Below are 105,369 nucleotides of genomic sequence, written 5' to 3'. Positions count from 1 at the left end.
GGGCCCCGCTGCGGGCCTCTCCTTCAGCCCAGCCTCCTGTGCAGCCAGACAGCCTTCCTCAGGCCCGGCTTCCACCCGCCTGGCTAGAGCTGTGGGGCTGTGGCCTCGCTTCCTGCTGCGGGGAGGGGGGGCTCTGGGCAGATGGTCCCCAAGGACCCTTCCAGCTCTAACAGGCAACAGTTGTGTGCCTTCTAGCCTGGCAACTGCCTCAGAATCAAAGTCAGGCATTCGAGGACCCCCACAGGGTGAGCGGTAATGAGGCCCTTTATTTGCAAAGGGCTTCGTGATCTTCTGAGACGCCACCCCACATGTCCGCCCCGAGCTGCCTGCCCAGCCCCAGCGCTCTGGGCACGGCTGCCTGGATAACCCACTCCCGGTGACGTCAGCCCCGCGCCTGCCCCTGCCTCTGAGCTGCTGTCCTTTGGAGTTTATCACACTTTGACGTGAATCGATGAACAGGCTTCTTCTCCTAGAGTAACTATTTGTCTCGGATTCTAATACTGGAACAAGCTGGTGAGACGCCTATGTTAGAATTTCTTTTAAACTTTTAATTTCAAAGTAAATATAGATTCACAGGAAGTTGCAAAAGTAACACAGAGAGACATTTCTGCTTCTGGAGCAGATGTACTTTTCCCTATTCCTCCCACTAAGTACAAGTAAAAACTCTGAATGTTTTATATAAAACAAATAGAAGAAGATTCTGAAAGGTGGAGAGAAACAGGTGGGCTGACTAGGGACCTCAGGACCCAAGGAATTCCACAGTGGCAAGTTCCCTGGGTTTTCTTTTGCCTCGTACATCCTAGACTTGGAGGAGGAGAAGCTGGCATTTAAAAATGTCAGCAGGCACAGACAAACAAAAGCCTTCTCTCTCTGGCCAAAAGACCAGGAAAGGGAAGCCCAGCAAGTCAGAAAACTTGTAGACAATAACTGCCCTACTTTAGCTAAACACACAGAAGCAAACACGGCCCCGCCCACACCCACACCGCACTGTAATGAGGTGTCCCAACATCCCCACTGGTGTCAGAGGAGGCTGAGTGGGAAGCCAGGACTTTCATCCCTGCCAGCTGGAAACGAGACCCCTCTCCCGTGGTGCCTGTAGAGACATGTGGGGAGTCCAGACCTCTACCCCAGCCTGGCGGTAACAAGGCATCTCTCCTACTCCCCACAGGGTTCTGTCAGAGGAGGACCGGTAGAGAGTCAGGTCTTTCACCTTGGCCCGATAACAAGGTCACCCCTCCCCCAACCCCATGTTCTACAGGTGAGGAGAAGAAACAGCCCTTCTGTCCCTCCCAGCCAGGGAGTTTTCAGGGCAGGCTTAGCGGGGAGCCAGAACTCCCACTTCCATGCAGCGGTGATAGGAGCACCTCCACCATGGGTGCCACTGAAGGCCAACTGGGAAACCAGGACTTCTATCTCCACCTGGCAAGAATGAGGCTCAGCCCACGCCACCCCTTCCAGAGCAGAGTGAGAGGAAACCAGCTGAAACAGAAGGTTTAAATAAGATCCAGAATCTCATGTGCAATATGAGAATGTCCAGGTTTCAAATGAAAATCACTCAGCATACCAAGAACCAGAGAGATCTGAAACTGAATGAAAAGAGATAATAAATAGAGACCAACCCTGAGATGACAGAGATGTTAGACTACCCGACAAAGATTTCAAAGCACCCATGATAAAAATGCTTCAACAAGCCATTATGAATATGCTGAAAACAAATGAAAAAATAGAAAGTCTCAGCAAAGAAATAGAAGATAAAAGGAAAGCGTCTGTGAGCTGGAAGACGACAATCAAAAGTACTCAGTATGAACAACTGAGAGACAACAGACGGGAAAAAATTGAACAGAGCCTTGGGGGCCTGTGGGACTATAACAAAAGATCTAATATTCGTTACATCAAGTCCTGGGAAGAGAAGAGAGAGAGGTTGGAGCTGAAATAATAACTGAAATCTTCCTTCATTTGGCAAGAGGTGGAAACTTATACATTCAGGAAGCTGAGCAAATTCCAAATATGATAAACCCAAAGAAATCCACACCAAGATGCATCATAGTCAAAACTCCGAAAACTAAAGACAAAGAAAAAAATCTTGAAAGCAACAAGAGAGAAATGACACTTTACCAATAGGAGAAACAACTCAAATTATAGCAGATTTCTCATCAGAAATCATGGAGGTCATTAGGAAGTAGCATGACTTTAACAAGGGCTGGAAGAAAAAATTTCAGAATTCTATACTCAGAGAAAATAGTCTTTAGAAATTAAAGGAAAACCAAGACATTGTCAGTTGAAGGAAAACTAAGAGAACTTTTTGTCAGTAGACCTATCTTAAAAGAATTGCTGAAGAAATTTTTGTAAACAGAAAGGAAACAATAAGGTGAGGAACCTTGGAACATCAGGAAAGCGAGCAAAAGTATAGGAAAATGGGCTTCCCTGGTGGAGCAGTGGTTGAGAGTCCGCCTGCCGATGCAGGGGACACGGGTTCGTGCCCCGGTCCGGGAAGATCCCACATGCCGTGGAGCGGCTGGGCCCGTGAGCCATGGCCGTTGAGCCTGCGCATCCAGAGCCTGTGCTCCACAAAAGGGAGAGGCCACAACAGTGAGAGGCCCACATACCGCAAAAAAAAAAAAAAAGTATAGGAAAATACAATAGGTTTTCATTCTCCTCTCGAGTTTTCTAAATTATGTTTGACACTGAAGAAAAATTATAACACTGTCTGATGTGGTTCTAAATATATGAAGCGGAAATATTTAAGACAACCGTAAACAGAAAGAGTAAAGGAACCTAAAGGGAGATGAGATTTCTATACTTCACTCTAACTGGTAAAATAACGCCAATAGACAGATAAGTTATGTATACATAATGCAATACCTAGAACAACTACTAAAATAGTTATATAAAGAAACACTGTACATAAGTAAAAATGGAATTCTGAACAAGTTCAGTGAACCCACAAAATGACAGGAAAAAGAAAACAAACAAAAAATAGAACAAACATAAAACAAAAAACAAATTGGCAGACTTAAGTCCTAACGTATCGATAATTACATTAAATGTAAATGGTCATTTACCATTTAAGGACAATTGAAAGACAGAAATTGGCAATTACAAAAGGGAAATAGAGTGAATTTTAAAGATGACCCAACTATGTACCATCTACAAGAAACCCGTGTGCAATAGTTCAGGCAGCTTAAAAGCAAAAGGGCAGGAAAGATAATATCGTGCAAATATCAATTTAAAAAATCACATGGGGGCTTCCCTGGTGGCACAGTGGTTGAGAGTCCGCCTGCCGATGCAGGGGACATGGGTTTGTGCTCCGGTTCGGGAAGATCCCGTGAGCCCGTGAGCCGTGGCCGCTGAGCCTGCGCGTCCGGAGCCTGTGCTCCGCAACGGGAGAGGCCACAGCAGTGAGAGGTCCGGGTACCGCAAAAAAAAAAAAAAAAAAAAAAAAAAATCACATGGTTATATGAATATCAGATGAAGTAGACTTCAGAGCAAAGCAAATTGCTGTAGATAGAGATTATGTAACGATAAAACGGCGAATCTACTAACAAGACAGACACACCAATCCTAAAGGTGTACGCATCGAAGAACAGAGTTGCAAAATACGTGAGACAAAAGCTGATGGAATTGAGAGGAAAAGTAGATAACTCTACAGTTACGTCTGGAGACTTCAATGTTCCTCTCTCAACAATTGATAGGACAACTAGACAGAATGTCAACAAAGATATAGAAGAACTCAACTACACCATCCACTAAAACGATCTAAACAACATTTAGAGAACACCCCAGCCAGCAATAGCATAACACACATTGTTTTAACTGTCAGAGAACATATACCAAGATAGACCATATCCTGGGCCATAACACAAACCTCAAAAAAAATTAAAAGAACTGAAATTATACAGTGTGTTCTCTAATCACAAGGGAAGCCAACCAGAAATTCATAACAAAAAGATAACAGGAAAATCTCCAAACACTTGAAGACTAAACAACACACTTCTAGATAACCCATGGGTCAAGAGGAAGTCTCAAGGGAAGTTAAAAGATTATATTGAGCTGAATTAAAATGAAAATACAATGTATCAAAATTTGTGAGAACAGCTAAAGCAGTGCTGAGAGGAAAGTTTATAGCACTAAATTCGTACATTAGAAATGAGGGGGGACTTCCTTGGTGGCGCAGTGGTTAAGAATCTGCCTGCCAGTGCAGGGGACATGGGTTCGTGCCCCGGTCCGGGAAGATCCCACATGCCGCGGAGTGGCTGGGCCCGTGAGCCATGGCCGCTGAGCCTGCGCGTCCGGAGCCTGTGCTCCGCGACGGGAGAGGCCACAACAGTGAGAGGACCGCGTACCGCAAAAAAAGAAAAAAAACTTATCTGTGTATCTTGCCTGTAGACCTTTGGTTTGCAACCCCCATACACACTTCTAATTCCATATTTTCTTAAGACATGGAGGCGACGGTAGAGGACAGAGTATGAGCCGAATCATACTGAGAAATTTAAGACGTATAGATGTGGCTCTGTTTGGCGCTCTCCTCACATTGATCCACCCTCCTACCTTGCCTCATTTCTCTTCTCTCTCACTCTTACTTCCCTGGGGTTGCAGGCTTCCGATAAAGCATGAGCATGTTTAGAAAGAAAGTGGAGGAGGGGAGAGTTATGACACCATGCAGCCGTTGCCCAGCAAAGTGTTAGGGACGTATCTAAGGGATAGAGAGATATAAAATGCCTGGTGATGTCCTTATCAATCCAGGCCCAGCTAGGATTCTTGCTGGCGGTGTGAAGTGTTGGGGCAGCGTTTCCTGGCTAGCCAGCCACAGCTGCGCATGAGCTGGAATTCTCTCTCTTGGTGCCTTTGCTCACACCCCCCAAGGTTTGGGGGGCAGATTCATTGAGAAGAGGTCGCAGTACTTGTAGTCATTCATTCCTAGGCTGCTGGAGCCACTCTCCCCTGTCTCTTCATCTTCTGAGTCTCACTCATAGAAAGGGTCAATCCACAAACTTTGGCTGCATGTCTGTCCCAGGCGGGGCAGTATGCTGGGTGCTCAGAACGGAGCCAGACACAGCCCTGCCCAGGACGACTCAGGACTAGGCATCATCAGCATAGAGATTAGAAACCATCAAAGAAAAACATGATGAAATAAACTCATGCCCTGTTTCTAAAGGCAAGGACATGTGTTCTGCATTTTGGAAATCTTTCCGTTCAACACCGTCAAAATAAAGAAGCAAAGGGTTGTTGCTGGAAGGGATAAGCTTCAAAACTGGGGAAAAATAGCTCATGTGGGACTGTCTTTGTTCCAAACACACTTGATCAATGAGTGGTTACTGCGTGGTGTTTTTAAAGGGAGTTAAAATGTTGTCCTACTAGAGCACAGAGGGTCATAGGGCACCACGGCCTCTAGTTTTAAGTCTTGGTGATGACTTCAGTGTTCCAAATAAAAATTTTTTTTTGGTGGGGCAGATCAGATCTAAAGTCTTACTAATTCTGTATAACTCTGAACAAATCCTTACCTGTCTCTGTAAAGTACATCTCTTATCTTTATGGGTTGTTTCATTTCTCCATTGCAGTTTAAAAAATATATTTTGAATTTTCCCTGGCTTCAGAATGAAGTCATAAGACCTCAGAATTGCCAACAGATGCTCTTTTTCTAGAACGTGAATGTGCGGAGGAGTTTTATTAAAGTGATTTTTGTGTGCAGAAAAAGATTAGACATGTATAAAACCTGCCGTAAAAAGTACACACATACTCTGGGGGATGTCTCAGATTTGATTTCAGGGTTCACTCTTGCATAGATAATGATAGCCTTTAATTTATACACTTTTTTTTTGCGGGGGGGGGGCTTCTTTTTTTGTGTGTTTGGCCTATGTCCCCACTGTGATTCTAAATTGCCAAAACTTAAACATGGAAAACTGGTATTTGAGATTAGGCATAAATTATGAGATCATATACCTCCAAAATTTTTCATGCATTTTGGATATTCTCAGTTCCAGTGTTCTTTTTTTTTTTTGGTACGCGGGCCTCTCACCGCTGTGGCCTCTCCCGTCACGGAGCACAGGTTCCAGACGCACAGGCCCAGTGGCCATGGCTCATGGGCCCAGCCGCTCCGTGGCACGCGGGATCCTCCTGGACCAGGGCACGAACCCGCATCCCCTACATCAGCAGGCGGACTCTCAACCACTGCGCCACCAGGCAAGCCCAGTTCCAGTGTCCTCTAACACCAGTAATGAACATGGGCTGGGAGCAGTGTAGGTTGTTAAAAGTACTTGCCAAACATACTTCTAAAGCTTAACCCCATTAAGGGAAAAAGAAAAAAAAAAAAAGAAATAGCATTACTGTACATTGGCTTGAAAGCAATCTGCCCAATGACTGGCCTCCAAATGTTTCTCATTAAATACCTTCCCCAAGGGCAGGACTATAGGACTCATTCATTTCTTAATTTACAGCCCCTATAGCTCAGGGTCAGACAACCTTAGATGCTCAGTAGATATCAGCTGAATGGATTCTTTGAAAGCATGTGACAGTAAGAGGCGTGTTAAAAGGATGGGTCCCCAAGAGTAGGATCCATGCCCCAGGGCAAAGGATGCTGCGCTTTCACTTCCAAGGTGGACTTCTGGAACTCTGAGCAGAGGTAGTGCCTTGAAATCCAAGAAGCTGCCTTGCCTGGAGGAAGGCACTCCGCAAGAGCCAGAAGGCAGTCTGATGCTGCTGAGTTCCTGGGTGTGGCCTGGGCGCTACTCCCTGTTCCTCCCTCAGAACGCGCTGGGGGCAGTGGAATCCCAAGAGAAGTTCTGGGGAATCCTGAGGTGGGGGGACCTTACCCTCTTGGAGGCCCTTCGCGGTGGGGTGGAGGTTACTGCCTGGAGGTTGGTGCAGAGAGGACTTACTGGTGGCTTCCGTCTAGAACAGTCTGCTCTCTTCCCCAGGTGGTTCTCACCTGTTCTTCAGGACTCCAGTCAGATGTTCCCTCTCTGGGAAGACTACCCTGCCCCCCAGTCTGGGTTACCTGTCTCCTCTCCTCTGGGTCTCCTGGTTCCCCATGTGACCATCTACCACAAACAAATCACATGATATTGCAATCCTGTTGCATTCATAGCCTGTGAGCTCCTTTGGGAGGGACCATGTCTCCAGGCATCACTGTGTCTCTGTGATCAGAACAGGGTGTTCCTGGGTCCCCACTACCCCTCCCTCTGCCCACCCCAGTTTATCAAGGTTCTATTGAAGATAATGTATTTTCCCCATCCCCACTCATACCCCCAGCTGCTTTAAATATTTTTCTTTGTGTTTGTTTTTCAACAGTTTGACTATTCGGTATTTAGAATGTGGTTTTCTTTGTGTTTACCCTGTTTTGGATAAATTGAGCTTCCTGAATCTGTGGGTTGGCATCTTTCATTGCTTTGGGGAAATTCTTGACCATAATCTGAGTATTGCTTTTGCTGCCCACACCCACCCCTGTTTTTCTGGGGCTATAATTACATGTATGTTGGGCCTTTTGACTATGTCCCATAGGTCTTCTATCCTCTTTTAAAATCCATTCTTCTGGGCTTCCCTGGTGGCGCAGTGGTTGAGTCCGCCTGCCAATGCAGGGGACGCAGGTTTGTACCCCAGTCCGGGAAGATCCCACATGCCGCGGAGCGGCTGGGCCCGTGAGCCATGGCCACTGAGCCTGCGCATCTGGAGCCTGTGCTCCGCAACGGGAGAGGCCACAACAGTGAGAGGGCCACGTACCACCAAAAAAAAAAAAAAAAAAAAAAAAAAATCCATTCTTCTATTTTTTTCTATGTTTCAATTTACATATTTTTATTGATTTATCTTTGATTTCATTTTTCTTGTGTTCTACTATGTCTAATCTGTTGTTGAACCTTTTCCTTGAGTTCTTTTTTTTTTTTTTCTTTTTTCTTTGGCTGTGTTGGGTCTTCGTTGTGCGCACAGGCTTTTCTCTAGTTGCAGCGAGCGGGGCCTACTCTTTGTTGAGGTGCACTGGCTTCTCATTGCGGTGGCTTCTCTTGTAGCGGAGCACGGGCTCTAGGCACGCAGGCTTCAGCAGTTGTGGTGCATGGACTTAGTTGCTCCTTGGCATGTGGGATTGCCCCGGACCAGGGATTGAACCCGTGTGCCCTGCATTGACAGGCAGATTCTTAACCACTGTGCCACCAGGGAAGTCTCTCCCTTGAGTTCTTAATTTTCCAGTTCTAGAATGTCAGTTTGGTTATTTGGTTCTTTTTTCTCTAAAGTGTCCAATTTCCTATTGAAAATCTACCTTTCATTATTTTGCCTATGTTTTCCTTTAGTTTCCTTGACATATGCATAATTATTATTTTAAAGTTCTTGTCAGCTAACTTCCATACCTGGATCAACAGTGGTTATGTACCCTTTGCTTGTCTTTTCTGTTCATTCCTTGTCATATTTTCTTCACTCTTTTCAGGTATAGTAATTTTAATTGAAAGCTGAACATTGTGTAGGGAAAGCAAGGAGGCTCCAGGTGACTTTATTCTCCTCTAGGGATGGTTTCTCCTCACCTCTTAAAAATATTCCTGCTTATGTGAAAAAAAGCTAAATACAAAACTGTCCCTGGGCTTCCATGGTGGCGCAGTGCTTAAGAATCTGCCTGCCAATGCAGGGGACACGGGTTCGAGCCCTGGTCCGGGAAGATCCCACATGCCAAGGAGCAACTAAGTCCATGCACCACAACTGCTGAGCCCGCGTGCCTAGAGCCTGTGTTCTGCAACAAGAGAAGCCACCACAATGAGAAGCCCACGCACCGCAATGAAGAGTAGCCCCCGCTCGACACAACTAAAAGAAAGCCCGCGCGCAGCAATGAAGACCCAACGCAGCCATAAATAAATAAATTTATTAAGAAAAGAAAAAACCAAAAAACTCTCCCTATTGGATAAATGGTTTGAGAGCCTTTTCACCTCAGTCCAACCAGAAACTGAGCAGGGAAGGGGCTGAGTTGCAGTTTGAGTCATACTCAGTTTGTCTCTGGGGCGTCCCTGTTCCCAGATCACGCCCTCCCGAACTTTCGACTGGACGCCTGCCGGGCTTTGTCTCCCGGCCCCGAGAGACTACAGGACAGTCAGCTCTCCTACATCCTGCCCAAGTAGCTTCAACATCCACTACTACATGGTACATGGAGGCTGGCTGCATTGTGGACGTAGGTCTCCTCCCAGGCTGGGCTTGTGTGTCCTGAGCCTCACTCTGCCTTTCCAATTTCCTTCTGTTTCCCTGGACTCCTGCACAGCTCCAGAACTCAGCAAATGCGCCCCCCAGGACAAATGGGCTGTGCCTGCAAACCCCCTCAAGTTTTCTTGCCCCGCCTTCCCGTGTGACCACCGGATACTAACGGGATTCCCCTTCCTCTGGCCAAGCCTCCCAGCCAACAGCAGCCCCCTCCTCAGTGCTCAGAAAGAACAATGGTTAGAGATTGTCAGCCTCTCTCAGGGTCTCCCGGCGCTAGAATTTAATCTAATCTAAGCCTCATTACTCCCATGACTCTTTGGTGCCTTTAAAAATATGATTTTTGCAATTTACCCAGCTTTTCGAATTGAGGTGATGGGAACATTGGCCTGTTACTCCAGTTTAAAAAGTAGAAAAAGAATGTCTCCTACATAGTTTATCCACATACTTGCTTTTTTTAAAAATACAAGTCATGGGCTTCCCTGGTGGCGCAGTGGTTGAGAGTCCGCCTGCCGATGCAAGGGACACGGGTTCATGTCCCGGTCTGGGAAGATCCCACATGCCGCGGAGTGGCTGGGCCCGTGAGCCATGGCCGCTGAGCCTGCGTGTCCGGAGCCTGTGCTCCGCAACGGGAGAGGCCATAACAGTGAGAGGCCCGCATACCACACACACACACACACACGAATATATATATATATACAAGTCATGCTTAAGTGAAAAAACTAAAGACGCAATTGTATCGACACTGTGATTACAGCTGTAAAAGTCCTTTGTGCAAGTGAACAAGAACTAGAGAGGAACGTGGAAAAATGAGTCTAATGGGATGGGGCAGTGGGGTTATCCGTTTTTCTTGGCCTTCTGATTTCTGTTAATATGATTAAAACGTGGTTTATAGAATTTTCAAAACTATTATTTTGGAAATCGACGCTTGGCTGTGTAGCTCCGCCTGAGGACTGATTCCAAGATGGTGTCCCAGGGTTTTGGAAATGGGCCCCTTCCCTCACTTCCCATCCGTTCCCTGCTCTTCCGGACACCTGTCTGGCCCCTTCTTCCTCCTCACTGAGACTCTTAAAGAAGGTGGGGAGAAGTCACCTCGTTGACCCAGTGGGTTCCCTGCCCATTCCCTGATGCTTTAGTAGACGGAGCTCTAGGCTTGGAGCCAGGAGAGCTGGGGAGAGGGGAGCACGAGGCCCGGCTCTCAGGGCCTGCACAACGCCTGGCGAGCCCCTGGCCTTCCTGAGCCCCAGTTTCTCCATCTGTAAAGTGGGCACGGTATCCCTATCTCACAGTGTCAGCGAGGACTCAGGGCCACGCTGTGTGCAGCTGGCCACAGGTTGGCTGAGTCTGCATTCGAGCCCTGGGATCCACAGATGTGAGCAGATGGCAGCTGAGGAGGCTCAGGCCGCTGGTGGAGGGACGCATAGGTGGTCCGGGCCGTGCTGGGCTGATCTGATCAGATACATTCACAAGTCAGGCCCGTCTGCATGCCTCACGCTTGCACGGGACACTATATATGGGTGATCGCAGGACAAACGTGCACTGTCTCCTGAGCTGGGGTCCCTGGGAGGAGCAGAGGGGACCCCTGCCCAGTGGTGAGAGAGATGGGCAAAGGGTCGGTGCCAGGACAGGCTGGCCAGTGAGAGAGCCAGGGCAGAGGATCCGGGGACATCCCGAGGAGGGCCGGGGGGGAGGAGGCCTGCATCCCACCAGGCCCACAGACCACCCAACCTCGACCAATGTCAAACCCCCAAATCCCAGAGGGAGTGAAAGGTGTTTGGTGGTCTGAAACACGAGAGCATGTAAAGTGTGTTCATACATGAAGTCAGCCTCGTAACTTGTGAAATCCAAGACACAGGCTGACTTTTTCCCATGTTGGGGTAAACACTGCACTTTTCGTGTTAAGATGGAAACTAAAACCGAAGATAAAGTCGGAGCCCCCTGCAGCGGTCACTGGGTGCCTTGTCAGATGTGTCTCTCAGCTCCTGAAGCTTCTGTCTGTGGCCAGGGCCGGGGTGGGGTGGGGGCGCCCAGGAGCGGCGGTGCAGAGGTGGCCCACCCCCTCATTACACCGTTCCTGAGACAGTCGGGACACCTGGGGTAGCTTTTGAAGCGTGAGAATGGGCTTGCCAGGAGGAGGACAGCCTTCAGGGGAGGGAATGGCAGCTCAGGCAAAGGAGGGATGTTTCATGTCTGAATGGAAACTCCCTCCCCCATAGCAGCCGCTCCACGAAGGCAGGATTTTGCCTGTTTGGTTCATGTCTGCATCTAGGACAGTGCCTGGCACATAGTAGGTGCTCAATAAAATACTTGGCGAGTGAATGGATGAGTGAGCTGGGTGTGCAGAGAGAAGAGGCTGGAGAGGAAGCTGAAGGAAACAGGGCAGTTTGTCCAGGGGCCTCATGTGGCAGAGCCTGAGGTCCTGCACGCGGTCCTGCAGACAGAGAGGAGGTAGCAGAGTTGCAGCAAGATCTCTTCGCTATCGCCCACTGTCCCAACACTGTGGGAGGGAGCAGCGGGCGTGGGGCTGACTGGACCCTGGGCAGTGTCATGGCCACAGCTGCAAACATCGCAGCCCTCCAGGACAGCCCAGGGGCCTGGCCTGGTTTCTTGCTGTAAAGCCTGTGGTACGTGCAAGGCTTCTCCTGGCCACCCCTACCACATGGCCAGACGGCAAGAGGAAGCGGGAAGCCATCCTGAGCAAAGCCAGGCTGCCCGAAGGAAGGTGAGGGGCCAGGCCCAGCAGCCGAGGTAGAGACATCGGAGGAGGCCACCTTGTGCCCTGAGCACCGTGTGCACCTGGATGCCGGCGGTCATCCAACCCACAGGGCCTCCCTCTGTAAAGCGGCAGCTCCCCAGCGCACCAGCTTCTTGGAGGACCTCAGCTGATGATGTGCCGACACGTGGCACAGGACCTGGCCCTTCGTCAGGGCTCCATAAAGACATACCAGGATGTAGACATACAGAGACGCCAGGCCCACCTGCAGAGGCCAAGGCCTCTCTCCAAACCTTTGTCGTTCTTTCTGCCTTGGGTGTCTCTCCCCTCCCACCTCTGTCCATGGAATTCTTCATCCTCTTCCCAGCTCAAGTTTCCATGAAGTCTTCCAAGACCAGCTCTCCCTGCTACATCTTCCTCCCCCGCCCCCTTCGTCTCCTCCTGCATCAGAGCTAACGCTTATCAGATGGTTCCGTGTGCAAAGCACAGGTCTAGAAGCTTCACAATGGTATCCAGGTTAATCCTCCCAGCGCCAGTCTAGAAGCTTCACAAGGTATCCAGGTTAATCCTCCCAGCGCCAGTCTAGAAGCTTCACAAGGTATCCAAGTTAATCCTCCCAGCACCGGTATGAGGGTGATGTCAATATCCTTTTTTTTTTTGCGGTACGTGGACCTCTCACTGCTGTGGCCTCTCCCGCTGCGGAGCCCAGGCTCCGGACGCGCAGGCTCCGGACGCGCAGGCTCAGCGGCCATGGCTCACAGGCCCAGCCGCTCCGCGGCACGTGGGATCTTCCCGGACCGGGGCACGAACCCGTGTCCCCTGCATCGGCAGGCGGACTCTCAACCACTGCGCCACCAGGGAAGCCCCCAATATCCTTTTTTTATAAAGAAGCCTCTGCAGCTCAGGGCAGGTAAGTGACTTGCCTAAGGGCATGCAGCCAGTGAGGGGTGGAGGCAGTGTTTTAACAGAGGTCTGTGAGGTCAAAGCTTGCTCTCAGCTATCAGGAGACGCTGCCAGGAGCGAGACGGGGCTAGACGGGGCTGCGGTGTCCTCTAACCTCGTCCCTTGGCGCTCTGTGTGTACAGGGGAATCCTGACGACCTACTTCAGGGCTTGCTTCACACACTGTCTCCATCCGGGAGACCTGGAGCTGAGTATCTTGAAAGCCAGGCCCAGGGCCCACTTGCCCAAATGCACCACCCACTCTCCTCCTTCTTTACTTGCCCACCTGGCAAACTTTTGCTGCGCATGCCTGAGAGCCCCCCTGCTCCCTGAATCCTGCGTCTTCTCAGGGCACCTGTGGCCTCCCCCAGACCGTGAGCTCCCGGGAGCCGGGCCGGACACCTCCAGGCCTGGCACAGATCTGTGCTCAGCCTTTGTGAATGAACAAATCCAGTCCCACATGGATTGATTCTGAAGTGGCCCTGGAGCTGGAGGGACGAGATTGAGCTTTGGTTTTGCTACTTAATTGCTGTGTGCTTCCAGCAAGTCCCTTTACCTATTTCAGCCTCAGTTTTCTCATCCATAGAATGGGGGCAATTTGTGGCAAAGAGAGATGGAAGCGCTTCATAAACTTTGAGTTGTAAGGAGGGATGACGGTGGCCTCAGGGAAGGCCTGGTGGATCTGCTCCTTGTTAAGCAAAGCAGACACTTGGTAAGGCTCACAGCTATACAGATTGTCCTAAAATACGAATCCATGCGATCAAAAGATTGTTGTGTTCCTTTAGAAAAACACTACCTACGGAGACACCCTGCCCCCACCATTTAGTTTAACAAGTTTGCTCTGGTCACAAAAACCCCAGCGACTCCCCGGTACACACAGCTGGAACCTATGAAGAAAGTTCAGGCCTTTATTTAATTAGAACCATTTGTCCTTCCAGCAAACGGCAGGTGTCTGGGCCAACTTAGAAAGAGATGCTCATTAGAGCAGCATGTGCCCTTTGACCTGTTCATCTGACTTCTGGGAATCTGTCCTAAAGAAATAATCCCAAATATGGAAAGGCTCACGAACAAATAAACAGTCCTTGCAGTATTTCTTATAACAGCAAAGAAACTGGAATCAACCTGACCCTCCAAAAAGGGATGAGCTGATGATGTTTCCCCAACCTGATGGCATTCTATCCCCCACTGGCGAGGATGGCCGTGGAGGCTCTGCAGCAACGCGGAGCGCGGTTATGAGAAGAGGTTAATTAAGGAAATCAGGTTGCAAACTGTGTGCCCCGAGACGAGCTGCGTAAACTACGCGTATAAAACACTGGAACTAAATGTACCACCATTGTACCTGTGTCAAGAGAATGAGATTATGGGTAAATTTTTTTCTCCGTCTTCCCAATCTTCTGCAATGTGGTTACAGTTAAAAGTATATTATAAACCTAAAAAACTCAAAACAAAGAGACAATGCCTGGTTTTCTTAGGGTAGAGGTAGAACTTCCAACTTTGTAAACACAAATTCTACAGAACCACTCCTGTGGCCTGTCTTAGATGTTTTTCTTTAATGTAAAAGTAATACATGTACAGAGGAACAAGTACGCAGGGCAGAAAGACCAGCAAACGCCACTGTCCTAATGACACTGCCTTTTTCTTCCAGTAGTCTTCACCTTTGTATACAATTTAACAAAGCCTGGGGCTTCCCTGGTGGCGCAGTGGTTAAGAATTCACCTGCCAATGCAGGGGACACGGGTTCGAGCCCTGACCAGGAAGATCCCACACGCCACGGAGCAACTAAGCCCGTGCACCACAACTACTGAGCCTGCGCTCTAGAGCCTGCGAGCCACAACTACTGAGCCCACGTGCCACAGCTACTAAAGCCTGCACACCTAGAGCCAGTGCTCCGCAACAAGAGAAGCCACTGCAATGAGAAGCCCGTGCACCGCAACGAAGAGTAGCCCCTGCTCGCCACAACTAGAGAAAGCCCGCGGGCAGCAGCGAAGACCCAATGCAGCCAAAAATAAATAAATAAAATTAATTAATTAATTAAAAAAAACAGAAAAACAAAGCTTGGTGTATATCCAATTTTAAGTTCTGCTTTTTTGTTTTATTTAAAAAACAAGCACCTCTGTTGCAACAGTCTTCATAGGTTAAATTTAATAGTTCCCTGATAAATCAACTACACTCCAATAAAAATTAAAAAAAAAAAATTACATGATCTTCCATAGTGGGGATCTGTCATGTACTTACTTAACTATTCCTCTATATTACATACTAGTTATTATGTTTCCATTTGTGTTTATGTTTCTATTATAAATCTCATGGCAATAAATATAATTGTACGTAATGTACACATGGTTGTCCATAATGAATATGTAAAAACTTATAGCTTTCCTTTCCATCAGCAGTAACAAATTAGAAAACGTGATGGGAAAAATATTCCATTCAGAATGACAATAAAAAATATAAAGTGCTCAGAACTAAAGAATTAAGATGTAAGATCTGCACTTTAAAAAAAAAAAACTGCAAAATTTTAATAAAAGCTGCAGCTCTCAGGGAGTTCCTTGGTGGTCTAGTGGTTAGGATTCAGTGCTTTCACTGCTGTGGCCTGGGTTCAATCTGAGATACCACAAGTTGTGCAGCGTGGCCAAAAAAAAGTAAAAAAAAAAAAGGTTAAAATAGTAAAGTCTATATTAAAAAAAAAGTTGCAGCTCTCAAAGAAGAGGGAGTCATGGGCTGGGCTTCAGTTCTCAAAGGTGCCTACCACGTTCCACCCCTTGGCTACTCAATACACCCATACCCCCTTGCTCTCTACATACAAACTTGTTTTTGCTTAACTCAACCCAACTGTCTCGCATTCCACTACAAAGTTATTAACTTTCCCCCACCCAGAGGCAACCAACATCATGTCCAGATGTTACATCCAGATGCAATCAAATTAAGGCCCCTGTTCAGCATCCACCATCCTCAGGGGACGGTCCTCCACTAATTCTGTAACAATCCCTGTAGCAATCAGGACTGTTCGTCGCAAGCTGTGGAAACCAACTCTGGTTGAAGTCAATAGAAAGAAATTTATGGAAATGGTATTGGGTAGCTTGTAGAATTATCAGAAACACTGCAGACCAAGCCTAAACCTGGGCTAGACCGGGGACACTTGGAGTAAAGCCAGGGCTACAGCCAAATTCAGGGCACAAAACCGGTCAGGTGATGTCACTGCCAGCTACCACCGTGCCACTCAGCGCCGGCCACCACGGCTTGCTCTGCCTCCAGCACTGACCCCAGAAACTCCATGTTCTCGCTGCTGCTGCTTTTAACTGCTAACACAATGGATTCGCCACCAACCTTGCTTCCTGCCATCACCAGCTGCCTGTACAAAATCTGGGGCAGTTCCATGAGATTGGCTCGCCTTGGTCACAGGCCAGCACCCTAGCTTTAAGGGAGGCTGGTGTGGGGACGTGAGGGTTTAGTTTCTGCAGTGGGAAGGAAGCAGTGACTCCCCGTGAGGCTCTAAAGTGGGGAATTTCTCAAACAAAGGTGGAAAATGGATAGATGCCTATTATAATCCCATTCACTTTTCTGGACTAGCAGGAAATTTCAAGATCGTCATTCTTTTGTCTGCGGCCAACAACAAAAGAAATGCAAATCTGCCCTGAAACAAGCAAAAACCCAAGCTCAAGTCTTCCCAGCCTCCACTGCTGCCCCCAGGGCATCCGGAGAGCATTTTTCCAGAACCTCAGCAGTTAGAGTTGCATTTTGTCAAAACAAAATTACATGTGCTTCAGCCTTGGAATGGCTTCTCCTCCTCCCTTCTTTTCTTCTTTGACCACAGGAGCTCCAATGGTTTTAATCTTTATAACTATCACCTTTCCCATTTCCACTTCCCTGCTCTTAGGACAGCCGCGTACCATGCCCCTACCCCCAACGTCAGGCTCGCATCGTGGGCTTTTCTGTTTTCTGGGCTTTCGTTTGTGTGAGGCAACAGTTTTATATAGTCTCCAAAGCAGAGTACAGCTCCTCGAGAACTATCTTTTCACAGAAAATTCAACGATGGCGGTTTTTATTTGAATTTGCCCTGATAATCCTTCTTCTGATCCGCGGAGAGTTCCAGGACAGCTGATGTCATAAGAGTCCCTCGGACCTTGTTGCTCTCCGACCTGCTTCCTTCCCTGGTCCCAACGCCTATTTACAGAGTCCCTGACCACAGACACGGAATACCTCTTCCGAACCCCTCTCTAACTGTATCAGTCTGCAAGGCTGCATAACAAAGTACCACAGACCGGGGGATGTAAACGATAGAAAGGTATTTCCTCACAGTTCTGGAAGCCAGAAGTTCGAGATCCAGGTGTTGGTAGAGCTGGTCCCTTCTGAGGTTTCTCTCTTTGGCGTGTAGACGGCTCTCCTCGCCCCGTGTCCTCACATGGTCTTTCCTCCGTGTGTGTCTGTGTCCTCACCTCCTTTTCTTCTAAGGACCCCAGTCCTACTGGATGGGGGACCACTCTAATGACCCCATTTAATGTGATCCCCTCTTCAATGGCCCGGTCTCCAAATACAGTCACATTCTGAAGAACTGGGGGTTAGGACTTGTGACTTTTGCGGGGGACTCAATTCAGCCCAGGACACTCACTCACCAACCACCTGTCACCGGCTGGGTGGGCACTGCGGGCTGGTGACGAATGCGTGGGCTCAGGACCCAGACATGCTGGGGTGCACCCCGGCCCCGCTGCTGGTGCACGTGAGGCTGGCAGTCTCCGCTATGGTCCTGCCCCCCCTGCTGTGAAAGAGGGTTCGTGCAGAGTGAAATGGGATCAAAGGCGGAGACGTGCAAAGGTGCGGGACGGATGGGAACAACATCGTTTGCCGTCAGCGGGGAGGTGGACGAATGAGACGGGCCCAGGCAGGGACTTCTGGTCACTTCCCGGTCACCGGCGGTCCTGACGATGGGGGCTGCCGTGCCGCGTGGGGGGCACAGGTTCAAGGCGTAAGAGTCAGGAGAGAGAGGCGTCTGTGGGAGGCCCGGGAGAGCCCAGGGCTTCTCCACAGCTTGTGTACTTGGCACAATTTGGAAGCTCTCATTTTGGGAGCCCACTTGAAGGGTTGGGACTTTTTGCACTCGTCCCCCTAGTCACACGGTTGCGCCTCTGAGGAACACCTTCCGCATGAGGAAAGACGCCAGTGGAGTGGAGCAGGGACCCAGAGGGGGCGGTGAATGGGCTCAGGAGCAGAGGTGCTTGGATGGCAGCCCTGAGCCAGTTCCCAGGCTGGCAGAGGGCGGCGTCTGGGGCCACACTGGGCGCCAGCTCTGCCACGCCCCTGAGCCACAGGCTCCCCCGCCGTCACGTGGGGGGGAGGATGCCCATCTCAGCGGAGGTTTGGATGCTGGGCGTGGCCCTGACTCAAAGCCACGCTTGCTCTCCATGCTGCACTGCCAGCTGCTGGAAAGGCCGCTTCTGCATTCACACACTAGACAGGATTTGGTTTTTGGCTGTGCCCTGCGGCATGCAGGATCTTAGTTTCCCCGCCAGGGATCGAACCCTCCCTCGCCCCCTGCAGTGGAAGCGCGGGGTCTTAACCACCAGACCGCCAGGGAAGTCCCTTGACAGGATTTATTGAGCACCCAAGGTGTGCAGACACAGTCCTTGCCCTCAGGGAGCTAGTGGGTTAGTGGGTGGAGAGAAAACCAACACTTTAACAAAGAAAGAAAGGAGTATGAAAGGGAGCAGTGTCACGAAGGGGATGGCATCTCGCCTGAGACCTGAAGGACCGAACGGGGCGGCTGGCTGAGTGGAGAGGCAGGAAGGGAGGGGAGGAGCTTGGGTGTTCTAGGAGCCGTGCAAAGGCCAGGGGGCTGCCGCCAGGGCGTGAAGGGTGCAGGGCCAAGATGAGCCTGGAGCGGTGGGCAGGGGCCAGGGCAGCCACTGCCCTGAGAAAACCGCCCGGGTGGGTAGCAGCACCTCATGCGAGAAAACATAGCGGTCCTGTCCTCCAGAGCCTGGGCAGCGTCAAACACATTTGCTTTCTGACTTGGGGAAAAACAGTCCACGTGTGCCAACAGTGATCTTTCAAACAAACTGGAGAATTATTTGTTATGTGGAGGAGGGCAAGCATTTGTTCTGCTCCTCAGAGATGGGAGAAAGCTGGACTGTCACAACGGGACATAACAAATGACTTCCTGCTTGGAGCAGAATCCGAGGGGTGTGTGTCATCTTGTCCTGGACTGGGGGCCAGGTGGCGGGGGGCTCCTTTTGTCCCTAATTCCCCCTGTGGAACCTCTCTGAAGACCATTCCATCTTCCACAAACTACAAGCAAATGTGCAGCTTATCAAGTTTCCTGACTCTTACCTCAAGACCCAGAAAGAAAATGATTAGAATTTAGTGCCAGAAAGAAACTTGTCTCTCCAGATAAAATGATACATTTCCTTTGGTCAGAAAACAGGGACTGCATAAGTGATCATAATTTGATTTTTGCTTTGGTTGCCAAGAAACTCAGAGTCAAGTTTATGTGCAGGAGTTATATCACTCCAGGTTTCCTCCCTGTCTCAATTGTATCCTAAAAAATAAAAATTAAAAATAACAACCTTATCACTAGTCAAACACAACATCCACTTTCATTTAGCTCCCTTTTGATCTTTAGCTGCATGACTATAGCTTTTACAGAGTCATAACTGCAGTGTGAATCTAAACTCACACTCAATCTTGTTTTCCTTTTTCTTTTTACATAATATTAGTTCGCAAAGATCCTATTTCTACTCAAGCATTGTATTTAGCCCTTTCGACTACGGCACAATATTCTGCTGAATCACTGACTACTGACATTGGTGAATTCAATTGTACATACCGTAAATAAGCTATTGTCGGACATTGCATTTTTCTAGCTTTTCACTGGAATAAACAATTCTGCTACTATAAAAATAAATGAATAAAAGTTATGAAAGAGAAATACAGATATGAAAAATGTTCAACCTCTGTGATGATTAAAGACATATATTGAAACATCGAGACACCCGTCCTTTTGACTGTGGAAATAGCCCAGATTAAACAAAGATACTCGTGCTGGAGAGGAGATGGAGACACGCACGGCTCAGCTCCTGTCTCTCTCTGGGCGTGTGAATTAGTCCATTCCTGGGTGTAGCATCTGCTCTTCTAGTGTATCCATGCGGGGAGCTGAGCCCAGAGCACACAGGTTTCACTGCAGCATGAGTTATAACCCCCAACGTTGAAATGATCTAAATGTCCAATAATAGGAGAGTGGTTAATTCAACGTGTGTACAACTTTTATACTATTCACTCACTGGATGTATAATGTAGATTTCTAATAAGAGGGGGAATGTTTATGCTATAGTGTTCGGTGAAGAACAGAACCCTGGATACAGATGAGCCCGGGATTGGGAGTCAGATGGCCTGGATTCAGATCCCAGAGCTGCCAACCACTGGTCGTGAGAATTTGACCAATGACCTCACCTTTCTGAGCCTTGGTTTCCTCATCTGCAGAATAGGGGTACTAAAGCCTCCCGGGGCTGTTGTATTAATGAAAGAACATAAGAGCATATAATCTACTACACACACTACACTTTCCCTGGTTCTCTAACCTCCTTCCACGGCACCCTGGTTCTCCCATGGCTTAAGAACATCAAATTAATATTAAAGTACTAGTGAGTCTCCAATCTGCCTCCAGCTCAGAGCTCCCCACTCACCCTTTATCCAACTGCCTTCAGGACTTTACCATAGCACATCTGTGGGCTTCAGGGACCCACATCGTCCAGTCAAAATGGACCAGATAATCTTCCTGAGCTGCTCAGGGTCTCTGATGCCTCCACACTTTGCAGATGCTACTCCCTCTGCCCAGGAAACCCTTCTCCCTCTACTGCTCGTCTTTCAAGGGCCGGTCCCATGTCCCGTTTCTGGGAAGCCTCCTTAACCCGGGAGGCCATTAGCAAGTGAGCCCCTTTCATGAGCTTTTCTGGGCTCTTTGCAAACCTCAAACTTAGGAGGTAACCTGTGGGGAGATGAGTGTTGTGTCCTTCTGTTGTTGTTGGGGTTTTTTTTGGTTGTGTTGGGTCTTGGCCACAGCGCGCAGGCTTTCTCTGGTTGTGGAGCAGGGGCTGCTCTTTGCTGCGGTGCGCAGGCTTCTCATCGCGGTGGCTTCTCTTGTTGCGGAGCACAGGCTCCAGGCACGCAGGCTCGAGTAGTGGTGGCTCACAGGCTCAGTAGTTGTGGCTCACAGGCTCTAGGCACACGGGCTCAGTAGTTGTGGCTCGCGGGCTCTAGAGCGCAGTCTCAGTAGTTGTGGCTCGCGGGCTCAGTAGCTCGCGGGCTTAGTTGCTCCGCGGCATGTGGGATCTTCCCGGACCAGGGCTCGAACCCGTGTCCCCTGCACTGGCAGGTGGATTCTTAACCACTGCACTACCAGGGAAGCCCTGTCTTTCTGTTTTTGATTTTTTTTTTGTTAGAAAATTTCTTTATTATTACTCATTAAGCACCAGCTTAATACTGCAGAAATTTCAAATCACCCATCAACAACTCATTCTTCCCCACCCCACAGCCCCAAATTCTTGATAAAGAGCTCTTCAAATAAAGACACACTCTCTTCTCTCCTCTGTATAAAACTTGACAAAATAAAGGCAAAGAACTGTGTACATCTTGCTGTAAATGCTGCCCACAGCTGTGGAGACAGTCTGCCCAAGGCTCCCTTTACTGTCCAGGTCCTGAAAGACTCTTGTTCATGAATTGTCTCTTCACAAAGCGAGTCCACCACTTGCTGGGTTTATCATTCTGAGGGTTAAAAACTTTCTCCCAAAGTCTCAGTCCAGTCTCTTGCCTCAGCTGTTGTAAGCAGGTCCTCATCACTTCATCTTCCTGTTTGTTCGCAGGTTTGGCGTCAATTGCATTAAGTGGAAAACCAGGCTCTCCGGGAATGGGAAAATTAGTGATTCCCAGTGTATACATTTCTTTCTCACCTTGGCTTTTAGAATTGCAATTTTGGAGTTTCTTTAGACACTCAGAAATGTAGAGAGTTATATATATCAAGGTCCTATCAGCTTCATTCTTAATTTCATAGTTTTTGAAGAAGACATTGGCCTTGAAGTAACAGATAGCTTCAGTCACAATATCTGTATCTTTTGTCTCTCTAGGGGCGGGTCCTTTGAACTGACTTCTGATAGGCAACAGTGCCATGTTTCCAATGAGTTTCGTGTCAGGGTCCATGAGGGGAGAGTGGTAAGCCAGCATCTTGGAGGCGCCCAGGTTTCAACCCTGGTGAGGAGGGTCGGGTTAGAGCGCGGCGCTTCCGCTCTGGCAGCCCGGGTGGGGTTGTTTTTGATTTTTAAATCTATCATTCATTCAGAAAAGGGCTCATGTAAGTGAGCAGCTTCATAAAAATTCACACACTGAACCCAACCTTGAAACCAATACACAGATTTTAAAAAACATCCTAACTGGCCCCAGAGAAAGCTGCCTCATGCCCCCTCCAGTCCCTAACCCATCACCAGGGTCATCACCCTCCTGACGTGTCTGAGAGCCTCCCTGTAGCTGCCTGGGTTGTAGAGCTCTCACTTTTCAGGGCTGTGTAGTGCTCCAGCCTGACTGCCCAGGGCTTTCCTTTCGCTGCTGGTGAGGTTGGGGCCTTCCTTGTTGGAAGCCGTTATGAACTACGCTGCAGTGAACACTCTGGTACAGGACTTTCTGTCTCTCGGTGCACACTGCACAACACGTATATGCCTTTCTGCTGGGTGTAAACCCAGAGTGGGACTGCTGGGTCAGGGGACCCCTACACTTGGCTAATGGTGTTCCTGTGGGTCTCATCCCGTTGCCCCTCATCTTCACCCGTACACGTTTTGTTTTTGTTCTTCTTTTAAATAAATCTATTTATGGTCCCAACGGACTAATTCATCCTCAGTAACCACCGACTGGTTGCAGCCATGAACTCCTACACAGGCCCAGCGCAAAGGCTGCTTCCTCTCCGGCAAAAAGAATCTCTTTCTCCCCGCGGTTGGGTGTCCCGGGTTCATCACCCTCCACGGATGCTGGGATGTTGGTTGAGTCTGTCCGCTGCCCGCCCCACTGGCGGTCCCCTGAGGGCAGAACCAGGTCTCAGCCCGGGACACACCTGGAGTTAGCCACCGACCTGTAGAGCCCCAGGCGACCCGCGCGCAGGGATGGCGAAGGCGCGAAACCCGCAGACCGCGGGTTCGGGGCATTATTTGGGGGCCGGGTCCCACAGGGAGCCCCCCGAATGGTCACCACCCTCAGAAGGCGCCTCCGACCCTGGGGACCCCTTGCCGCCTGACTTCCTTTTTGGCGGAGTCGGGCGGAGCTAACCTTTGCTACCCAGCCCGCCCCTCCGGCCGATGGGTGGGGAGGGGATCGGGTTTCACTGGCGCAGGGGGGGGGTGAGGCGTGAGTCCCTCCCGCCCGACTGCGCCCCCCTTCCCCGGCCCCCACCAGGGAGAAGTCTGGGGTCCCTACTCCCAGCCCGGCAGTGGGCCTGCGCGCCCCTCGGGCCTGGGGTGCCAGGAGGGAGGGCCCAGGAGGTCCCGGGCGGGGAGCGGTCGAGGGGGGAGGGGAGCGGGCGCCCCGCGGCCCCGCCTCCGCCGCGCCCTCCTCCGGGGCGGGATAATTGAACCGCGCGGCCGGGGCCCTGCGTTGGCTGTGGAGGCTCTGCTGGAGCTTGGAGCCCGCGCTGCCCGCGTGCCGCGCCCCGCGCCTTTGTCCGCCCGCCGCCCGCCGCCCATGGAGCGCGCCGTCCCGTCGCGCCGGGTCCCGCTGCCGCTGCTGCTGCTCGGCGGCCTCTCGCTGCTGGCGGCCCAAGGTAGGGGCGCGGGGGCGCGCCGGGGGGGTAGGGAGCGCCCAGAGCCCACGGCCCCCACGTTCGTGACTCCCCGACACCGCGACCGCCCGGACCCGCGCCCCGTGCGACTTTTGGAGCTGCCGGCGCCCGGGAGCGTCGACCGGCGCTGCGCCCCTCCGCGGTCGTCAGGGTGTGTGTGCTGCGCTGCCGCTAGGCCCCGGCGACGCTTCCCGCCCCCACCCCGACCCGTCTCCTGGCTTCGGTCCTGATCACCTCGCTGACGTGGGGATTTGTTTTAAAGACGGATCCCTGCAGACACATCCTCCTGCCGGCCTTCTCGCATCCACCCTGCCCACCCTAGCGCCCACCCACCCCCTGGGGCCAGGGTGCGGGCTGGGGGAGAGGAAGGCTGGCTGGTGGTTGCCAAGGACCCCCCCTACCTTGCACCACCCAGTGCCTGCTCCTTGCACCTGGAGCGCCCCTGGCGTACCTGTTCCCACTGCCCCCACCTCCACCCCTGCGCAGGCGCTGTGGTACCCAGCTTGCTGGGCAGTGGGGACAGTAATTTGCCCAAGAGGCAAAAGCAGTCATGGGGTAGGAGGTGGACGTGAAGAAAGCAGAGAGGAAGGGAGTGGGCTGAAGGTGTTCAGGGCCATGGCTGTGTGTGCAGAGACCCCTGCCTGCCCACCTGAGACACTGAGGACCCCAAGACACGGGGTTCTGCCAGGCTCCAGACTCAGCTGTGGCTGGGGACAGGCCACCTCCAAACCCAGCCACCTGGTGGCAGAGGGCTGCCAGGGGGTCTCCACCAGCAGACCCGTGGCCCAGAGCTCCCAGCCATGACCTCTGACCTCTCTGCTGACCCGTGGCTCATCAGTCATTAGCCAGGCCAGCCTTCCTGGGGCCAGGCCCAGATAAGAGCCCTGACCACCCTTGGCATCCCACATTCTTTATCTCTGGCTCAGTTGAGTTTCTTTTAAACTCTCTGGGGACCACCCTCCTCCTCCGTCAAAGGTCACTGGTCAAAGGTCACTGGTCTCAGCTAATACTTTGCCAGGATTCACGGATTCCTGGAGAGGCTGCCGGGGGGCGGGGGGAAGAGCTGTGCAGAGGTTTCTTGGCTCAGTGGCTCCCTGCAGCAGACCTTCACGGAGCTCTGGCTGTTCCAGGCATCGGCTCCATCCTGGGCATGTCTGGGGGGGGACATCTCATGGGGTAGGGGGAGGTGCAGGGCTCAGCATTGGCAGCAAGAGCCATCCCAGGCCCTGGGGCTTGCGGGAGGCTTCCTGGAGGAGATGGCGTTTGGGCAGGAGCTGGTCAGGCAGGCAGGGAAAGAAGGGAATTCTGGTGACCCCTGGCTGGAGTGAAAGCCCAGAGGGGCCTTAGACTGGGGGCCACACAAGACTCCTGTTGGAAATGGAAGGGGCCCCAGAACCTCCTGTATTTTACACCCAAGGAAACTGAGGCGCAGAGAGAAAGCTTAGTTGAACTTTTCTGAGCCCGAGTCCCCAGATACTCCATCGCTCTTCTTTTCTGCCAGCTGTTTGAGAAGGGTCCCCTGCAGCCTGGCAGTGTCCAGCTTTGAAGGAGCACCGAGACTTGCTAGGCTGAAGCCTGACTGACGGTTTACAACCATCTTCTTCACAGAGAAGGTCCTAACTTGAAGTGTATAAAGGAAATCTGAATTGCACACTGATGAGAACGCTGTGGTCCTTTGTCTCTTTTGGGAGGTCCCCCTCTGGAGTTTCAACAAGTTTAGTGTGGTTTGGGGAGAGAGAGTTAGAAAATTGCCTGGTTCCTTTCTGTGCCTGCAAACTCAGAAGCTGTAAGGTTCCCTGAAGCCTTGTAAGGCCGAGGGTGACACTGTCCCCACCCTCCGTGGAGCTGCGGGGTCCAAGAGGAAACATGCAGTTTAAGTGATCGTGGAAAAGGCCTCGATGGTGAGCCCTTTAGCTAATCTGCTGAAACCCATTTGGTGACCTGGCCACGGAAACGCAGAAGGGGGCTGGACTTCCGTGCCAGGGGGCAGAGTTGGAACCACCGGTCTGTCCTGTATCCATCTGTCCAGTTGGGTTTTCCTGAGAGCCAGGGTGGGCGGGAGTAGAGAGAAGGACGGTGTTGGGAAAGACGGTTGTGTTTTCTCCAAGACTTCTTGGCCTCTGGCTCCAGCCGGGCAGCCTTCCTGACTGATTACAGAGAACATCGCTGGGAGGAGAACAAAGGGGAGAGAGGACTTGGCTTGGAAACACGTGGCGGCACCGCTGCCGCTCCTAGAAGTTTCCCAGTTGGGTGGCAGTGGCGGGACATGCTGATGGGGCTGCTGGAGCGTGAGACAGTGTGCGCTGAGGGTGCAGTGCCAGGGCCTCTCCCGCGGAGCCACAGCTCTGGGTCACGACCCCTCCTGGCACTGCCCAAGGCCACTCCCAACTTGGGCTCATGTGCTGCCTCTGATGGTGGCGGGGGAGCGTGACTCACCGTTGGGACCCAGCAGGCTGCCAGGAGCGTTTGTGGGACTGCAAACATCTTTGCCTGTCATCCCTCAGAAAAGAACCACGGGCTTATCTGGTGGTTTTCTCATTTGTAAAATGGGGATAACAGAGACCAACTTTTTAGTTTGGCTGGAGGATTGAGGGAGAGAACAAAGGACGACGCCTGTCATGGTAGCTGTATTATTATTATCTGTTATTTGTGATGTCCCCTTCCTAGAGTAGGATAGGACAGTATCCTTTTCCCCAAGATTGCACTACTAAAACTGCATTTCCCCAGCCAGGAGCTGGGAAGGAGGCCCAACAGGGCCGCAGAACCTGCGGCAGCTGTCGAATGCAAAAGCCGTGTTGGTAGAGGTCATGCAAAGTGGCCTCAGCTGGCCTCCTTAGGCGTTCAGTCATCTGTACGCGAAATATCTGCTGAGGGCCAGCTCCGTGCCAGACGCTGTTCTAGGTCTTGGGGATATGGCAAGGAGGAAGAGAGACCTGGCCCTTCTGCCCATGGGGCACATCTCCCGGGAGATCCAGAAAAGCGAACAATTACAAACCAACTCCAACTGGGAGTGAGTCAGGGGAGACTTCCCGGAGGAAGCAGCATGCAAACTGGGATGTAAAGGAACAGAAGGAGGGCTGGGAGGAGGGTAGGGAGGGTGTCCCAGGCAGAGAGAACAGCATGGACAAAGGTCCGGAAGGTGAGAGAGAACGTGGGACTTCTAGGAGTTCTGCCTTCTCCTCGTGCTTGGGGAAGACCGCTGTGCCTCGCACCTTTTCCAGCAGCCCCTTCCCCAGCAGCCCCTTCCCCAGCGGCCTGCACACACCTCCCCCCGCCCTTTCCTCTGAAGGTGGAGCTCTGAGCAGTGGGCACAGTGGGTGGAGCAGGTTTGCAGGAAAACTGTTCTAATAGGGAGTATTTTGCCGGTATGTTTTACATAATAAGAGGTTTTTCTTTTGCAAAACATCAAATTATAACAATTTCATTAATAATGCTTTTGCAGGCTTCATGTGGTTCCAGTTTCCCTGTAATGGTCTCAAATGTGGCCAGATAACGAAACGGGCGGCGCACCCATATGTCCACTTTTCTGGGGTCAGAGACCCTTCAGCCTGGAGGGGAGCTCAGTGTTGAGAGGGTGTGGTGCTGAGGCCAAGTCATCTGTCCCAAGTCATCCAGCTCATAGCAGGCATGGCTGGACCAGAGGCTGTGCTTTGCGGCCAGCACTCTTTCCACTGGTCACTGCTTTTAAGCCCCAGGCTGGTTATAACGAGAGGCTGGGACAGGAGGGTCCTACACCGACCCACCCATTGCTGGGGGTCAGCACTTGACCAGGGTTAGGAGACTGGTCCCAGCCCTGAAAGTGATTGGAGAGAGCTTGACGGACTCCCACATGCTCTCTGCTCTGTTTCCTTAAAAACAGAATGAAAACTCTCTGCCCTAGGAAATTATGATAGTTGGAAGTCTTTTACACTTAGTCACTAACTTAGTCCTTCTCCACAGCCCCATGAAGTAGGTACTACTGTTATTTCCACTTTACAGGCATGTAAACTAAGACCCAGAGCGTATACTCTAGCGGACGACAGGCTCCAATAGGAAGAATAGGTTCAAGAAAAATACTGGCTCAGCCCATTAGCGTAAAAACACTGTGATCTTGGGCGTTTAAAATTCAGTCCTGGGGTTTCCCTGGTGGCGCAGTGGTTGAGAGTCCGCCTGCCGATGCAGGGGACACGGGTTCGTGCCCCGGTCCGGAAGGATCCCACATGCCGCGGAGCGGCTGGGCCCGTGAGCCATGGCCGCTGAGCCTGTGCGTCTGGAGCCTGTGCTCCGCAACGGGAGAGGCCACAACAGTGAGAGGCCCGTGTACCGCAAAAAAAAAAAAAAAAAAAATCCAGTCCTGGCAACCAGCCCTTGCTCAGGACGATGTGGTAGTAAATAGAGGACTCGGGACCCCGTGCTCCTAACCGCTCGGCTGGACGGGCACTTCAGTGCCAGAAACGAGCTGTGTGTACAAGGGGCTCCTTTGAAAGAACAGGCATTTTCCATGGGGGGTAATGGACGGGCGGTGGGGGAGACCACAGAAGTGGGAGCCACAGTCTGGGCCCTTGAGGGGCTCGCAGCTGGCTTGACAGGAGATGGCCCCCCAGACGACAGCACCCGTCTTGGTTCAGATCTGTGGATGGGCCTGTCCTGTGCTGGCTGGGCCATCCAGCCCAGGGTCTGGCTTGGTCGCACCTCTCCCTCAGGTGTGGCCTGAGTCAGGGCCTCCTCCCTGCCATCTGGGGTGGCGCCTAGGAGTCCCCCAAAGAACCAGAGCCTGTAGTGCTCGCCCCGCTGCAGGGCTTGGCTGGCTGTGGCCTCGGGATGCTGGGAGCGGTCCAGAACCGTCCTCAGGATAGGGAGTCGCCCCTTTGCTGACACTCTGTAAAGGAGAGTACTCTTGGCTGGTCTTGGGTCCTGGACACAGCAGGGCAGGCCTGGCCTCTGAAGAGAGCAGCCCTGGAAGTTGTTTAAGTCCCGTTTCTGCTTAAGCCATGGGGACACCGCCGCCGGCCTTGCCAAGGAAACTTGTCAGAGCGCTGGGCCGACACGGCCAGGGCCAGGAGTCTGGAAACCAGGTTCCCGCCCAGCTCTGTCCCCGGCTTCCTGGGGGATCCAATGGGCAAGGGTGCCCGGTTATTCCTTCCCGAGGCCAGAGGCCCAGAGCCTCTTTTCCCCCAGTGAAGGGTTCGAGGTGTCTGAGGGTTTCCCTTCCTCCACGGCTCTGGGGCGCCCAGAACTCCGTGGCTTGAGGCTGCCTCCCTCCAGTCTCTGCCTCCATCTTCACGTGGCTTCCTCCTGCATCTGCTCTGTGAATCTGTAAGGACACTTTCGTGGGACTCCGGGCTCACCTGGATAATCCAGGATGATCTCATCTTGAGAGACTTCATTCCATCTACAAAGATTCTTATTCCAAATAAGGCCACATGCACAGGTTCCAGGGGTCAGGACATGGACATATCTTTCTGGGGGCCCCCGTTGAACCCACTACACACACTAAGAGTAAACACAGAAACAGATACACTAACAAAAAGTATCGGGGGCACCCGTGCCATAGTGACTGTAACACACTGTGACAGTGGGACACGGGTGGCTCTCGAGTGGGTGTCGGGGGAGGGAGGGAGCGAGTGAGAGCAAGTGATACCTGAGCTCAGATGTGAGTGGCGAGAAGCCGACTCTGAAAAGACCTGGGGAAGAGCGTCTGGGCGAAAGGGACAGCCAGCACGAAGGCCCCCAGGTGGGACCAGGTGTACCAGAGGGACCGGAGAGCTGGTGTGAAGGGAGGGGAAGGGGGGGTGCCCGAGAGGGTGGCCAAGGCGGGAGGGGCAAGGCAGTCTTGCAGGGCCTTAGAAATCAGGGTGTAGACTGGATTTTATCCTAGATGCTTGGGGAAGGCGCTGGAGGATCCTCCCCAGGGGGTGACATTCCTTGACTCCCACTTCTAGAAGTCCCTCTGTGCTGCCTGGTGAATGCATTATAGGGAGACCAGAATGAAGGTGGAATAAGCTGGGGGGAGGCTCCTGCAGGATCCAGGGCCAAAGATGCCCTGGGAGGGGGGGCGGGGGGGGGCGGGATCTGCGGGCCAGAGGGAAGTGGACAGATCTAGGGCGTTTGGGAGGTAGAGTGGACAGGACTCGCTGAGGGCTTGGATGTGGAGGGGGAGGGAGATGGAATAATTCAAGCTGGCCCAGTTATTTTGACTCCAGCCTCTGGATGCATGGTGACTGCTAATGGCTGAGGCGGAGAAGCTGGACAGGGGAGGGGATCAGAGTCCTGTGTGGAAAACTTAAGTTTCCTATTAGACGTCCGGGTGGAGCCTGGGCTCATGGGCGAGACCAGGCTGCAGACAGAAGTGTGGGAGTCTCGGCCGATAGGGGAGGCTGGATGAGGCCACCCAGGGAGGTGGGGGCAGTGGAGGGAGAGAACAAGGGGCCACGGCACTGAGCCCTCCCAGGCAGTTTGAGGAAGAAGAGTGGCTAAGTGGCATCCCCTCAGGGGGGTCCCCAGAGCCGTGGGTGGTAGCTGGGACGCGGCCAGGACGGGTTTTTAGATGCTAGCTATCAGTGTTTTTATGCTAATGGACTGAGCTAGTATTTTTCTTTCTTTCTTTTTTTTTTTTGAGCCAGTATTTTTCTTGAACCTATTTTTCCTTTTGGATTGTGTTGCCTGCTGGAGTGAAATGTACTGGAAGTTTTGTTACCTACGTGCGCCACTCGTTTTGACGTAAGACGGCTCCCTGAAACCCATCGCGCCAGGCGTGTCGTTATCCCCATTTTCCATTGTTGGTGTGAGACCCACCCCACCCAGGCACAGAGAGGCCAGGCAGCGCGCCTGTGGACACACAGCTGCTAAGTGGCAGCCCCAGGATTCGAACACAGGCAGCTTGGCTCTCACATCGTATTCTTAAGCAGGACACTGAACTAACCGCCTCACTTTTCTAACTGAAAAGTCTCCAGTTTTTTAAGTCCAGCTTCAGGGGGAAGCCACTGTCTCCTTCGGGCCGCCTTTGTGTTTGTCCCATGGCCTCGGGCAAACTGCTTCATCTCTTCCTGTCCCCTGTGTCATAGAGTTGCTAGGATCACATGAGATCATTCGTCCATTCATTCCTTCACGGACATTTACTGTGTGCTGGCTCTGGACCGGCTGTGGGGCAGGGTGCAGAATGAGACTCCTGTCCAGCCCTCGTGGCACAAGTACACCCTCGGTTAATTACTTGTGCTAATTGCTGGGAAGTTCAGGGAGCAAAGAAACCAAGAAAGAAAGGAAATATGTCTGCCCCATGTTCACGTGTGTGCACGTGTGTGTGTTGGAGGGTGCAGTTAGGGAGGACTTCCCGGAGGAAAGGACCTTTGTACTGCTGTGGGTGTGAACGAGCTAGCTGGAGGAGAGGAGGGACCCGGCACCACCCAGCCTGGCAGAGCTTCAGTTTCCAAAAGCCGGGTGCAGAGGACACTTGACAGGTATGCATACATGGTCTAAGATGTGAGAGGAGAACCAGGGGAGTTGGGTCCTGCAGTGGGGGATGCTGTAGAGATGCGGGCAGGGGGAGGACGGCCCACACGTCCACTGGGCTTGATCCAGGAGGTCACTGTGAGCCGCCTGGAGGGAGCAGTGTAGAAGCTGCTTCTTCTCGCCTTCCCAGAGATGTGCCTTCTGGTCCTTGTCTCCTGCTGCCTCCTTTTAGCTGGTGCTCTATCCGAGACCCCGTCTCTCTGTGCCGGGTGCTGGTGTCGGGGGGTGTGAGGGCACCAGCCGTTCTTGTGCTGAGGACAGGGCCTGGAGCCATAAGAGCAGACTCAGCACGCCCTGCTTCGTCCTGGGGAGGTCTCGGGGCCTTGAGGAGGGGAGATGGGTCTGTCCTCATCCCAGTCGTACAGAATGGTGCAAAAGCACTGGGACACACCAGGTGACAGTTGCTTGTCGTCTCCCTGAGAACGGGGTCGTGACTCTGGATCCCTCGCCCCAAGCTCAGAGCCTGGCACGTGGAAGGGTCCTAAGAGGGGCATCTGCTGGCTCCCCAGGCTCGTGAGGTGGGGGGCCCCGCAGGGGCTGGGAGTCTTGCGTGGTTCTGTTGGGTTGGAATTTCCTGTTGGCGTCTCCTTGCATCTCAGGCTTCCCAGCCATGCGGGTCCTGGACCCCACGGGGACCCCCCAACTTTTTGCTGCAGCTTTAGGCAGTGCCGTGGAGCGGATGGGGCGTGAGCCTTGCGTCAACTCTTTATTTTTACAAATGAGGGTATTAAAATAAAACCAAACAGAGAGGTAACCAACCACCATCTCATATCTCAGCAGGTCATGTACATGGAGGGCATTTTAATGCCCCAGGTTTTGGAAGGACAAGGAATTTTGTCTCTGTGGATCGCATCTAGTCAGATTAACAGGGACCATAGATGAAAACTGTGCCCTGCTGAAGTTTCTTCTCAGAGAGGGAAAGGATCTGAGGGAGAAGATTCCAGACTCGCCCGAAGCCCCACTTCTCTCTTAAGAGCAACTGCGGACTCTTAAGGACGGGCGTTGAGTGAACAGTAAGCGCGTGGTGGGTGTGGGTAGGTGACAGCGCTCCCCGGGGTTGGGGACAGAAGAAACAGTGATGGCCTTGTCGCTCCAGGTTGCTTTCGTGACATGATTTAGGGGGGCCGCTCAGACATGGCGGGGTCTGTGCCTGAGGTTTCCTCAATTTTACGCCCTTTGGGAGGTGCTGCCAGGGGATCTGCTGGTGAGCCTGGTTGGTCTGATGCTGTCAGCTGCTGTGAAACCCTTGGTACCAGTGAGGTGTGGCATCAGGTGGGGTGGCACCTTGGTCATCTTCTTGCCCCCCGTGCCCAGCCCAGCCATGTGCCCTGTGTCAGAGATTGGGGCCACAGCCTGGAACCCCCATCCCTCTTTCCCCTTCCACTGATGTCACAGAGTTCCTGCTGTGAGTGGTTGGGGGAAGTGATGCTGGAAGAGGGGCCTCCCCATCACCTCCAGAAAGCCTGCCCTCCCATCTCCCCTGGGCTCAGGCAGTGAGCGGCCTCCTCTGCTCCGTGGCCCCATCTGCCAAAGGACTTGTCACACTCCAGGTGACAATCACTTGACCCAGCCGCTCCCCCCACTAGTCTGGGAGTGGCGGACCGGCACTGAGAAGGTGCTGCATTGGGGTGTGACAGGATGCACAGGCTGAGGGTGGGCGTCGACGGACATGTCCACAAGTGGGGACAGGAGAGAGGCGCCTCTTTGGGCTTCAGGTCACCCCCGGTTTGGTGATGGGGCAGAACTGAGAGGCAACCTGACCCCCCAGGTACAATGAACAAGCCACGGTGTCCGCAGTGATGCAGGAGGTCAAAGCCAGGGCAAGTCTGAACTTTAGGTCTTTCTGCCTCTCCTCCACCTGTCCCACCCTCTGCTGGCCACTGCCCCAGATGCATGGGGGAGAGACGATCCCTGGGGATTTTTATTTTGTTTTTAAACTTTTAAATCATCTTTATTTTGGTTGCAAAGTTACAATTTACTTTTTAAAAAAATATATTTATTTATTTATTGGCTGCGTTGGGTCTTCGTTGCTGTGCGCGGGCTTTCTCTAGTTGCGGTGAGCGGGGGCTACTCTTCGTTGCGTCGCGCGGGCTTCTCATTGTCGTGGCTCCTCTTGTGTGGAGAACGGGCTGTAGGCGCGCAAGCTTCAGTAATTGTGGCACGCAGCCTCAGTAGTTGTGGCTTGTGGGTTCTAGAGCTCAGGCTCAGTAGTTGTGGTGCATGGGCTTAGTTGTTCCGCGGCACGTGGGATCTTCCTGGGCCAGGGCTTGAACCCGTGTCCCCTGCACTGGCAGGCGGCTTCTTAACCACTGCGCCACCAGGAAAGTCCCACAATTTACTTTTTAATTAATATTTTCACCCTTTCCGTTTGAGGTCTCATAGCTTGCCTTGGAAAACATTGCATTCTCTACCAAACTGCTATACAAAGATGTTGTAAAATACAGTTTCCCAAATTAATCCTCTTTGCCGGTATTCAGATTAATGCATAAAGACAACATCGATTGAAAATGGCAAGTGACTTAATCGGCAGAACGTACAATTCCTTTCCTAATGAAGGGTGCTACAAAATGGTACACGAAAGCTCAGTTTTTCAAATGCATTTTAAAAACACACATAACAGTGTGAGCTATTACATATAGAATGGATACACATCAAGGTCCTGCTGTATAGCACAGACAACTATATTCAATATCCTATGATAAGCCGTAATGGAAAAGAATATATCGAAACAGAGTGTATATATATGTATAACTGAATCACTTTGCTGTACAGCAGAAATTAACACAACATTGTAAATCAACTCTACTTCAATTAAAAAATTTAAAAATACGCATAACATACAGTTGACCATTTCAGCTCTTTTTTAAGTGTTCAGCTCAGTGGCATTAAGCACATTCACATTGCTGTGCAACCGTCACCACCATCCGTCTCCAGAACTTTTCATCTCCCCCAATGGAAACTCCGTCCGCATTAAACACTAACTCCCCCTCCCCCTCCCCCAGCCCCTGGCACCCACCATTCTACTTTCTGTCTCCATGGATTTGACTGTTCTCAGGACCTCATATAAGTGGCCTCGTACAGTCCTTTTGTTTGCCCTTTTGTGACTGGTTTCACTTAGTATAATGTCATCAACAATAAAAAAATTAAAAGAAGGATTCCTTTCAATGTTGGGCATTCAGCTTCCAAAAACAACAATCATGGGGAAGTTAGTTCCCCGAAGTAATTTTAACCCAAGGCTGCATATATAACCGTTGTTCTACAGGACATAAGGAAAGATAAATAATGGCCCGTAGAACCAGACCGTCATACTCAACATGGTTTCAATAGCATAGCCAAGTTGGGATCGTTAGAATCTGAAGACAAGGTTGACAGATGAAGATGCTCAACCCAGAGCTGTTTGTTCCCATAGTGAAATATTGGAAGTAACGTAGATGCCCAGACTGGGGGGGAGTGGGTTGGAGACGATGCTACTTCTATACAACAGTGTGACGCCTTGTGCCTGGCACAGGGGCATAAAAAAGGAATTTAAGGGGCTGAGAGGTGGTGAATGGACGGGCTGTCTCTGCGGGGATCCTCATGTGTCCGGCTGTTACGAGGAGGACGGCGTTGTCCTGTCTGCTCTGACCTCTCTGCTGCGTCACCATCCAGCCTGGCCGTGGGTGCCCTGTGGCCCCTCGGATTGGGAGTGCAGGAACCTCCCCCTGGCTGGAGAGGGGGCGCATCCTGCCCAAGGAGGGTGTGCTGACCCCGGCCACCGGGAGTTCCAGCTTTATGGCTGCTTGGGGCATTCCGGGGATGTTCCACGTTTCTGGATTGAGCGAAAGATGTCACATTTCATTGTCCTTCTGAGAATAAGGTTCAGAGTGCTCCAGGCTCCCCAGTGGGAATCATTTCCAAACGTTTCTACAGCTTGGGCACAAAGTTCTCGCGCCACTGAGCCAGCTCCAGGAGTCTGAGCTTCACCTGTGCTTGCCTTTCTCAGAGTTGAGGGAGGCCGAGGGGCCGCCACTCATCTCTGGGCCATTCTGCACCCCGAGACGGGGCCTTGGTTCCCGCATTCTTCACGGACAACGGCAAGCAAATTCCCTTTGTTCCTTCCACGTGTAATCCAGCCACTGTTTACTGGGGCTCCCTGTGTGCTCGGAACTTTATAAACTTTATCCATCTCCGCAGCCACCTTCAGAAGGTACTGTGAGCCCCGTTTTGCCGTCCAGGAGGCTGTGGCTTAGAGAGGTGAAGTGTCCTGCCTAGGGTCACACAGCAAGAAGGCGCCGGAACTGGGATTGGAGCCCACGCCTGTTCGGCTCCGAAGCTGGCATTGCTACTCACCCCTGTAGCTGCTGAGGGCTGGCTGTGGGCTGAGGGCTGAGCCGGAGAGGGAGGCCTAGCTCTGCATGGGTGGGAGGGAGGGAGGGAGGGAGGGCGAGGCAGACAGATGTTGTCAATTGTGAGTTTGCTCCAGGCCGGGCTGGTGGGCAGGCGGGCTGCAGGGGCGGGGGAGAGACTGGATGGGGGTTGGGCCGGGGCCAGAGGGGCTGAGAGAGCCACGAGGGGTGAGACTGTGGGCGGGAGAGCTAGGCGGGCCCGGCTGGGATTGGGGTGACGGGGTACAGCACAGGGGACACGTGGCTGGGTCACAGTCATCTTGGGGGAGAACCACAGGCCATGTTTTATCTGTGACGGGTCAGGTCCTGCGTTTCGTGAATGCTTCCCTTCGAATCAACTGGAGCAAGAATGAAGGAAGGAACGAATGAATGAGTGGGGCCCCTGGAGGTCACCCCGGTAACCGAGAGGCTCTCCCTCACGAGGGACCTCGCTGTTTGGGGCTGGGAAGCCAGTGATGCCAATTATATCTGACCCCCAGCCCACAGTGCCCCCCACGTTCACCAGATGGCATCGTCGGGAAGTGTGGAGGGGGACAGCTGAGGTCGGGATGGGCCGAGCGGCCGGTTGGCAGTGGACCGGCAGACTTTGCTCTGGGGTGGACTGTCACCCTTATTGCCAGCCTGGGGGAACCCGAGAGAGCAAGGATGCAGCAGCGCATCTTCCGCTCCAAGCTCCCCCGGCTGCGGGTGGGGCTGAGGTTGTCATCGTTGGGGGACCTGGCAAGGCCCTTCCTCCTCCTGGTTCAAGAAATGCCCGGGGCTTCCCTGGTGGCTCAGTGGTTGAGAATCTGCCTGCCAATGTAGGGGACACAGTTCGAGCCCTGGTCTGGGAGGATCCCACATGCTGCGGAGCAACTAGGCCCGTGAGCCACAACTACTGAGCCTGCGCGTCTGGAGCCTGTGCTCTGCAACAAGAGAGGCTGCGATAGTGAGAGCCCCGCGCACCACGATGAAGAGTGGCCCCCACTTGCCACGACTAGAGAAAGCCCTCGCACGGAAACGAAGACCCAACACAGCCACAAATAAATAAATACATTTAAATCATATGGGCTTCTAAGAAGACCTCTGCTTATAAAAAAAAAAAAAGAAGGAAAAAACAGAAACGCCTGGCCCAGCCTCGGACCACGCCCATTGGGGTCTCCCTGGAGGTGAGCTAAGAGCTCAAGGGCACCGTGTTCCAGGTGCCGTTTGTCGGCAGAGGTGCTCGAGGTGGCCGCGGGCAAGCCGTCCCAGCCGGTGTTTCTGGACACATTGGCCTCGTGCTGAGCCCTGGAGTGACCCTCTCTTTTGGGGCCACCCCGAGGGCCGGGCCTTGGAAGAATAATGAGCTCAAACAGAACACCCAAGGCCCTTGGTGCCAGGAAACGCTGCCAAGTCCGACGGGATTTACCCCGCGGGGCGCGGGAAGCTCAGCCGTGAGGAACCGTGGCGTTTTTTTTTTTGTTTTTTTTTTTTGCGGTACGCGGGCCTCTCACTGCTGTGGCCTCTCCCGTTGCGGAGCACAGGCTCCGGATGCACAGGCTCAGCGGCCATGGCTCACGGGCCCAGCCGCTCCGCGGCATGTGGGATCTTCCCGGACCGGAGCACGAACCCGTGTCCCCTGCATCGGCAGGCGGACTCTCAACCACTGCGCCACCAGGGAAGCCCCCCGTGGCGTTTCTTAGAGCCCAATTTTGAAATGTCCTGCTGAGAGGTGACCTTCCGCCTGGGAGCAGAGGCTGTTGCCACTAACAACAGCCCCCTCCCGGCTGCGGGTGGAACTGACGCTGGGGGCGCCCCCGTATCCGGTTGCTCCTCCCTTGGGGAACGGTGGGGTCCCCTCCTTCCTGTGAGCCGAGGGGCCCAGCGGGGCAGCAGCCTGGGTGGGGCTGAGTGCCGGGCTGGGCGCTGGAGGGCGTGGGTGCCCCAGCGGCTGGACCCACCTGAGCCTTCCATCTTTCCCTTTTCGTGAGCAAAGAGGCAACCTTGTGACAAAGCAAGGGCAGAGACCATCACCGGCCTCAGTTTCCCGACCCGCACAGTGAGGACTGATGCTCTCCTAGAAAATGGCTCCGACGATGAAGTGAGAACACAGACTGGGTCCCGGAAACTCTGGCTCTCTGCTTCTCCGCAGAGCTGGCTGGTTGCATTCGAGGCCCCACATCACGGTTCCCTCCTCTGTCCTCTGTTCATGCTGTACCTCTTCCTTGGTGTTCGCTCCCCACTCTCGAGAGATGCCTTCCTTGGTTGTCCCAGTTTGGGGGACACCTGTAGGCCTCCCCAGTTCTGCACTGTTCATTTTTAGTGATAGAAACCATCTGTGACCCCATAGGAGCGGGGTCGGCAGCATCCTGGATACCCACCCGCTGGGCTGGACGGCAGCTCGGCCGTGCCTTGGTCAGTAACACCGGTCTTTCTTTCTTCTGGACTGCAAAGGCAGGGACCCCGTCTGGGCAGGTCCCCATCCCCGTTTCCGGCATCTGGCTGGAGCAGGGATCCCGGTGCTGAGCTGCAGCCCCGTCAGAATTGGATTTGGAAGGTAGTAGTTAAGGTTTCAGGCCTTTCTAGGAGGAGAGGAGTGTGTGCTCCCAGCCTGCGACTGAGCGTTTTCAGTACACATTTGTCGAGTGACTGAAGGACCGGATGTGCCGCGGCCTTTCGGCTCCGTCCTGATGCTGTAGAGGAGACCTAAGGAAGGGGTGTCCAGATGGTGCGGCCGGGAGGGGGCGCTCTCGGCCACCTGAGGGGGCCACCCGTCTAAGGGGACCTTGGGCAGGGTCCGAGGTGAGTCACCTGTCGCCAGTCACCCCGTTCTCTTCCCTGCACGGCAGGCGCAGACGTCCCCATGGAGGCTTGCTGTGCAGACGGACATCGAATGGCCACTCAGCACAGGGACTGCTCACTGCCGTACGTCTCGGAATCTAAGGAATGCAGGTATGTTTGCCAGTGCCGCTGTGCTACCAGAATAGTGTTCTTCTAGACAACAGCAGGGGAGGAAGGGGCAGTGGGTGCCAGGCCCCCGGGAGAGGCTGGGCCCCCAGGGCCAGGGTGCGGGAGGTGTGGGGGGCTGGTGACCCCCGCGTCCCTCCTCTGTGCTCCCACGGGCCTTGTACGGGACTCCGCTTACCTGTCCCATGCCACCCTGGCATTGCCGGGGCATCCCGTCATTTCACCAGGCTGCAAGCAAGGGGATGTGGGTCTGTAGCCCTCGCTGCCGCACCTGGGCCGTGTGGCCAAGTCACCCAGCAAGGGGGTGGTTGTTGGGGGCGGCGGATGAGATCGTGTGACTGCAAATGCTTTGCAGATAAAAGCATGGGCCACCTTCAGACCCCGAAAACGCAGACAAGCGAGTCCCAGAGCAAAAGTTCTGCCAGACCGTTGTCTACTTTATACAGTAGCCAGCCTCTGGATCAACTAGTTTTGTTCCTCTCTTCCTCAGTTGACTCAAGCTCCCTCAAAGTTTTGGGAGAATGTAAGCTTAGAATAAATGATAAAGGAATGTAATGTTGATCATCACCGTAAAAATAATAGCGAGCCTTTATGAAGCACCGACTTTGTGCTGGGCGTTTGCTGCCCTTCGTCTCATTTCACCCTGTTCCTGATCCCATTTTACAGATGAGGAAACTGAGCTTTCCCCAGTACGCACAGCTGGTAGTTGATGGCCTTAGGACTTGAACCCAGATCTGCTTGCCTGGGGCGCAGAGGTTGAGGGGGAGGCGAGGGTATGAACGCATTCCATCACTTGACATCCGTTCATTTTCTCTGCCTCTAATCCGAGTCTAAGCTGCTTGGACGCTTGGAGCTGTGGGATGCTAGGTGGAGAGCTGCCATGGAAGGAATGTGCAGGGGGGGCTTGTCTGCCTCACTCTGGAGTTTTGCATTTGTGTTGGCATCGAGCAGAGACTGCTGCCTGCCAGCAGTGACGGAGGATGTAAATCTTGATTTAGGAAATTCTTGAAAAGTCGAAAGCATTATAGACCAAACAAAGGAAGGGAAGACGGGGCACTCGGATTGTTTGAATTGACTGGGAGACCACGCCGTTAGGATTTATGGCGCGTCTGATGAGTGAGAGCGAGAATCTTGGCTCCCGAGCGTGGCTTCGAGCTGGAAACGTCAGAGGGTGGCTGGCAGTTGCGGAGCGAAGCTGGGTGGTGAGCGCCAAGCGTTCTGTTTGCAGACTGGGCTCTGAGAGGCAGCCGGGCCCTGGGGACCCTCCTGGGCCGGCTTTCAGGCTGTGTGACTTGAGCCAACTTGGAACCTCAGTTTCCCCAAATGTAAAAGGAGGACAGCGATAGCTTCCTTTCAGGGTTGTGATAATGACCAAGGCTAGGGAAGCAACCGGGACCACCAGGCCAGGCTGTGGGGCTGTATGTGTCTGCTCGAGCCGCCAGCACATATCCCTCTGCCCGGACGGCTTAAACCACAGACATTTACTGTCTCACAGCCTGGCCGACAGAAGTCTGAGATCAAGGTCTCAACAGGGCTGGTTCCTCCTGGGGCGTCTCTCCTGGCCTGGGGATGCCACCTTCTCCCTATGTCCTCACGTGGTCTCCCCTCTCTGTGTGTCTGTGTCCTAATCTCTTATCCTATAAGGATGCCAGGCAGATTGCACTAGGGCCACCCTAACCTTAATTACCTCTTTAATGACCATTTAATCTCCAAATAAGTCACATTCGGAAGTCCTGGGGTTAGAACTTCAACATAGAATTGTGGGAGGCAGGGATACAATTCAACCCAAAACGGGGAGCCCTGTTTGTACATCAAAGGTTTACGAAGTGAGGCATCAGCCAGCTGACCCCTCAACAGACAGAAGGAGGAACTGAGGTCAGCGACTCAGTGGCCTCTGGGCCCCACCTGTGAATTTGGATTTTAGTCACAACTGAATTTGTTACTGACTTCTACTCACCAGTGTCTTGACTGGGCTTTGGAGGTATCTTGAACCCCCAGTGGGCTCCAGGCTCTAGAGAAACTACCTTCTTGGCTATGCAGCAGGCATTCGTGTTATGATCTACTTTTTTTTTTTTTTTTTGACAGTTATGTTTTATTTGGTGGACTTTCTGAGGACTTCAAGCCTGGGACACAGTCTCTCAGATAATGCTGAGAAAACTGTTCCAAAGAGGCAAGGGGGGAGCCAGGATATGTAGGAGTTTTTGCAACAAAAGACCAGGTAGTCGGAACATCGAGATTACGGTCCATGATCTACATTTTGGGCAGGGTTGTAAACTTCAGACGCACAGTCAGAGATTTCCTGAAACGTGAGTCATATCACCTGAATGGCCGAGAGGGAAGGTCTTCTCTCTTGGGGGCAGATATGGGTGCAAGTCCAGGTTCCCCCTGACCCCCGACATGTTTCCAGTGGGGCCCACTCACTTCATCACGTGGGACCCAAGGGAACTCTGGCTGGGTAGTGCGAGTTTCCATATGACAGGGTCCTCAAGACGTGTTATTCAACTCCCAGGACGCTGACTGCCAGCGATCGGCCTTTTGTTGCCCCGAGGCCCAGGGAGGCCGGTGGACTTGTCCCTGAACTCACGGCCAGGGGCTGCGTCTGTGTCCAAGGCCTCTTAGTGAGTTAGCTGCTGGGCTGCTGGGCTCTGACCGCACCCCGGTCCTGTTTCCCTAGGTGCTGCCTGCCCTGCACCCTTTCCTCTTTGTCAGTTAATGTCGGGGTCTGAACCCCATACCATCTGCAGAGGTCAGAGGCCAAGCTTGTGGTCTTGGGCTCAAAGTAAGATGCAGCTCATCTAAGAACACAACTGGGTTTTAATTCCAGGGGCAGCACTGGGTGCCACCGTAGGGGATGCTCCGGAGAACAAGAACCGCCCCCCGCCCCGCCCCAGCCCTCCATGCTTTCCTCGCCCGGTGGATGGGGACGGCACACGACAGATGACTCTGAGCCCCAAGTCAGAGCCACGGTGCTAGGATGAGCGGGGCCGTGTGCAGGGGGGAGTGACAAGCAGCGCAGCGATGCTGATAGCAGGGATTTTCTAACAAGTTCAGGGTTATCGTTTTTAATGAAGGCAGAGAAGGGAGAGAGCAGGTCAGAAATCCAATCTGTTTTAAGAGAGTCCTCTTACTAGTAATAGGTAAAAGATATAAGAAACAGGGCTTCCCTGGTGGCGCAGTGGTTGCGAGTCTGCCTGCCGATGCAGGGGACGTCGGGTTTGTGCCCTGGTCCGGGAGGATCCCACATGCCGCGGAGCGGCTGGGCCCGTGAGCCATGGCCGCTGAGCCTGCGCGTCCGGAACCTGTGCTCCGCAACGGGAGAGGCCACAACAGTGAGAGGCCCGCCTACCGCAAAAAAAAAAAAAAAAAGATACAAGAAACAGAGACCAGCGACCACCTGGTAACTCAGTAGTTCTGGTATCATTTTTCTTCTTTTGAAGTGGAATTCTGCCGGGATCTCCGGTTTTAAGTTCTCATTCATTTGGCAAATCTTTATTGATCTCAGTGCTGTTCTAAGCTCAGCATGAGGAGAATGGGATCACATGGGTGGGCAAGCCCCAGCCCGAGCCTCCAGGGTAGAGTCGAGGAAGGAAGGCACTGAGAGTTCTGTGGGGCCCAAGAGGCCTGGGGTTGGTGCCACTGGCAGACGAGGGGATTGGCAAGGACCGCAGAGGGGCCAGCCCCTCTCTGCACACATGGACTCCAGCTGGGCACGTTCGGCCTCTGCCTGAGCCTCTAACACATGACACGTTTGGGGGCGATCGTTTCCTCAACTCATGCATCGCCATGCCTTCTGGCCTCGACCAAGGGCCCATATGCCTTAGGACCCACATATAAATTTGCCTCGAACCTTGGGTTGAATTAAGCCCGCAAGTCTCTCGGAGGAATTTGGATACACACGGAGCCAAAACCTAAGGCAGATCCTCAGATGATGTTTTTCCGTCTACCAGTCACTCTCTGAACCCCTTCGTTTATTTATTTCACAAATCGTATTGAGGGCATTCTGGACAAGATGGAGATGAATCAGTGAACAAAATGGGCAAAATCTCTTCTACGGAGGATACAGATGACGGCATGGGAAAGTCTGTCGTTTGTAAGAAGGCACAAGGTGTCATGGGAACGGAAAACCCAGGGACAGGAGGCAGGGTCTCCTGATCAGGGCAGGTTTACAATTTTAAATAGAGCTGTCGGGGGACGCCTCGCTGAGAACAGACGTCTGAGCCAGCACCTGAAGGAGGTGAGCCAGGCAGCCAGGTGAATGCTTGTCCAAGTTGAAAGGCAGCAAGGGGAGAGCAGCTCTCTGGACGCCCAGCCCCACCAGGGTAGAACATAGTAACTGCTACCCCAGAAGCCCCCTGGTGTGGGAGGCTGAGCTTCCCCACCAGGCCATCCCTCTCCCCGTCCCTGAAGCCTCTGTACAGGTCTGGCACACAGTAGGGCCACAGCCACATTTTTTTAAAAATTGCATTAAAATATACATAACACAAATTGTGCCATCGTAACCATGTTTAGGTGTATAGTTCAGTGTATTCACATCACTCTATCGCCATCACCACCATCCATCTCCAGAACTTTTTCATCTTCCTAGTGCAACTCGTACCCATGAAAGAAAACCTCCTGCTTACTCCCCCTCCCCCAGCCCACCCCTTCTATCTTCCGTCTTTATGAATTTGACTCCGCTGGGTCCCTCATATAAGGGGAATCACAGTATTCCTCCTTTTGTGTCTGGCTTATTTCACTTAGCTTACTGTCCTCAAGGTTTATCCATGTTGTAACATGTGTCAAGGTTTCCTTCCTTGTTGAGGCCGAATCCAAGTCCATCATATGTACAGACCACATTTAGCTCATCTATTCCTTGATGGACGCTTGGGTTGCTCCCGTCTTCTGGCGATTATGAATCACGCTGCTGGGAATGTGGGTGTGCAAATATCTGTCTGAGTCACTGCTTTCGATTCTTTTGGGTTTATGCGCAGAAGTAGGATGGCTGGATCCTATGGTCATTCAATTTTTTTTTTTTTTTTTTTTGCGGTACGCGGGCCTCTCACTGCTGTGGCCTCTCCCGTTGCGGAGCACAGGCTCCGGACGCGCAGGCTCAGCGGCCATGGCTCACGGGCCCAGCCGCTCCGCGGCATGTGTGATCTTCCCGGACCGGGGCACGAACCCGTGTCCCCTGCATCGGCAGGCGGACTCTCAACCACTGCGCCACCAGGGAAGCCCCCTATGGTCATTCTATTTAAAATGTTTGGAGTACCTGCCATCCTGCACCATTTTACCTTCCCACCCACAGTGCATCGGGGCTCCCATTTTTCCACATCACTTGTTTCCTGTTCAGTCAATAAATATCTTTGAGTGAATGGATCAATGAATGCATATCTGCTTGCTCTCCCTGATAATGCGGTGAAATGCCGCCATTTGCAAATCCACTGAGAGCACAAGTGGATGTGTGGTAGCAGAGTACAGGCATATCTCATTTTATTGCTTTGAAGGTTGTGTGTTTTTTTTTCTTTACAAATTGAAGGTTTGTGGCAACTCCGCGTTGTTAGATGATGGTTAGCATTTTTTAGCAAGGAAGGTTTTTTTAATTAAGGTATGTATTGCTTTTTTAGACATAATGCTATTGTACACTTACTGGACTACAGTACAGTGTGAAGATAATTTTTATATGCACGAAGAAACCAAAAAATTCATGTGACTAACTTTATTGTGGTTGCCTGGAACCAAACCTGCAGTATCTCGGAGGTCTCTCTGCAGACAAATCCATCCTGGAGCCCGAGGGCAGTTCTAGAAGTTCACGGGAAGCCGAGTGCAGAGCTCTGGCCCCATAGGGTGGAGGCTGGGGGCCGAGGCAACCTGGCTGGCAGCACACGGAGCCCAGCGGGGCTCCTCCCTCTCCGGCCCAGTGCAGGTCTGACGGCTTCTCCTGCCCTTGGTGGCTCTGGCCAAAGCCAGGGTTATTTGGGGTCTGGTGGGAGCCACACCTGTGATCACACACCTCGCTTTCCGTCACCTGCCTGACCTCACCACCTGGAGCTGTGTCTGAGGGACCAAGCCTGGGAGGTGACGGTCCTTCTGGCGACATAAGCTTTTGTGCACGTGTGTCCTCGGATTTCCGAGGACCTTCCTCCCGGAGCCCTCAACGGGGCTGGGAGACGTGGCTGCCACGGCCCGGTGTCACCGTTGCCACCATCCCTCACTCCGTGGCCTTGGGCAGGCTACTCCACCTCTCTGGAGCTGTTTCCTCTGATTCCGGAAACTGGAGATGAGTGTTGGGAAGGATTCAACTTGATAAAGGATCAGAAGGTCTGGCCCAGAGTCAGCGATCAGCTGTTTTTGTTTTTTAAAATAGGTGGGAACTTTCTGTGGCTGGGGCTCAGAGGTCACAGAGGTGAACTGGAGCTCTGGCCACACAACTGGGGCTCTCGACTCCACTCCCAGATACCACCCTGCGTCCAGTCTTCCTAATTAAACACTGTTGGGCACCTTCTGTATGAAGGCGTTGTGTGTGTGTCTGTGGATGAGTGGAGGGGATGGGGAAGGGGGGACACCCAAAGATGACAGAGCTCCCATCCCCGAGGGGCTACTGCTTCCAGGCCCTGAGTACCAGCTGGTGGGCCCCCCGCCCCACAGAGCCCTTGGGCCAGCCTGCCCCCTCTGCCCACAGGATGGTCCAGGAGCAGTGCTGTCATAGCCAGCTAGAGGAGCTGCACTGTGCCACGGGCATCAACCTGGCCAACGAGCAGGACGGCTGCACCGTGCCGCATGGTGACAACACCAGCCTCGAGGCCATGTTCGTGAAGGTGAGGACCTGGGCCCCTCCCAGCTCAGCAGCCACTGCGTCAGCAGGAGGCCTGGGGCGCTCCTCCCTGCACCCCCGACCTCGATGCCTTTCCTTATGAACAGCGCATTGTGCTCAACTCGGGGGGGAGGAGGGACACTCAAGTCTCCCCACCTCCTCCAGTTTATTCAGTAAACCCTGGACAACACCCCGGGCCCTGTCCGACACCGGGGAAACAGGGATGGAGTGACCCAGCCTTGCCCTGAAGACTGCCAGTCCCGGGGCTTCAAACAGGAATGTGGAGGTCAGAGCAGGGGTTGTCTGGGCTCAGGGCCTTCTGAAGCCTCTTCTCAATTCAGATAGGCATTCCCCACCCCACTCTGGAGGCCCTCCAGCTTCTCTGCTCTCCCGAACTAGTCAGAGTTCAGGATGGGCCCCCGCCAACGCCTCTGATGACACGTGACCTCCATAACCGCCCTGGAAGAGAAAACTGAGGTTCAGAGAGGCCCACACTCCAAAGTGGCCTCTCAGCAGGGGTCCCTTCAGGACCAGCAAGGGAGGGATCTGGTGAGGCAGAGCTGGGAGTGTGGTCCATCTGGCCCAGAGGGAACCCTGCCCAAAGGTCAGCTATGAATGAAGGCCGTAATCCATCCTGGGACTCCAAGTCCGGGCCAGGTCACTCAGGACCCCTGTCACTGTGGAAGGCCTGCATCTTTGCATGGATGTGGAAAGGTTACCGAGAGCGTTCCCAGGTCTGAAGACTGCAAATAAACCAGGCTGTCCCTCTCTTGCCACCTACTGAGGGAGAAAAACAGCCCGACCAGAAGGCACTCAGGTTTGGAAAGTTAATTAACCTGGACATCTGGGTTTCTGTTGGAGGTGCCAGGTGACAAAGATGAATTCCCTGGAAGAAAGATGCCCCCGTTCCCAGTTAGGAAGGCCCTGCAGTAATTTCAAGGAGCAAGCATTGGAATGAAGTCTGGATCCCGAGACGGGGTGTGTGGGTTCCTTTCCGGGGATTCTCTTTCCACGCAGGTCGGAATGTGTAGGGAGATTCCACGTAGAGGAGCTGTGGGTCCAGAGCCCCTCTGCCCGCCCCTCAGCCTTTGTGGGCTTTCATGGGAGGAGGCTTCTGGTGTGAGAGAGCTGGCGGCGGGGGCGAGGGGGGTTGATCTGGTCAAGGGGGCCTAGGAGCCAGGACCTTATGTGTTCAGTGACTGCCTCCCAGGAAGGGTTGGGGCTCTGCAGACGCTGTCTGCCCCGCAGACACTTCCGCCAGTGTCCCCCGACTTGAGAGAAAGGCATGGAACTTTCTAAGGGGAGTGGAAACGGATGGCTTTGGCAGATGCGTGGTCTGTGTTTCCGGGAAGGGTGCCTCATGGCCTAAAAGGTGGGGGAGGTAACTGAGGCTCCCACTCTTTCCGGCAGCAGAGGCTGTAGAATGAGCGGATGGGAGACCCGTCAACCTCTACGAGACTCAAGCAAAGCCACCCCTCCTCTGTTCCTGCTGTGGACCTTCTGGAAAGCTCTTATGCTTTTCTTAGAATGATAAGGACTGAAATGGGGCTTTTCATGTGCCCCGGTGAATGTTGTCCCTGGGATTCAGCTGTGACTTTTGGAAACACTGGGGTCCAGGTGACAGGCAGCAACTCTGTTCCTCACTTGATGACCAGGCTTGAGGTTCCCTTCCTGCTGCTTGAACCACCCTCACTCAGTGCGGGAAGAGACGAGGTGCATATTCATCCTTCCAGGCGTGGTAGAGAAATCTCAGACCACGCAGAAGTCATGGACCCTTAGGGAGCTCTTGTGTGAGCCCCAGAAGGCCCTCTCCTAACCCCCTCTTCCTGGAGGTGGAAGCTGGGCCGGCAGGGATGTTGGGGGGCAGTCAGGTATCATGGAGCGTGTGCTGGGATAAGGCCCTTTAAGGTTCCTTTCAAGATCAGGACCTGCGAGATTTGGGGGCAGCAGGCTTCGGGCCTGGATTGCTTTGCTGTTTCCTGCCAACATGTAGAAGATGCAGCCCAGGTCAGGCACATGTCATCACCGTCCAGGGAGCATTAACACGGCGGGGCTGAGAGGTCCGTGGGGATCCACTGTGTCCTGTGTCTGGCTTCCCCAACGGGAGTCTCCTCCTGTGTTTGCAGAGGTGCTGCCATTGCTGCCTGCTGGGAAGGGCGGCCCAGGCCCAGGGTCAGAGCTGCGAGTACAGCCTCATGGTCGGCTACCAGTGTGGGCTGGTCTTCCGGGCATGCTGTGTCAAGGGCCAGGAGACAGCAGAGTTTGCCCCGGGGGACGTTGGGGACCTTCAAGAAGCAGGTAATTACCCCCTTTCTTCCCTCTTGGGCAGTGCAATTAGTTAAGGTCATCCAGAGAAACAGAACCAATAGGACTTGGAGACAGAGAGACATTTTAAGAAATTGGTTCACACAGTTGTGAGGGCTGCCAGGTCTGAAATCTGCAGGATGGGCCCACTGGCCAGGGACCCAGGGGAGAGCTGATGTTGCAGCTCGAGTCCAAAGGCCGTCTGCTAGCAGGGTTCCTTCTTACTTGGGAGAGGTCACTCTTTCTCTTAAGGCCTTCACCTGATTGGACGAGGCCCACCCACATGATGGAGGGCAATCTGCTTTACTCAAAGTCTGCTGATTTCAATGTCAAACTCATCTAAAAAATACCATCACAGCCATATCCAGACTAGCGCTGGACCAAATATCTGGGCACCGTGGCCCAACCAAGGTGACACATAAAATTGACCATCACAGGCAGTGTGGGCACGTACATTTACCATCATCTTAACTCAGAAGAGACGGGTTCTAGTTGTCAGAGCAGTGTCACGTTTGTCACTGTCCTGGAGTGAAACTGAGGACTTGGGATCTGGGATCTGACAAATCTGTGTTCATGTCCCTGTCCTGACATGTATTTGGGGGGCAAACTGGTGTATCCAGGCCTCAGTTCCCTCATCTGTGAAAAGGGGATAATTAGAGTCCTACGTCCTCAGGTTGCTGGGATTAAATGGGAGAAGGGGTATAAAGGGTTTGCCATCACATTTCGTCCCATCCCTCCAACCGCCTTGGGCAGCGTGGGTGGCCGGCCGTGCTTTTGTTTCACAGAGGAGGACCTGACACTCAGGATCACGTGGCCAGGGGACTTCCCTGGTGGTCCAATGGTTAAGACTTCGCCTTCCAATGCAAGGAGTGCAGGTTCGATCCCTGGTCGGGGAGCTAAGATCCCACATGCCTTGGGGCCAAAAAACCAAAACATAAAACAGAAGCAACAGTGTAACAAATTCAATGGAGACTTTAAAAATAGCCCACCTCAAAAAAACCCAAAAATCTTTAAAAAAAAAATCACAATTATTAAAAAAAAAACGATCACGTGGCTGACATACAGAGGAGGGGGAGCGCTGGCCTTCCGATGCCTGGCCAGTGCCACCTCTCCATCTGGAGCTGAGGCAGGGGGCACCAGTCGTTAATAGCAGGGGCAACACTCATTAATAGCAGGCTGTGAGCATTCAAACACTAGATATTTATTCAGCAAAGGGGCAGATGACCCCAAGAGCAGCTTCAAGAGGGCTCCCAGCTGTGTGTCCACCAGTTCAGTCTCCACCCTCCATTTGTCGGAAGCCACATAAATCCTGAAACCTTGGGGCTTCATGATTCAGTTACATGGTTCAGGAAACTTCTTGGTTGTCTAATCATCTCTTCCACTTATGCAATGGTTTCCTGTGCCATAATGGAAAGAGCCCTGGAAAATTTCAAGCATCTGCTCTGCCCCAAGCTTGCTGCGTGACTGGGACCTTTGCCTTCTCACTCTGAGCTCCGTCTGCCCTCTGTTAAAAATGGGAAAGGGGCAGGAAGGGGCTCGGAAGGGCGAGCTCACAGACCAGTGAGTCAGGCCATCCATTCATGTGGCTTTGGGGTCCTCGGTCCAACGACCAGGCTTTCATTCTTTGTTTTGATTTCTCAAGTCCAGGGCCCCATGGCCGCCGTGGGGCTGATTTCAGATATTTTAGTCATAAAGGGGGATTGGAACCACATTCTGGCTCCTTCCTTGACTTTTGAAATCATGGATGACATTTTCACTTTAAACAAACTCAAATTCTTCATACTGATGGAGGATTTCTCCTGTGTCTCCAGGGAGGACTTTTGTTGATTTATGTCTTGTTTCCTTAATGATCTCTGAGCTTTTCTGTTGCTCCAGATGTCTTATTTCTCCCTTGTCTTTTATCTGCTTCATTTCTTGCCTCAGACTTTCCTCAGTGTCTCTATGAGGACTTCCCTGTGTTTCCTCCTCACCCAGACACAGACCTGCTTTCCTGTCTTCCACTGACATTTATTGTGGGCCTACTGTGTGCTACCGTAGCGGGCCCGCAGACCAGTGCTGGCCTGCAACAAAACAAGTGCAGAAGTTGGGAGTAAGCTTTTAGAAACTTCTATAAGCATTTGATAGAGTAACATGTCTGTTTAAATATAAAATTGGGACTTACATGTCTGTTTTCTTATCTTAGTTTTTCTAATAATCTATATTATAAGTGATCAAAGTATTGGTCTAAGATGGGGGAAAGAACCCTGTTCCTTTGGGATGAACTGTGCTAGGGCGTATCTTGGTTATGTCCATTCTACAGATTGGGAGACTGAGGCTGTGGAAGCCTCAGTTCAAGATTCCTTTTCTGGCATTCTTTGCCAGGCTTGCTGGCTCCTGAAAAATGCTGTGGAAATCTTGATGACCTCATCACCTGAGTGATAAATAGTTTCTCATGAGTCCTCCTGGCCTTCTTACCATGAGTCCTTTGGAGGATGAGGTCTGGACACCCTGGCCTGTGCCTGGCACATGGCAGGGACTTGGGCTTTGCTGGGATGGAGTGCACCAAGTGAATGAAGAGTCCCCAAGTTAAACATACTTTTTTTTTCTTTTTTTCTCTCTTTTTTAAAAATTGAAGTATAGTTGATTTACAGTGTTGTGTTAATTTCTGCTGCACAGAAAAGTGATTCAGTTATACACACACACACACACACACACACACACACACACATTCTTTTCCATGTTCTTTTCCATTGTGGTTTATCCCAGGATATTGAATATAGCTCCCTGTGCTCTACAGTAGGGCCTTGTTGTTTATTCATTCTCTATCTAATAGCTTACATCTGCTAACCCCAACCTCCCACTCCATCCCCCCCACCCCCCTCCCCCTTGGCAACCACAAGTCTGTTCTCTATGTCCGAGAGTCTGTGTCTGTTTCATAGATAGGTTCATTTGCGTCATATTTTAGATTCCGCATGTAAGTGATATCATATGGCATTTGTCTTTCTCTTTCTGACCTGCTTCACTTAGTATGATCATCTCTAGTTGCACCGACATTAAACCTTCTGAGCAGAGGTGCTCCCGGCCTCCTAACCGAGAGACGACTCACACCCTGAGTGTCTCTGGCTTAGCTCCTCCCTAGCTGAAAAACTCTTCGGATTATTTAGGAAGCCTTACCATATCTTAATAACCCCTAAAAAATAACACCTTATGCGTAGTTAGTGTCTATAAATTATGTTGCGCTGAAACTTACAGCAGAATTACTAATATGTGTCTTTCTCCTGATGTCTGCTTTTCCAGTGTGTGTGTATCATGTGCTCACTGTAGGCATTTTAGAAGACACGGGAAGGTAGAAGGAAGAGGAAGTCAACATGGAGATAAATATGGTTTCCATTAGGTCACGTTTCCTTCCAGTCTTTTTTCTGCCTCTCTTGGCTTCTCTTGTGTAGGTGTGGCTGTGCTGGGGATACCTTTGCTTTATGCTTTCCCCCCCCAGCGTTGTAATGTAATGGCTGTTGGATTGTGATTGAATTGTGGTCACTGTCATTCCATCTTGCGGAAGGTCCTCATCCGCAGAGCACTTGGGTTTTCAAGTATTCTAGGAATTCTGGGGTCTACCCACCCAGGTTAGAAGGACTAATCCGTTTCTTCTATACCAGAATTGCCAAGGGAATACAACCCTTTAAAATGAGGGCCCAGGTCTCCCGCTGGGTCCCTCTCTATCCTGTTGTAATTACTGAGAGGAGGGGCCTTGTCTGTGCCGAGGGCTTGACCCTCAGAGCAGATACTCAGATACCTTTGTTGAATGAACTGAGTGAGTGACTGTTGATGTCCGGCACTACATTGAGCTTTGCAGGCAAAGTGTATAAAATAAGTGAATTCATTTCCTGCTGTAATAAAGCACCACAGACTGGGGAGCTTAAACCACAGACATGTGTTGTCTCACAGTCTGGAGGCCAGAAGTCCGAGACCGAGGTGTCGGCAGGGCCGGCTGCTTCTGAGGCCTCTGGGAGCATCTGCTCCAGGCTTCTCTCCCAGCTGCTGGGAGCATGAGGTATGCCTTGGCTTGTAGATGGCTGTCTTCTCCCTGTTTCTTCACACCTCTTTTCCTCTGCGTGTCTGTCACTGAGTCCCAATTTCCCCTTTTTGTAAGGACACTCAGCATTGGATTAGGGCCCACGCTAATGACCTCATCTTAACTTAATTGTCTGCAATGACCCTTCTCCAAACTAAGGTCACATTTCCAGGTACTGGGGATGAGGACTGCAACATCTTCTGGGGTTTGGGGGGGGTGGGACACAATTCAACCTGTAGCCATACGCTTTTACCAGGTGCATTGTTTTCGGTTTGGAAGACGTGACTTAGTTTATAGTAGGGCCGTGACTGCATTTGCAGAAATATTTGAGTAATGTGGACAATGTAACCACACTCAGCATTAAGTTGATGACTACAGACAGACCCTTGTGCCAGTGCTGTTTCTGTTATAATAGATCTTTTAGAGATTTGGCTACATTTATAAGTGTGACTCTGTTTTTAAAAAGGATAAAATGAACACTGAGCTTTTTATAAGATGTACCAACAGGCGTTACTGCGTGATATTTACAAGAGAAGATGCTCGGCGTTGCCTCTGTGTTAACGTGGGCACTGTGTGTGGACAAACCTGTGTTTGCCTCTTCCCCCTCAGCTAAGGTCTCTGAGATCGAGGAGGGACAAGAGGACCCCTACCTGAATGACCGCTGCCGAGGTGAGACTGGCCCCCCCCCCCACCCCAGGACTAGCTGGTGGTTAATGAAGCCCGAGGGGAAGTCAGTGCTAATCTCGCTGGGAGCCTGACCGCAGCCCTTTGGCTGGGAGTCAGCTGTAAGGCCCTGTTGTCTGCACTCCCAGGCTCCTTCCCTTCCTCTCCTCCTACCTGGGGTCTGATGGGCGAGCGAGGGAGAGGGTGGGCTTGTAGAGAAGGGGCCGCTTGAGGAGCTGGTGTGCAGAGCTCTCCCACCACAGCCCACAGACTCTGTGAACGGTGACCCCCAAGGCTGGGAGCCCCTTAGGGGACGGGGGTGAGTGATACTTCATTTTGCGGCTGGAGCTCCAGCTGTACCATCTGTGTTAGTCATTTGTCTCATAAGAGAGGCGTTTGCAGATTTAGTCAGTAGGACCTTGGGACTTCCCTGGTGGCACAGTGGTTAAGACTCCGTTCGTGCTCCCAGTGAATCAGGGGGCCCGGGTTCAATCCCTGGTCAGGGAACTAGATCCCACACGCATGCCGCAACTAAGAGTTCTCATGCCGCAACTAAGGAGCCCGCCTGCCACAACTAAGACCTGGCACAAGCAAATAAATAAATATATATATACATATATATTTAAAAAAAAAAAAACTTTAAAAATGGTCCACATCAAAAAAAAAAAAAAGTCACTAGAGCCTTGCACCTTTGTTTTCCATATGCTAAGACTTTATTTCCCTTTATGGAACATTCCCGCATGTCTGGACTGGCAAGTCTGCTCCCCGAGCTCATTCAGTGGCTTGCCTTGTGGTTGGGCTTTCATTAGGGAGCCAGTTTAATCACAAAATGATGTGGTTGGTGTACAGTGACACTCGGCACAGAGGGCTGGGGGTTGGGGGTAGGCGGAAGGGAGGGCAGAGAACCCCAGAAAGGCTCGTAATCCTCTCTGGGGGGCGTGCGAGGCTCTCCCTGGGGGAGGGGATAGCTGGCTTGCAATGGCTGAGGATGGGTTAGCCAGGGAGATGACACTGGCAGGGGGTTTGTGGCAGTGGGAGCGGGGACTTGCAGACCCGCAGCAGCTGGGCACTGGTGGGTCATGGGGTGGGGTGCGGGGAGAAGGGAAGAGGCTGGAGAAGTGGGCGGGGCCCTGCAGGCCCCGGGCAGCAGTCAGAATTTTATTCCCTGGAATCTTTGCCCGGTAGAGGTTTTGTCCCCATGGGATTTGCTCTTTGGGCATCACGCTGGCCGCCCTGCAGGAAGCCTGGTTGGAGGGTGGTACTAAGTGATGCTCAGAGAGCCAGGGGAGCGGGCGGCCGGAGCTGAGGCAGTGGCGGTGGAAATGGGATATCGGGGCCCCGCACACCCCCACCCCGATCTGTCAGATCAGGGCTGGGACCTGAAGCCGCAGCCCCGGGGGGTCTCGCGTGGGAAGGGAGGGCGCTGTGAAGGCTGCAGTGGGCTCCAGCCTGGGGAGCCTGCCCTTCTGTGTCAGCCTACCCTGAGGGCGCTTTCTCTGACCCCATCCAAACACCTGGAAAAAACCAGGAGGTCTCCGGGGTGCACCTGGCCTCCGCTCACGTTTGCTCTGACTCCAGGCGGCGGGCCCTGCAAACAGCAGTGCCGAGACACAGGGGAGGAGGTCGTCTGCTCCTGCTTTGTGGGCTACCAGCTGCTCCCGGACGGCGTCTCCTGTGAAGGTAAACGTCGTCCTGCCCCGGGAGCCTCTGCCTCTGCCTGACAGCCAAGCAGGGCCTGCTTTGCACAACTTGGGGCCCCATTCGTAGGTGAAGAACGGTCCAGGACCGGCTTCCCAGCGTCTCCTGGAGTTTGCAGCGCCTGGCTTCCGGCCACGGCTGTCCTCCAGCAGGATGTAAACACCGTGCTGTGAAAAGGGGTTGGGTTTGGGGTGTGACCGGGCTCTGAATCCAGGATCTGCTGAGTGGCCCTGGGCACGTCCCTCAGCCTCTCTTGGCCTCTCACCTGTGAGATGGGGGAGACGGAGGGAGGTGGTAGCCCCGAATAGGGGGTTCTCTAGGATCACACGAGTCCAGTTCAGGGCCTGGTGCTTGCTTAGCAGGTGCTCAGGAAGAGCAGTACGTCTGAAATAGCTCAGCAGGGCAGAGAAGCCGTTGCTTTTGCTTTTGCACTGATGGCGAGCGCCCAGGGCTCCATTCCGGTGCACGGCCTGAATACGCACGCGCCTGGGGAGCTTGGTGGATGCGGGGGGTCGATCCCATCGTGCCCTCTGGTACATTCCTTCTGATAAAGCGTGAGGGTCGGTTGTTCTTGCTGGTTACTCCTGCGTCACCTGTGTCTCTCCTAGATATCAATGAATGTATCATGGGCGGCCAAAACTGCCGTCTTGGAGAATCCTGCATCAATACAGTGGGCTCTTTCCGCTGCCAGCGCGACAGCAGCTGTGGGACTGGCTATGAGCTCACAGAGGGCAATGACTGCAAAGGTAGGATAAGCTCCGAGTCTCAAAACCCCATCCCCCGGAAGTGCGTATGATGCGATGGGGAAGTGGCACTGGGCTCCCTGGGGTCTGGGCTCCGTGGTGCCGTGTCCCCCCTTTGGCTGCCTGGGGCACTGGCCAACCCTGTTATTAGTGAAGATTTACCTCCTTTACCGTAATGCTGAGTTAATGACAGTGGAGAGTTTGGATTTCTGAAAAGGCTTAGAACACGCTCATTTAAAAACAAGACCAGAGATGAATTTCAGGTGCTCACATGTGCTTTCCAGTCCCCCCACCCCCGAGCTGTTTTTTTGCACAACAGCTGCCTTCCATCTGATTCCAGGTTTCCTTGAAGTTCAAAGCATATTCCCTTCCGCTGCATAAAAAAACATGACATTTCTGGCTGCTGGCTTTCCCCCGCCAAACCATAGATGTTATTTAGCAGATAAGCCTTTGATGAGGATCTGTTAGAACATAGTTTTCTGCTGAGGGTTTCCAGCCCTTCAGAACGACAAGACCACTTGTGTAAAAACGTCGTTTGAATTATGAGGGCCTTTGGATGAGCTCAGTCCTCCCCACCCCTGCAGACTCCCTGGGCGGTGTGGACCTCGAGAACCCAGGGGCCCAGCCAGCTGAGTATACACGTTTGAACATTTGACGCCATGAACTTCAAGGGAAGGGCAGCCAACGTCCAGTCACGACAATCATCATTGTTAATATCTGGAATATTGCGAGGACTGCAGAGTGAATAAGTTTATAGGGACAGTGTTTATTGCCACTTAAGATCATCGTCGCTTTATAATCTAAACTAAACATGCCTGAAATGAGAACCAAATCAAACCACGTATCGCCAGGAAAATGCCTGGGTTATTTATCACATAACAGAAAATTTGCATCATAAGATCCTTGGGGGAAAAGTCAGTTTTGAATCTTTAGAAACACGAGCACCATTTGGCTAAGGCCCTTTTGGAATGTGACCTCTCTGTGGGAACGTTTGGGGTTATAGTCTGAGTGATGAGCATTAAAAACAAAACAAATTCTTGTGATTTTAAAGTGTTGCGAGATGCTTGTGGCAGGACTCTTGCTAACAATTTCCTTTCTTTATGATGTGCCAGATATTGACGAGTGTGAGAGTGGTATTCATAACTGCCTCCCCGATTTTATCTGTCAGAATACTCTGGGATCCTTCCGCTGCAGACCCAAGCTACAGTGCAAGAGCGGCTTTATACAAGATGCTCTAGGCAACTGTATTGGTAAGATGCTGCCGCCAGGGCTAACGGGTCCGCCAGGTGGGGGAACCGTCCAGTGATGGGGCACTGCGTAGTGTATAGAACGGAGGTCAGCAAGCTTTTTCTATAAAGGAGTGGATAATAAGTTATTCATGGTGGGCTGTGTGGTCTCCGCCGCAACTACGTAGCTCTGCGGTTGGAGCTGGAAAGCAGCCATGGCGGGTGGGTCTGTGTCCCAATAAAACTTTATTTACAAACACAGGCGGCAGCTGGGTTTGGCCCCACGGCTATAGTGTAGCGATCTCTGGTTTAGATGAAAGCGCTTGTGTTTTGAGGTCAGAGACATCTGGTGTTGAACCAAGTGACCTGAGGTCATTTACTTCCTCGGAGCCTCAACTTCCTCCTCTATAAAATGGGAATAATCATCATATCTGGCTTGTAGGCTTGAGGCAAGGATTAAACAAGGTGGTTGTGAAGTGCCCTGTGTATTAAAAAATGGTTTTAGAAGATACTCCGTGTTAGGAGTCAAGTTCATAGAGACAGAGAGTAGAATGGCGGTTGCCAGGGGCTGGGAGACAGGGGTGGGGAGTTATGGCTTAACAGGTGGAATTCTGCTTGGGATGAGGAATGAGGTCTGTGGCTGGACAGTGCTGCTGGTTGCAGAACACTGAATGTGCCTGATGCCACTCTCCTGTACACTTAAAAATGGTTAAAATGGCAAAATACTGCGTTGATATCGGAGGAAGATCAATGTGAAATGAAAGCAGATCCCATGGAATTTAGTAAAAAGAGGAGGTCTGGGTGAGACTGCTTCAGTTGCAGAGGCAGCGTGGGGCAGGGGCGAGCACGGGAGTAGCGGCCAGAGTGACCTGTTCTACAGACAGGAGGTGGTCCCCGCTTTCTCCTGCAGTCGCCCGAGACTAGCCATCTGGCCAGATCACTGTATGCTGTTGGCGTTTGAGTCCAGGTCTGCCGGGCTGCCCTTGCCCTCTGCTCAGCAGAAGCTTCCGGGTCCTCCCTTTGAGGTCAGAGAGTTGTCTCCCTTGTTCTGCGCTGCAGGCGCCACTAGTCAGAACTCACCCTTCCTGGAGCTGCCCCGTCGCCCCCCCTGGAAAGGCTGGTACGCCACGAGCAAGGGGCCGAGGATTTCTTCTGTCTCACCCTCTTGCAGATACATCCGTATTGATCTTTGATTTGAAATGGCAGTTTGGACTGAAAGTCCTTCCCCGCTTTTATTACCATCCCAGGATATCTAAAGGCAAATAGAACATCAACCCCTTAGGACAGGGGCCTCGTCTGAAGCCAACCCCAGTCTTTGTGCCTAACGCTCCCCTTTCAAGGGCAGGCGAGGCTTCTGAGCCGCGGGGGCCTCAGCTTGGCTGCATTGGCCCCTCGCCAGCCTCCTGCCAGCAGGGGGGCTGTCCTCGCTCCCAGAAGGAGGCCGGGTGAGCCGGAGGCTGACAGCTCTCCCAGGGCCAGGAGGGAGGAGGGGCCTGCCTAGACTTGCAGCGCACTTGCAGGGGGCTCCGCGGAGGATGGCATCTGCCGGGGATGGAAACCCTGACTCATGGCAAAATCAGCCCGATTTCCACAAAGAAGGGACCGTTGCAAGTCTCGACTTAGCCTCGGTTCCCACCCGCCCCCACCCCGGATTTGCAGGGGTGCAGCTCTACAGGGGGAGGCTCCAGAGCAGGAGCCCGGGGGCCCAGGACTGGCCGCAGCCCAGCACCCACCCCCGAACTTGGGTCTTCAGAGGTCCTAGAGGCGCCCCTTGTCTCAGCACCCTGGGAGGGTGGGGCAGTCCCGCTTTTTGTGCGCCCACAATCAGGTTCACAGCCTAGTTCACAGTCAAGTGCCACGACCAAGTTCAGGAGTCTTTCGTTTTAAAAATTATGTTTTTTATTTCAAAAGTTATGTCCCTCTTTATTTGCAAAAAAGAAAGCAAAAGCCGAGTGCAGAAAGGGAAAGCTTCCACCCTGCTTGGCAGCGGGAAAAGTTCTAAACACTGCATTCATTCTCGACACAGGGCCAAGCTTTTTCTGAGAAGGACTAGAGAGTAAATATCAACCTCGTCGACCGAAGGGTCTCCGTCACAGCCACGTGGAAGCAGCCGTGGGCACTACGTAAAGGAATGGGCCTGGCTGTGCTCCAGTAGAACTGAACTTACAAAAACAGGCAGGGGGTGGGATTTGGCCGGCGGGTTGTGGTTCGCCCACGCCAGGTTTAGGGGCCCTCGTCCTGGCTGGGAGGCGGGAGACCCTGATTCTAGACCTGAGTGGGTCCCAGCCTTGGGCTCGGGGAGTTTCCTGTTTATAAAATGCAGATAATCCCTTCCTGCCTAACTTGCAGGGCAGTACTGGAGGTGAAAGCTTTTGTAAACTGTAAAGTGCTGCACTGCAAGACCGGCAGCACAAAGGCTGACACCAGGATGGGGAGGGAGTCGGGCTGCCCATTTGTCCGAGGAGGGTGGGCCTTGGCTGCGAGGGGAGAAGTACAGCTGGTCCTCTACCATCACCCCCTTCTCTTGGCCCCCCTAGATGTTTCTAGGTGATTCTTGAAACCTTAGGGCCTTCTGGGAGAATACTCCCGGTAGGAAGTTCAATCTGCAGTTTGGCACTGAATCTCAGTGCGATCAGTGAACACACGTGTAACCCAGTTCTCCTTCTTGGTTTACTGGTTCACACCCGCCGGGCATGTGTTCATCAAGGGGGAATGCACGCCCCATGGTCCCCCATCAGAGGCGTGTCCAGTCGGGGAGGGAGCCACCGTGCGGAGAGCTTAGAGCAGCCCTTCCCCGGGGGCGCGAGTGCACACAGGCCCCGTGGAGCCCGGAATGGGGGTGGGGATGTGGGAGAAGGTCGTGCCCAAGCTGTAAGAAAGGCACGTTCAGACCGGGGCGCTGGCTTCCCAGGGAGGAACTGTGAATAAAGGCACAGAGGCGGGATCTGAGTGGCCGCTGGAGGCTAGGGCTGGAGCCTGGGCTGCAGGAGAGATGGACCCGAGTGAGGCTGGGGAGTGGGGCGCGGGGGCCAGCCAGTCACTGGAGGAGCGCAGAGCACGAGTGCCGGCACCGAGGGGGCGGCCGCCTCTGCCCCTCAGCCACTGCTCAGCTCAGGGAAGACCCTCTTTAACCGTGTGGAGTATGTGAACACAGGACGGCACCTGAATTGCCAAGTTCACCGTGTGGGACTCACGGGCGGGCAGCTTCGGATTCTGTGCAGTGGAAGATGGAAGTGTTGCGGGTGTAGGGGCAGGAGGATGGACCGGGGAGGGGTCGTTACGGTGTGGTATGCTGCTGAAACCTGGGAGCCAGTTGGGAGGCTGCTGTGTGGTCCAGGGCGAGGGCATCGTCGTAACTGCATTCGTGGTTTTATGAAGAGGAGGGAAATGGGATTTCTTTGGAGATCCAGGGGTTGGGTTTGGGGAAGCCCTCCGGGTTTAACCCCGTTGTCTCCGTCTTTCCCCCTGTAGATATCAATGAGTGTTTGAGTATCAGTGCCCCATGCCCTGTGGGGCAGACATGCATCAACACGGAGGGCTCCTACACATGCCAGAAGAACGTGCCCAACTGTGGCCGTGGCTACCATCTCAATGAGGAGGGGACCCGCTGTGTTGGTTGGTATTAAAAAAAGAAAACCTATTTGAAATGGACTTTTGGTCTGCTCCCAGCACAGCCCTCCCTTCCCTGGAAGGAGAGAGCAGATCCCCAAAGGAAGCTGTTTGCACCTGTCCGTCCATCCCATTGCTGATCTCCAAGCATAGGTCTTTACTGGCTATAGCCTGCACCGTTGCAGTAGAATGCCAACCCACCCACTGCCGCCAGCTTTGCCCCTTCAGTCTGTCTGGTTCCTCCTGAGCTGAAAGCTCTCTCGCGCCTCCCTGCTCACAGCCGCCGTCGGTGATGGCCCCCCATTGGCGGCAGACAGAGGACAGATGCCCTCTGCTTACAAGTCAGTCCTCCCGAGTTGGCCCCAAGCTCACAAACTTTATGATCCAGGTGCCCTTTCCTCCCTGTGTGGTGTTTGCTCTTACGTGCTTCCCTCTTCACCTACGTTCCTTTGGGTTCGGGCAAGGGCATTGTGCGCCCAGCCTGCCCAGATCCCTGCCACACCGAGGAGTCTCCTCCCTGTAACGCCCAGGGCACTTCCTCAGCCTCTGCCCAGTCACTGGGCACTTCCTGCCTTAACTAGGGTCACTGCTGGCCCAGAGCAGCAGGAGGCCCCCGAGGGTAGAGGCTGCGTCTGCGTCAGCCATCTCGCCAGCATGGACTTGGCACATCGTAGTGCTCTATGAAATCGGGTTAAGAATTCAGTGATGCCGCTTTGTCCATTAGTTTTAGTTGGCTCCTTCCTTTCTGATCATCTTAGGGCAAAAAGCCCCCGGCACGCTAAAGGTCCTTCACCGTGTCTTTCTCTTTTGCAAGATGTGGATGAGTGCTTGCCACCCTCTGAGCCCTGTGGGCCGGGGCATCACTGTGTGAACTCCCCTGGAAGTTTCCGCTGCGAGTGCAAGGCCGGCTACTACTTCGACGGCATCAGCAGAACGTGTGTGGGTACGTGGGTGTCCCTGCAGAGGGCCCGGCCAGATGATATCAAGGAGAACCCAGCCTGGGGCACCCTGGAATGACCGTGGTCTACTCCTCACCTCTGAAAATCCCAAGTGCAGGCAGTGCCAGAGAAGGGACCCCGATCGGGAGACCCCCGTTCTGGTTCCAGCTCTGCTGCTGCCAACCATGTAGCTCCTGGGGAGGCCCTCCTGGGCGTGAGCCAGGGTCCTTACCTGTAGAACAGGTGCTCTGCTTGCCCCGGGACCTCTGAGTGTTTGAGGCTCCAGCCAGCTCTACAAATGCCCCAAAGTCTTAGTGATTTCCCAGAGGTTCCTGCCGACCTGCAGCGCTGCAGGGCCCAGAGCTGTGTGCTCGCCCAGGGCAGTGAGAACCCAAGATGGCATGGTGGCCCGAACACCAGGGGCTAGGACAGGTCCTGCTGGTGGACGCCAGCCATCCCCAAACCAGGGTGCTCAGGGGAGCCTGGCACCTGCCCCGCCCAGCCCCACGGCACCTTTGTCGGATCCTGGAGGGCACTCTCTCGGGCTCTGGGGTGGAGAACTGGCGGGTGGGAACGTGCCCAGGCGTGCCGTCGCGGAAGGAGCACGAGGCTCGCCCAGCGGGCAGACAGGCCGGGGCCGTCCCAGCTCCCCTGCTGACTTGCCGCGTGTTTGGGACAAGTCAGTGGGCTTTCTCTTGGAGAGGAGGCCAGGGGAAGTGGGGGACAAAGGTCGTGAGCTGCCACCACGGGCAGCACTGCCCAGGGAGGACGCTGCCTGAGCCACCTCCTGCTCTGTTTCAGACATCAACGAGTGCCGGCGCTACCCCGGGCGCCTGTGTGGCCACAAGTGCGAGAACACGCCTGGCTCCTACTACTGCAGCTGCACCATGGGCTTCCGGCTCTCCTCTGATGGCCGGTCCTGTGAAGGTGAGGGCAGGGCGGGGCAGGGTCAGGAGCTCTGTGACTGCATCCGCGCCCCTTCCCCCAGGCTGCCCACCTCCTGGGGAAACCACCACTCTTCCTGCAGCTCCGCGTGGGACCGACTCACATGTATGCCCTAGAGCATATCAAACAACGTATCAGCAGGGGAAGGACCTCTAAAAGCTTGCTTGTCGGAGATGACTGCCCTCCCCAGTTTCTCCTGGGCCCTGCAGGGGGTGATACCACCTGTGCACACGTAGGGATGGACAAGTTGGCTGCAGAAGCCGGGTGGGAGGTGGCTGAGGGTGTGGGGTTTGGGGGCGTCTGGCCCACTGCTTACTCACATGACCCTGGGGAGTGGCTGACCTCACCTGCCTAATTGTCCTCACAGGGGAAACGGGGTTGTTTATGCCAAAGAGAAACAAAAGCTGGACACTTGTTAAAAGTGGGAAGACAGACTTTATTTAGACTACGCAGTGGGGGAAAGAGACTTAAGCGTAAATTGGTCTCAACTCCACCAAAAAAAAAAGGTGCAGGTTTTTTAAATGCTGGGGCCTGCTAAGGAATAGTTCTAGAGGATGTTAAGGGCGCTGGTCAGTGGAATTAGGCCAGCTGTGTCTTCTCACTGGCTCTGACCCTCCTGCAGAGTCCGGGAGATGCGGTGGGGGTGGGACCTCCCCCTGATGACCGCATTTCAAAGGCCTGGTTCCCACCTTAAAAGGACCTGGGTTGCAGAAGATATATCTCAAAGGGACAGAAAGGATTTACATCTGCAGGTTTTCTAAAGTAAATGCTTCTAAGGAAAAGGGAGGTCAGGGCCTGTCTTCCGGTGTTGGCTGGAATACACAGGAAATTCTTTGGCAGCATCGAGCTTTCCCAGGCAGGCATTTCAAGGGTCATGGTCTTGGGCTGATGCTAAAGTTTGGTCAGGTCTCTGGGTTGGGGGGTGCGTTGGACCGAGTCATTAGTGTCAAGAGTCTTGGGGTTGTCAGATAACACGGACCCCACCCGATGGGATGGACTGAAATGAGGGGAGGGCCTGGCACATAGGAGGTGCTCAGTGGATGTCACATCTTCTACGGGAATTAGGTGATGAGGTCAGCGAAACTGAGAGCTTCTGGCCCCCCTCGGCAGTCCCTCACATTGCCCATCGAGCTCCCTTCTTTGCAGCGCAGTGCCCAGGGGCAACCTGTAGAGCTACACTCAAGACATGGCAGGTCTTAAATTTCTGGATTAAGAAGGATGATCACCAAAGTCAGATATGCCAGGATGCACCCCAGTGTGTAATTCTCAACCTGGAGCATGGACAGTGTGATGGACTCCTGGGTCCGAGGCTTCTCCTGAGATTCTGGGATTTGTCCCCCAAAACCAGACCCAACACACACACATGTAATGGCAAGGGGCAAGATTCATGCACGGGGGTCCCTCGGGCCTGGGTTCACATCCCAGCTGTGTCACATTTACAGCCTTGAAGGAGTAACTCAGCGTTTCTGGGCCTCAGTGTGCTCATCCGTAAAATGGGGAGAGTAGGACCCACCTTGTAGGGGGTCGTGAGGGTGAGTCAAGGTGAAGCCTGTCAAGGGTTTGTCACGGTGCCCACTTGTGATATGGGGACTGCTCGGGTCACTGTCATTATCACTCGTGGCTAGTGCCGTCCCCGGTCACTCCTCAATGGCTGAATAGTAGGTATTCATATCTATGTTAGTGGACAATATTGTGGACACAAGGGCCAGCCTTGCAGTATTACTCCACTAAGCACTTATCAAGCACCCGCCGCCCCAGCCGTGTAGCAATAATATGGTTCCTGTCTTCAGGGAGTGTCTCTAGGATGTAAGAAACCACACTGAGCAGAGGTGAGCAAGTGAACAGGTGGCAGCCAGGCCAGGCAGGCGGGGCTGCAGGGATGAGACCCGGGGTAAGAGGCTAACAGACATTCTCGGCTGCTCACCCCTCCTGCCCCGCTGAGAATTAGCAGTAAACAAAAATGACGAGGGACGTCTAGGTCAGAGGTTGGCAAACTTTTTTTCTAAAAGCCACGTAGTAAATAGGCTTTGCCAGCTGCATCTCTTTTGCGACTATTCAGCTCCGCCCTTGTAACGCACAAGCAGCCATGGACCATAGTAAATGAATAAGCGGGGCCACGTACCAATAAAACTTTATTTGCAAACACGGGTGGTGGGCCGGAAGTTTACTGATCTCTGCTCTAGGCAAAGGGAGCAGAGGAGCAACAGCCCAGAGTCGGTCTGGCTTGAAGCAGGTGGTGGGTGTGGGGAGATGCCAGGTCCTCCGGCCGTGAGGGGCCGGAGTGGGGCCTCTCTCCCTTGGGGCAACTCCAGGCAGGTCTCTGGCCCTACACGTGGTAACCTCTGCCTCTGTGTGTGTGTGTGTTAACTTGAGGGAGGTCACGGCCCCGCCGGCACTGAGCGGTGACCCCGGGACCCTCTCTTCCAGACGTGAATGAGTGTAGCAGCAGCCCCTGCAGCCAGGAGTGCGCCAACGTCTACGGTTCCTACCAGTGTTACTGCCGGCGAGGCTACCAGCTCAGTGACGTGGACGGGGTCACCTGCGAAGGTGAGGGCTCCCCGCTCGGCTGGGGGCGAAAACACCCCCTCCCCTGATCCCCATCCCCCACCTCCTGGCTGCCGGGTGGTTTGTGTATTTTTCCCTCTAACTGAAATTTATTCGGATGCACGTTGCCCGTCATTGAGAGTGAAGTGTGTAAAGGGGCAAAGCCACCCACAGATTTTTTCTTTAGTAAAATGACACGTGACAGTGGGGATCGCCATGTGTGCTGGGACCTCGAGCAGGGCAGTGGTAGGTGAGGAGGGGCCTCAGGGGCCGCCCACGTCTCTGACACGCAGCTCCGCCTCTGGCCTTATTAAAAGCCCCTCCCTGGGCCTGGACCATCCTCTCTGTCACATGGAGGTTAAACCCACACACACCAGGTTGTCCAAGGACGAATCCAAATGGTGACTCAGAAGCACTTCATATGTGCCTGGCACGATGTAGGTGCTCAGAGGATGACTCTGGTTAAGATTATTACTGTTTCTGTATAAGGTGTGTTTGTCATCAGCACATTTGTGATAAATAAATAAACAGCATCCTAATAAACAGCATTAGGACGTAGCCAGCCAGGGCACCTCCACGTGTGTCATTCTGAAGCCCTGGGCACTGCCTCCTGCCTCCGGTTCCCCAGTCTCCCTCCTCCCCTTCCACGTGCACACTTCACACCATGAACTTGCTGTGTGGCCCTAGGCTAGGCTCTTACCCTCTCTGGGCTTCAGTTTCCCCTTCTGGCGTGATGGTCTCTGAGGCCGCCCCAGCCACAGCACTGTGAGACCCCCCGCGCCGTGTCCGGCTTGTACTGTGTGGCTGCCCTCCAGGCCGCAGCTCAGCCCACCACGGGGGGTGTAGCCCAGCCGGGGTCCACACAGATGCTGAGGGTGGGCTTTGCCGTCACAGACATCGACGAGTGTGCCCTGCCCACTGGGGGCCACATCTGCTCCTACCGCTGCCTCAACATCCCCGGAAGCTTCCAGTGCAGCTGCCCCTCGACCGGATACAGGCTGGCTCCCAATGGCCGCAACTGTCAAGGTGAGCGGGGTGGGACTCCCGGGGTGTCTCGGGCCGGCTCGGGACTCTGCGGTGTTGGGGGACAGAGGCCTGGCAGCCACACCACAGACGGGATGCGTTCGGAGAGGGGACAGCTCTGCATCCTGGGTGTGTCCTGGGCTCCACAGGCACCCTGGTCTCCCATACCCGGGCACACTTGTCCGCCGGGGGTTCTGAGCCTTCCACCCTGCCCTGGGCCAGCCCCAAGAGGGCCCGAAGCAGGGCTGACAGCCTTTAGGAAGATGCCCACCGTGGAGGAAACAGGATGTCAGTTCCCGGAAGACCCCATAGCATAGCACTGCTGTTTAGTCTTTCGTTCAGTCACTCGACAAACCCAGGCCCTGCTGGGTGTTAAGGGCAAAGCAGTGAGCAGACGGCGCAGTCCTCTGTCCCAGTGTGATGATCCCCACTTGGCGAGGGGATGGGCCTGGTCAGGGTGTGTGACAACCCAGAGGTCTCTGTATTTAGGGACACTATGGCTGGAGGATGCCGCGGGGGCCCGGGGGTCGGCTAAACGAGGGGCCAGCGACATCCATCCAGTTGTACTAGGCTCCCATTTCTAAGGACACTCCAGGGGTCATCAGCGTCCTGTAACCGTCCCTTTGGTTACGGGGGTGGGGGGTGCTAAGTAGATATTTGTGAAGGGGCGACCCTGGAACGGGCGCGTGGGCCTCACCTCCGGGAATGGCCGCAGAAGCTGAGTCAGAAGTTGGCTCTGTTCAGCCCCTCCTGATGAGTCCCCACGTGGGGCTGGTGGCCCAGAGGCTCTGGAGGGCCCGGGTCCTGCAGATGTCCTTTCTGGTCATGAAGAAGGTTTGAAGACTTTCATCAAAGGCGGGCAGGAGCTGTGGCGTTTCCTGGGAGGGACCCGCTCAGCTTGTCCAGAGCTCCGGATGGAAGTTGCTCTGTTTTCACATTTCTGACGAAGCAGATGACCTGGCCAGGCGCCCTCACCGCAGCCTGGGGTCCTGCCAGACGCAGTGAAAACACATTCCTGAGCCTCAGACTTTGAGATGGGGGAGAGCTGTTTTTGCCACCAATGGTCAGGATTTGGCATCTCTTAACAGATGCCTCTGGCACAGTGACATCCCCTGGGCCCACCATTTGGCTGCTCCGGAAAGTTGAGGGAAGGGGACGGCTCCCCATGTCCAGGGTGACCTCGTGACATGCCCCAGGCCGGGTTCCGGTCCATCCCAGACAGTCACTGACTTTGGACACTGGGCCCAACATAGAATCCCTTTAAGCCTCAGTTTCCTCGTCTGTAATATGGGGCTAGTGGCTTCTGCTCATTCCCTCCTAGGATGTTACAAGTGGCACGTGAGGTAAGGCTGATGCAACTCGAGAGCCTCAGAGAGGCACTGGCTGCCTGGATTCAAAGCTCGACTCCACCACTTACAGAATGTGTGACCTTAGGCCAGTCACTTAACCCCTATGACTCTTCCCTAAAATGGGGATAATAACAGTACTTGCCTCATTTAATTAGAATGAGAAGCAGGGGTTTCCTGCAAAACACTTTAAGGGCTGTCATATAGTGTTTGCCGTTTTCCTTATTATGCTTAATCCTAGGATTGTGAATAATAGGTATATTAAATATAATCTCCTATAAGTAAAAACGCTGGCACAGGGCTCTGCTCCAGAGAGCAGCCAGCGGAGGGCAAGGATGGCCTGATCCCCCCTGACCCTGGTTGATGGGAGGCCTGGGCACCCCTGTCTGTGGCTGGGGATGGCTGGGGGGCCTTGGCCTTCACCGTGCTGCCTTGGGATCTCCTGCAGACATTGATGAGTGTGTGACCGGCATCCACAACTGCTCCATCAACCAGACCTGCTTCAACATCCAGGGCGGGTTCCGCTGCCTGGCCTTCGAGTGTCCCGAGAACTACCGCCGCTCCGCAGACACGTAAGTCCCTCGGTCCCCGCGATCGTCTGTCTGTGTTGGCCTTCCTGGGGGCCCGGCTCCCAGCCTGGGCGGGTAGTTAATGAGCCGTGCCCTCCCATGTGGGTCTTGGGAAACTCAAGGATCCCTGGTTCTCAGGCGCCTAAATGCCAATGAGACTGGTTGCAGAAAGTGAAGGTAGTGACCTCATATGGGCTCAAGGTGGGCAGGCCTGCTCCCAGACCCGCCTGTGCATGGAGCCAGGCAGAAACCCCAGCCGTCTCTCTCCCCGGGGTGAAGCCTTGGGCAAGGGACAGCTCTCTGGGCCTCAGTTTCCTCATCTGTGACATGCAGATGGCAGAACCTGCTCTGACTCGGATAAAGGTAGCAATGACTCTGGGTGAGCCGACGTGACTCGTTAGGGTGTCACTGTTAGAGGACCTCACCTGAAAGTCAGATTCTCTTCAACCCAGTGACGGCGTGGGAACAGCACGAAAGGTTCTGTGTCCTCAGCTTGAAGCTGTGTGTCCATATGTCACTGCAAGCTCACTCGGTCTCAGGCCACCGGGATATATCCTGCTGGGGTGTCCAGGAGCCCTGTTCCTCAGGGAGCAGTGAGGACCCTCTGGTCTCGCCCCACACGACCCCATCCCTTATTTTATCAGATGGGCCTCCTTTCGTGCCCCCGGCGGTTGTTTCAGGAAAAGCTCCACGGTGGGAGCCAATCTCAGGAGCATGGATGCGTGACCCCTTCCCTCCAGCCCCGGGAAGTGCTCACAGCCAGCACACAGCCAGGCTGCCTGGGAGACTCGGCCTCTTGGCCTTGGCGCTGGTCAGTGCCATCTTGGGCAGGGTCCCAGGCCCCAGCATCCACTTGTTGTTCTGGTCCCGCCTCCTGCTGGCCGAATGCCAGAGCAGGAGATGCTCAGATGGCCCCAGTGTTCTTCCCGGCATCCGCAGTGTTCATCCCCCGGCCTTGCGGCTCCTGCCCCCACCCCCGCAGGTCCTCTCAGTTTCCCCAGCGGGCGTGCTTGCCAGGTAGGGAGAAGCCACTCCAGAACTGGGTTTGCCAGCATTCCAAAGAGCCCGTGGGTTATGCAACAGCTAAGTGGGCGGTCTTGGTGCTCCCCTGAGCCGTGAAGAAAGATCCCTGTCCTTACTTTGAGGCTGCGCTGCTCCCAGGACCCTCGTCGGGGTCTGGGTCTGGGTCTGGGGATTCTGGAAGACTGGCTGACTGCTCTCCATGTGTAACTCACACACAATCACGAAAGCAAAAGGGAAGGAGGCTGCCCTGTGCAGGGACTTCACGCCTCCTAAGCGGGGGGTGGGCAGGCCGGCAGGCTAGCGTCGTGTCCTGAGGTTGCGGCTGAAGTTGCCCCCTGCGCCCCACCGCGTTGACGCTCGTTGCGGAATCCTTCGCCGCCCCGCAGTGCCAGCGAAAGTCATTTACTTGTTTGGGGAATGTTCACCGTGAGCCTACTGTGTGCGGGCACCTGGGCAGACAGTGGGCCCACAGAGGCCCCCCATCCCCTGCTCTGAGCCCCGGAGGAGCATATGCAGAATGGCAGTGGGCAGGGTGCAGGGGTACTGAGACCAAGGAGGGTCCCCCGGCTCCGGCGGGGAGCACGGTAGCCAGGGGAGCCTGGAGTCCTGGCCGTGAATATGGGGTATTCAGCGAGGAACCACGTTCTGCTGACCGAGGGATTGATGCCCCGGGGCCTGGTCTGTCTCCATCCCATGGGTTCCTCAGCCTGACCCCCAGGGGATGATAAAGAGGGGGCTCCGTCATTCTCTGTATTAAAAGGGCAGGAAGTGAGCCCCTACCCACAGTCAAGGTGAGAGGGGAAGGGTGAGGCTCCAAGCAGTCTCTCCAGGGAAGACTGTGGCCCCATTGACCAACGTGCCGCTCACCAGCGCCACCCAGCGGCCGGAGCAGAGGCTGGGAGGCGAGTGGAGCTGGGAGAAGGTGTGGTCCCCGCCCTGAGGGTCCTGACTGAGCCCCTGTGGCTGTTCTCGGGTCTCATGGAGATGCTGTCTGGCATTGAGATGAATGTCCGGCTCGCTTAGGTTTGCCTCCTACGCTCAGTCCGTTCCAGGCCCCTTGACCTTGACCGTGACCAGGTCCCGTGAGCTTCTTGCTGTAAAGGGGGCGGTGACACCGCCCTCCTGCGTTCCTGTAGGGTGACCTGCGATTGTGGGGCTGAGCCACCTCCGTACCGCTCTGAGTTCAGCCCTGGGGGGTATGGATAGGCGCCCCAAGGCGTGTTTTACTGCCAGTATTTATGGATGGAGGGAAGGTGGGCCCTGGTGTCCAGGTTGGGGCATGGCCTGGGAGGCCGCCCGGAGGAAGAAGGAACCAGGGCTGGGTCCCATCCTGGCTTCCGGGCCTGGCTCTCCTGTTCCTCGGTGCTGTGACCTTGGGTCTTGGTCACCCAAGGGCCCCTTTTGCCTCTGTAACACAGCGCTGACAATACCTGCTTGTCAGTGCCTGGAGGATTGGCAGTAACGCCCCACGTGCCCAGCCCACGGCCAGCATTGGTGCCCAGACAACAGTGGTGGTGAGAAGGATGGCAGCTGGCCACCCTGTTCTCTCGTCCTCAGAATCCAGAGGTTCCTCAGAGCAACTCTGCAGCCCTTGCTCTGCTGCTGACTGTGTGCCTGTGGGCTGACTGTGTGACTGGAAGGTCTAGGGTCGCTCAGCCCTTACATGGGAAGACGAGACATGGGTTCCTGAAGGGCTGTGTGGTCCTGGGGCCGTGCCTGCTGCACATGGGAATCTGTCTAGTTACAGTTTCTCCCTTGTTAACCCTGTTGAGGTATCACGGACCAGCCAGGAGCCCCGCGTCAGGCACAGGAAGTGAGGGCCGGGCCTGGAATCCCAGGTTGAGGGGCCATAGGGGGTCTCATCCTGGTTGCCTCGTCCCAGTTGGGGGGGTTACTCTGGGACCACAGGAGCACCGCTAGCTTAGGGTGAGCACGGTGACAGGTCACTGACACGTCATGTAGACCGACGTGGGCAGGACGCAGGCCAGAGCTCCAGGTGCTCCAGGTGCGGAGGGACCGCCCCTCTCAGCACTGCAGACCCCTCAGACTGGAGTTTTCTACTTTACAGCCCTTTTCCTTCTCCACAAAAATCCTCTTAAAGAATTTACTATCTGACCTTCGAAAGCAATTTGTAAAATTTAAAAAGGCTGCATTGGAAGGACCCAGTAACTGGCCCTTCTGTGGTTAACATTAAGGGAGCCTTTATAGGCAAGATTGGAGTCTCTCTCTCTCTCTCTCTCTCTCTCTCTCTCTGTGTCTCTTTGTCTTTCTGTTTCTGGGCCTCAGCCTTCCCTCTCCCCACACAGCCTCCTTCTGGCCAGTGGTAACTGGAACATGACCCAGCAGGCTGGGCCGCAAACCACAGGGCTGGGCCTCACGGACTGACCAGGCTGTTAAGATCCCAAACACACAATTCCCTCCTCCCCACAGGAGGAATGTTCAGTGTTGCAGAGCCTGGGGTGGGACCGAAAACATCCTCTTTACCCCCTCGGTGGGGCAGCCCCCTGAGACCCGGGGTCTTGGAAGCCAGAGCGAGGCTGGGCAGCCTTGGCTGGCACAGCTGTTCGGCCCCAGGTGGTAATGCGGGTGGACAGAGCGGGTGAAGCCCTGCCCCGGCCGGTTCCTGGGGCTTGTGTCCAGAATGACAGGAGCCTGAAAGTCAGGGAACCGCCAGCAGGGACGGCTGCGGGCATCAGACAGCCTGGGGGGCGGCCAGAATGGCCATGCCTCCCGAGAGAAGGGACTGGCCTTGAGGACCTTTTTTCTCTGGCGTGTGGTGGCCTTCAATGATTGCATTTTCATGGAACTTGGGGTGTCCCGATCAAATTCGTTGAACTGAAAAATCGGGGCACATTGTTCTCTCATGCGGGTCGAGATGGAAACCAAGGTGCGTGGTCCCGGGGGTCCGGGCCTCCTCTGCTCCGTAATAGATGCAGTGGCGACGGCCCCTCCTCTGTCTAGACATACCGGCTGACAAAGACTCCGCTGCCGTCCCCAGGCTGACAGGCAGTTTGCCAGACAGAGGCAGTTGTTATAATTTCTGAGATGTTTCAACAAATATGGGGGAGAGCAGGATAGGATAATTGATGTTGGAACTGACCAGGAAAATCAGGCCCGTATTTACTCGTGTGCAGGTAGAAAGCACGTAGGTGTCGAGCTGGTCCTGGAGATGAAGCCAGAGAGCCACAGCCCCACCCTTGGGAAGCAAGCCATCTGAAAGGAGCCAGGCCCAGAAGGGCCCAGAGTGAGGAAGGGCTGGCTCTGCTTGGTGACCCTGTGGGGTTGGGGGTGGGTGGAGACCATCGAGGAGGAAGGAGGATCCAGCTCTCTGGTGTGTGATACCAGACCTTCATGCACACCTCATGTTCCCTGCCTTCCACCCGTGCCGGGTTAATCCTCTGGTGAATCAAAATCCTGGCCTTGGATACGGGAAACGTGGGAAAACTTTAACGCACACGCAGGAGACCCTGGCGCCACCTGCTGGCCAGATCCGCCAGGCCCTTCCTGAAGCAGCTGGGCTGTGTGTGTGGTGTGTGTGTGTGTGTCTGTGTGTCTGTGTGTGTCTCTGTGTGTGTGTCTGTGTGAGCGCGCGTGCGCGTGTGTGTGTGTGTGTCTCCTCACTGTCAGTAGGATAAGGAGAACCGGGTGGGACAGTGAGGTGAGCTTGGGGAAGGAGAAGCCCCGATGCACCCAGCATGAGGCCAGGCCCCGTCCCTCGGTTTCTCCACAGTCGCCTGGCACACTCCCAGCTGGCCTGGACCTGGGTGTCTCTGGGGGAGGGGCCTGCCCCTCAGCAGCACCCACGCCCGCCTTCTTTCCTCCCTCTCCCCCTGCCTCTGAGCCCCCTCCCGTGCAGGACCCTCCTCTTCGGTGTTCCTGATCTCCACACCCCTTTACTAGCGTGGAGCTCATTCCCAGGGCTGCCCTTTCTAAGAGCTCAGAATGGTAAATGGCCAACTAAAAGAAAGGATTTTACATCCTGGGCATAGGATGTAAAAAGAGACAGCGCTCACAATAAATGCCGAGTGTAAGTAAGTCCTAGTCACCTGACGAGAGGCGTGGAAACTAAAAAAGTTGAAATGGAGGCATGATAGAAGACTAGGACAGTAGATGCTTGTGGTTGGAGAAGCCAGACAGTCAAGATGGCAGAACTTCCTGGGACACGTGCTCTGTCAGGTCCCGCAGGGCTCCGCACCTTGGCTTTGCTCCTAAGGCAGTTGCCTTCGGAGTGTGATGGGCCTGGAGTTCAGGAGGCAGAAGATAGGCCCTGTTCTTATCTCACAGGGCGTTAGAACCTGTCCCCATCCTGTCACAGGACGTTAGAACCTGCCCCCGTCCTGTCACAGGACGTTAGAACCTGTCCCTGTCCTGCCACAGGACGTTAGAACCTGTCTCCATCCTTGTACAGGAAGTTAGAACCTGTCCCCGTCCTGTCACAGGACGTTAGAACCTGTCCCCATCCTGCCACAGGACGTTAGAACCTGTCCCCGTCCTGTCACAGGAAGTTAGATCCTGTCCCCGTCCTGTCACAGGACGTTAGAACCTGTTCCCATCCTGTCACAGGACGTTAGAACCTGCCCCCGTCCTGTGACAGTAGGTTAGAACCTGTCTCCATCCTTGTACAGGAAGTTAGAACCTGTCCGCATCCTGTCACCAGAAGTTAGAACATCTCTCTATCTCCGTCTCAAGCCCTGGTTGGCCCTGTGGACACAGACAGGGAACTGGGCCTAGAGCACAGGGAGTGGGGGAAGATGGGGAACAGACCTCACTGCCTGAGCACAAATCTAGCTTCCCCACGCACTCTGTGACCTCAGGAAGGCCACTGACTCTTTTCAGCCTCAGTTTCCTCATCTGAAAAATGGCCCTCAGCCCCCCATCCCCAAGGGGTGTGATCACACTAGCGGAGGTGTGGTGACGAGTAGCCGTGCGCTCCGTAAGCGGCAGCAGCCGTGCTTGCCGGCGTGCAGACAGACACGCACTTCGGGGGTCGTCTCCAAGACCCGCTCGGGAGCCCTGTGTCGCCCTGACCACTGTCTGGGTGAGGAGCCAGGAGCCTGGACGACACTCAGAGGGCAGGGTGTGCCTGGTGAGGACAGCCCGGGGTGGGGCTCTGCCAGTGAGAAGGGGACACATCTCGCTCCAGGCACGACCCTTGACCCCAGCCACCCAGCGCCCCCTGAGGGTGTTGGAAGAGGCTAGTGCCTGAGCCCGCGGCCCGGAGGTCCCCGGCACCTCCCACAGGTGAGTGAGGGGTGCTCTTCCCGTTGGCTGATTGGCCAGAGGGGCGGCGGGAGGCCCCGCCCAGCGAGCCCCCGCTTCCCCGCCCCCACGCTCTGTTGTTTCTCCGCTTGCTGAATGGGCCCTAACGCTCTTTCTCTCTGTCCACTTTTCTTGCAGCCGCTGCGAGCGCTTGCCTTGCCATGAGAATCAGGAGTGCCCCAAGCTGCCTCTGAGAATAACCTACTACCACCTCTCTTTCCCCACCAACATCCAAGTGCCCGCCGTGGTTTTCCGCATGGGCCCCTCCAGTGCCGTCCCCGGGGACAGCATGCAGCTGGCCATCACCGGCGGCAACGAGGAGGGCTTTTTCACCACCCAGAAGGTGAGCCACCACAGTGGGGTGGTGGCCCTCACCAAGCCCGTCCCCGAGCCCAGGGACTTGCTCCTGACCGTCAGGATGGAGCTCTCTCGCCACGGCACCGTCAGCTCCTTTGTGGCCAAGCTTTACATCTTTGTGTCCGCAGAGCTCTGAGCACGCGCTTTGGGCCGTGGGGGGGCCCCCTCTTGTTGCTTTCCTCACCCTCCCCTCCGGGATCCGAATAAAGGTTCAGCGGACGATCCCACACAGCATGGCTGGCGTGCCTTGGTTTTATTTGGCGTGGTCGGGTGTCTCTGTGCTTGTCCCTGGTGGGGAGGGGGCAGCCGAGCAATGCCTGGGGCCCCCAAGGGTGAGCACGGAGTGTTTTCCGTGAGGGGTGCGCGCCCAGGAGCCCCCGTTGGGGGGCCTCACAGCCCACGCCGCCAGGGAGCCCAGGCCCGGAGAGAACGAGGCTCGGGTGTTTCATTTGACGTGATTCTCTCTCCTCCGCTTGTGTTTAGCCCAGAGGACGAGGTGACCAAGGCCCCCAGGGTTGATTGACCTCCGTCCCCTCTCACTTCACAGATGTGGAAACTGAGGCCCAGAGAAGGGGAGGGACTTGGCCAAGGTGACGTGGGCCATTTGTGGTAGAGCCAGGTCTACTGGCCCCAGCTTCGTTTCCTTACTGTGTCACCAGGAGCTGAGCCTTTAACCGAGGCAAAAAAGCTCTATCGTGAGACTCAAACCTCCCTTTCTGTTTGTCTTGATGGGAGGCCCGAACTTGTGGAAAAACACTGAACGCAATCGCAGCATCTTGGACGCAGCCCTTACCTAAGTGAGGTCGGTTCCCTCCACTAAGGTTCTCAGCTTCGTACCAGGAAGAGGCAAAGGACAGCACGATGAATGTGCCGCTCATGGGAACCCCTAAGCCAGCGTCAGGTCCTTCATATGCGTTGCTTCCCATCCTGTGCGGTGGGTGTTTCATCCCAAGAGAGACTCAGAGGGGGCGAGCGATTTGCCCAAGATCACACAGTGGGTGTTGGAACCTCGGTTTGCTGACTACACAGCTTTGACTCTTCCACCATGATCCCAGCCCAGTCCCCAACGTGCCTCTCAAGGCCCTGCATCATTTAGTGCTAATGTCCATCTCCAGCCTGACCTCAAATTGTTCTCCCTTCGCTCACCTCCCTGGAGCCACACTGCCCAGCTCTTTGCTGCCTCAGGCCCTTTGCACATGCTTTTGCACGCTTGGCCTGAATGTTGGTTAAACCTCAGCCTGTATGTTCCTGTCTCAGCTGGGCCTCCCTTGACATCTGTTGGTTATGTTTTTGTCAGTCTTTCTCATAACACTGCCTTTGTGATGCTCACCACAGTTTGCAGTTCCTATTTATCTGTTTTGCTTTTGTCTTCCCCACCATCCAGAAGGCTCCATGAAGGCAGGGACCAAGTCTGTCTCATGCAGTGTCGTGTCGCTAGCTCCCAGCAGGGCCTAGCGCACAGTAGGTGCTCTACCCCTGTCTGTTGGGGGAATGGATGACTTCCTGCCAACATTGCTTTGCATGTCTAGCATTTCTGTGGCTGCTGGCTCTGTTTTCAAGCAGAAATGTGAAGGGAAGGCAGAATGTCAAGAGGAATCAAGTAAAGGTTACTGGAGGATCCTAAGGTCCTTCCTACAAGTACATGGAAGGAAAATGGGGAAGGGGCCCACCTTGCTGTCTAGTGGAGAGGACGGGTATACAGTTAACATTATGCCCAGTGCCCTATGACAGAGGCAGCGGTTAACTCGCCATGGGAGCACGCACATGCTCCTAGCCATTCATCTCCAAGCCCCCACTGCCTCCCAGACCCCTCTCTGAGCATCTCTGGTCTGGACTGGCTTCCAGTCTCCTATCTTCCAAGCTGAAGCCAGAGGACCTCTCTGAAGGACCAGTCTGGTTATGTCCCTCCCCTCTTTAGAAACTTCTATGATTCTTTCACTAGCAGATGAAGCCCAACTCCCTTGGAATGGCATTCGAGGCCCTGCCTACTCCAGCCTCTGCCCATCTTTTCAGCTACATCTCCCTCCCGCTCCCCGCTCTAGCTCACCCCCTTGCTTGTGTTCCAGCCACGCGGGGCTCTTGTTCTTCTCCGCATGCACTTTCTCCGGGCTTTAGCATGTACCATGCCATCCTCCTGCAAACTGCCGTTCTCCCTGAAGCCACGTCCTCAGCGAAACCTCTCCTGAAGCTGAGCTCTTCTAGCGCCGGGCGTACTCCATCAGAGCAGTTACCCTGTCGTTACTTTTTATCGTCCCCACTTCTCTGGGCCTGTTGGAAGGCAGGGATTGTATCTGTGTTCTCTACACTTTCAGAATGTCTGGCCTGTGGAAGGAGCTCAGTAAACATCCGAGTAAACATGTGGATGGATGGATGGATGGATGGGTGGGTGGATGGATGGATGGGTGGATGGATGGGTGGGTGGATGGATGGATGGATGGGTGGGTGGATGGATAGATGGATGGTTGGATGATGGATGGGTGGATAGTGTTTTCAAGGTTTAGTTCAAATATCACCTCTTCTATGAAATCAGCAAGACACAGCAGGGATTCATCATGTATTCAGTTATTCTTTTATCATGGTCCAGATTATTCAGGCCACAGAAGCACTTTTCCCATAGGAGTGTTAAGATGGGGGGGGGAGAAATTATCAGGGGCCTTAGAAGCCAGAATCCCCTCTACAACATTCCCACCAGCTTTGTTTGCACTTGCCCTTGTCTGTGGAACTCCCTGCCTCTTAAGGTGGCCTGTTCCATTTCAGGACACCTCTGATGTTTCTCTGTGTGTACCTGAGAGCACATGTGGGGATGATACCTGAATTACCTGCCTGCTCACCTCCCTGCAGTTCCTTGAGGCCACTTAGCAGTATTCCTGGATCATCCTGCTGAGATCACACAGTGCAGAAGAAACCAACCAACCAAACAAACAAAAACACAAGAGTTTTAATGTCCTCCTTGCCATTTATTAGTTCTGTGACCTCGGATAAGTCATTTGCCTTTCAGAGCTTCAAGGCCCACTTCCTGGATTATTTTGAACATTACGTGAAGTTACTTACACACGAGGCAGTGTCTGGCATGTGGTAGGCAGTTAATAAGTGTTGGTTTCTCCCCTCATTGGAAGGTACTTGAGTGTTCATTTGGATCTTGATTTAAATGGGGAATAGAAGTTCAGAGGGTTTGTAGAGCTGCCATCGCTTCCGACTCCTGGACCTGCGTGTGCACTTTTTTTGGGGGGGGGGGGCTGTGCCAAAAAGCACAGTGTGCTTTGTGGCTTGTGGGATCTTAGTTCCCCAACCAGGGATTGAACCTGCACCCTTGGCAGTGAAAGTGCAGATTCCTAACCACTGGACCGCCAGGGAATTCCCATGTGTGTGCCCTTCTGACTGTCACGGTACCAAATCAGGCTCCCAAGGGTAGAGGATAATAATTATGATTATCATTATTATACTGATGAAAATAATAACAACTGTGACAGCTAACACCTGGACACTGCTGTCTGTGAGCCAGGCACTGTGCCAAGCATTTAACTAACCCTCACGGAGCCTAGTGAGGAAAGTGCTGTTATGATCCTCATTTCACAATGAAGACATCGGGGAGAGAGAGGTTAAGTAACTTGCCCAGAGTCCCAATGCTGATGTAAGGTGGGCCCGGGGTTCAAACACAGGCAGCCTGGCTCTGGAGTCTGCTCTCAAAAGGGCAGCCCCATGCTGTGAAGGGGGCAGGATACCGGGATGAGTCAGTGCTCCTCATCTTGCTACTCTAGCCTCTTCTCAGAAAGCCCTGCATACCAGCCCCATTCTAAAATTCCCAAGTGAAAAACAAAGCATTTTATTAGCTAAGGAAGGAGGCAGTGTGGTGTAGAGGGAAAAGCTGTGAAGGTTAAATGAAGTGATGTGTGCAGCTGTCCAGCAGAGACATCAATGAGGTCTGAAAAACCACTGTGAACCACGCCTCTTTCTCAAATTTCAGGAAAACTAATTTCACATAAAAATGATCAACTCAAAATTATCCAGGTTAAGTCTCATAAAAGATATTGTAGGGAAAAAGAGAATAAAGAACAGAATGATATCCTTCTGGGTAATGAAAGTACACCAGGAAGATATGCTCACAGACTAGATCAAAACTGTAGCCTATATCAAAACAAACTAAAAGGATTGAGAAAATTACCAAAAATGAAGGAAAAATGTAAGCCAGAATTAAGAAAAACCAAGAAATGAAGTAATGGAACTCAAGAAATAATTTAAAATTAAAGCAGAAAGCAGTTTCAGAAATAAATACTTAAGGAGAAGTTGAAAAGAAGAAAAATTTTATAAATTGAAAAATGAATAACGAAAGAGATGAAAAGGCTTGAAGAGAAAGTGACAGATGTTAAAGATAGGCAAAGAAGATCCAACATACAGATAATAGAAATCTCCAAAGAACTAACCCAAAACAAGGGAGGGGAGCAATAAATACTAAAAGTGATTACTCAAGAAACTTTACAGAAATTTTAAGAAAAAGATTTGAAATTCCATATTGAAAGAACACCCAACATACCTGAAGATATTGACTCAGAGCAACCAACACCAAGACAAAGAGAAAACAAAAAAATCCCTGTGCTTTTGGGCAAAAACAGCAAGTGACTTATATGGAAAAAAATTATATTATCATCAGACTTCTTCACAGCAACACTTATGCCAGAAGGAAATGAATACTTAGGATATTCAGGAAAATGTAAGCCAAGGATTTTATACCCAACAAAACAGACTTTCCTGTACAAAGGGCACAAACTATCATCAACATGTGAAATTGTCAACATGCAAGCACTAAACATAGTTACTCATAGAACTACAACTAAATGAGTGCAGTAAGAAAAAAGGGAAGTATGGGGACTTCCCTGGCGGTCTAGTTAAGACTCTGCGCTTCCACCGCAGGTGGCGCGGGTTCGATCCTTGGTCAGGGAACTAAGATCCTGCATGCCACGCGGTGTGGCAAAAAAAGAAAAAAAAAAAAGGAAAGAAATGGCTCAGACAATGTAGAAATAGCACATCTATTTAAAAATTGTAGGTAGAATAGGGAGAACATATCCCCCAAAAATTATTCTGATTAATTATGTTAGTGGTAGTAATTTTAGCATTGTTGTTCTGAGAGTACTGGGTTAAATATGAAATATACTAAATAAATAAGTATGGAATATTCTATCATCTCCTGTGTTCTTAAGAACGAGGATTTTGATATGGAAAAAAGGAGATTCCTTTGGTACATAGAAGAGATTAAGTAAAAAACTATGTGGTTCTTGTTTTGAATTGTCAGTATCAGTATGAACTCATGATGTAGTTTATCTCTAAAAATGTCCACTGAAGAAGCCTAGAAACAATGACCAGCTCAGTAGGACTGAGCAGTCCTGGTATCCAGACTGTGGTCTTGAAATACCATTTTCTACTAAAAAAACAAAACAAACCCAACACTTCTTGGAGAAATAGCTGGGGCAGTAAAAGTGTAAGATGAGGCTGGACCGCCTTGTCAAGCCAGACAGCAAGAAAACCATCAGAGATTCCTAGGGCCAGGTCCAAAGGACTTGGGAGCCAACCCGATTTACCCTGTGGCCAAAGATGGGAAAACGTGAGCTCCAGTAAAGGATAATAATTGCAATAGGTTGAAATCCATCCAATAGTTTAAATCTATGAGTTCATACTGATATTTTTAAAGAGTCAACTGATAACCTCTGGATAATGATCGCTAGTTCCTTATCCTGAAAACAGGTCAACACAAAGAAAGAATCAAGCATTAATCTTGCTTTTCCTCTATGAACTATACCCCCTGGTAACCAGATAGTGTATGAGGGGAAGCATCTCTTTAGAGAAGTATTCAAACTAACAAGTGAAAAAGAAATTATCAACTCGGACCACAGCATCGTGCCGTCCCCGGTGAATCAGTGGACCTGGACCCTGAGCATTAGCAGCTGCTAACGTCACAGAAAGGAGATGACCAGACACCACGTGCCTCCGATGGAAGACACACCAGCACCTGTCATTTCGCTGAAGGACCTGGGTCTGCATCTCATCAGGTGTCTGGATCCGGCTGCCCATGGGCAGGGAATGCAGAGGACAGGGGAACACGCTGGGCTGCGCCGCCAGGATGCAGTCAGCAAGTCCAGAAGCTACGGAAGCTCCATAGCTCAGATGCTTTGCTTCCCTAACAGGTAAACTGTATGGAAAATGAAGGAATGGAGAGGAAACCTCAAGGTTAAAAAGGACTTTAGAAAGATATAACAGGGACTTCCCTGGTGGTCCAGTGGGTAAGGCTCCACGCTCCCAATGCAGGGGGCCCGGGTTCGATCCCTGGTCAGGGAACTAGGTCCCTCATGCCACAACTAAGAGCCCGCATGCTGCAGCTAAGAGCCCACATGCCGCAACAAAGATCCCACGTGCTGCAACTAAGACCCGGCGCAGCCAAATAAATAAGAAGAGGAAGATATAACAAAAATGTTTTAATGGACAAGTTTAAACGATAGTGTCTTGAGATGCACACTTACGTGACACAGATGTAAAGGAGCCCAGGTAAGTGATTGCTAGGACAGTCAGGACAGGAGTTACTCTGGGGGTGCACGAGGGGGTTGAGACGGGTCTGGGGCCCACGAAGGGCCCTCAGGTGGCAGGTGAAGCTCTCTTTCCTGACCTGGGTGCTGATTATAAAGTGGTTTGCCTTATAATACTCATTCAGTGGTACCTTTGTTTTGTGTAGCTCTTGCATTTGTGTTTTATTTTATGATAAAGAGGTTTTGAAAATATCGCTAGACCTGTAACAAACTTGGGCCCCTTTTCCTTCCTCCCCGTCCATCGCGTGACATTGGAGATTTGACCGCTTTGTGCTGGGCGCCAAGCTGGGTGCTTTACATACGCTCCCTCATTTATTACCCCTGCAGCCCCCCGACCCGGGGCCCCAGGAAAGCCGGACCCTGTCTCCCTTGTTTGCTTTGGTGTCCCTGGTGCCTGACACCCAGCAGATGCTCAAAACACACTTGTTGAGCAAGTGAACGAATGAATGTGATTTGCAGTTGTAGAAACTGAAGCTCAGTTCGTATAGTTGGCAAATAGCAAAGCTTTGCTTATCCCAGCCGGGATGGACGGAAACCGGGGCGTGTCTCGGGGGTTTGGGTTCTGGTCCAGTTTGCAGCAAGGGCAGAGAAGCATCCTCTCGGAGCAGCCGGGCTGCGGAGGCCAGTGCGGGTCTCCGACGGAGCCATCTCTGGGACAGGTGGTCCCGCCTGGCCACCTGCTTGTCCTCCCCGGACCCCGGTCTCTGTGGGAGTGCTGGTTCCACCTTTCCCATCGCTTCTTGTGCTGTGGTTCCCCTCAGGCTCCGCCAAGAGAAGACAGACACCGTCCGCTGCATCAAGTCCTGCCGCCCCAATGACGTCACCTGCGTGCTGGACCCAGTGCACACCATCTCCCACACTGTCGTGTCGCTGCCCACCTTCCGCGAGTTCACCCGCCCCGAAGGTGAGTGGCCGCTCCCACGGCGTGGAACCGGCGTAGGGGTCCCGGGGGAGGCCGTCGTCTGGAGGAGCTTCCTTGCCAGGCAGCCCCCTTGCTGGAGTTGAGAGCTTGGCCTGCAGGAGCCACTCCTTGGTTGGGGTGTGGGTTTGGGGTTTGGAATGCAGACCCCTCCCTGCCTCTGCATCTCCTCCGTGTCCCCAGACTACATGGCGGTACCGTTCCAGCCCATTCCCAGCTCTCAGTTCGGGGGTCTCTTCTTAGGGGTTACAGTTGTTCAACAAATAGCTATCAAGTGTTGATTCTGTGCCAAGCGCGGGGCTATGGGGGCCTCCAGGAGGCAGTGACTCCACTCTGGGTCCTGAGGGGTCAGTAGGAGGCAACTTAGTGAAAGTGGGGAGAACGGAGACATCTGGAGGTGAGTGCGGAGTGTAGACCTTCGAGGAACAAAGCCAAGTTTTTCTGGCTGGAGTGGTGGACGGCTTGGCAAGAGAGGGCCTGAAAGGGTGAGAGCGGGAGGCTGCACTTGGAGTTGGGGCTTCAACTCCTAGGCCTTGGGAGCCAGTAGAGGGTTGGGACTGATGCTATTTGCACACAGAAGCATCATCCTGGAGACCAAGGGGCAGATGGGCTGGTGCGGCCAGACCAGCTCCAGGGAGCCCAGCATAAAGCAGTCAGTGTGCCCTGCGCCCGGCAGCTCCTGGCCTGCAGTGTAGACCTGCCATCACAGCCCCCTTTTCACACAGGCAGTCCCAAGGCAGCGGGCTCCTGGCGCCCGGCAGAGGGCTGTGGACGGGGTGCTTCTCCGTATGCCTTGCTTCGGGGTGTGCAGCCCACGTGCCAGGGCTGGTGTGGTCTCCAGACACCGCCTCCCTCTGTGGAGGCCTTCAGGGGAGCTCGCCATGAGGATTCACTCTGTAAACGTCGACTGAGCCTCCGATGTGTCAGGCTCGGGCCAGGCTCTGGGACACAGTGATGAGAAAGAGCCCTCTGACCATCTCAGGGAAGACGGACAGTTTGCCCTGTGTTTACACGCGGCAGCGGGGTCCTGGGGGGTAATGCAGGTGCACATGCCGCAGCGTGGAGCCTGGCCACGGGGGTGGGAGGGCACCAGAGGCACCCCGGGATGTGCTTGCCTGCGGGAGCCGGTGGCCCTTGCCCCGCCTGCCCACTCCTTCCTCTAGAAAAGGGGAGGCACAGAATCTTCACAGGGTGCGCGGACTTGGGTCGGAGAAAATCACTGACTGCTGTTCGCCTTATGCAGAATGACGGGTTCCACCAAACCACAAATCCTTCCCGAATCCCTAATGGCCGGTTTTGTGGCCTCCTGGCCAGTGCCGATCCATGATCTTGTTCTAGCGGGAACTGGGTGTGGTTAGAGACACCTGTCGGCGTCTTGGGCCCAGGCGGTCCAGACCTTGACCATTAGCGTTGAGAGGATCCTTGATAGGCCCTGGCGGGCTGCCTCGTTCACTTTACAGATGAGGAAACTGAGGCCCAGAGAGAGGACATTCCCCCCCGACCCGAGACAACACAGAGTGGGGGTAAATCGGGGCCTCGCGCTCCCCGCCCAGGGCAGGCTGCCGGCTTCATGTCAGGTGGCCCGGGAGACGGATACAGCCACCCAACTGCCCGGCCCGGCCTGAGAAGTGGCTTCTGACCCACATCACTGTGGGGCAGGGGACCAGCCTGCTCCCTTGCCCTTTCTGACCTCTCGCCCATATCCCGTCATCCACCCCCCTTCCCCATCTCCCCAGCGTCAGGGAGACTCCCGAATCATCACCAGTTCCTTTAGCACCGGCCCTGCTTCTGATCAGCTCCATGACTTTAGGGAAGACTCACAGGCGCTCCAGGCCTCGGCTTCCCCGTTGATGAGAAGGGGGGACAGGCTATGATCTAGGGCCCCTGAGGGGCCCTCCACCTTCTCCATGCAGGGGGTCCCTCATGTTGGGTTGTCATTGCCTTGGGGGGCATTTCCAGGGTCACAGGGCCCAGCGCTGCACGCTCTCCATGCCGTGCTTCTCTCTGCAGAAATCATCTTCCTCCGGGCCATCACGCCCGCGTATCCTGCCAACCACGCTGACATCATCTTCGACATAACAGACGGGAACCTCCGCGACTCCTTCGATATCATCAAGCGCTACATGGACGGCATGACCGTGGGTGAGTGGCCGGAGACGGCAGGTCCACCTAGACTCTCCCTCGTCCTCCCAGCCAGTGGCTTAGCCGAGGCCCGTTGGGAACCAGCCCGGCTCCCATCTGAGTCCCCTGGTCCTTCAGGGCTCAGCTGGAACCCCCCCCACACACACACCCCAGCCAATCACAGTGTGAGGAGCATCAGGGTGGTGGAGCCGCCAGCTCTCGGGGAGACCCCTGTGGGCTCAGTCTCCCGACCTACAAAGGGTGGATTAACTAGGTCTCTGCATCTCATGGATTTCAAACATGGATTTCAGACAAGGTCACACAGGTAAAGCGCTGGTCCGGGGACGCGGCGCAGCTGCCCCATCGTGGGAGCTGATACGATCTTTATTCTTATGGTGCAACAGAGGAATAGCTAACGGGCGTCAGGGCCTGGCTCGCCTTGCAGGGTGTCCGGTCTTGTCCCCTCCCGCGTGTCATTGGGTAGGAGGACTGAAGTCGCATCAAGGCGCACGTACAGCCCTCCCCCCACACACCCCCCCCCCGAGATTCAGCATCGAAGGAGGGCTGTCCGGGAGGGGGAGAAGCAGAAGCGGGTGCGTCTGGGAAGCTGTTCACGGTGCCTCTCTTGAACTGTCACGCTTTAAAGACTTCAAATTCATGGAGAATGAAAACCATCACATCTGCCACTTTGGACGTAAATGTAGACTCGCGTTTTCAAAGCAGCTGAGCAACTGAGGGCCAGGCCTGTCCTCGCCTAGGCCTCCGTCTCCTCGTCGTACATAGGGTGGGCAGGAGTGGGCCTCGTGGTCTCTTAGGCCCCCCGGATTTTGTGAGGTCTTGAGCGCCCACTCGGCTGGTCCTGGAGCCAAGCATTTTGGAACATGGTCTGTAGGTGGCGCTGTTGGACCTCAGAACCCCGGTCCCCTAAGCCCCCAGCCACGACCGTTGTCGAGCTGCAGCTGAAGATAGGGAATGGTTATCCTGTTGCCAAAGAGCCATCTATAGCGACTTTACAAGCTCTTAAGTGGGTTTGCATGTTGTAAACATGACTGAGTCATCTGGGGGGCCCCCACCCCCGGCTCCTCCTCCGCTAGTTGGCAGCAGGAATAATTAGTTAATTACAGTTAATGGTACATTAGCTCGCACTGGGATGCCGAGGGGAGGGCGTGCAGTTTGGTCGTCAGCAGGCTTAAAACTTGGCCACTTGCGCTTCAGTCACTGCCTACCCTGGGCCTCAGTTTCCCCCATCGTTAGGTGAAGAGACACTTAAGGGACCTTCGGGCGCCTGGGGATGGGGGCAGACAGGAGGAAGTGGGGTCACCTCGCCCACCGAAGCCCACCTTGAGCCAGCCCTGTGCTTGGCGCTGGGCCTGCAGGTGTGGCTGCAATACAGCCCACCCTGGGGCAGTTCACAGCTCTCGGAACCACAGGAGTTGGAATCAGAACCTTCCGACACACTCATTCATTCTTTGCACTTCTGCATTCTTCCCAAGCCCGCCCTGTACCAGGCCCTGGGCCCGGCCTTGTGGGTACAGAGATGGGTCAATACCACGCAGCCCCTGCCCCTAAGGGCTTTGCATTCCACCGGGGTGGGAGGAGGTGTGCGGCGCATAAACAGATCATCAAAATGCGGCGGTGGAGAGACAGTGGCAAGGGTCTCCGGCCGCGGCCTCCCTGGGGGCGGGCTCTGTACCGTGTGTGTGCCTTCACTTCCCAGCTAAAGCCTTCCTGAAGTGACCCACGCCAGGGGCTGGGCAGCCGCCAGGCCCGGAGCCGGTGCTCAGCGGCACAGTTTTCTAGCCGCATCTATACTCCAAACAGAACCAACCTGGGAGTCTCGATTTCTTGGCTACCCATCCCCTGGGGCAGAAAATCCTGGCATCTCAGAGCCTGGAGGCTCCTGGAGGCCACCTCTTCCAAATTCTTCTTTGGCAGAGGGGGCAGCAAGGGGGCTGGCCGATCTTCCCAGGATGACTCGGGGTAAGGTGGGGACCAGGACAGACCCCTGGTGTGAGAGGCGACGCCCAGGCCGCAGAGACAGAGCAGCCTCTCTCCTCACTGTGCTTCGTCACATGGGCCCCGGTCTTTGGATTCTGGTGCTGGGGGAGGACCCAGGCTGGCCCTTGGGAATTCATCCTGCCTGTGATCCGGCCTCCTGGGTAGGCCCGGCCTCTTCAACTTCTCAGGACATTTGCTGGACGTCCCGTCGGTTGGGCCCCTGGAGTTTACCAACGCCCTCTCCCAGGTGGAGGACCAAGGCCAGAGGGGGCAGGGTCTCGCTGAGGTGGGACCCAGGCTGTGCTGGGCTCTGGTCTCTGTACCCTCCGGTCGCTGCCTTGTTTGTCTGCTTGGGGTCTCTTCCCTGGGCTTCCCTATCCCCACCTCCTTCCTGCTCCTCTAATGAACCAAATAGCTTCTGTGCCCTCCAGGAGCTTCTGGGCTCTGGGGGTAGCCACCCTGGCACACGCTGGCCCTGGACACAGGCCTGTCCACCTGCGATGGACTTGAGACCAGTCTGAGCAGCCCTGGGAACCACCGCTGGGCACGCTCACCCCCGCATCCCTGCTCGCTCACCCCCGCATCCCTGCTTGGTCCTTACAGATGCCTCAGGGGATGTGATCACCTCCCTTGGGCAAAGGAGGGAGCAGAGTAAATGACCACCTGAGACTGAGCAATGGAAAAACCACAGGGCCCGGGTTGTTTGCAGACTTGTTAACGGATGAAGGAGCGATGGCCAGAAAGGGCAGGAGGCTGGTCCTAGGCCCCCTGGTGCTGGGGGGCAGAGCAGGCCTAGAACCCAGTCTTCCCCAGACACCCAGAGTTGGAGGCTGCGGACAGCTGGTGTTGACTCGGGCAAAGTTACCGCGAGTTCGTGTCCCAGAAAATTACCCAGCGTACGAGCCGCCATTGAGTTCATTCCTCCCCCAAATAACAGAAGAAGAAGAAAGTACCCCAAGTCGATTAAGAACCGAAAAAGGCCAGACTTTCCCCTAATGTGTCCTTTAAAAACCAGTTCTTCGCAGGGATAAAGGCGGCTCTGAAGCAGAGCTGAGCTGCTGTCTCTGTAAAGCCCCTTGCAGCCACCCTGTTGCATTCCTCTTTCACCAGCTGTCAATGAAAAATGAAGAATGCATTTTCGACCTGTGCGAAAATGCTCTATTAATGCCTGAGGTATTCTCCGGCCACTACAAAGCCTTCCTTATCCAGCCCCGGTTTCGTTCTTCGCTCAGCAGAGTACTGGCTGTTATCGGGGGCTGCTCCAGAAGGGGTCTTTCAGGTAATAGCTCCTGAGAGATGACTCATGGGGACCCTGGCGAGATGGGCGCAGGCAGTGTAGCATCAGCCCCAGCAACTGGGGGCCCCCCCTGGACTCCCCAGGCCGCTGGGTGGCAGCTGGTGTCTGAGCCTCAGCCTTCCCCAACCCCTCCCTGCTCACTACTTCTTTTTAACTATTTTTCTAAGGAGGGGAAGCAAAAGTCTGTCTATATTGAGGGTCAGCTTGGCCACAATTTCTGCTAAAACCTCCCCAAAGCCAATAGGAACTAGACAGCGCTCAGCGGAAGCTGCTTTTTAGACCCACTGGTTGATTTTGTGAACAGCCTTCCTGATCCTTGGCTGGCATCACTGTTTCTATAAGAAAAGGCTGACGTGCTGGCCCGGGGTCCCACGGGCTGCAGCTGACAAGCAGGTATGCTGTATGTTGAGTCTGTTCTGGGTTGTTCCCTGAGCTCCGCTTCCTCCGCTGGGTCCCCTGAGAAACAGAAGCGCTCCCGTCCTCAGCTCCTGGCGAGGCACCGTGGCAGCCAGTCCTGCTCCCAGTAAAGTCTGAATGAATGGCGATTGGCTGGCTCACCTCAGAGATTGCTTACCTGTATTAGGTTGAGGAGTGATATTTCCTAATCACAGACACCATTATTGTCATTAGATGAAATGATTACGTGACAGGTCCTAGCAGCACCCGGCACACAGTAGGTGTGCAGGAACTCAATGTTAATGGAACCCAAACTTTTTCCCAATGCCGACGCTGTCTGTACTGAAGCAAGATGAGGGGCCTCTAAGTTTGCCCGGTCTGTACCACCCTCGTGACGATATCCTCACTCCCCCTCCTAAAGGGAACCAAAACCTTTTGCATTTTGAAATAGCACTCTAAGTTTCATCTGTGAACATATAAGGATTATTACCCTATTTCAAGTTAAGTTTGAAAATATCAGTGGCTGGGGTGGCCCCTTTTGGGCAAAACACAGTGGAGTCTCTGCTGCTACAGAGGGAGCATGGAACTTGGGCTCAGATGTTCTGGGCATAATTCTGGCTTGATTCTCTGTTTCGAGCTGTGTGACCTCAGGCAGGTCTCATAACCTCTCTGAGCCTCAGTTTTCTTCTCAGCAAGCTTGCCATAATACTTGCCTTGCCGGGTTATGAGGACTGGAAGGAGTTGTGTGTATTTTAACATCACTGGGTAGGTTGTTAGGGTGATACATGAGCCACTGTGAGGAAGCCGTTTGGAGTGGGAGAGCTGGTGAGAGCTCGGGGCTCCCTGAGAGGACAGGACAGCAGGCCAGAGGGAGGCACGTGGGACGGTGCCAGGACTGTTCACCCCAAAGTGGCTCCAGCTACCTGGGAGCTATGTAATAGGCACATCTCGTGGCCTCAGCTGACCAGTCGGGCCCACCCTGAAGCAGAATGATGGAGGCTGTGCCTCCCGAGTTCTGTCATCCTTGAATTATCTTACTCATTCGACAAGAGCATCCTGGGTTCCTACTCCACGCCGAGCCCTGGGCTGGCTGCTGAGGAACAAATTTACACCCAAGCCCCAGGTCCTGCTTTCAAGAAGCTGCCTCCTGGCTTCCCTAGCATCCTGCCGTCGGAATTCCTATAGCAGAGAGTGCTTGCTTTCCAGCAGTAGGCTCTGTGCCTGTTAATGTCTCAGTGGGAGAGACAAGTGGTGTGTGTCAGGGCTGCCATGTACAGTTGAATATGTTGTGCACTGAGAAACCCTAGGGGGGACCATTCGCAGCTGCTTCTATGTGCAGTGCACAACCTAGTCAGCTGTACATAGCAGCCCCAGTACAAGAGCTTGTGAGTGAAGATACCAGCCTAGGGCTTCCCTGGTGGTGCAGTGGTTGGGAGTCCGCCTGCCGATGCAGGGGACACGGGTTCGTGCCCCGGTCCGGGAGGATCCCACATGCCGCGGAGTGGCTGGGCCCGTGAGCCATGGCCGCTGAGCCTGCGCGTCCAGAGCCTGTGCTCCGCGGCGGGAGGGGCCGCAGCGGTGAGAGGCCCGCGTACCGCAAAAAACAAAAAAAAGATACCAACCTAGCTGTGCCTCTGCCCCTGGCCAGGCGAGGCCTCATGCAAAGCAAAGAGCTTGTTCGCCTGGCCATCTGGCTTCAAGTTACCCTCAGTGGTCCCAGCTACCAGGGCCCAGATCGCCTCTGCAAAATCATTACCTCTTAAGGGGTTAAACGTGCGCTGCTGACCCCATCCGGCAGCCTGATTCGGAAAGCTTGGCCCGGGATCGGTACACATTACGAATGAGGTTCAGAAATTCCACCTAAAAGCAACAGCGCAGCCATCCCTGCCAGTGACGAGTGATCCGCCCTGTTCCGGCTTTCACGGCAAATCCCGGGGATTAGGCGCTTTCTCTTCTCCGGGAGGCACAGCCCCGTCACCGGGGGGTGGGGGGTGGGGGGCCACACCCTGGCCAACAGCCAAGTTGTTTCCCGGGTGACAGCGCAGGGACCGGCCTCGGGCCCGACTTCACCTGGAGGCTGGCCGTGCGGGGAGGGCAGGAGGGGGTCTCTCAGAGGAGCGAGATGGGGCGCGAGAGGGGGACAAACTTTGACACTTTTTGTGCTTCTTGCACTGGGACCCCGCGGAGCAGAGATAGGTTCGTAGGCGTCAGGCCCAGCGCCGTCCTGACTCGTAGAAATGCAGCTATTCCCCCTGCAAGCCCTGTGAGGAGGGCTTCTGACACCCAGTTTCACAGGTGCAGAAGCTCTCAGAGGCCACCCCCCAGGCAGCCCCCTGGCTCGGGCAGGACTCTCAGGGCTCAGAGGGGTCCACTGGGGCACAGCCCTGCTTTTGAGCCCCCCACCCCGAGGGGGGCACACAGGGGCCACAGGGCTCCTCGCTGGACACCTGCCCGCTCCTGCCTCTGGACCCATGCGTCACATGGGCTGCTTCTCACACCTGCCTCCGACGTCTTCACCTGGCTGTGAGGTCCCGCGAGCCTGGCCAGAGCATCTTCCTCTCTTAGCAGAGCACTTCCGTGTCACGGGGAAATGTGCTGCAGCTACTCTGTTCCTGAAGCTGGAAGCCAGGGACCCTCTGCTCTCCTCCTCCCCCCCCCCGCCCCACCCACAGCCAGTAGCTGCTGGTTCTGTCAGGTTTTAAACCCCAGCTTTCACGTCCAAACCTGCTGCCTGGCTGGAGAGACGTCCTCAGCCTCAGCCTGCTTTTCTCCTCCCCAGCGTCCAGCGCTCTCATCCCTTCCTTTCCCCTCCACTCTGCTCCAGCCACCCCAGCCCGTGCCCCAGACCCCAGACATTTTATGGCCTCTCTCTTCTCCTGAACTTTAGCCATAGCATCCACCTGCTTCTCCTCTTGGTAAGCTCCTATTCATCCCTCAAAGCCCAAGTCAGCCATCACCTCCTCTCACATGCCCTCCATGCCCCCCACAGGCAGAGTGTGCAGCTCCTTCCTTTGTGCCCCCAGGGCACCCTGGATGAGCTTCTTATAGGACTCCTGTCATACTCATTCTTCTAGCAAATAAGGTGTGTGTCCAACAGGTGCAGACCCTGCTCCAGGGGATGTAGCAACGACCAAGACAGACAGACATGAATCCTTACCTCATACATGTTTTATTCCAGAGGGTAGCAGCAGACAAGAAACAAGTACAGTCTCCACACTGTCAGGCGGTGGCGAGTGTTATGCAGAGGCAGGAGAGGAGGGGGGCAGCGTGTGGGGAGCAGCAACTGTACATCTGGTGGTGGAGACATTCGCCTAAGACTCGAGGAGCTGAGGAAATGAACCATGAGGAGATCTGGAGGAAGAGCTCCAGGCAGCAGGAACAGCAGGTGCAAAGTTCCTGAGGCAGCGGCGAGCCTGGCGTGTTTGAATCACGGCAAGGAGGCTGCAGCTAGAGCAGAGGCACGGTCTTGAGGCTGTCGGAACGGCTCTGGCTTTTCTGCTGAGAGAGGTGGGAGCCACATGAGGGTTTCGGGACGAGGAGGGAGATGACCTAATATTATAAAGGCTCCCTCTGGGCTCTGGGGTGAGGCTGGGCTCAGGAAGACACTGCGGCTAGCTCAGTGATCCAGGCTGGAGATGACGGTAGTTTTGACCGTGTGGCCCCGGCAGGAGGGGCGAACAGTAGACTGATACCAGATGTGCTGGGAGGTGGTGCCAGGCTTTGCAGACAAATTAGGTGCCGAGGCAGGGGTGACCCCTTGGATTTCACCTAAAGAACAAGGAGACTAGGGTTGTCATCAGGTGAGCCAGGGGAGCTGTGACATGGCAGCTTTGCGGAGGTCAGAAGTTCCCTTCGACATTAAGATTGAGGGGCTTGTTGCACACCCGTGGCCATGCGGGGTAGAATAAGTGAGTCTGGGAGGTGTTAGCACGTGGTAGTTGGAGCCCCAAGGCCAGACAAGCTTGCCAAGGAATTGAGTGTAGACAGAGGAGAGAGGAGGCCAGAGACCAGGCGCTGCAGCCTCCTGTGCTCAGAGGTCGGGGAGATCAGGAGAGGAGGCCAGCCTGGAGGAGGAGGCCTTTCCAGGAGGAGGCGCAGTGAGCCGTGTCAACGATGGTGAGTCTGGTCAGATGAGGACCAAGGATTCCCCATCGGATTCAGTATCGCCCCAGCTGACGGTGACCTTGACAAGGCTGTCTCAGTGCAGCGGGGTCAAGGGGAGAGACACCGGAGTGGGAGTGCTAGAGGTGGCTCTGGGGACTCCTTCTAGAAGATCTGCCGTGCGTGGGAGCAGAGAAATGCTGGTGCCAGCAGGAAGGGTGTGGTGGGCATGACATTGTGAGTTTCTGCTTGACTCTTCTCTTTCACCGATTGTGAATTCCTAGAGGCAAGAGCCTACGAGGGGATCATTTGTGCCATGCCCCCATCACCCTGTTTGTCTTTCTTTCTGGCACACGCACGCATGCACACACACAACACACCCACTAGGAGGTAACCCGGGCCCGGCACCCAGCAGGCTGCAGGGTCACACTCGCCTGCTCACTTCCAGAGTAACCAAGGGGTTAAAGTGAGTCCAGAGCAGCCTCTTAGCATTTCCCGAGGTTCTCCTGGGGATCGGCTGCGTCCAGAATGATTTGTGACCCTCTTACTGCTGCTGTTATGCACCTTTTGAAAAGCCTTTGATATCACCGGCACATTCATAAATTATTCTTTTTTTTGAGAAAATGAAGTGTTTTCAGTCAAACAGCAGTAGAGGCATGTTGTGCAAAATGAGAAAAAAAGAGTCTGACGATGATATGAATCTTCCGACGGCCTCACCTGACAACCATATATACACAGAGGACCCAGACACCCACCGTCAACCACTGTCATGGAGAATGCTTCCTGTGGCCTCGGAGTTGGGTGTTTCCAGATGGAACGTCCAATCCGTGCCTGCGGCTTGAGGACCCCAAGTATTGGGTCCCGATTATCACAGTTTTGTCTTAACAGCAAGCCCTCCTCGGCCCCTGCCACGTGCCAGGCACTCTTCCAGCATGTTGTACACACGTATTGTGTCACTTAAGCCTGTGGGTGATGGCCCCATTCTCCAGGTGAGGAAACTGAGGCACGGAGGGAGTTCCAGGCTCAGGGGGCGTGACTGAGGCATGCACACAGCGTGTTGGGACTCGGTGTGGGGTTACTGCTGCCGTGACCGTCCTCTGTGACCTTGAACCAGCAGGCAGAGTCCTCCTCTTTGAGGTCTACCCCAGTCCTGAAATTTCTCTGCATCCCTGGTAGCCGTGAACACAGTACACAGAGTCACTGCATAACAAGTGTTCAGTTACTGGCTGGTCAAATGATTCTCTTTCTGAGGATCCAGTGCCGGAAGAGCCTCTGTGGAGCCTTGGCCAGGGATAAAGGGAACTGAAGGCTTGGGTGTTTCGGGCTGCCGCCCTGCCAGCAGGAAGCCCTCTGTGTCCTGAATGGGCTCATTCTTAGTGCCTCTTGGGAAGGAAAGGAGAAAAAGGGATGGTTCTCCCCAAACCTCAGCATGTCCCCTCCTTCTGAGGTCTGGCAGTGACCCCATCACTCCAGGAAAGGGTCTCAGCTCCTCGGGGCCACCAAGCCACTGCCCACCTGCTGGCCTCCTTGCTCGCCCCTCCCTCCTAATTCTCACCCACTTGGGAAACTGAGAGCAGAAATCCTCCACCTGAGCCCCTCCCCGAGGCCTGTTTCTGTCCTTCAGAATCGAGCTCCAGGTCAAAGTCCTCGGTGACGCGCGCACGGGCGCCGTCGCGGGTCCCAGCGGAGCGCTTCCCTTTAGCGCTGCCGAAGCAGCTTTGCTGACCTTTACCGGCCTCTACGCCCCGTCATCTGTGTCTGCCTCCCCGGGGGCCCAGAGCTCCGTGAGGACGCAGACCGGCGCTGCTCTCACTGTCTGTAACCCCAGCACCCACGCAGCCCGGCAGCAGGGGGGGCTCGGGGCCCCCAGGCTGCACTCACCAGCCAGGCGGGCCTCTTAATCCCTCGGGGCCTAATCGCCTCTGGAGAAGGAGGTAGCACAGCCTCAATGCCTGCAAAGCAGAGGGGGGACCCGTCTCTCTGCAGTCTAAGTCAGGCCGAGCTGGCCAGACCCCTGCTCTTCCTGCCCTCTCGTGGCTTTTGCTCATCTTGGGGGTCTGCGAGGGGTCTGGCGTGGCCGGGGTACGGCCAGTGCTGAGAAACCAGGCTGGGCAGGGAGGCGGGGCCTAATCAAGGGGCGCCTCACCTGCTGTGGGCCAGGGGCTGGGCGGCCGGTCGAGAAGAGTTCTGGCCTTGGGGCAAGAGGCCTGTGGACTCCAAGTGCCAGGCCCAGGGGCCTGGGGGAAGGGCATCGGGTTTGGGGGAAGGTGGGGAGTTCCAGTTGCCCATCTGGGGGCATCTGGAGAGATGTGAGTGAGCTGATGAGCTTGGGACTGGGCCAGGGAGGGACCCCAGCGGGCACGTGGGTAGGGGCTGATCCAGGCGGGGAGACACACAGAGGAAGAGGAAAGGGTTTCTCACCCTTCCCATCACAGTCACAGTTTTGGCCAAGTTGGTAAAAGCAAGTGCATCAGACGGTAAATCCCTTCTGGAAAACTGCCCAGGCCTCCTCTTCCTCTGGCGAGGGCATGCGGCTTGGTGGCAAGGGCAGCAGGCAGGGATCTGGGTTGGGGACCTGCTTTGCTGTTGCTGGTACCCTGAGGTTCAGAACTCACTTCACCACCGGAACCTCCTTTGCTCTTCCTGGAACCTCGGCCCACGAGGCCCCAACGAGTGTAGCTGAGATGAGGGAGAGGAGATAGTGGATGGGGGTGGGGACCATACCAACCACGCGCCCTGGAAATGTTTGGACCCGCGTCCCGGAAGGAGTCTGAAAAGTTCAGGGCGGAGCTGACATTTCTTCTGTTTCTCCTCTGGGGAAACGTGGAGCCTGGGGGTTGACTCTTAGTTGCTTACAGCTGTCCAGACTGTCCGGTTTAGCTCACAGGAGACCCGTGGAGAAAGCGCATTTGTCATAAGCAAGAAATCGGGAGGATAAGTTCTGCTGAGGCACGTTGGGTGCCATTTGGTATTTGAATATGTGGCCCAGACACCTGTCCCCCTCCTTCTAAGCTCCTACCTGAGCGTTTTTCAGGGCAAGAAGAGAAGACAGGGTGTCAGGAACTCCATTCCTTCCCTGCCAGTGAGTGATGTGATTACCCTCTAGTTCCTTTCTGCCATTTTTGCCCTATAGCGATGACTCAGCAGTAAAGTTTCCTCCATACCACGTCACACCGTGAGGAGAGAGCAGATGCCGTGGGGCGGAGAGAGCTGGGCTCGGGGTCAGTCCTGGCCGGATGGACGCCGTGCCCTGAGGGCTGTGTGATCCGGGACATACAGCCCCCAGAACCTCATTCTCGTCCCCAGTGGAAGGAAGGCGATGATTCTTCCCCACTAGCAGCGTGGGGAGAACAGGATGGAGCAGTGGACACGTGGGGCCCCTCCGTTTCTGTTTCCCTCCCCTGCTGTGGACCTCCTTCCAAGCCCATCAGTACTCTAGACTGTTTGCTTTAGAAGTAGGGACCGCATTTCCTCGTGTTCCTGATTTTTCCTCTTTGCCTTTGGTCTGTGCTGTTAATGCTAGCCTGCAGAGACGTTATTCCTATCAAGGCAGATTTCCCGAGATCTGGGTGGTGGTTTGCTCCTTTCCAGTCGCCCATCGTGTTAGTGTTTGGCGAGACCACGTGGGCCTCCTGAGCTCCTGGGTTCCAGCACCTTGTCCACACAGGCCCACTCGTCACCTTCCCCCTGCTCGTGGCTCTGTGTGGTGGCCACCAGGGCCAGACAGTGAGACCTGGCTGTCACGTGTCGCCTTCCTCCTGCCATGCGGTCAACGCCTGAAAAGCCAGTGACTTTTGACTATTGTTCATTTCTTTCCGACACTTTCATTTCTGGGTGGTAACTTTCAACTTTATAAATTGTGCTTAGCACTTTGATCTTTAGTTCATTCATTCATTTAGCAATTCATGTACCGAGTGCCTCCTGTGTGTCCGGTCCATAGTAGAACCAAGGACCTACTATGTTCAAGAACGAGAGATACAAGCGTGACCAGGAAAGACAGTGCCATTGGCCTCTGGCCTCACACTGCAGTGGGGAGACTGTGATAACCAAGAAGAAAAATGACTCTATAACCTGATTTCAGGTAGTGATCACTTCTTATTCTTTTATGATGTGGACATGTGGCTTTCTTTTTTTTTTAATAAATTTATTTATTGGCTGCTTTGGGTCTTCGTTGCTGCACGCAGGCTTTCTCTAGTTGTGGCGAGCGGGGGCTACTCTTTGTTGTGGTGCGCGGGCTTCTCATTGTGGTGGCTTCTCTTGTTGCAGAGCACGGGCTCTAGGTGCGGGGCTTCAGTAGTCGTGGCACGCGGGCTCCAGTAGTCGTGGCTCACGGGCTCTAGAGCGCAGGCTCAGTAGTTGTGGTGCACGGGCCTAGTTGCTCCGCGGCACGTGGGATCCTCCCGGACCAGGGCTCCAACCTGTGTCCCCTGCATTGGCAGGTGGATTCTTAACCACTGCGCCACCAGGGAAGTCCCGACATGTGGCTTTCTTCCCTCTTCCTTTTCTAACTGGAATCTCTGTCTTTTGAAAAGCACAATTTCCACTGGCATGAGATATCATGCAGTCTCTAGATTGATCATCCTTTTTGTCAAGATACTCTTTGACAACTCTGTTCACGCCATTTCACTTGGTCGGTTGTAGAATCACAGGACTTGGGAGTTGGAGGCTGAACTTCAGAAAGACGGTGACTCGTACAAGGTCACACGGCTGGTCGCTAAGGAACCAGCATAGGAACCTAAGCTGTGACTCCAGGTCTCTTTATAGATCAGTGTCTCATGCTGGTGAGACACTCCGTGGCTGGTCTTCCTCCTTATAAACAACGGGGAGACAATCAGTTGCAACCTCAGTCAAGCAGCAGAAGCTTGGCGATGGCTTCAGGGGCCTGGAATCCAGACCACAGTCCCCGAGAGGTGACGGAGGTCTCCCACTGGACTCTCGTGCTCCGTGTTCAGGCTTCTGCATCCCCCGCACATCAGCTGCAATTTACAAAGCAGAGACGAGACATGAAGATGAAGTGCCTGAGGGGACCTACATTTTTCAAAGGGAAAAAAAGGCTTAATTATGTCTTTAAGAGGCACAGACACGCCGAGGAATACCAGCAGTGTCTGAGACCCGAAGCAGAAATGCCAAGGATGAGGATTTGGAAGATTAACACAGTTGAACTCAGCATCATGGCCTTTTTTTTTTCCTGGGGCTCTTGAAAGGTAGGGAGGTAAATACTCCAGCAGGTAAGATGGACAAGGCAGGCGTGATGGAAAGGCAGCTCTCCCTTTGTCCTGCATTTTGCTGCTGGAATGGTCATTGCACGTAAAGCTGCTCTCACTCGGAGCCTTCAGTGGCCCCCTTTCCTTCAGGACAGTTTTGAGGGGCCCTCAAGGACTGGTGTCCCTTCTTTCCTCTCTCCTTCTCTTTTCTCTCTCCTTCTTTCTTCCTCTGCCTTCATTTCACTCAGTAACCTTAATGGTGCTCCTGCTGTGTCCTGCCCCAGGCCCTGGGCTGGGGACAGTGAGACAGAGACGAGTATGATGCAGACCCTGCCTGGGAAGGGGGAGCCAGCTGTGAATATTCCCTGCACTGGGCAGATGCAGGGCTACAGCCGAGGGAGACACAGAGTGGGGCTGCGGAGGCTTCAGGAAAGAGGACACAGGCAGTCTAGCTGGTCCCCGGTGCCTGGCACATAGCAGATGCCAGCTATATCTCTGTAGAATCGAGTGGACGATGGAATCGGACCCCTGGTGGAGGTCCAGTTTCTAATGTTTGTGATGCCACATATGGGCAGCAAGGATTTCTCTTCTTCCCTCTCTTGTTTCCCTGCACTGGGAACGTTGGTGGTAGTTCTGAAAGAACACTGGTCTAGAATCGGCGTTGGGGAGGAAGTCAGGAAACTGCTGACCTGGGTTCTGGGTTCTGTGAGCCTGACGAGGTGTGAGGTCCCTGGAGAAGCCCTTTACCACCTTCTCAGCCTCATCCATCTATCTTCCCCAAGATTAACACTGTTCCCAGAGCTGACCCGAACCTTCACACTTTTGGCCTTTGCACATGTCATACTTGCCTCCTTAGCTCCTACTTACTCTTCAAAATCTGATTTGAAGTCAGCTCCTCTGTAGAATCTTCCTTAAACCTCCCCCGTGCAGAATGGCCCCTATTGAATGGATGGGTGGGTGGATGGATGATGGATGGATGGATGGATGGATGGGTGGGTGGATGGATGGGTGGATGGGTGGATGATGGATGGATGGATGGATGGATGGATGGGTGGGTGGATGGATGGATGGATGGGTGGATGATGGATGGATGGATGGATGGATGGGTGGGTGGGTGGATGATGGATGGATGGATGGGCGGATGGATGGATGGGTAGGAAAGCTGTGAAGAAAGAAGTGATATCAAGAGAAAGTCTAGGTTCAGTGAAGATGAAGACAAGGAGGTGGAACTCAGGCTTGAAGTAACCTGGGAATGAAGGGAGCGTGTTCACCCAATCAGAGCCCCCAGGAGGTGTGGCTAGGCTGAAGAAGAAGTGGTCAGGTCTACTGAGTGGGCGTGGGTAGCCTGGGAAACTAGGGCTGACTAAGGTTATAGATAGAGTTGGAGATTCAATGTGGACCTCAGGGCGGAGGAGAGGGACAGAGAAGCTGATTCTGGAGGAGTGGTAAGGGAGGCACGTTCCTCAGCACCTGTTGTGTACACTCCTACGACGATTTCTTTAACCCTTGCGGCACACCTGTTTCTTCCACCTTAATCATCTTTTTTGTTAAATGCAAAGATCCTGAGAAAATCCAGGCCCTGAATGTGCCCTGAATCTGAAATTCAGCCCCTTCAACACCCTTTTCATTAGAACAGCCCTTTGCTTCCTTCAGTGTTTCATTTGTCTCTTAGCTGTTTACAGTTGGAACAACCAGCCGACAGCGTGCAGTTCTGGTCTTCGGCCATCGTAGAAACTAAACCTCGTGAAGTGCCCTAACACGACATGTTTAGGTACATTTTCTACACGTTCAGAGTTTTCCTTTCTCATAAATTTTTAAGCCAATCCAATAAAAATATTCAACTCTTGCCATACTGTTCAACCGTGTAAGAATTCAGCTCTATTTTAACTGAAAATCAGATCACATTTGAACGTTGGGAAGCTTTGTGACATCCAGCAGTCCCTTCTGAGGGAGAAGCGGCAGGATGGCCTTGGGATGGTTTTGTTCATGATTCTGAAGTTGGCTATTGTTTTTCGTTTTCTGGCCGCGCCGTGTGGCACATGGGATCTTAGTTCCCCAACCAGGGATCAAACCCGCGCCCTTGGCAATGGAAGCCAGAGTCCTAACCACTGGACTGCCGGGGAAGTCCCTGAAGCTTGCTGTATTTAATCCTTGTTTCACGGGAGAGGAAATGAGGACTCAGAAAGGTTGGATAACTAACCTGGGGTCATGCTACTGACCGAGGTCGGTTGGACTCCAACCCTTTGTCCTGAAGAACTGCAGTCTTATAATCCAGCTAGAATGACCCTGTCCTCGAGCCCAGCTCCCTGCATCAGCACCTTCTCTTTTCTCTCCGTCCCCAGGCTGAGCCCACCGAGGACAGCCCCTCACGTTCTCTACACTAGCCCGGTGCCCGGCACACGCAGGTGGGCCCAGAAACTTCTGTGGGTCTGAACTGCTGATGCTACCAGAGCTCCCACACGCAGCCAGGAATCTTCATTTAAATGTGCGTGTGTGTGATGTAATTATTTTGTAATATTTACATTTTCTATATACATTTATAATAATACGTATTTACATATTAATATATAAACTGTACTTTATATAATAGTAATATAAATTATATAAACATCTATATAAAATATATGGATACATGCAAAAGATTATATAACTATAAAATAAATACTATACACTGTAATAGTATTTATATATAAATTAGATTTTGATCTATTTTAAATAAGCTCACTTATATTTTTATATATGGTTATAATATATATTTTGTATTTATAATAATCAAACTATATTTCTATATCATATATTACTTATATGATATTTAATATAATAATAATATATAGAAATAAATATATATCGGATCATAGCTTGCAGAAGCGTTCCCTCCACCTCCGTTGCTCTCTGTCCTAAAATAGTTGTCAGGCTCGCGCAGCCTCTCACCCCTCTCCTTCAAGCCCCCCGAGCCCCTCTGAGCACCGCCCCTGGGATGGATGCCGTCGGCAGGTAACCCAGGCCAGAGGCTGGTGGGCGCCCGTGGTGGTCTCAGGCCTGGGGAGAGAAGAGGGTGACACTGATGGGGCTACTGAGGAGGCAGGAGAGCTTGGGGCCGCGCCCCCCACAGGGGCCACGCTGACCCAGGTCCAGCCAGTGCCCAGGGAAGGGCAAGTGGGAGTGGCCCGGTCATACTGAGGGTGGTGACAAGCCCGCATCTTTAGCCGGGAGCTGAAGATGTTCATGGGCGTTCAAACAGGACAGAGCTGCCATGTCATCACCAAGTAGGGGCAGAGAAAGGGTGCTGACAGCCCGCAGAAGCCTGTGCTTATCTCTCCATCAGAGCTACAGCCCTTGTTTGCTTAGAATAGCTTGGAATTCCGCCCTGCTGCTGGGCATTTCACTTTTGAAACTCAAGCTCAGGGAGTGAAAGGGGGGATGGCGTGCCCAAATTCCCCTTCTGAGCATGAACTTGGTGGTCCTGACTGGGAACTGGCCGCTGGTGCAGAAGGCCTTAGGGACACTTCGGTCTCCCTGGAGCCTTCGCTCCTCGCGGGACGGATGTCAGGGGCCTGACTGCTCTGCCCCATGTGCACATCTCCCAGGTCTGCGGCAGGGCTGTTTGTAGAGACCAGCTTGGAATCGGTGGTTGGATGCAGCAAACAGTCAGTGGCTCTTTCTCAGCCTGTGGTTGAGGAGCTGCAGGCTCCAGGGTGTTCTTGGCGGGCATCCCTGCAGTGGTGTACGGGCACTGAGCGCTCTTTCCCACCCTGCCTTGTGTGACGTCATGTTGGTGGCTTGAGATCGGCCATGGAGATTGTCATGTGGCACAAGTAGAGGGCCGGCCGCTCCAGCACACCCCTGCGCCACGTGACTTTGGGGAAGTCCTAATATCAGAGCGGGTATGATGGAGGAGTGACCTTTCCTAAATGTCAACAGCTATGGGCGGCACCTGCTCTGTGCCAGGCGCTGAAGATCTGCAGGGAGGGCCACCTCCTCCAGGAAGCCTTTCCTGATCCCCTAGCCATGCTCACCTCCATCTTTGCCCCTGCTGGACAACGTGCAGACTTCTATCAGAGCACGGCACTCATCTAGATCTGCCACCAGCTTTGAAGCCAGGATTCTTTTCATTTTCTCGGTGTCACCGGGAACAGTGTCTGGTACCAGTTGAGGAAATGCATGAACTCAAGTGGAAATGAAGCACTGAGCCCGCTGGTCTGGTGGGGAGGTAGCCCTGCACACCTGGAGCTCACACCTTGGCAGACGCTGTGCTGGGGTGTCTGCATCACACAGTGCAGAAGCACAGGGTCAGGTGGCATCATATGCTCACTGAGGAATCTGGGGCCCAGAGAGAACGGTGGTCTCTCCAAGTCCACGCAGGTGGATAGCACTCACCTTAGCCCCATCTGTCTGGTCCCAGAGCGCAGGAGCATATTCTCTCCGTGAGCCTTGGGGTTGCGCTGCATGGCCAGGCAGTGGCAGCAGGGTCCGGCCTGGAGACGTGGAGCTTCCAGGCACAGGTCTGGGGAGACTTACGGAATCCACTCATACCACCCAACCCCGCTCCCCTGCAAGTCTGCAGAACGCCTGCGGTTGTTCCTTCTTCCACTGTGACTGAGCTGAGCTTGTCTGCCCTGTACTCTGAGCCTTGACAGGGGAGGCCTCGGATCATGACCTTTGCCTGGCCCCTGTCTGGTCCAGGCAGAACTCCTCGCCACCCCCAGCAGCTTCACACAGGTTTCTGCTTCCCCAGAATGGACACCTGTCTCCACTCTGCCACCTGTCCCATTTCTGCTTGCCCTGCTCGGGCTGGACCTGAGCCGCCCCTTGCGTACTTGTTACCATGAACACGGAACCGTGAACTTAGCTGTCACCCTCCAGAAAAGAAGCGTGGAGAGCGAGGGAGCCAGGAGTATGTCCCATGGGGAATCGGGACTTCTCTGCTCAGATAAAGCGTTTCTGGGACCCCACTGCAATCCTCAGTGGGAGGGATTGAGAGAAGAGGATCATACCTGCTTTATTTCTTCCCAAGGGTCACAACTGGGCACAGTGGGTAGAAGGGAGTGGGACAGGTGTCTGCTGGGCATCTACTCCATGCCAGGCCCTTTATCTAGACTCTTAAATCCTCGGTCACGTAGATGGTGGTAGAGGAGGGAACCTGGGCTCAGAGAGAACAGGAGCTGGTGTTGACCCTGAGGCATCTGACTCCAAAGCCCACACGCACAGGTTCCCTCACATTCTGAGCCGCACACAGTGGAAAGGTTGTGGTGAGCTCACTGTCACTCGTCCCTAGAGGTGGCAGCAGAGCCCGGGAGTGACCACTTGGAGGGAGATGCTAAGCATCTGGTTCAGGTGGGACTTGATGAGGCCTAAGTCCTCCTCTAGCTGTGAAATTCCTGGAAGGAAATCATTTCCCAGATCTCCGTGTTCCTTCGGTCCCTGCTAACTCCCAGAACACCTTCTGCTCTCTCTCCCCAGGTGTTGTGCGCCAGGTGCGGCCCATTGTGGGCCCATTTCACGCTGTCCTGAAGCTAGAGATGAACTACGTGGTCGGGGGCGTGGTGTCCCACCGAAATGTCGTCAACGTCCACATCTTCGTCTCTGAGTACTGGTTCTGAGGGCCAGCTCACAGCGCAGCCAAGCCTGTGCCTCCAGGCCAAGTCATTGCTGACGATGACAACGCCCTGTCCCTGTTTGTACCACCCAGACATATCTTGATTTTATGTATTTGTTTGTAGTGTTAGGCCGACATGTATTAAGCTGGGCCAGATGAATAAGTCCATCTTTTGTATTTTGGTGTTTAAATAATGAGTCCAATTACCTAACTGTTTGGTTGAAAACCTTGCTTATTTTTTAATGCGAAAGTTACATTTTGCTCCCTTTTTCTGCCTCTGGGCTGGGCGTTGCTAAGGACCAAGGGAAAACAAGACATTTTTCAGGGGGCAGCTAGTCCAAATGCTAAGAGAAGACCAGTTCTTGCCCTGATTTTATGAAATTTGACATTTGGTGCTTTTTTTGCCAATCAGATTTTGTATGTCCAATTCTAAGGACGCAGCTGCCAAAGAAGAGCAGGTATGATAAACTCTGCCCAGAAGCAGCGTGCCACAATGCCTTGGGGAGCACTTCTAGGGTAAATTACAGTTCTGTGGAGACAGAAAAATCCCTCAGTAAAGACAGAGCCAGTTAGGTTTGTGTGTGGCTCTAGTATGGTCACCAAAGGCATCTCTGGGTTTTCCGCAGCCTGCGTCCATCATAGGTGGGAAAATAAACAGCTTTGTGATGCTCCCGATGGCCTGTGCGGGGGAGTCTTTCAAGAGGGGGGATCCCGACCAGCAAAGAGCCTGCGAATATTCCCCAAGGCCTTCTCAAAACCCTCCTGCCTCCCAAGGTTCTGGGCGGGGTCCAGCACGTGTGTTGGAAAAGCTTCCAACTCACATCATTTCTGACGGCTTGCCCGCCCCCTAGGAAGTGGGGCTCAAGCACCCCCCATGCCCCACGCTCAGCCCAGCGGGCACGTCACGGACCTCTGCTGATGGGGTCCGTCGTGGGCACTCTGATCCCCTCTAGAAGTTGCTGGGGAGAAATAAGGATTCTCTTCAGTGGGAAGGAGAGACCACCAGAGGCACTGACGCCCCGTGCATTCTAAAACTGGTGCTTCGTTTATTCCTCCTGGGAACCCAGCCGGGGGGGTGTGGTCTTGCCCGATTTAGAGACACGCAAACTGGGCTCAGAGAGAGGAACTCGACTGCCCAAAGTCACACAACTTTTTAGAGATAAAGAAGGGATTCAAATTCAGTCTATCAGACTCCAAACTCCATTCCTCTGTAAAACCCTGGGTCAGAAGAGACTGGATTTATGGGGTATCCTGACACCACCTTCAGCATGGATGGTGGAGCCAGGAGCAGCCTATGCCCAGAGGCCCGCTGGGACGCGCAGGAGTTCAGCGTCCACGCCCTTCGTTTCCACGCACGTGTGTTCTCCGAATCCTGCCCCGGGTTTATCCCATAGTTTTAGGCATCTCATTCGTGCCCAGCTCATCTCAGCAGCCTGGTCCCTGGCACTAGCTGAGCTCTCAGCCCCACACGTGGGATTTCGGCCTGGCCGGTGTTCTGGTCATTCAAGCCTGTCGTGCTCCAGCTCTGTAGAAACTTTGGGAACTCCCAGCATCTCTGAGGTCACTCATTTGGGGTACTTGTCCATCAAAGCCAGACCTGGGCCAGCCTGTCACATCGGGAGCTGGTGGGGAGGGGAAGAGTCAGTGTGGGGCTGGACAGTCCTGGGAGTCAGGTCCAGGGATGAGGCGAGTGCAGGGGACGTCTGAGCAGCTCTCAGTGCCAGTGAATTGGGGTCTTGGCAGGGAAGGGGAGGGTGCCTGGGGTCTGATCACAGGAATTGAAGCCTCACTATAGGGGCAGGAAGTGCGGAGGCCACAAAGGGTTCTGGTTTTCCACCTGCAGCCTATGGGGCAAGTCTGCAGAAGCCAGGCAGTTCTGAGCACAGGCCCTTGGAGAGGAAGGTTTCTGGGAGTCTCTTCCTTCCTGAGGCCTGGGTTGGAATCGGGTTGGGAAGACATAGGCGCTGGCTCCTCCTGGGAAACGGCCTTTCCCACACTCTTAACAAGAGTTAAGGTGAGAGGTGCCATTGGTGGACAGGGCCAAGCCTCCCGCCATTGATTGGCTCACAGATGAGCACATGACCCAAGCTGGCCAATCAGACCTTCCTGACGAAGGGTGGCAGGGCATGGGAGAGGGCAGAGGAGAGGTGGTGAGGTCAGGGAGCTGCGGGGTAGAAAAGCAGAGAGGAAAAGGGAACGGAGGCCTGTTCCTGCCTGATTCAGAGAGCCAGAGGGGCCGGGTCCGAACCTCACCTTGGCAGGAGCTAGCCATGTGAGTCACTGCCATCCGCCAAGCCTCAGTTTCTGCATCTGCAAAATGGAGCCAGGAATCCCTGCTCAGCTGCCTTGCTTCCCAATGGCAGTGAGCAGCATTGGAGGTGATGAGAGCAAAAGGGCTTTGCAACTGTAAAGTGCTGGTACTTGCATGAGATCTTATCATTATTCATTGTTAAAGGTAACAATGGTGACGATGATAACAGTTGCCACTGTCAAGCCACATGAATGTCCTCCGGAAGCCAGACATCTTTTTAATTCTGCATTTCCTTTTCTTAATCATCTGTGAGAGATTCGGGACAGACAGTCGCGTATATTACACCCGAGCCTAATTTTTCATACGTCACGTCACACTCCGGGTTGGGCACGTGATGGACAGTATATATCCCATTATTCTTGCAAAGTAATTACTGTCACTGCTCAGTGTCAGCTGCATTAGGTTCCAGAAGGTCTTGTGCTGTAATATTCTACCAGAAAGCCATGTCTGCTTTGAATGAAGGGAACCTCCTTTAATGTTCAGAGCAGCGCCATAGCGTTGTGGCAGGAAATGATTACCTCCTTTCACCCTGTCCCACTGGTGAATGATTTCACCTGAGTCTACTCTCCTCTATAGTCACGCCTCCCCACAGCTGTCAAGTCATCTTTCCAAAACACAGATTGGATGGAGCTTCTCCTGGTTTCAGATCCTTCAGGGCCTCCACACGAACCTGATGGTGTGGCTACAGGACCCTCCACATTTGGGCCAGAACCTTACTGCCCATCACTTCCACTCTACACAGGGTTCAGACACGCAGCATTCATTAGCCTCGGACACGCAGGCCTCTGAGCCTTTGCACACAGGGATCCATCCACCTGGAATGATACCGCTTCCACCTTCTCTGCCTGGGGAATTTCTCCTGACCCTCCACGACCCAGCATAAGATGCCAGCTGCCCTAGGTACGTATCCAGAAGAATCGAAAGCAGGGACACAAACAGATACTTGTACACACATGTTCAGAGCAGCATTGCTCACAGTCGCCAAAAGGTGGAAACAACCCAAGGGTCCATTAACAGCTGAATAGGTAAACAAAATGTGTTCTGTCCATACAGTGGAATATTATTTATCCGTGACAAAGAATGAAATTTTGACATATGCTGCAACATGGATGGACCTCATAAACAGTATGCTTAATGAAATAAGCCAGACATGGGACAAATATGATATGATTCTACTCAGAAGAGGTACCTAGAATAGGCAAATTCACAGAGACAGAAAGTAAAATAGAGGTTTCCAGGGGCTGGGGGAGGCGAGTCAGTGTTTAATGGCCACAGGGTTTTTGCCGGAGAGGATGAAAAATTTGGGGTAAAGATAGTATAGATACAACACACTGTGAGT

The 105,369-nt window shown here is 53.7% G+C and overlaps 1 protein-coding gene and 1 pseudogene across 2 annotated transcripts; one reads left to right on the top strand and one right to left on the bottom strand.

The window, feature by feature from the left end:
• Positions 1-21,353: 21,353 nt before the first annotated feature.
• LOC115852522 (actin-related protein 2/3 complex subunit 3 pseudogene) lies at positions 21,354-22,084 on the bottom strand (annotated as a pseudogene).
• A 1,361-nt stretch (positions 22,085-23,445) lies between these two features.
• Positions 23,446-102,307, top strand: FBLN1 (fibulin 1). Of its 2 annotated transcripts, XM_030855649.3 has the most exons (17): positions 23,447-23,608; positions 38,310-38,412; positions 45,086-45,221; positions 47,344-47,515; positions 52,182-52,241; positions 53,814-53,915; positions 54,542-54,679; positions 55,789-55,926; positions 59,374-59,517; positions 60,326-60,454; positions 61,251-61,376; positions 63,822-63,941; positions 64,833-64,964; positions 66,756-66,879; positions 80,849-80,991; positions 83,017-83,148; positions 101,584-102,307. In XM_030855649.3, the coding sequence occupies exons 1-17, from the start codon at positions 23,530-23,532 to the stop codon at positions 101,721-101,723; spliced, it is 2,118 nt and encodes a 705-aa protein (XP_030711509.1). In that variant the 5' UTR covers positions 23,447-23,529; the 3' UTR covers positions 101,724-102,307. The 2 variants fall into 2 exon arrangements, with proteins under 2 accessions (XP_030711510.1, XP_030711509.1); XM_030855650.3 differs by lacking the exons at positions 80,849-80,991; positions 83,017-83,148; positions 101,584-102,307 and adding an exon at positions 73,297-73,742 and having other exon boundaries at positions 23,446-23,608.
• The last annotated feature ends 3,062 nt before the right edge of the window (positions 102,308-105,369 follow it).

This window comes from Globicephala melas, chromosome 10 (genome assembly GCF_963455315.2).
Source record: "Globicephala melas chromosome 10, mGloMel1.2, whole genome shotgun sequence".
NCBI lineage: Eukaryota > Metazoa > Chordata > Mammalia > Artiodactyla > Delphinidae > Globicephala > Globicephala melas.
Note: the sequence above shows the minus strand (reverse complement) of the source record. Positions and strands in the feature narration are given on the sequence as shown.

Bases quoted from the DNA above. Each gene is read 5' to 3' on its own strand.
- FBLN1 (XM_030855649.3), top strand. From the start codon at position 23,530: ATGGAGCGCGCCGTCCCGTCGCGCCGGGTCCCGCTGCCGCTGCTGCTG. The intron at 54,680-55,788 runs GTAGGATAAGCT...ATGATGTGCCAG, and splicing joins AGAGGGCAATGACTGCAAAG to ATATTGACGAGTGTGAGAGT. The intron at 61,377-63,821 runs GTGAGGGCAGGG...CCTCTCTTCCAG, and splicing joins TGATGGCCGGTCCTGTGAAG to ACGTGAATGAGTGTAGCAGC.